Here is a 114,503-nt window from a genome sequence, read left to right as displayed (position 1 = left end):
GCTCCAGTGCCAGAGAATATGGTCCAGTAAATTGTCTTTGAACTTGATCATTTCATAGCAACTGTCCTCTTCTCTGCATAGAGTAACAGGTATGGGGAAGGAGAACTTGGATAAGTGTTTCCACAATGAAGATCCACAGATGTCCTCAGTTTGACAATTCTCTACCACAAAATTCTAACATGAAAGTTTCATTTCGATAATAGTGCTTTTATTTTTTTAAAAATCCCTACCATAAGCATATAATGGACTATCTGCATAACCACCTGGTATCTGAGTCATGCCACCTTATTTTACTGCCCAAGCTTGAACTAGTTGGTGACAAGTAGTGCTACTTTGAATGATATTGACTAATCATAAAGGGGCAGATACTAACATAATATGCAAATAATGAGGTTGTACCAGATGAAGACCAAATTACTTCAGCACACATTGAATGAAAGCTTTGCAGTTGTTCAATTGGAGAACAGTGGTGGGAAAACTTAGTCACTGGAAGAACACGGTAGTATCCATAGATCAAAACCCAAATTATCTGACTAGTGTCTATTTGTATCATATTCACTTTGGGATCAATAATTTTGTTTCTGGGAGGGAAATTATCCACAATATAAATTGATTTAATTTGACTACTATTAATATTTATTTAATAATTTAGTTATATTTAACAGATGTACGAGGACGTCTATCATCTGACCAATAAGAGTTTCAGAAATGAAGAACAGTTGTATTTAGCTTATAAATTTGTTCAGTTTTTATAATTACATAAAAGTCATAAAAATAATGAGGTTAAAACTAGCTTGTGATTTCACATATTTAGGTAACATCAGAATAATAACTTAACTCACTAGGAGATGGGGGTGTCAATAATTTTTTTTTATAAAAGGAATATGTATCCTTTTCAAGTCTGAGAAACAGTGCCCTAATTCACATTCTCACAATCAAATCCTTTCTTTCTATGCAATGATATTTCTGAGAAATTAGTACTTGTCTCAAGTGACCCCCTACATCTTAAGACTCCTTCTTTCCTTGGCTTATGAGACAGCGTATTGTTCTGATTCTCCTTCTGTCTCTCTATTACTTCCCAGTTCTCTGTTTTCTTTGCTAATTCCTCAAATCATGGTGTTCTTCCAGGTTCCGTCTTTAGGTGCCTTGTCTTACAAACTCTTCCTCAGCAATGTCACCTACTCACCAGATTTAGTCACAGGAACTGACTCCTGCCCACTGATGACAATGTGGTGAGCACTGGTGAGATCATCCTAAATATGCTACAGATACACTAGAGCAGTTTCCAGATGAAAAAGAGAATCACACTCAATGGATACTGCTGATGTCTTGAGGAAGATTCAAAATTAATACTCCTCTATGTCTCCTGAGTAGTGAATCTCATTAAGAAATAAGGAAAGGAATAAGAAAAAATGATATCCAAAACAACTTCTTTATCATTGAGAAAGGCTCAGAGGATGTAACACAGTGTAGGAGCTGAATGAACTTGCCATTGAACTCCAAAATTTAATAGACTGGCCTACCTGGTTATGACTAGGCTGTCTGTAGCCTCTCTCTCCACCTCTGGGGCCTGGCCTTTTACTCTTAGACTTGGTAACATGGCCAAGGACAACCAAGAACAAATGGGCTAGGCAGGCAGGAAAATGCCAAAAAGGAAGAGAAGAGAGGAAGGAGCTGAGCTACAAAGATTCTGTTCTTTCCCAAAGTTGCCATTCACTCTGTCTCTTCAGGGGACTGGGGCAAGAGGTCAGGAATGTGAAGAAGAAAGGAAAAAAAAAAAACTGTTTAAAAAGAAGAGTGGAAAGGCGACATTCCCTTCTAACAGTAGTATCATTTTTGAGTGCTAAAAAATTGTTCCTTTAGATGTTCTGCTTCAAAATTATATGTTAAAAGTTTGGTTTTTGTTTTGTTTTCTGAGAAGTGTGAAAAATATTCTGATAGGTTAACACTAAACTTCGAATAACCAGATGGTAAGATTTGAAGGGTCCTCTTCCAATAAGATAGAAGGACAAGGTATTGCTATAATATTTCAGTAAAGTAAAGCAAGTTTTGATATTTTACTGAGGTGTATAATGCAAGGGTGGGGGAACACATGGAAAGTAAAAATGTGATTTAAAAGAAATATGATTGTATTGGTGCCTAGTTTTTGACAAACCTTGCTTTATCAGGATAAGGAAATAATCTCTGAACATATTTTGAAATGTGAGCCTCTTGTGACTATCATGAGAATATGTAAGTTTTATTTTCCAAAGAAATATTATTTTAGAATATATGCTATTTTATCTTTCAAGATACACCTGAATTGGAGAGGTATAGGGTTGTAGGTGGAACTTTTTGCAGGTCTCCTGCTGAGATCACTGGATTGTAGAAATCAGAGAGATAAATCAAGATGTCAAACTTTAACATTTCTTTTACTCCTTCATACTTTGCTGTTGGTTTTGTCTTTGTAACCAGAGGGCAGATCATGCTATATATCATTTTCACCCCCATAGAGGTAGCACAATGCTCAGGCTACTCGCCTTTCTTCCTTGAGTTAATATTATGATACCATGACTAGATTCCTCAGCACAACAGCCTGTCTTTGACTCACTTTCACATGTTTTCTCTCACTATCATTTTGATCAGACCACCCCATTCTCAGGTTCTTACTGTGCCTTCTCCCTCGATCTTAAACAGATAAAATCCTTCAGCTGATCGGATTTCAAATGCTTCACCAGGTTGGCCTGAGTTTGTTGGTTTCCTCCTATCCTGTTTCTTCCACTCTTTATATAAGATAGATTTTTCTCAGATGACACTATTTAACTCTTTAGGACTTATCCCCAAGGACTTATCTTTTTTCTGGGTACGTAAATGTCCTGTTTTCTGTGTTTTATTCCATTTCTTTATTCCTTCAAGACATTCTTAAGATCTTTCCTGCCCATGTACACAGAGCTTCCAAGCAGCTTTCTTGTGTTTTACTCTTTAATATGGGCAGCCCAGGATCTGCAGACATTTGAGGAAAGGCTTTAACATGAAAAAACAGAGCAAAAAAAGAGTGGAAAACATAACTCTGAAAGAAACGGAGACAATAAAAGGAATTGAAGAAACTTTTTAAAAATATGGTTGATATAATATTATTCAGAGACTAAGATCCTCAGATGTTTCAGGAAAAACAAGACAGTATCAAAAAGGAACAATCAGAGAATAAGAAAGTTCTTAGAAATGTAATTATGATAGCAGATTTTTAAAAAAATCAATAGAAGTATTAGAAAATTAAGACAATCTCCCAGAAAAAAAGATATTAAAAAATAACAATATCAAACTAGGAGGTCTAACATCTGACTAATAAGAGTTTCAGAAACAAAGAACAGACAGGGCCGGAAACAATGGCTCACACCTGTAATCCCAGCCCTCTGGGAGGCCAGCATGGGAGGGTCACTTGAGCCCACTGGTTTGAGACCAGCCTGGACAAAATAGCAAGACCTCATCTCTACAAAAATTTTGAAAATTAGCCAGCATGGCGGTGCATGCTTATAGATCCAGCTATTTTGAAGGCTGAGGCAGGAGGATCACTTGAAGTTCAGGAGTTCGAGGCTATAGTGAGCTGTGATTGCACCACTGCACTCCAGCCTGGCTGACAGCAAGACCCCATCTGAAAAACAATTTGGTACCCTCTTTATTGTTGGATATTATTACATTCGATACCTGTGGTAGATATTATTAAACACGTGAGCAATAGGTTTGGTGCAGGGGCTACTGAAAGCCTCACTGGAATTGAAGAATGGAAGTTTTTTGTGTGTTTTATCTTGTTTTTATGGGTTATCCTTCTAGGGAGAAAATGTCAACTGAAATGGAATACTTTAATGTATCAATAAATGAAACAAGATACTGGTAGAAATCTATGAAGACATTATATAACAGGTCCTTGAATAACATCATTTTATTCAATGTCGTTTCATTATAATGTTGATGAGGAAAATAAATCAGTTCCCTGCAGGGGCCATTATCTGTGTGGATTTGGCACGTTCTCCCCATGTCTGTGTGTGTTTTCTCCGGGTTCTCCGGTTTCCTCCCTCATCCCATAGATGCGCACATTAGGTTTATTGGTGCGGCTACAAGATCCCAGTCTGAGTGAGTGGGGGGGGGGGGTGAGTGCGCCCTGCAAGGGAAGGCATCCTGTCTGGGTGTGTCCCTGCCTTGTGCCCTGAGTGCCAGAATAGGCTCTGGCCACCCTTAACCCTGAACTGGAATCAGTGAGTAAATAATGGCTTTACTTGTTTTTATTAATCTTTCTTAAATGTATGTATAGATCACATTTATCTCAATGTTTAATATCATAAGTGTTTTGGGTCACTGTAAGTTTGGTGATGTTTTTGTGACCAGCAATATGCCCTAGGAACTGAACTCTTGTTTATGGCAATTAGCCTATGGTAAAATTGGTTTCGTTATATGTCATGTCACTTAAAGTCACAGTTTCCAAGAACCTATCTAGAACAGTGACTGAGGACTTTACCTTTAGACCCGGCGTATCTACTGAAAACAAGAGAGGTTAATTTAAAAACAAGTAAATGCTTTGCTCACTACCATCTTCAGGATAGATCCTTTGTACTCTGGGACAGTGACCTATATCCCCTTACTCAAAATCTTGAATAGCTGTCTCCAAGCTGAGTTGCCAGCATAATTGGACTTTGAAAATCAATTCTGTCTGATAAAACAAAATACAGATAAAAAGATGAAGTCACATCCAAAATGTGGTTATCTCTTTTTCCAGCTATTGTGGCTATGAAGGAGGGGGGAGTTTTGAACCTTTGCTCTTTAATATTTTAATAATGAAGAGGAGTTCTAATCTACTTTCCCAGAGGCACTGCATTTACTTTCTCTCTCTCTCTCTCCACCTTCTCTTTGTTCTTCCCCAAGGCAAGACAGATATTTACTTAATTAGTGAGAGGAGGATAGCCCAACAAGCATATGGCTGTGTGGGGTTAATGGTGCTGTGGCCCAGCCTCTCGGTTCCTTCCTGGGCCACCTCCCTGAGGCCGCTCCAGCTCACTGTGCTTCCAGGCTCTAATCAGGAAGCTGGCAGGTGTGTTCTGCCTCCCGCAGGTCCCAACAGGCCTCTGTTCTCTCAGAACCAGCTTCTTACCCTGCTACAGTGTGTGGAAAAATCAGGTTGGCCGTTTATGTTGAGCTATTTATTTTCAGTTCACAGTGGGTAGAGCGATGAGAATGTTAGAGAAGAGGCCCCCAGATAAAGCTTCTTTTTTCCTCCAAAGCGACATTTACCACTAATTAAGTTGAGAATCAAAACATGTTCTACCTCTTTGGATCTATTTCTGAGTTAGTAGAATCCAGAGGGGATTTTTAACTATAGGCTTTGAGATTTAAAAAAAAAAAAAAAAAAAGCTGCAATTGACTTATGTAAACATGTGGTTCCATTCTGTTCCCTTCACGGAAGAATTGCTATGGAAGAATTGCTCAGCTCAGAGGAAGCATGGTTCAGGGAGAGCTCTGCTTGTGCCACACCCTCTTTGTGTAGGGCTTTAAGACCAGACTCCCTCCTCTCTCTCCAATACTTATGTATTTAGATACCTTGTAAAAAGGCTGGGTGTTGCACAGGCATTTGTTGAGACTTGCAAGAAACAGAGGAAAGCATAAGTAAACGAAACAGTAAATTTCATGCAAAAAGGGCTGATTCAATTAGCATTAAATAAAGTCTGATAACATAATGCTAAAGTGAGAACCCACCTCAGCAGTTTTTCCTGAGTTATTGATAAAGGTGACTCAGGAAAAGGGTGACCTAGTAGGGCAGGTATTTAATGCCAACAAATGTGGTTTGTTTGAAAAGTAAATGCCTTCTACTTTTATTTCTTGAGTTAAAAACATATATAATATTTTTATAACATGCATTTTCTCCTTTTATGTTCTTTGTGATCGTCGTCTTAACAATAGTGGTTTTGCTGACCACAGTATTATTCAGGAATATAACCTTCATGATTGATGAAGGATTAGCATACTGATTTTATATTTGGGGAAAAAATTATTAAATAAAAAGAAAAAATTTAATTTAAATATTGCACTTTCAAATTATATTAATGAGTTCCTGAAATTTGCCCCAGGTATCCAAACATAGACCAATAACAACCTAAAACTGGTTTTATCCTTCTCATGTTTAAATTTCCATGATTAGTTAGCTAGCTAGAGGCACAAACTCTGATGAGGCCATCTGGGAACTCAGTAATTTTGTTTTATTATAAATTTATTAGCTATAAAAATATCTATAAAATCCTGGATCTGGCCATTCAAACCCTCACTGAGGACAGTAAGATAATTCTGGTGTATGAGATTATGAAGGTCTAAGGACTGACAGAAATTTTGGAGGCCTTTTCAATTCTATCATCCTAAAACAATTGCCCTGAACTTTGTAGATTACAGTCTTTTCTCTGATTCAAACCCAGCAATGCTTCTCATATAATTCACTTGAATAAAATGTTTGACTTAAGTAGGTGCACAATGAAGATTTGCTATTGGAACAATTCAAAAAGCTTCTTAGATTTGTGGGTTCTAAGTCGTGCTAATCTCTTGACCTTCTTATATTCCATCAGTGAGACTGAATGGACTCAACAGTAGATTCAACGCAATGTCAAAGAGGGCATTCTTCCAACATCCAACCCTATAGACAAATTAATTAGTTGCCTATTTCATCTATAAGTTATGCCAGTATCCTCTTCAATAATTGCAAGTCTGAATCTTCAGATTGATTTTGAATCAGGTGTTAGGCAAAATATTCTATTATCCTCTTATGCTGTTTTAACATCTTATAATTAAGTCAGTTGAAAAATGCTAAGATTTTGGCAGTAGTTTGGTTGTTTTTTGTTTTTTGTTTTTTTGGCTGAAGTGCAGTGGCATGATCATAGCTCACTGCAACCTCAAACTCCTGAGCTCAAGAGAGCTTCCCATCTCAGACTCCCAAGCAACTGGGACTACAAGCACATATCACCATGCCTGCTTGAATTTTACATTTTTTTGTAAAGATAGCATCTCACTGTGTTGCCCAGGCTGGTCTCAAACTCCTGGGTTCAAGTGATCCTCCTGACTCAGCCTCCCAAACTGCTGGGATTACAGGTATGAGCCACTGTGACCGACCTATTGGCAGTTTTTGTAATCCATGTATTGACCTTGAACTAAGGCATAATCTGTACAGTCTTGATATAGATCCTGTTTGTTGACACCTTAACAAAACCTGCATTTTAGTTGGCAAGAATAATTTCCTGATATACTTCAAATAATGTCAAATACAATGCTAAGCCACCTGTAATTCTTACACATTTTCTTTAAACTATCTAGCTCTTTCTAATCTTGCATATTTATTTAAACTCTGCACAGTGGGTGCTTTAAAAATAATTGGCTCTTGTGGTTGTGTTCTTCACGTCAAACCATGATGTGGGCAGGATAAACTTGAGCAAATTAAGCAGCAGACTCTGTCTAGCAAGACCATTTGTTGAGGTTAAAAAGACACTGATCTAGGAACCAGAAGCCCTACTTCTGCCAAACAATTCAGCAACCATGAATAAGTTATTTAATCTTTCTGGTTTTTAGTTTCTTCATCTGAAAAGTTGCCCAGTTGGACTGGATAATCTCTATGATCTCTTCCACACTCTGAATACTTAGATATCTACTGTTTCTGAATACTTTGGCATTTCTTATAAAGCCGTTTCACAACATATACTTTTTAATTTTATCCTTACAAAAATCCCTGAACTAGGCAAGGCAGAACTTTAGAGGATATATAGATAGGTTGGGTATCATTTTAGATATGGTAAATTAAAGTTAGAGGAGATTAAGTAATTGGTAAAGATTATCTATCTGATAAACAGTAGAAATGGAACATGAATTCAGATCTTCTGACCCCAGAAAATTCCTATGTAAACCACAAAAAAACACACAAGAGGAAGCATAATTGTTTGGAATCATTAATTATGTGCATGAATTACTTCTACTAGTGATACTTCCTGTAGCTACTCAAACCACACTAAAACTCAAACTAAAAGTAAATAACAGAAATACAAGTAGTAAAATGACCAGTGCTTTGTTGTAATAGAAAGATAAGGGTAATTACAATCGATCAATAAAACAACAGCTAAGCTCTGAATGGGTAGGTTTGAGACCGCAATGTGGAGCGAAGTTATGATTCAGTTGTGGCCCCTCCTTACCAGAAATGTTGAGACAAGGTACGGGGGTGGGGGATTTTGGAGAAACAAAGCTATGAGGAAAGAGGAGTTGGAAAACCCTCATTAGTTAGCTAGGTGAAAATTAATGGGAAAACTAACAGACAAGTAATAGCATTTATTATGTGTCATGTTGGAAAAAATTAAGACTAGGAAAGGATATAAACTTGATGGTCAGATTGCAATAAAGAAGTGTTTGTGACTACAGAATTACATACCAAAAGGAGTGATGGGACATAGGAAATACACACTGAAATTCTAAGGGGTAAAGGGAACAACGTATGAAACCTATTCCCAAATAGTCTAGAATAAATAAATAATGTGTGCGTGTATATCAAAATGTTAAAAGGTGATGAATCTGGGTAAGGGATATATGATAGTTCTTTCTACTGTTCTTGCACCTTTTCTGTAGGTCTGAATTTCAAAATTAAATGTCAAAGAAAAAAGGATTGTTAGCAGCATAGTTATTGAGACATGAAACTATGTAAAAAGACTCTTAATAGAGCTGAGAAAGACTTCATAGAATATTTTATACACAGATCAGTGGACCTGAATTCTAGTTTACATTTGTCCTCTATGCAGGTATGCAATCATGAACTAGTGTTAGAAAAACTGTGGTTTGGGCCTAGGTCAGTGATTTTCAAACTGTTCTGTGCATTCAGGAAAAGTATTTTAGGCCCCAAACAGCAAAGCAGGGGGTGCTGTAGGCCTTCCATCCTTGTCCCTGTGTAGCTTATTTTTTTTTTCCTTTTTCTGTGGGGAGTGGGTATTTATTTGTATTCTAAGAAAGGTTCCCATTGTTCCAAAATAATTTTTCCCCTGATCTAGCCACGGGACTAGATGACTTTTAAGGATGATTTCAAGTATGAATTCATGGGCTTCAGTTGTTTAGAGGGGGAACTGTTATAACAATACCCAGTCTGGCCTGCCAATAGCTTTTGCAGGTCCCCCCCGATTTTTAATTTTTAAATGATTGGAAAAAAAAGAAGAATGTTTTGTGACTCATAAAAATGACATGAAATTAAATTTCAGTGTCCATAAGGTTTGACTGGAACATAGCCACACCCATGTTTTGTCTATATGGCTGCTTTCACTTACAACACCAGAGAATACTTGTGACAAACACCAGAGACCTTATGCCCAAAAGGCCTACATATTTACTATCTGGCTTTTATAGACAAAGGTTGTCAACCCCTATGTTATAAATAATAACCATTAAAACCGATAAACATTATAAATGATGAAGTTCAAGACACCTAGTGACTTCTGTGCAGATATTCGGATCATAAAGGAAATGGTCTTTTAGGACAGCCTGCCCCTTCCCATAAGATATTTGCTTCTTCCTGTATAATTAACAAAAAGAATTTTTGTTGTCAACTCTGGAACTCTCCCCAGGGGTATTTGCACTGTATGAGGGGCTCTACAAGAACTCTTTTCCAGGGATAGGAATTTCAGGTATATTGGCAGGATTGTGGAAACTTGGAAGGGCATGACAATGAACTTCAGATTTCACTTTCTCCACATGAGGTTGGCCTTAGCCGCACTTCTCCCTTGATTTGCCAGATAGCCAATTTCTGCACGAAACAAGATATAATCTTTCTGCTTTCTGTTGCTATTTGACATAATTATTCCTGATTTGGGAGAAAAGAAAACCATGCAGTTTCATAAAGATATTGGAGATCAACAGATGTTTTAGAGTGAAGGCATTAGTTACATTCCTATTCCTGGTACTAATTTTTGAGGGTAATATGCTGAGTTCTTGTCTAACTCAAGATTTCTATGAAGATCAAATGAGCTATTGAATGAGAAAGTGCTTCATGATGGCAATGAAATGATACAAGTGAAAGCTTTCCTGAATTGTGACAATATGACTATATTATACACATAGATATTATCATTAAGCCAAGGTTAGAATCGAAAAAACTATCGTTTTATGCTATAAGCACATCATAGACAGTTTATCTGGCCTAATCAAAACAGATACAACATTCACTGTTGTTTTCTCTTCCCAATAACTCATGCCATGTATTAGTTTGCTAGGGCTGCTCTTACAAAGTACCATAAACTGGGTGGCTTAAACAACACAAATTTATTGTCTCCCAGTTCTTGAGGCTAGAAGTCCAAAATCAAGGGTCAGTAGGGTTGATTCTTTCTATGAGAAAAGATCTGTTGCAGTCTTCTTTCCTTGGCTTGTAGATGGCCTTCTCCCTATATGTCTTCACATTGTCTTCTCTCTATGAATGTCTGAGTCCAAACATCCTCATCTTAAGAGTACACCAGATGGGGTACGGTGGCTCATGCCTGTAATCCCAGCACTTTGGGAAGCCAAAGCAGGATGATTGCTTAAGGCCAGGAGTTCAAGACAAGCTGGGACAGCATAGCAGGACTTCATTTCCATAAAAACTTAAAAAATTAGCCAGGTATGGTGGTACATGCATATAGCCCCAGTTACTAGAAAGGCTGACGCAGGAAGATTGCTTGAGCATAGGAGTTTGAGGCTACAGTGATATTATATAGCACCAGTGTACTCCAGCCTGGGTGATAGAGAAACTCTGCCTCAAAAAAACAAAAAAACAAAAAACAAGTACACCCCAATCATATTGAGACCTCATATTAACATGATTAGTTCTGTAAAAACTCTAACTTCAAATAAGATCACAATCTGAGGTATGGGGAATTAAGACTTCAACATATGAATTTGGTGTGGGGGAGGAGGTATAGCACAATTCAACCCATAACATGAAGAATGGTTTATTTTGTGAATTTAGGTACAAAGCCCTTTTCTTCAAGATCTATTTCTTCAGTGATCCATTGATTTTAGTGAAAAAAGCTTTTTCTTTCTTTATTTTCTCAATTTCAGGGCATGTCTCATTTCTCTTGCTGACTATCTTATTGAAATGGAGAAAGGGAGTAGATAAGCTTGCCCTTTACAATATTGCAAATGCTGGGTAGTGAATTCAAAGACCTACCATGTGGAATTCTATGCATACCCAACTTGGTGTTCCAGTCTTTCAATATACAGATCTTTTCCCAAAAACCTAGTAACAATAGGTGAGAACACACCTTACCACTTTCTTCAAGACCCATAAAAAATGGGACAGGTTTGTTTGTACTTGAAGCCAAGCTGCTGGCTTAGCTGCAGAATATAGTGTAATCGGAAGCCTCTGAGGATGTTTGCTAGCGTGAATGGGCAAATAAAAAATAATAAGGAATATGTCAGTGATTTGGTTACATAAACTAGTCTTCCTCTCCCCCCTCCACCAAAAGACCAAAAAAAAAAAAAAAAAGGGAATATACCAGTGATAGAACATTTAAAATACCAGATCTCAATAAATTATGTTGAGGAGTACACCCTTTAAAAAACACAAGGCGTTGAAGAAACCTTTCTTTCTATGGCTAAAATATTTTTAATCTGAGAATTATCATATTTATTTTAAAACATAATCCTAAATTTATTTGCTGTTTTAATAATAAAAGCATTCTAGCTAAAATATTAATTGTAGCAGCTAGCCTTTTTCCATTGTTCCCAGAGTGCACCCCGAAAACTGAAAATATAATCTTCATTTTCATTTGTCATGTACTAACATGTGCTTTACATCTTACAGGCAATTACTGAAAATATCTTTGATGCAGTAAGACAGGTTCTGCCTAATTTTCCACTTCTGAGTCTGCAGAGTTCAATGATAAACTCTGGAAATTGAAAAAAAACAACCCCAAACCTTTCATTAAAGCCTTCCCTAAATTTTTATTCAAGCAGTGACCAGTTTAGTTATTAGCTGTAGGTCTCCCCTGCTAGCAACAGTTCCTATGGTAGTAAAAGCTGTGTAGGGAACTGTTGATGAAATACATAGAAGAAGCTCCAAAATCTCCTTGGAAAAGAATGAAAAATTTGTGTTGTCAGCTTCACACCTGCAGCAGTACGCAGGAGCGAAAGCCTGAGAGTGAAATCCTGAGTTACCTTTTGCAGTAGTCTAATTTCCAGCTCGTGTGTTTGTTTATTTATGAATGCCTTTCTCAACAAGAGCTCAAGGTGTAACCAATGGGCTTAAATCAGCAGTAAGAAGTGGTGACACTGAGCCCCAAATGAATTGAAATACTGATATAAGAAACATAATGAAAAGAAAGACTCTAGTGTTTTCTGAACACTTAGTGACTAGGTCAGTGCCTCTCCAATTTTAATATGCATATGAATCATCTAAGGGATCATTTTAACAGGCATATTCTGATTCAGCAGATCTGGGGAAAGACCTGAAATTCTGCATTTTTAACAAGTTTTCATTGAGTGCTGGCTGCTAGTTCCCAGATTGTACTTTGTGTAGCCAAATACCCAGGTCCTTCATATTTAATACTTACAATAAATTTGACAGAGAGCTATTATTATTATCTTTTAAAACAGGCACTGGAGGAGAAGTTAAATAATAATTCTTAAATGGGGAAAACCTGGTTTGTCTAATAGCAAAGTTCATATTCTTTAGTACCATAATAAAACCCCACAGGATTAACAGATGCTTTATTTTATTTTTTAAAATTTGAGTGTGTCTCAAATATGCCTGATCACCTGTGACATTTGTCTCGAATTCAGATCCTCAGTCCTTCCTACAATCTATAATTTCTAGAGGCGGTGCCTAGGAGAAGGTATTTTTAACTGATATCTAGGTGATTATTGTGATTAGGAATGTTTAGAAAACAATGATCATCTATAATAGGTCATGCTGTAGTTTTGAAAAATCAAGTAGGGAGTCTTGGTTTTCTGTGTTTTGTTAAAGAACTTTGAGAGAACATTGTCTACTCAGGCACAAAGGATCTCAGAACCCCTTTAATGCATTTGAACTTCACTGGGAAAGGCTGCTGGGGCACATGGAATGAAACTTGTTTGTTTCATGAGGTAAGGGATAGGTTTAAACCTGTATCTTATAACAGGGTGCTAAAGTATAGTATCTAATTATGTCTCTTTTAATTGTAAGGTGAAAGCAAGAATAGCCACAAAATTTTCTTTCCTTTTTTATCAGGTTAGTGATCTTTGTCACCCAATCCAATTATAGAACATCTGTATTGTAGAATAAAAGCCCAACTGGAAAATATTTTCCATATCCAAAGTCCATAGTTAAAATTTTTATTAAGAATTCTGAATGAGGCCGGCGTGGTGGCTCACGCTTGTAATCCTAGCACTCTGGGAGGCCGAGGCGGGCGAATTGCTCCAGGTCAGGAGTTCGAAACCAGCCTGAGCAAGAGCGAGACCCCGTCTCTACTATAAATAGAAAGAAATTAATTGGCCAGCTAATATATATATAGAAAAGATTAGCCGGGCATGGTGGCACATGCCTGTAGTCCCAGCTACTCGGGAGGCTGAGGCAGCAGGATTGCTTGAGCCCAGGAGTTTGAGGTTGCTGTGAGCTAGGCTGACGCCACGGCACTCACTCTAGCCTGAGCAACAAAGCGAGACTCTGTCTCAAAAAAAAAAAAAAAAAGAATTCTGAATGAGATTAGAGTAAGGGTAATTATTTATCTCAGCTGTGAATGGGTAACTTTTGGCCAAGGAGATTATACATAAATGTTTCACTATAGTTCTGAATGGTAAATAAAGGGCCAATGAAGTAAACTTTTTAAAGTAAACGTTGAGTTACTTCTTTTAGATCACTGATTTTTTTAAATGGCTTTACAAAAACACATTTAGTATGCTGTAAGGGTAGGCATTATTAAAAGGAACTCTAGGACCTTGATACAGTTAATGTACTTATGAAATATATAATAATTAGCTTAAATATATTCTGTTGCTAACAGAACTTAATAACTTAATAACTAGAAGACTTTAGATTTTCTTATGTATTTCTATATTTTGAAGAAAAACTATATGAATTCAAATGAAATATCACATTTCCTTTTAAAATTAACAAGATATTTCAAGGACACTAAAAAACTTATAGACTGAAATCTCACTCTGATACAATTCACTAAGGGTAGAATTTGTTGCAGGATAGGTCAACCAGTATAAATAGACATTTTGAGGCAGCCCAATCTGTGTTTGAAGCCTGGATCAGACCAGTTACCTAACTGGTCTAAGCCTCCATTTCCTCATCTTTAAGGAAATGGGACACTAAGTGAATGAATTACTGAATTCATTAATGAGTAGTCACTAGTTTAAAGCATGGTATAATAGCTGAATTGCCAAAAGGACTTCCTTTTAATAATTGCCACTTATAAGGGAATCTCAGAGAATCCCCCATTACCCAATTTGCAAAGCTAAGTATTAATATTTACTTCTGCCATTGAATTACAGTGAAGTCACATGATGTCAACATTTAACTTATTTAAATTCAATTATATGCCCTTGACAAGAAAAAATAAATAAAAAGAGGGGGAAACCCCGCAATTTTAAATTAGCTGGGTAATTGGGCCCAATGGTCTGTTCAATGAGCAAATACTCTGGCATAAATATGAGAAATGTGAATCTTTCTTTCAATGGGCCTCTCAAAGTATGAACATCTCAGTGTACAGAGTATAAGTTTAGCATTCTGAAATGTGTATTTTTGTACAAAATACTCCTAATGCACAAGACAACAACTACATTTTATCTGTTGCTCAACTGAAGAAACAATGTTCTGTCTCAAAGCTGGAGGGAAAACCAGCTCTATTGAAACAGTTGAGAAATATTATGTCTCTCTCTGAAGTAACAACTTCCTGAGGAATTTTCCAATGTAATTTTAAAAATCTTTTTATTTTGAAATAATTTCAGACTTACAGAAATTGCAAAAAAATTGCCAAAATACTTCAGAAAGTTGTTATTGCTCTTTACCAAGTTTCTCCTAATGTTAGCAACTTTTGTAACCATGTATAATTGTCAAAATCAGCAAATAAACACTGGAATAAAACTATAAACTATAGACCTTATGCACATACCACGAGTTTTTTCCACTAATGTCCTTTTTCTGTCCCAGGAACTTATCTAGGATCTCACCTTTTAGTTATTTGTTATTTTTTCGTAGTCTCCTCCAATCTGTGAAAGCTTCTCAGTCTTTGTCTTTCATGGCTTTGATTCGTGGTTCCATGAAGATAAAGAAAAGTCACGGTCAACATTTAAAAATGTCTTAAGTATTGCTTTCTCAGGTAATTCTTTGTAAACCCCAAACCAGGATAATTTCTACAGTAGATTATTTGTTAATTTGTCATTACACAAGTGAATGTAGCAGATGGCATTATCCAATTGAATTTAACTGTTCAAGTGAACAAAAAGAAGTAACTACTCTTATTCTTGGATAGTTATTACCTTAGGAGCCACTTAAGACACTGGCAGAAGAATCTATTTGTAACATTCCATTTCTAACACCTCAGATGGACAGGAGATTCAACATCTTTATTCAATTCCTTCAAATTAACATTAAAAACAAGTAAGTGGATAGAAGCTTTTCAGTGTCATTTATTTAGACAATGTATCTCATAATGGTTTTTGCAGTTTGGTAAAGAAATAGATACACAAATTTATTTGTGAAATAAAATAAAAACTTTCTTTTTAAGTCATGCTTTGTGAGAAAACTATTAAAGCATTGTTATCTGTGGCAACGATATTATGGATTATTATAGATTATTTCCATTATTTTCTTACCTCCTGTCTATGTTTTCCAAATTCTCCATAATAATCATTACTTTTATAATCAGAAAAAGAGGTACTTTAAAAAATGTTAAATGTCTATACATTTAACACAGTATACCTGATCCATGTTAATGTGTTTGCACTTTCTATATGACATCAAATAGTTCTCTTTCTCTCAATGACTGAAATGTACAGACTTTATTTACAAACTAGGCCCAAATGACTTGTATTGTGATCACATTTGTCTCCACTCTCTATGCAAAATGATCAGGCTAGGATCATTTAACACACCTTGGCAAAAAACATTTAAAATGTTATTATCAAAATAACTATGCAGGTTTTTCACCAGATTTCTGTAGAACTACAATGAAAGGTCAAAGCAAGAAGAAGCTGACTTCTAGAAAAACTCCAGCCTCTCACACCTTCTCTTAACCCCGATCACATGGTGTGCAGCAAATATTTTTAGATTATATTGACAAAACTTGAAACTGCAAACTGGAGCTATAGTGTACAATGTGATAGTGGGAAAAAAAGTTCTCTTCATGACAGTTAAAGAATTTATGCAAAGGGTTTGAGACTCTTGGATGAGCGTTATTAAGTAAATACCGCAGGATGTGCACATTATCCAACAGACAGCATAGCATAATTACAGTTTGCTTTCAACCATTCAAAGCTTGTGTTCTCTGGTTTTAGCCTCTTTGCCTTTTGAATTATTTCTGACTCATTAGCCTTTCATCCTAGAGGCAATTTACACGCTCTATAAAATGATGGATATTTTTCTTAAATCTCTTTTCTAGCAAATGCATTGTATTTGATTTTCTACCTCAGAATGTAAATTCCCACAGTATAAAATCAACTAAACAATACTTGTTTCCTTCTTTTACATCCTCCTTTCTCTCAAAATATTTATTTGCAATTAAAAGCACATAACTGAAGATGAATTCTTCCTTACAATGTAGACACTATCAGTGTCCCAACCATGGGCAATCAACACTTTGGGCTGGATAATCCTTTGTTGTGAGGTGTTGTCCTGTTTATTATAGGATGTTCAGCAACAACCTGGCCTCTACCTACTAGATGCCAGTAGCGCAGAGCTCTAAAACTAGAGATGTGACCACCAAATATCCCCTTGGGAACAAAAGCATCCTTGGTTGAGAACCACTGAATTAGGCCAAAGATCTCATAAAACCAAGCTCTTTGTCCCATTGTCCATTCAAATTGCTCCTTTGACTCCATGGTCAATGTCTACCCACATAGCTACCGACTAGCATAAAGTACAGACACAAACACCCTCACATTCTTCATGTGACAGCCCTTGAACATTGTCTGGAGTTCTTCCTCTGAACCATATGTGGCCAATTTGGCTAGGAGCAGCGATGCAAGACTGGTGCCCGTTCGTACCCCTCAGTGGCATGGAAATTCACGCTTACCATTTTTAATGTATTTAAGTTCATAATGTCTTGACTTCTGAAGCTTTAAAATACCTCCAGTTTCTTTATCCACTGGCCACACTTTGCAAACCCAATTCTCCTCCACGAGGAGCATTGTTTTGACTATAATTTTATTTAATTAACTATGTTTATTCTGCCTTGCAATTATTTTTCTCATTTGGCAGTTAAATATACAATTATGATCCGAGCTCAAGATATTTATTTCCTGAAATTACCCTAGATTAGAGCTTATTAATTAAAACTTGGGGGAGGGATTTATAGAATTTTGTTTTTTTTTAAAAAACCCATTTTCCTAAAACACCCCACAACAAACCCACATGTTAACTTATATAAACTTTATTTTTATGCCTCTTAGTCTATTTGAGGGATGTTTATTCTCCCCACTCAAGTCATTTGGTGTTTGAAGCACCAAGAAAAATGGCCACAGGGAGTTGATATCCTTTGCAAAGGAAACATTAGTAATGTATTCTTCCCTGTGGAAAACTCTGAAAAGTGGATCTGCCATTACTAGATACACTTGAGCAAGCACTTTAGTCTCTCCTAGACTATTTCATTTTCGGTAAAATGAAGATGATGATACCTACCCTCTAGGGCTATCATATTGAACAAAGTGAATTGTTTCAAGCTCTTAGCCCTATGCCTAACATACAGGTGTTTTATAAGTGTCATTTACTATGCTATTTCTCTTCCTTGTTCCCAGCACCAACTAAATAATTTATGGGGTCCAGGGAAGAATGAAAATGTGGGCTACCTTGTTCAAAAATTAAGAATTTCGAGACAACAGCAGAATGTTAAACCAAGTGTGGAGCCCTGTGTGACTACCTAGGTCACACTCATATAGTCAGTCCTGCTTGCTCCCCTAAGGTTTCCCAGGGTCCACTTGTCTATCCTTCCACAAAATTAAAAACCACTCTTCAAATTTGACAACTGACAGGGAAATAAATGCAACTAACTAAGGAAGGCTTGATTATATGCACGGTTTTCCAACACTGGATGACTTTTACTCAAGCAATATGTTGAACGTTAGTGAACCTAGGGCCTTCAAGAGGGACTGTTTTCATGTGCCATGGTATTTTAGTGGTTTGTATCATTTTCTATATGGATGAATTAAAAGAAAAACAACCCTTAGTCGTCCATTAGTAATTGGACCCTTGATTGATAGTCCAAGAAGCCACTTAGTAGCCAAAGAGGTACTCAATTCAAATAATATTTATCTAGATGTTTCAAACGGCATTCACAAATAGAGCAGCATAACTCTCTAAACAGATGATTTAGACCTAGACAGGAGACTTCTCGGGTACTAGTACGGATGTTTAAGAGTTAAATACTCAAAGAGGAAGATATAATTGTCAAACCATTGAGCCCCAGCTCTGCTCATTATTCCTTCTTTATAGATACATCAACATGTCCTTAAAAGGGTTTCTCAAGGTCTCACATTCTATTTGATAAGAAGCAGAATCATGTAAAAAACAAAATAAATGTGTGAACATGTATATATACACATATATACATATATTCACATACACATACAGAGAGAGGAATTTCTGTATTTCCTCTATTGGAAGAAATACACACACACTCAGATACCAACACACATGGCCACACATGGCATCCTAATAGAAGACAAAAAGAACTATTATTATAATAACATTTATCGTGTACCTCCTATGTGCCAGGTGTTTTATATACTTTACAACAGCAGTCCCCAACTTTTTTGGCACCAGGGACTGGTTTCATGGAAGATACTTCTTCCACATACTGGGTGGGCTTGGGAGGGGGCAGAGCTCAGGTGGTGATACAAGTGATGGGGAACAGCTATAAATGAAGCTTTGCTCACTTGTCAGCCAGCAATCACCACCTACTGTGTGCCTCTTTTTTTTTTGTCACCCCAAGTTTCATGGAAGACAATTTTTCCCTGGGGGGGGGTGGGGGAGGAATGGCACATCTCTGCAGCTCTGTTCTTAACAGGCCACAGATGGGTACCAGTCTGAGGCCCAAGGGTTGAGAACAGCAGCCTTAGAATATTAAACATATGTTAATTTTTCTCCATTCATTTAATCTCAAGTCAAGAGAAACTTCTTATTTATTTATTTATTTTTTAACAGTAGAGCAACCAAGGCTTAAAGCAGCTATGCAACCTACCCAAAGTCACAGTTAACAAGATGGGTGGGTCTCAACTGGAGATTGAAAGGTGGTCTTACTAATAACCTATCTAACCTATCTAACACTAATAACCTATCTAAAATAAACTATCAAACCAGAAAATAAGAGAAATAAACTCACAACACAACTACCCTTTGCTTAATTAAAACACGTGTGGCCCAACCTGTTATCTCTGACTTCTTTCTCAACCTTGAAAAAGTTCCTGATTCCTGAGTGGACAGTAGGACTGAGCTTCCCCTGCTTCCTCAAGAAGAGACAGTACGGGATGCCTCCCGCTAACAAGAAGAAAGAAGAAACTAATTTTTACTATCAATGTGTTAGGTAAGAAACAGAAAAAGCCAACACAGTAGCTTCACAGCCACTTTTGTTATCAGTCCCCTGAAACAGAGAGGAAAAAAAACCTCAAAACTTTTCTACCCTTTAAAAGCACCAAGCAACTTTCCTCGCCACTCATTTCTTTCTTCCATGTGTCATGGCCACTCTCTGTTTATTTCTAGGAAAATAAACTTTTACTTTTGTATATCCTAATCATTGTCTGAAAATTCCGCCCCCCCCCATTGGAACTTCATACCCTAACAGAGATTTCATCTCCAAGGCCCATGTATCAAAATCCTATCATGTATCAAAATCAGGTTTTCAGTTTTCATGTTAAAAATTCAGGGATCCAACTTGTCATAGTGTCTTTAAATAAAACAACAAACAAAAACACAACAAATTATCATACTTGCGCATCATATTAGTTTAAAGGTCACCTTGCTCTTACCATAATGTGCCCCCTTTCCCCATCCCATCACATAAATCGTTCAGGTCTAGGGATTAGTAATTGTGCTAATAGCTGAACAGAGCAAAGAAAAAGTTAGAATTTGTGATGGTGGGCCTAACTCCAAAGCCCTCAAGAAGAAAACAAGCTATTTGGGCAGTCAGTGCCCCACTTCTGGGCTGATTGGGCAGGAGAGAACTCCAGCACACTATGACTCTCAGGAACGCGCGTCATTCCGGGCAAGTCGCTGGTCGGCCATGACCACGCGGGAGCTAGAACCGAAGCGGCTGGGGGCGGTCGGCCCACGGTCTCCCTGGAGACCAGGCGGAAGCAGCCGGAAGCTGCGCTGCGGTCGGCCTCGGCGGGATGGTGAAGATGGAGGTGGAGCCCGAGATGGAGAGCGGTAGCGACGAGGAAGAGGACGAGGCTTGGGCCATGGAGCTGGCGGACGTGGGGGCGGCAGACGGCTCGCAGGGTGCGCTGGGGCCTGAGGAGCCCGGCGGCCTCCCTGGGTGCAAATGAGAAGGGCGGGGCGGGCGGATGCCCGGGGCGGCAGTCGTTGGGGCGCGACAGCCTCCGCCCCGCTCGCTCCTTTCGGCTTCCTGGCCCCTCCAACAGAGGGCTGCCTCCTTCTGCTGTGTTTCGCAACGAGCACCTGAAGTGAGACGGCTTCACCCAGTAGGAGTAGTGTGGGGCACGTCAACACAACAGATGCGTGCTGAGGGCGCATCTGTCCCTTCCTCTTCACCTCCGTGGAGGTGGGGGCGGGGAACCCTCAACCAACGGATGAAAACTGCAGAGGCTGCCGGGCAGTGTCAGGTTGGAGAAGTTGAGGACTTAGTCGCTCACTTGGCGGAGGTTGGGATCCGACCTCAGCCCTGGAGGGAAGGGATGGCTTGGAACCTAGGAGGAGGCACGTCCGTCCACTGTGGTCGCCTCTTCGTTGACCCACCTCTAGCTTCTGGTCCCTACCTCGAACCGCCCACTCCAGGGCCTGGAGGCAAAGGCACTGGTTCTCATCCCCTGCTTTGTTTGTTTAATTTTGAAATAATTTTAGATTTACCTAAAGTTGCAGAGATAGATTCCCCTAACATTAACATAAACTTAGTACATTTGTCAAAACGAGAAAATTAACATTGGTATAATACTGTGTATTATACTACACGCTTTATTCAGATGTTATCAGTTTTTTCTCAGTTCTTTCTCAGTTCCAGGATCCAAACCAGAATATCACATTCCATTTAGCCTGCCTTATTCAGTGTTGTAAGAGTCGCCTCTGTCATCTCTTCCCCCAACGCATGACCTAAGCTGCTTCTTAAAATCAAAGAAATATTTATTCAGTCTTTCAATTTAGTATTTATTGATGGTCGATTATACTCCAGACACTGTTTTAGGCACTGGAGATTTAGCACTAAGCCAGATAATTCTGCTGTCATATGGGAGTTAAATATAGTCCACTGGAACCCACAAATTGTCTTCTGCTATATTGTATTTCAGAATATTTTTTAAGTGTAAGGACGTACCACTTAGAATAATTTTCAAGTTGGTTAAAGTCAATGTTGTTTCAGCTTTTCTGCCCCTTCTGATTTACTCTAAGCTTCCAAGTGATAGTATTAACTCTTGCTATTAGTTCATCTATTATTGGTCCGTATATAGATATTTTTGCCTCAAATTTATTGCTATCCTGAGAAAATGCTGTGCAAAAAGAAATGCTAATTAAGTAAACAGTACTAAAGACCCTAGTATAGGTGGGGTTTCATGTCTGTAATTTTTAGATGCTTTGACACATAAATAAATCCGGGAAAAAGCTTACAAGTCTTTATTCTTTCACAGATACCATGTTTTAAGAAACAGCCTGAACATATTTTTGTATTTCTTGCATATTGTGCAGGAGTTGACAATCAAGTGTTGCCAACAGGAATTTCTTCATCCAGAGTCATAGTACACCTGGATCTGGATTGCTTTTATGCACAAGTAGAAATGATATCAAATCCAGAACTAAAAGACAAACCTTTAGGTAACTGTAAACATTGATAATATTTTATTGTATAATAAGATTAGCTTATTGTAATATAATAAGCATTTGTGATGCTTATATATATTATATTCTGATTTATTAACCATATTAAGAAAGATTTTGGAAGCAATTCTTATGGTACTTTATAGGTGATCATCTTTGCTTCACTACTAAATGTAAACTTTATAAGCCTCATTTAATAAGTGGTGAATCTGGTCGGGTACAGTGTCTCACGTCTGTAATCCTAGGATTTGGGGAGGCTGAGGTGGGAGGATTGAGGCCAGTAGTTTGAGACCAGCCTGAGCAGGAGTGAGACCCCGTCTCTAGATAGAAAAGTTAGTTGGGGTTGGTGGTGTGTACTTGGTAGTCCCAGCTTCTAGAGAGGCTGAGGCAGGAAGATTGCCTGAGCCCAGGAGTTTGAGGTTGTGGTGAGCCATGATGACACCATTGCACTCTATCCCAAGTGACAGAGCTAGAACCTGTTTTAAAAAAAAAAATAAGTGGTGAATCTGAGATTAGTATAGTTAACTGAACAAATGAACAGAAAGCAGAATAAACTTTTAGTCTATGCTAGTTAGTAGCTTAGTTTGCTAGGGAGATTTCATTTTCTCGGTGTTTGAAATTTTATAAGCTTTGTATCTCAGCAAACTCTTTTATTACATTTTAATGGAAGTTTCATCTACCCTCCATTTCTGAAATTAACTCTTAAAATGTGTAACGTCTAACAAAATAGTGGAATTTTTAACAGAACCCTAAATATTAAGACAGAGCAAGCTTTCCATGAAAACATAAGTATCTTTTTAAATAAAAGGCAAAGAAAAATTTTACATGGAGTATTTACTTATTGATGTTAGCTTGTTTTAACATTATTATTCATATTTTAAAGTGGGAAAGGGAAAGAGAAGAAAGATTCTTTCATGCATGCAGGAAGGGTTCATTTTTTATTGTAAGCATAAAGAACAATTTTGGTTCACTGGCTGCTATCCTCTTGTGCCTGGTTTAGCTTAATAAATCCCAATACAGCCTAGCTGATTTACCAAAGAACAAAAGGATGACTAATTTTTGCTATGCCAAGGTGGGTCTAGGATCTTTAGACTTTACTAACGGTGTCAAAGAATTAGAAGCAAGGGACCTAATTTTTTTCTCCTGAAGGAATTTTTAATTAGTAGTATTGAGACATAAGATGCTTTGTAGATAGTTCTTAAAAGGTGTGTAATTAAGTATGAATGAATGATTATTGGGAAGTGAGAGAGAATGCTCAGCTTCTTGATCAAAACAAAAGTAGTCTTTTGTTTATACTCTAGAAATATATATGACCAGCTCAGGCTGGTGACATATGGTGATGGGTTCATATAATATAATTGTGCATTAAAAGACTCCTTTTTAAGTTAAGAAATTTACCACTCTGATTTTTTTTAATAGTTCACTGAGGAGCTTTAAATTTTACCTTTGACTCGGTGATTACATTTTTGGGTATAACCTGATACATGAAAAAACTTTATGTGAAAATGTTTCTTTACCTTGTTGATAGTATCAAAATTTTAGAAACAACTTAAAACTTATTTGCTTTTCTCTTTCTAAACAAGTTGACTACCTGCTGCTGTAAGAGCAGTGTTTATTTAAAATACGTAAAATGCGAACATGTAGAAAAAAAGGTTATATCCATCCTCCTAATGTTAGACATTTTAAATTTTTTCTTAAGTTACCGGTAAAGCAGAACTTTTATGCAGTCTGTAGATGATCATAATGTAGTCATTTTTGATAGGGAGAGAGCTCATAATGCCTCCTCACTGTCTAATCTGCAGATTACTATTAATATAAAGAACAGTTCAGTAATTAGGACATTAATTGGGAGATGATCCCTAACAATTATAGTTTGATACTTGTGACAAAACATTGCTTTATATTCATTGGCAAGTTACTCAGAAGATAAGTGAGTTTTTCAAACAGCAACCAGTTTAATTGTACTTAATTATTTTCATCTGGTTTATTTTTTGGTAAAACATGCCCTAGAGTTATATATGGCAGTATAAATTAATCTGCTTTTATAGTGTCTATAAAATTGTGTCTTATCACTGAAGATTCCATAGAATATATTGATTTATGTTCATTTTTGTTAAATTCGAGAACTGTAATGCAGAGATGCCTTTTGTATACGAATAACTGATTGATCATCTAACATGTAATTCTATTCAGGGTTTTGTTATTTAATAATAACTTTCCTTTTTCCCCAAGTAGACAAAGCAATCAAAGATTAAAAGAAGGTTGTGGAAAAAGAATATATTGATATATTACAATTCAGAACTAGGAAATGATTTGAAAACCTGACATTTCTGCATTGTAGAATTTCAATGAGAGGAGGCTATATTTTTTAGCTAAGACAGTGCTTTTTATTCTTATCAAAACAGGTTGCCTTACAATTTATACAATTATAATATGGAATTAGTAAATAATATTTTTAAATGTTTCTTAAGTCCTGCTTGGTTTTCTCATAAAATATTTATTTTTTACAGGAGTTCAGCAAAAAAATTCTGTGGTTACCTGCAACTATGAAGCTAGGAAACTTGGAGTTGGGAAACTTATGAGTGTCAGAGATGCAAAAGAAAAGTGTCCACAGCTGGTATTAGTTAATGGAGAAGACTTGACCCGTTACAGAGAGATGTCTTATAAAGTTACAGGTACAAATTATAGGCAGTATACTGATAGCATTAATCTTTATATAGGATGCCTATTCACTACAGTAATCATTTTATAAATGTAAAATGCTGTAAGTCATGTTCCTTTTCCCTAATCACTTTTTATTTTTGGTCTTCTCCACTTTAAAAACTATATAAGAGGATGACTTTATATGTTATGAGTAATGTTTTCAAGAAAATGTGTAGTTGGAAATAATTTGAACTGTCATGACTAATGTTTATAAAGGTAGCAGGAAAAAATGTAAAAGTTTATAAGTGAGAAAATGGGAAAATATACTATAAAGGAAACCATATATTTTTATTTTAAATAAATTATGAAGAAATATGGTATTCTCTAATGCACTAATGATAGCTGGGAGAAGCTTCTGTAATGTTTGATCAGCATAATTAAAAACTGATTTTTTTATGAACTATTAGCAAAAATAATGTGTGTATTAATATTTGCTTAGATTTTACATATATACTACATACTACAATGTAGCTAAACTCTACTATGTTAAGGTTTGGGTTTGAATCTTAGTGTTTTAGTAAATTAGAGGAAAAATGAAAATATGTGTACAAATATATATGGTTTCAAAATATATAAGGAGGATCAGTTTTGCATTTATTTATCTTTTTTACTATTTTTATTTAATTGTGGCAGTTTTCAGATGAAAAGGTTAAATATTTATAATATACATAGTTCGTAGAAATTAACAGGAAAAAGAAGCCCAATAAAAATGGACAAAGGATATGAAGAGCCTACCCAGTGTCTAACAATTATATGGAAAAATGTGCTCAAATCCATTAGTGCCTAAGGAGATTTGAATAAGTAATGTATTATTTTATATCCGTCATACTTGCCAAACTATAAAAAGAATGTGAGAAAAAAAAAATCAATAAACATTTCCTGAAATTAAAGATACATAGTTTTCAACCCAGTGATATCACTATTGGGAGTTTATCAAATATAAATAAAATCACAAGTACATAAAGACATATATACAGAAATATTTATTGTAGCATGGTTTATAATTGGCAGAAATATGGAAGGAAAAATGCCCATCGAGAGGAGAATGGCTAAATAAACACTTCCATGTGATGGATATTATATAGCCATTAAAAAGAATGTATTGGTGCAGTACTGTTTGATAGAGATACGCCTTGTTGAGTGAATAAAAGGCAAGATGAAAAATCGTATATCACATTTTTCCATATGTGTAAAATAATGTCCCAAACGCCTTCCCAACATATATGTATATGTCTGTATAACACAGGAGGATATGTACTAGTTTTTTAACATTGATTAATGTGTCAGGGGAAAAGAAGCAGTGCTGAAATTCGAGGAAAGCAGAAGTAGGGATAGCCAAGCAGAAAAGATAAGACTGTACTCCTAAACATCATTTATGCATTTATGCAAAATTGTGGGTGTGTGTAAGTATTAACTGCAGTTTTAGTGTACACAGAAGTGCTTATATAATACATACAATTCTGCATCTTGCCTTTGTGCTTAATGATCTTTCATATCATTCATAGAGCTCTTCCTCATTGTTTTTAATGCCTACACAGTATTCCATTGTATGTGTTCCATACTTATATTTAACCAGACCTTTAGTGATATTAAGGCAATATATTCCACTTTATTCGTGTTGTTGCTACATAATTATTAATTGTACCTTTTTTCACTCAAAAAATGCTTGTTTTGGATGATAAATTATATGGTTTACTTGATTATTAGGCTATTACCAGGTTTTTGCTCTAATATATGCTGTAGTAGACATTTTCATATAGAAATTTTAGCATACTTTTAAGGGGATAGCCATAGGAAAGTTCCTATTGCTGGATCAAGTGTCATTTGCATTTAAAATTTTGAATACTGCTATATGTAGCACTTGAAGTTGTCCCAACATATTGCTAGCACGTATAAGAGTGTTACATAGGTAGGCCGGGCGTGGTGGCTCACGCTTGTAATCCTAGCACTTTGGGAGAGGCGGGCGGATTGCTCAAGGTCAGGAGTTCGAAACCAGCCTGAGCGAGACCCCGTCTCTACCAAAAATAGAAATAAATTAATTGACCAACTAAAAATATATATACAAAAAATTAGCCGGGCATGGTGGCGCATGCCTGTAGTCCCAGCTACTCAGGAGGCTGAGGCAGTAGGATCGCTGAGCCCCGGAGATTGAGGTTGCTGTGAGCCAGGCTGACGCCACGGCACTCACTCTAGCCTGGGCAACAAAGTGAGACTCTGTCTCAAAAAAAAAAAAAAAAAAAAAAGAGTGTTACATAAAGAATCTTTGCCTGATAGGTGAAAAATAGTAAATCATTGTTTTGATTTGCATTTCTCTATCAGTAAGGCTGAGCATTTTTTCCATGTATTTTTGGCCTTATTTATTTATTCTACAAACAACCTATTTATTTATTTATTCTGTGAACATCCTATTCACTTGGCCTATTTTTTATTTGGATTGCTTTTTTTCTAATTGGATTGTGTCTGTTCTTGGAAATTAAGAAAATTAGCCATTTGATGCCTGTGTTATAAATACATTCCCAGTTTATCTTTTGTCTTTTTTACTTTATTTATGATGTCAGATTTATCAGTCTTTCCATTCTGACTTCTGTGCCTCTGCACCTTTTCCTTGTGAAAATATCATACTGGAAATTCAGTGAGTAAATCTGACTTTTTACACTGATTTTTAATTTATCAAGTATCTTTAAAGAATTAAAAATGCACTGTATAACAACTAGGAATATTTTATAAATGACTTGTTCATTAATAAAAAGTTATTCTATGTTAATTTTTCTCATAGTATTTTTCTGAGTTAAAGTAGGAACATATCTAGTTAGTCCTATGCCATGTTTATGTCTGACCTGGTTATGATATATAACCTTCTTGTTTATTTTGTATTTTTATTCCAGAGCACACATACCTTTTTTCTAGGTAGTTTTTTTCCCTCTAATTATGAACACGCTTGGGCCTTGCATAATTATATATTGAATAAATGTATCTTGTTTATGAAGTTGACAGTAAAATAAGAGGTTAACTTCAGGAATGGGATAGGTAGAGATTTGTCCTGTAACCTAGTAATAATAAACCAATAAAATCAATATTTAGTCATCCAGCAACTTTGTGCGTGCTTCTGTATTTAACTTCCTTTTCTGCTTAGTGCTTAAAGCCTTATCCTTTATTTTTCTTAGTATTCTTTTGATAAGCTGTTTTGTTTTCTATATGTTACTTTGGATATTAAGTATATACTTTTGAAAAAAATTGTAGAAATCGATGAGGGAAATGCAAAACAATCCTGTTATGTGATCAGACACATTGTCAGTTTCTCCGGAAAGGAGGTAATGGTTTTCACTAGGTAGCTTGGATGATTTTTGGTATTCACCAGGTCACATTGTTATCTTTATTATTTTTTCCTGATATCATCAATGTTGGCATTAATAAAACAAAACCACATTTTTAGTATTTGTAAAAAAAAGTGATCTGTGTGGAATGACATAGTTCTTTTATTTCTTAGTATCCAAAAAAGGGTATATGAAGAGATTTATTGGTTTTCTGTCATCCAACTGGTGTCAGTACAAGGCAATTCAGAGGGAAATGAAAAATTCTTCTCAATGATTTTATTTTATTTTATTTTTTTGAGATAGAGTCTTTGTTGCCCAGGCTAGAGTGAGTGCCCTGGCATCAGCCTAGCTCACAGCAACCTCAAACTCCTGGGCTCAAGCAATCCTGCTGCCTCAGCCTCCCGAGTAGCTGGGACTAGAGGCATGCACCACCGTGCCCGGCTATTTTTTCCTATATATATTAGTTGGCCAATTAATTTCTTTCTATTTATAGTAGAGATGGGGTCTCACTCTTGCTCAGGCTAGTTTCGAACTCCTGACCTCGAGCATCTGCTCGCCTCGGTCTCCCAGAGTGCTAAGATTACAGGTGTGAGCCGCTGCGCCCGCCTTCTTCTCAATGATTTTAAAGTTATTCCTAATCCTATTATATGAGAATTGATAGTTCTTTTGAATTTATTTTGAATTTTCATTCATTTCACTTTAGTAAACATTTGACTTCAGACCACAGATTGTGCTAGGTGGTGGACATTTGAGTACCTGTAAGTTGTGGTCCATCTCTACTTCTCTGTCCTTAAGACATGTCCTTATGCAATGAAATGGCTAATCAAAATGCCATATTGTAGTGTATTTTGAAAATTAAGTGACTTTCTGTTTGACTCAGTAATAATTAGAAATTTTAAATGTTATTTTGTTTTGCTTTTTAAAAATTCTTTTGGAAAATATAGCTATAATATATTATTACTTATTTTTACTTTCCTAAGCAAACTGTATTTTATTCTTTGATTCTGCTTCAGGATCATACATAAACTATAATCATTGATATTTAATGTCCTAAAGATACAGAAATTATAGGTATAGAAGACTGAGCTAAGTATATTGCCATGAGTAACTGCCTTGGGAATGTCATTTTTTGACTTGTTGCAAAATATTGCCTCTACTCAAAATGTGGTAACAAAAAAAAAGTCAACTAAGGGCTTTATTAAAGATATTGTAGAACTGTGACTATATGTAAAGTGTTTAACAATATATTTGATGTATTTTTTAAACATTGAATAGTTAAATTTATTTTAGTTAAAACATCAATTACATATGTGCTTCAATATTATTTCAATTTAGAATTGTTAAAAGAATTTAGTCCTCTTGTTGAGAGACTTGGATTTGATGAAAATTTTGTGGATCTAACAGAAATGGTTGAGAAGAGACTAAAGCAGCTTCAACATGATGAACTTTCTGCAGTGAGTGTGTCGGGTCATGTATACAATAATCAGTGTGAGTGGGTTCTTATTTTATTTAGTAACTAAAAGTACATACATTTCTTAATGTTCAGTGAGTTTGCTCTGGCATTCTGAAGGATTTATGACTTTTGTTGGAGGTATAGTTATATTTATGTAGTAATCTGTTTAGGATAACTAAAACTAGGTGTTGCTATTCCATAATAAGTATTCAGATTTTAATGATATGTGTTTATTCAATTCTCCATGCAGTTTTCATCTCTGTGACACAGTGCATCTGTTCAAAAAGCCATAGCTAGCTGGGTACAGTGGTATGGACCTGTAGTCCCAGATACTTGGGAGGCCAAGGCAGAAGGATCACTTGAGCCCAGAAGTTTCAAGTCCACCCTGGGCAACAAGCGAGAGCCCATCTCTAAAACAAACAAAAAGCTAGATTGCTTTAGGTCATCTTTAAGTTACAGGTGTTGGCTTGTTAATATGCTTTTTAGAATAATTTTTGATTCTCCTAAAATGATCTCTAAACAAAATTTTGAGGTAGGCTAAACTTGCATTTAATGTGTCTTCTGTGTGTTCCATTCTATTCCCCTGAGGTCTCAACCCTCATGTTGCTCTTCAACTTCCCACATTACCAATTTTGAAATTTTGTACGAGCCATCTGCTATGTGCTAATATCTTCTTCAAGCTTCTATTTAATCAGTTGAAACAATATTTTCTAATTCTTAGCAAGAAAGTATAATGTCTTATCTCTTTCACATATTAAGGTGTGATTGACTGATGGTGCTTCCAGTCATATTTGCATTTGAAAATAAGCTGTAGTAAGCACCAGTGACTATCTAGTTATTAGGCTTTCAGACGTCTTATGACTCAGCTGGTGACTCCCATATCATACCGCATGCAAGATAAGTTACTCTGCTTTTGTGTAAGACTTGACTAACCCTGTTCCTCCTAGGTCTCCTAGCATGTGTATTCTATTATCTATCCCCGTTTTTGTGAGCTGGATGTTAGTCTCCAGTATAGTTCTCCACAGAAGAAAAAGGGTAGAGCCACAGTTTCTAGAAGACATGAAGCTTTTGATGTGTCTTTTGTACAGGTGCTCTTTATTCACTTACAAGGACTAAGTAACAAGAAGATTCCAAATATATTTCTATATGATTTTTAAAGCAAATTCAGAATTTATTTTAGAATTTATTATAGAGAGCTAGTTTTTATATCCCCAAAAGAAAATGTCCAATAATTTATTAATTCTTCCTTTTCCACACAAGATTTTATCAAAGTTTTTCCTTTGAGTCTATAGAAAAGGTAACAGAACGGTACAGTGAACACCCATTATGTCTTTTCTTGTAGATATACCAGTTGTTATCATTTTGCTACATTTGCTTTATCTTGCCCTCTCTGTGGATTGGTCAATTGATGAGCATTTGAAAGTAAATTGCAGGCATCATGACATTCATCCCTAAATACTTCTAGCATGAGTCTCTTGAGGATAACAATGGTTTTATATAATCCCAACACCATTTCATGCTTAAGGAAATGTGTTTCTATATAATTTCTCTACATTTTTCATAAAAGATCTCTTAAACTATTTAGAGGTCAGAAATTGTTTTCAGCAGCACGTACGGCTGGTACATAAAGTTTAGTTTAGGTCTTTAAAACTATGATATTAGCTTTCTTATTAGATGATAATACTTTTACATTTATGCTTACTTACAGGTAAATGTGAGTAAAAGTTACTAATATCAGTAGGAATTTTTTTATGAGATCAGGTTTCATAATCTGCTAATCATTAAGCACTTACAGTATACATTCACTATCACAGGCCCTTGGAATTCACTTGTGGCATTTATTTACAGTATTCTCATGAAGAATGAAAGAGCTTAGTCAAAGGTGGCGGTAGTGTCTTAGTCTGTTTTGTGTTGGTATAACAGAATACCTGAGACCAGATAATTTATAAAGAATAAAGGTTTATTTGGCTCATGATTCTGATGGCTGGAAAATTCAAGATTGGGCTTTGCCTCCGGTGAGGGTCTCAGGTTGCCTCCACTTAGGGTAGAAGGTGAAGAGGAGCTGGTGTGTACAGAGATCATGTGGCAAGAGAGAAAGCAAGATACAGAGAGGACAGGTGCTAGGCTCTTAAACAACAGCTCTTGTGGGAACTAATAGAGTGAGAACTCATTCACCCCTGAGGGAGGGCATTAATCTATTCATGAGAGATCTACCCACATGACCCAAACACTTCCCATTATGTCCCACCTCTAACATTGGGGATTAAATTTCAACATGAGTTTTTGAGGGGACAAACATCCAAATCATTGGTAGTGATGATGACGGTGGTGGCAGTGGCGGTGATGGTGGTGGTAGGGTTTGGGATATACACTAAGCCCATACCTTTTAATATTTTTGTAAAAAATAATTAAAATTTTTTGTTGTGACTTTTAACCACACTTACTGTTTTTTATAGCTATAAACCTGCATGACATCTTGCACATCAGACTACTTGTTGGATCTCAGATTGCAGCAGAGATGCGGGAAGCCATGTATAATCAGTTGGGGCTCACTGGCTGTGCTGGAGTGGCTTCTAATAAACTGTTGGCAAAATTAGTTTCTGGCGTCTTTAAACCAAATCAGCAGACAGTCTTATTACCTGAAAGTTGTCAAAATATTATTCACAGTTTGAACCACATAAAGGAAATACCTGGTAAGACAAATATATGAAATATATTTGTGTTTTATATATTTAAAATATATATAATAAAATATATATTTTATATAAAATATATGAAATATAAAATAATGAAAAGTATACATTGATTTTTTTAATTTTAAAAAGTTATAAACAATATAATTAATTCTTAGACATATGTACTTGGCTCTTGGAGAAAACCAAAAAATCATGTTTTTTGGAACAAATCTGTATTTGGAAATATGTGAAAGTACTTTTCTAGTTTCACTTTTGTATAGTTAAAATATGATCATAAAAGTTATAACCTAGAAACCATATGGTCCTTTATTTCCCATCCTTGGTTCATACTCTTACATTGTACATTGCATCTGGATGGGGGAGTTTGCTTTTTACTAACTCTCTTTTGGGACTATATATAAAATATTAGTATTACAATGGACCTTCCAAAGCTTCTAGGTCAAGTTCCTTATTTTAAAGATGAGGAAATGGATTTCCTTGAGGGGTTCAGTGACTTATTTAGGTCGTGGGGCAATTTTGTATCTTCGAAGATCAAAATACCTTAGTTTTTATGGACCATCAATAATGGATATGTTGAACTTAATTTCTGTGGTATTACTGGGGAATAAGATGTTATAAACGAATTCTATGGAAGTACATTTCTAAGACAACTGAAAATCAGTCCTTTAAAAGTTATAACCACATTTTTAACCCATGTTTGTGTGATTCCAAAATGTATTATACACTGCCTTGCCTTCCTTAGTATAGAAGCATATTAATTATATTAATAATTTGAAGTTTTTTGGATGACTGGTTCTATGTTCTGAAGAACGATGTCAGGTGGTAATAAATTGAGGACTATCTACTGATGCAAACATTCTTACTTGGCTTTACTTTGAGTTCTCATATCTGGTTTTTTTTTTTTTTTTTTTTTCAGGCTTTCTACTTTCTCCCTTATTGCCAAATGTCTAACCTTTTATTTCTGCTGTGAAAATATCCATCATTCCACTTTAATAATTTCCCCTATACACTCACCTGCTCTGACTTACTGCCTTTACTGTGCAAGAAAACCAGACAACTGTAGAATTATTATTTTGTTAAATGAAAGTAATAAAGAGACACTAAATGACTTGAGTATCTTCTGTAAATAAAGTATGACTGAATTTTAGTGCGAGAACTTTGTGTGAGGGGTTTTGCTAATAAGATTTTTTGATTGTTTGCTTTCTGGCTCTTAGTTGTATTCTGTATGATAAATACTGCTATTAATAAATATGACTTGTGGATAAATGTGTAGTGTTGTGTATAGGAATCAGGTTACCTAATAAGCACACATTAATTAATTTGAATTGCTCTAAAGACAGTCTTTTTTTAAATTAATAATCATTATTCCTGAATTACTTCCATAGTACTACATTAATATTATATAATAGGTGGTAAAAATTTCATTTTAGCAAAATAGCATTTATTTGTTGTCCCTATATTCATAATATTGTACATGTTGTGAGAGCTTCAAAGAGGTACATATAACTTAGTAGAAGAGTAATAGCCTAATTTGTGATGGCCTTTGATCCTAGAAAAATACTGTAGTCCTACCTTATCTGTGGTTTTGCTTTTCTTGGTTTCAGTTACCCTCAGTAAACCATGGTCTGAAAATATTAAGATATTTTGAGAGAGAGACAGAGACTACATTCATATAACTTTTATTGTGGTGCATTGTTATACTTGTTCCATTTTATTATTAGTTATTGTTAATCTCTTACTATGCCTAATTTATAAATTAAACTTTATCATATGTATATAACGTAAGGGAACAAACATATAGGGTTTGGTACTATCCACAGTTTCAGGAATCCACTGAGGGTCTTGGAGTGTATCCCCCTATGGATAAGGGGAAACTACTGTGTTAATTATAGAACTTAAAGATATGACTTTATATGTTTATAATATTTTAATTAGCTTTGTTTTAAGGAGAAAAGCTATTGCAACACTATCTGCATTTCTTTTTATTTAGGTATTGGCTATAAAACTACCAAACGTCTTGAGGCACTGGGGATCAGTAGTGTGCATGATCTCCAAACCTGTTCGTCCAAAATATTAGAAAAAGAATTAGGAAGTTCAGTTGCTCAGCGTATCCAGAAGCTCAGTTTTGGAGAGGATAACTCTCCTGTGACACCTTCAGGACCACCTCAGGTACGTGATGGTTTTTATTTTAATTGAGTACTGGTTATCACATTATTTGTGATAAAGATTTCTACATTTAGTACCATGTTTTTACTATTCTAGTTTGCTTTTTAGGTTAGTATATAATCCCTTTCCTATGGGAAGGCTGATTTATTATATTAGATTAATAAATGCTCTTAAATTGAATCTTAAGCATTAATTTTTTTTTTTTTTGAAACAGAGTCTCGCTTTGTTGCCCAGGCTAGAGTGAGTGCCATGACATCAGCCTAGCTCACAGCAACCTCAGTCTCCTGGGCTCAAGCAATCCTGCTGCCTCAGCCTCCCGAGTAGCTGGGACTACAGGGCATGCGCCACCATGCCCGGCTAATTTTTTCTATATATTTTTAGTTGGCCAATTAATTTATTTCTATTTATAGTAGAGACGGGGTCTTGCTCTTGCTTAGGCTGGTTTTGAACTCCTGACCTTGAGCAATCCACCCGCCTCGGCCTCTCAGAGTACTAGGATCACAGGCGTGAGCCACCACGCCTGGCCAGGCATTAATATTTTTAAGTCTCAAGTTAGCTACTTAAATTGAATACAGTACAACTTAATTTCAATAGCTTATAATGCATATATGAGGGAAAATATTTTAATCTTTTAAAACTCTTGTTTTTAGAGTAGTCCAATGACTTAGGAAATGAGGAAAGGTATAATCATCCAGTTAACATTGAGTGATTTTCTTCCTTTGTGGCAAGTACTTTATTAAGTGCTTTATATACATTTATCCATTTAATCTTTACTACAAACCTTTGAGGTCAGTAATACTATTGTTTGTTTGTTTCTTTCTGCCTCCCCTTTTTTCTTTTCTTTTTTTTAAGATGGGGATACTGTACTTTAGAAAGGTTAAATAACTTATCTGAGGGTAAACTCAGATTGAAGTTCTAGGAGATTAAGAGCTTCGCTGTTATGCAATAAGACTTGGAGTTGGTACTAGAGCTTTATAATTTTCTTTTTTTTTTTTTTTCTTTTTTTTTTGAGACAGAGTCTCACTTTGTTGCCCAGGCTAGAGTGAGTGCCGTGGCATCAGCCTAGCTCACAGCAACCTCAAACTCCTGGGCTCAAGCGATCCTTTTGTCTCAGCCTCCCCAGTAGCTGGGACTACAGGCATGTGCCACCATGCCCGGCTAATTTTTTCTATATATATTAGTTGGCCAATTAGTTTCTTTCTATTTATAGTAGAGACGGGGTCTCGCTCTTGCTCAGGCTGGTTTCGAACTCCTGACCTCGAGCAATCTGCCCGCCTCGGCCTCCCAGAGAGCTAGGATTACAGGCGTGAGCCACCGCGCCCGGCTATAATTTTCTTGACATCCAATACACTTTCTAGTGGGATACAATAACTTGCAGATTAAAGACTTAATATAAAAGTGAAATAAATGGATTAAACTAAGGAGACAGGAGATAAGTTTGTAAAGAATGTGTTGAATATTTATTTGACATATATACTGTTGATAGTTGAATATACTTACGTGAGTTTACATTAATCCTTACTTATGCTTCTTTGGTAGTCCTTTAGTGAAGAAGATTCATTTAAAAAATGTTCATCAGAAGTCGAAGTGAAAAAAAAGATTGAAGAACTACTTGCTTGTCTTTTGAACAGGTGATTTTGAATCCATTTTTCCAAGTCATCTTACATATTGATTCTATATACAGTATTTGGAAAGCATACTTAATGTCCTTTCTTGAAATTTACAGATTAACTGGTGACTAAGCAATATAAAGAGAGATGATTTATCACAGGATTTCTCTGCATCATAAACTACTGTAAAGATAGTAATAGGTACTCTTGGCTCAATTTAATCCATCTTAATTGGGGGTGGGTCTTAAGTGGGTATTAATTTTAGTAACACTGTGGTTATACTGTGGATCTTAAGCCTCAGTTTGTTACCTAAAGGGGTTTTATGGATATCTCTAATAATCTTAAATCTATTCTAGTCCTTTGGTGAGAAGGAAGAAATTTTAATTTTTTTCCTGTGGCAATTGCAAAGCCTGTGCCTAATAATTACTTACATTTCAGTAAGAGATAAAAAATGCAAAGGAATAATTCCATCACAATTTAAAAACTCCATATATAGGAACAGGTATATACATTTGTGATGGTTGAGAATAAGAGCAACATTAAAGCAACAGTGGTGGAGAAAGCAGAAGAACCCTTATATCTCCTTTGCCTCAGACTATGAAAGAACATGGTGTTAGAGGAAGGAATGTCAAAATGGGGCTGTATGTGAACAGTGTGAGTAACTGCAGGTGTGTACAGGGCTTCTGAATCTGTAAGTACCTGGAGAGTGTCAACTGGGATTATGAATATATACATAGCATAACATAAAACTGAATGAGGAAGTTAGGTTTTTGATGGTCATTAATCGGCATCATACCTGTATTTCTCAGTACTTCACAGAAGAATATTATGTCTTTTTCTCCTAATTCTTTGATTTTCTTTTTCTTAGTAGAAATTTCTCAAATTGGGGTGTCAGGGTCTTAACAGTTTAGAATAGGTATGTTTTAATGATTCTAGGAGGGCTAACTGTATCTAGTTTTTGAATAGCTCTAAGTCTCAGAAAACTGATGAAGTGAAATTTCCTACAGCTTTGCTGTCACATGAAGCACGCTTCTCATGTCTTGAGCAGAGTTGTGCAGGTTACTGTTGGCTGCATGCAGTGGGGCTGGTTATGTGACCCAGCTCCAGCAATATGACTCAGGCTGGGCCTGCGAGCTTGTTAGTGAAACTGGGTCATTTGCTCTGCTTCAGCTAAGTGGAAGATTACTCTGAAATGCCTAGCCATTGGAAACAGTTCTTTACGTAGAGAAACCACATGAAATAGAAGTTTCACAGGTTTTCTTATTTGAAGAATAGACCCAGAAGTGAGAGTAGCTACTCTAAAGTTGTGAAATATGAGGTATAAACCATGTCTGTATGTCTGCTTGCCTGTTCCCATTCCCCCACACAATGGCCCCTTATTTCAGTGACTAAAATACATTACCATCTAAGTGACTGACAAAAAAATAATTACAGATGTGTGTGTTTATATAATTACTTATTTTTTTCTCTAGAGCATATGATGATTAATACTATAAGTATATAAGGAGTATAAAACCAAAAATGAGATTACAAAAAGAAAAAATACTTTTTACAAAATAGGATCATTTTTGTTAAAGTCAAGAGTACTCTCCAAATCCAAGAGAGCCAGTAATAGCACTCTAAAAGCTTTTAGTTATGTTTTGGATTATAAAACAGCTTATTAGATTATGTTTTATTTCTCTTTTAATTCTGCGAGTACTCAATTCTGAGGCCTGAGAGCCTTACATTTAAAGTTTCAGAGCGTTAGTGCATAGACTTTGTTGATATTTATTTGGGTATTTGGGGTATTTGGGGACCTTTATTGCTTACTATTTAGTTATCTACAGTTATCTACTATATGTATAATTGTTCTAGTTACTAAATATGATACCTTTAGGTAAATAAGGTGTTTGTTATACATTTAAAAAGTCTTTAGATAATACTTTTTCTAATTTCTTATTTCCACTTTATTTTTAGAGTATGCCTAGATGGAAGGAAACCCCACACAGTAAGATTAACACTCCGTCGGTATTCATCTGAGAAGTACTGGAGTCGTGAGAGTCGTCAGTGCCCTATTCCGTCTCATGTAATTCAGAAGTTAGGGAAAGGTATGGACTAGTTTTCTAAGAATTTTATTAGCATATAGGATTATATATACCCTGATAGAAAAAAATAATTTTATTAGTAGGTTGAACTCATAAAAAAACAAACTTTGAATTAGAAATATGCTCCAAAAATGGAGGGTCATCACAGGGAGTTAGTGAGAAATTAAATACTTTTATTCTATCAGGAATTTTCACTAGAAAACTATGTTGTTGTTTTTAAGTAGATAATAAAAGTAAAGACTCAGTTAAGAATGTTTCCCCAGTTCAAAGAGAACAAAACTATGATAATTATGGAGCAGGAAATAACTTCTTTATGGACACTTAGGTTGTTTATGTTTGGGGGCTGTTATTATAATAAGAATGGTGCTATGAACATCTGTGTGTAAATCATTGGGTGGGTATATATTTTCATTTATCATGGGTAGACTGCAAGGAGTGGAATTGCTGGGTCATATGACAAGATGAATGGTTTAAGAAACTGCCAAACTTTTTTTCCATAGTTGGTGTTAACAATTTACATTTTCACCAGCAATGTATAAGGGTTCCAGTTTTTCATATCCTCACCAATATTTGGTATTAGTAGTCTCTTTAATTACAGTTCTTCTAGTGGTTTGTAGTGGTATCGTGGTTTTTATTTTATGGATAGTGCTTTTGGTGTCATATCTAAAAATTCATTGCCTAACTCAGAGGTCACAGACATTTTCTACTGTTTTCTTTTAGAAGTTTTATAGTTTTAAGCTTTATGTTTAGGTCGATTTTGAGTTAATTTTTTAGGTGCAGTGTAAGATAGGGTCTTCTTTCTTTTGCATATGGCTATCTAGTTGTTCCAGTAGTATTGTTGAAAAGACTATTTTTTACCCCTAAAATTGCCATGGCATCTTTGTCCAAAATTTATTGAACATAAATGCAAGATTTTTTTCCTTGACTTTTTTGTTCCATTGATCTGTATGTTTATCCTTTATCAATTCTGCCCTGTCTTGATTACTATACATTTTGAAATTAGCTTTGTTCTTTTTCAAAATTGTTTTGGCTATTTATAGTTCTGGACTTCTGTTTATGGAAAGATTTTAAAGTAGTAATTTGGTTTCTTGTTAGACATCTATTCAGATTTTCGATTTATTTGAAGTCAGTTTTGATAACTTATGTCTTTTAGGAATTTTTGCATTTCATCCAAGTTGCCTAATTTGTTGGCATGAACTTATTAATATTCTCTTTAATCCTTTTAATTTTGTAGGGTCTATAGTATTATTCTCTTTTTTATTTCTGATTTTGATAATTTATATAGTCTTTTTTTGTCATTCTAGCTAAGATTTATCAATTTTGTTGATTTCTTCCAAGAGCCAACATTCAGTGTTATTGATTTCTCTGTTGTTTTTCTACTTTTTATTTTATTTGTTTCTGTTCTGATTTTTATATTTCTGCTTGCTTTAAGTTTAATTTGCCTTTTCCCCCTGGTTTCTTAAGGTGAGCACTTATTTATTTTATACTTCTTTTCTAATAACAAGTTTAAAGTTTTATGTTTCCTTTTAAGCAATGCTTTAACTGCATTTGATACATTTTTAAAGTTTATTTTCATAGATTTAGGGGGTCCACGTGTAGTTTTGTTACATAGATATATTGTGTAGTGGTGAAGTCGGGGCTTTTAGTATCCCTGTCACCCGAATAGTGTACACTGTATCCAATAGGCAGTTTTTGATCCGTTAGCTCTCTATTCCCCCACTTTTCAGAGTTTCCAGTTGTCTATTATTCCATGTATTACATAAATTTTGTAGTGTTTATTTTTCATTAAGGTCAAAATAGTTTCTGATATGCCTTGTAAATTCTTTTTTGACCTCTAAATTTATTTAGAAATTTGTTATTAAATTTCCAAATATTTGATGATTTCCCAAATCTCCTTCTGTTGATTTCTAATTTAATTTCACATTGATTAGATAACATATTTTGAATAATTTCAATCTTTTTAAATATATTGAAACTTATTTTATGGCCTAACATATCATATATCCTATAGAATATTCCATTTGTTCTTGAAAAGAAGAGCAATAGTATCAAACAACTCAACTAAAATATTGATATTTGGGGCATTCTACCAAAACAGCACTTTCGAATGACAGTTTGGTTGGATATATGATTCTTGACAGTGTTTTTCATTCCATACTTTGAATATGTCACTTCACTATCTTTTGGTTTCCATTATTACTGATGAGTAGTTAGCTATGAATAGTTTTATCAGTCACCTTCCAATCAGGAGAGAGGAACCACACAAGAATTTGAACAGGGAAAGTTTCAAATAAAGGATTATTAATATTAAACTATGATGGGGGGTGATATAAAGTTATAAAGAGAACTCTGAAAGGTATCCTAAAGCTGCGAAAAAATATCCGAGGGACAAACTTGAAAGGGACTCCCCTTTCCCCAAAGAGAAGATGTGGTTAAAGAATACTAAATGATGGAGATATCTGTGAGTTACCTGGCTTGGGGCTGGCCCATAGTCACTGTGCAAAAACATCATCCTCTCATCTGTGATAAGCTGAGGCTTGTGGGTGGGCATACAGAAGGAATCAAGATGTTGGTATCTTGCTCATTGGCAGGGCAGCACATGAGCTGGGATGTGTGTTCTCGATATTGGGAAGCTTCTAGAAACAGCCCTCCAGGGTTCAGGCAAGTTGAGACTGGTGGGTGGTTGTGCCAAAGGAGTCTGCATTCTGCACCACCTCAAAGGTGGAGAGGATGATTGTATAGGAAGGGCTAGAGGAAACAATGCTGTAGTTATAGGCAAGTCAAGGCTTTTGGGAGGGCAGGCATAGGGAGGTGAGGTATAGTTTATAGTACTGGCCTGGAGCATGCAGTGTTGGTAGGGCCCTGGTAAGGTGGTCACTAGGCCTGGGGCTCAGGATTGCTGAGGGACTACACATTCCACATGTATGTAATGTGGCAGAGCACTGCTGGAGGTCCCTACACTGCAAACAGACCATGCAACGGAATCAGGAAAAAGTGGCAGTACATCCGAACCAGGAAGAGAAGACCCCACCTCCTGCCCGGCTCCTCCAGTGCTTTCTACTAATAAAGTTTAACATCATGTTCATTGTTGAAACTTTTTAAAGGAGTCTAGTCCATTATTGAGGAGCAAGTACTGAAGGATGAATTTGGAGCTGAGAGACAATAAATTAACAGCCTGAATTGTATTGTTTTTTTCTTTTATGTGTTAAGTCATTTATCTTTCTGTCTTTATCTTTCAGCAGTTTATGACATGTCTAATGTGGAATCTCTGTGTTTATCCTACCTAGGATTCATTGAGCTTCTTGATTCTGTAGATGAATGTTATTTTTTAAAATGAAATTTGGGGAGTTTTTGGCTTCTGTTTCTTCAGATATTCTTTCCCTGTTTTCCCCCTTCTTCTCCTTCTGGGGTTTCCATCACACATGTTTGATTGAGCTGAGGTCTCTCATCCCATGTTGAGAGTGCAGTCTCACTCTGTCTGGTCTCACTCTGGTCTGTCACCCATGTTGGAGTGCAGGGCTTAAGCTATCATCTAGCCTCAGTCTCTGGAATAGCTGGGACTATAGGCAGGCCTGTGCTACTGTGTCTTCTATTCATTTTCCTTCAGTCTTTTTTTTTTCCCCTTCAGAATGAATAATTTCTATTAAGCTATCTGAAATTCTCTGATTCATCTGTCATGTCAAAACTGCTTTTGCCCATCCAGTGATTTTTTTTGTATGTGTGACTTGGTTGCTGTGCTATTTTAACTTTAGAATTTCTTTTTGTCTTTTGTTTGCATGTTTAGCTCTGATAGTTTATTGAGATTCCCTTTTTTGGTAGTTGCTTTTATATTTTAATTCTTTATACATGATTTTCTTTAATCCTTTGGACATATCTATAATAGTGACTTTGAAGATTTTGTTAAATCCAGCTTAAAGTCAATTTATATTGACTGCTTTTCCCTCAAATATGGATCATGTCTTGCTGTTTCTTTGCATGTTTTGAACTATTTTATTGAAAACTAGACATTTAAGATAATGTAGCAACTTTGAATTTAGATTTCTTTCCTGTAGAGTTTTTTGTTTTTTTTTCTTTTCTTTCTTTGGTAACTTGTCTGAACTTCATCTTCAGAATCTACCTCTTCTGTTGTTGTGTAGCCACTGATTTCTGTGCTCAGTTGTATTTTTTTTTTTTTTAACTCAAATTTTTATTTTCTATTTTGGTTGCCCAGGAAGTTACCCATGTCTGTATAGTTTAGTGGTTAGCCAAAGATTGGTCAAAGGTTTTGCTCAAACACTAAAGCGTGGAACCTTTCACCCTCTGCCAATGGATAGGTTTATGGGTTAGAAAGCACTTTAAAAATTTAGACTATTTTCAAGTCTGCCTTTACTTTTATTTTCTACTAGGCTGTCTTGTATCTCCCCTGGGTATGCATATAGCCATTTCAATTAGGAATGTGTAGGGAGCTTAGGCCCTCTGTGGCCTCTCCTCCAGCTGCATGCAATCTCTCAATCAGCTAGGGTTGTGAAGAGAGCTTATCTAGTTCCTCTATGATTCTGTTATTTCCAGATCTCCTGGTTAAATTTCTAGCTAGTCTACTTATCTTTGACTTATCCCAACCACAACTAAAACCTCAGGCTAGCAAAACTGTGGGATTTCCCCATTCATTTCATACTGAGTTTGCTCATTTTACTGGCAAAACTGTTGTGTGGGCTTTTTATCTCTGCCTCAAATCAGGTGTGTCCTCTCTGGCAGTGAAGCTGGTGGCTTTTGGAGCCAGCCTCACCCTGGTGGAACTACTGTACCAACTAAGCTATGTAAAGGGGCATCAGAACAATCCCAGCCAATGAAGCTGTTGTCTCCTACTTTCTTATGTGACATCTAGCAGCTTTTCATAAGTTGGTGCTTCTCATTTTATTTGCTTTTGATTCCTTTCCAGATTCCCGAAATGGTGGTTTTCAACAATTTTGTTCAGTTTTATAGTGGTTTTTTAAGAGAGGATTTTCTCACCACATCACTGTACCATAACCAGAAATCCCATATTTCAAATCTTTTAAATACTTAACCTATTTGTTCTTTAGTATTAATGCTGACATGTCCCAGTTTTGCATATAATGTCAAGATGCCCAATGATACTTATTTAGTATTTTAATTTCTTAATCTAAACAATATAAATTATATTAAATTCTTAATACTAATTATGATATAATATGTTCAGCTATTTCTTCTTAAACATTTATTTAGGAAATTATGATGTGATGACCCCAATGGTTGATATAGTTATGAAACTTTTTCGGAATATGGTGAATGTGAAGATGCCATTTCATCTTACCCTTCTAAATGTGTGCTTCTGCAACCTTAAAGCACTAAATACTGCTAAGAAAGGGCCTATTGATTATTACTTAATGCCATCATTATCAACAACTTCACGCTCTGGCAAGCGCAGTTTTGTAAGTACACTCTTTTTTGTTATGTTTTGTAAGTATATTCTTACTGGATTTGTGTGGTTAAATTACAAATCTAAGCTAGTGTTTAACTGATCTAGTTTAGAGATTCTTTTGGGTGATATTGCTTGGATGATTTACTTGTTTATAGTACCTATCATGTTATAGTTCATGGCCTTGAATATATTGCGGTATTTGTTTAGGTGATTTACTTGTTCATTGTAGCTATCATATTATACATGCTGGCTTAAATATGCTGTGATCTAAGAAGAAAATGTAAATATCACTGAATAAAGGAAAATCATTATAGAGTTTCCCTGTTTTAGAAGTGTTAACACATTTTATAATAGTATATAGGGATATAATAGATTAGCTCAACAATATGAAAATATTTTCAGAGATTAGAAATTAAATCTTTTTGTCTATCAGTTTATAATAAGCTACCAGTACTTTTCCCACAATTTTTTTGTTGAAGTATTTAAATTTTCTTGGTTATATATTAGAAATTATATTGAATTCTGATAGCAATATTGATAGCATTGATTACTAATTTTACAGTTGTAAAAATTAACAGTGTGGCTATAGAATGGCAAATGGCTGTCACATTTTCAAATGACTAAAATAAAACCTGTTTATTATACAGATGAACCTCTATTTAGTAAATGTAGGATGCTTTAGAAAATAATCTTTAACTTAATTATTAATGCTGATAATTAACTCTTAATTTTATTTTTTATCTACTCAGTATAATTTTAGTAATATTTTCATTTCCATTTAAGTTTAAAGTGAGAACAGAATAGTGTTATGGAAATAAATGAATACTCTCTTCAAATTACTTTTTTCTGTTACTCTTTTTATTCCATTTATTAAATTTTAAAAGGTATTATTTTTTACATTTTAATTAATTTATGGAATTAATTAAAGGTCCCTGATTTACAGTGGCATTAGAGAAGTAAATGTAAGTGAAATTACCTTGTATGCATTGGCACATAGTAGTTGCTCAGTAAATATAATGGCCTAATATCTTCCACTCCTTTTTGAAGTTAAGATCAGGTTGGTGTTTACTGAGTTATATTTGGCTGTTTATATTTTTATGGTATATAAAACTAAAGGGGAAATTTAAGTGAAAAAACTTTTTATAGAAAAATTAATGCAAGTTAGAATTGAAGGTGTTTTTAAATTTTTATTTTATGTAAATGTAAAATATTGTTATCTCTTAATGATGTTGAGCTTTTACTATAGAAATTTTTTTTTCTTTCTGTTAAATGTTATCCTATGGAATAGTAATTTTTGGAAAACTAGACCTTGATGCTCTATGTGTGTATTTTTTAAAACATACCATTGGGTGCATAACTTACTTTTTCTAGGCCACCATTCTTTTATTTACAGAATTTGGATACATGATTGTTAAGATCTTCCCAGGTCTCCAGATGCATACTTAACCTCTGGCTTAGTGCTATCTAGCAAGGGACCCTCTTCCTGGAATAGTGAATAAAAATCCACACAACAGTGTGACTAATTATGTAAGAGATCTCTTGTTGTTTGGGGAATTGACCACAAAGGATTGAAGTTGTTGAATAGGATGAAGCATGTTGTCAGATAATAGCTACAGGTACACTTCAGCAGCATGGATATTCTAAAGATATCAGATTTCTAAATTATTCTGTTATCCTTGTGTTTTAGAAAATGAAAGATACTCACATGGAAGATTTTTCCAAAGATAAAGAAACAAATCGTGATTTTCTACCAAGTGGAAGAATTGAAAGTACAAAAACTGGGGAGTCTCCACTAGATACTACAAATTTTGCTAAAGAAAAAGACATTAATGAATTCCCACTCTGTTCACTTCCTGAGGATGTTGACCAAGAAGTCTTTAAGCAACTTCCAGTAGATATTCAAGAAGAAATCCTTTCTGGAAAATCTAGAGAAAAATCTCAAGGGAAAGAAAATTTGAATTGTCCATTACATGCCTCTAGAGGAGTATTATCTTTCTTTTCAACAAAACAAGTGCAAGATAATCCCACAAATCCTAGAGATCATTTATTCAATAGCAAACAGGTATCCTCTGTATCTCCTTGTGAGCCTGGAACATCAGGCTTAAATAGCAGTAGTTCCTCTTACCTGTCTAGCCAAAAGGATTGCTCATATTGTTTAGATAATAGATTAAAAGATGAACGAATGAGTCAAGGACCTAAAGAACCTCAAGGATTCTACTTTTCAAATACAAACCCTGCTGTATCTGTTTTCCATTCATTTCCAAATTTGCAGAGTGAGCAACTTTTCTCCAAAAACCCAACTACAGATAGTCATAAGCAAACAATGGCAATAGTCTCTCATCATGAAAGACATACAGAAAATAGAGAACAAGATTCAGTTGATGAGAAAATCACTTTTCCTTCTGACATTGATCTTCAAGTTTTCTATGAACTACCAGAAGAAGTACAAAAGGAACTGTTGGCTGAGTGGAAGAGAACAGGATCAGATTTCCACATTGTACATAAATAAGCATGTTCAGAAAAAAGGTCTAAAAAGCAAAGGAAGTACCATTGTTCTAAGATTAGCAGTTTATTAAGCTCTTCTAAATTAAACACTAATAGATATTCAATAATGTAAAATCAAAGGTACAATGTTCCAGATAAAACACAAAATAGTTATGGGAAGTAAATTCTGGCATAAAGCATAAAAATGTTCATAACAGAAAAAATAATGTAAAATATTATCTTTCTCTATTTCTAAAGCTATTTTATATTGCTTTTCAATAAAAAGAGTATCATGGTCAACGCTAGTACATTTTTCATAGATTGGGGGGGAATATAAGATGCCAGTATATGAAAAATGACCAAAGGCTGGGTACAGTGGCTCACGCCTGTAATCCTAGCTCTTTGGGAGGCTGAGGTGAGAGGATCTTGAGGCTGGGAGTTCAAGACCAGCCTGGGCATCTTAGCAAGATCCTGTCTCTTAAAAAAAAAAAAAAAAAAAAAAGCCAGGCATGGTGGTACATGTCTGTAGTCCTAGCTACTTGGGAGGCTGAGGTAGAAGGATTGCAGGATTTTTGAGCCCAGGAGTTCAAGGCTATAGTAAGCTATGATCATACCACTACACTCTAGCCTGGATACTAGAATGAGACCCTGACTCTTTAAATAAATAAATAGCCAAATAATTGCTATGCTATAGTAAAGAACAATTTTTTTTCTTTGAAATATGGAATGAATGTCTCAAGAAATACAGCCTATTACAAATGGCCAAATGGGAAATTCTACTGCTAGCTAACCAGTTAAAAATACAGATTATCTTTGACTAGAGTACTACATACCATTTAATATGTTGACTTTTAAAAATCTAATCAAGATTAATGATTCCAGTCATACAAATAAAGCATTACATTTAGGTTTATTATTAACATTTCAACAGTTACTTTCAAACATAGGTATGTATTCTAAATGTTACCTAATAAAATCTATAAGCTTTCTGTTGATATTCTATCAAAATATAATTTTTTTATTATTATTGCAAAGGAATATGTTGGAGTAATCAATGATTGTGAAACCTATTTTACATATAAAAATTATTAACAAATTTCAAATTATTAAGTAGAGAGATTGACAGCATACATACTGAAAGAGTGTATAGATCGATCAATTTATGATGAAACATATATTCTTTTTGAGTCAACAGAAAAAAATGTGTGGTTTGTTTTGTGGAATTAGTTCATTAAGAGATAATTGCTATAAAAATTGGTACCTAGAAGTGGAGGGCTGCATGACAGAAACCTCAATATATGGTGTTTAGGCTTTTGGGCAGTAGGAGGTTGAGAAAACTGTTAGCAGAGGTTGGAATAATGGTGATGGAATTGTTTTAAGAAGCTGTTATGAAATACTTGGTTAAAAAAACCTGCCTGTGTAATGGTCAAAAACAAAATGTTCCTTAGACACTTTAGGCTTTGGCCTTGATCTCCAGGCAACATGTAGAGTGTGCCACCTGGTGGCACTATCCGCTGTATAGGTTTAAAATACAATAAGAAAAAGTGAAGCTTTTTAAAAGAGCTGGCCAATTTGCAAGTTCAAGGTAATATAAAAGAGTGAGGAGCTACTAAATTGAAGAGTAAAACTGTTGTCTTATCTCCAGGTAGCAAAAAGTCTTAAGTAAGACATGACCACAGGTCAAACATTACATGTAGGCTGTGACTATCAGATATGTTATTAAGACCAGAGAGTTAAGCAGCTGCTGAGTAGATCTCAGGTAGACAAAAGCTTAAGGGTGTGGTCCTACAGAATTCTGATCCAAAAGCAGCAGTAAGAAAGTCTGGAGAAGCATGTTGATACCAATTGTAGGTGTGGCTTTGGAGTATATAGTGGACCATAATCAGACACAGACACTCAGAAGTTTGAAAGGGAGTGGCACTTGCAAAAACACCAATGTCTGCACTAAAAGATAGTTCTAGCTATAAAAGTGCCTCTGGGCCCCTCACTTTATTTGGGTGGAAAGTGGCCTGAGAAAGTTACTCAACTGCTAAACAATGATTATTTCTTTAGAAAGAATAAAGAAGGGTGATGGGAAAAGGAGGACATATCAGATAGTGTCACTAAAAGCTGTGGAGAATAGTGAGTCAGGGAACAACTCCCAGAGAACAGAATTGGGGTCTACTTGGGAAACATTTTCCCATTGCTAGAATGGTAGCCCAGTGGGAATTCAAAATTCTTATGAACCAGTGACTTTATCCTTCCCATTCTTCCCACTTTCCGATATGAGTACTTACTGTGGTTGTGCTGTTCCTTATTATTGTTTATTGAGTGTGTGTTGAGGCTGAGGGCAGGTAACTTTCCTTCTTATTTCATAACTCCCTAGATCAAGAGGAGTTGCATCTGGATCTAATGTATATCCTGAAATCCTAGACTTGAAGACAGACACTGTGATTGTATGAGACCTTTGGAGGCCTTGGGAGTGAGTGAGTGTACAGTAGTCTCCCCATCCGAGGTTTTGCTTTCTGTGGTTTCAGTTATTCATGGTCAACTGTAGTCCAAAAATATTAAAATGGACAATTCCAGAAATATAAACAATTCATAAGTTTTAAATAGTGCACAGTCCTGAATAGTGTGATGAAATCTCACATTGTCCTGCTAAGCCATTTCACTGGGACATGAATCATGCCTTTGTCCAGCATGTCTGTGCTGGAGAAGCTGTCCACCTGCTAGTCACTTAGGAACCATCCTGGTTATCAGATGAACAGATCATAAGAAGAGGAAAGGTGAGTACAGTTTAGTGATATTTTGAGAAAGAGACCACATCCATATAACTTTTATTACAGTATATTGTGATAATTGTTCTATTTTATTATTAGCTGTTAATCTCTTACTGTGCCTGATTTATAAATTAAACTTTGTACTGTATAGGAAAAAAACATAGTATATACAGGGTTTGGTCCTAGCCACAGTTTCAGCCGTACACTGGGGGTCTTGAAATGTATCCTCCATGGATAAGGGGGGACCTACTGTATTTTGCACGTGGAAGGAATGTGATTATGGCCAGAAGGTGAACTGGTAGATAAATTGCATTAATTGATTATGGTATATCAATTTTATTAATAGTCTCAATTCTTCACCTTTCCTTGTATCCACATCCCTTTACCACGCGATTTTACAGTTTTACTAAAAAGGCAAATTCTTTTTCTTTGCTTATTGATTGAGTTTGATCGTGTGTCTTTGCCAACAGGATATTAGACTTGAAAAGGTGCTTACTATGTTTCCACTTTCTCCTTTGCAAAAGTGGGGTGCTGATTTGCATATTTTTGTTGCCTCCAGTGGGAGCATAAACTCACCTCCCCAGTGGGACCTAATGACACCAGGGGAGGAGACAGGGAAGTGGGGAGCTGATTGGGCCTGTGTCCCACCACTTTGTTCCACCTTGTTGATTCCTAGGTGGGAATGGAGGCTCAGATCCCCCCTGAACCTTGCTAACACCAGAAAAGCTGGATTAGTTTCTTATGAGTACTGTAACAAATTACCACAAATTTGGTGGCCTAAAAAAACCAAAAATTTATTCCTTCACACTTCTGGAGGCCAGAAGTCTGAAATCAAGGTGTCAGAAGAGCCATGTTGTCTCTCAAGACTCTAGGAAAGAATACTTCCTCACCTCTTTTAGCTCCTGGTGGCTCCAGGTGTTCCTTGGCTTGTGGCTGCAAAACTCCAATCTCTGCCATCCTTTACATGGCCTTCTCTTCTCCATGTGTCTCTCTTCTATGCATCTCTTATAAGGACACTTGTTATTGGATTTAGTACTCACTGAGATGATACAGGATGATCTCATCTTGAGGTCCTTAATTATTTCTGCAAAAACTCTTTTTCCAAATAAGGTCACATTCATAAATTCCAGGGATTTGACATAGACATTTTTTTTGTCAGATATCATTCCCACTCAGAAGGGAAACCACTGATGCTGAGTGGGGATGAAGATTCAGAATCCTGCTGGGCCTTGGTGACACCAGGGGTGGGATAGGGGTGGGAGACAGCAGTGACACTCCATAGTCACTAGCCTTTCTATGCACTGCCTAACTGCTATGGTGTGAATGTCCCTTTGCTCTCATAAATGGATTAATGTTGCTATCACAGGAGGGGCTTTGTTATAAAAGTGAACTTTCTTTTGCTCTTGCTCTCTTGACATGTGATGCCTTCTGTCATGTTATGATACATTAAGAAGGCTTTAACCAGATGTTGGTGCTATGCTCTTGGGCTTCTCAGCCTCCAGAATTGTGAGCTAAATAAACTTCTTTATAAATTACCCAGTATGTAGTATTCTATTATAGCATCAGGAAGTGGACCAAGCTGGCTGGTTAAGTTTTGTTGCTTCCAGTTAGGAGTAGGAGCTCTCTGTCACTGGGCTCCACTGACACTACCTGCACTACCAGCTGTTTCTGCTGGGTAGAAAATAGAAAATCAGCTTCCTGCTTGGTCAGCCTATACCACCTGGAAGGGTAATAAGAGTGCCGTCTGCTTCTACCAGATATAATATGGGAGATTAGCTCCCTCTGCTACTTTGCAGACACCACTAGGTGGGGGGATGAGAGCAGCAGCATCTGTGGGATGGGGGTGGGGTAGGATGGAAGAGCATCTTTCTGCTCCACTGAAACCACAGGGGATGGGGGGTGGTTTTTAGGTTGATGTTTGGCTGGTGAAGGGTGGGTATTGCTAAAAATTTTTTTTTGTTCTATTAGGCCACCCTTTTCCTTCCTGGTCCTATGGCTAGGAGCAGTCTTTTTCATGCCGTTGGGGTTTTTTGTTTTGTTTTGTTTGTATGCCTTTTGATGGTTACTATATGGAGTCTTCTGCAGTGCCCTGTCTGGGATATACAGGCAGTAATAAGGAAACCCAGAGAATCTACTGAATGTCATTCCTCAAGTTTCAAGGTCCCTAGACAATTTGCTGCATTCTTTCCACCTATGCTAGAGTTTTCCTATACTTGTTTGCTGTGTTATGTGCAGGGTTTTTAAGTTGTAAGAGGAAATACTTGGGAGAAATGGGCTACTACCTCTCGGCCACAACCAGAAATTGATTCATGACTCATTCAATTTTAAATTCTTAAGGTCACTGTTCATACATTCTAGTGGAATTCTTTTCAATTTTTATGTTCATATTCCCTGTAATTCTCAATTGAAACAGTATGTGAAAGAAAAACAATTAAAAATGTATCTTAATCTTTAAAGCTGATCTCTGACTGCATCTGCTTTCTTATTGATTCTCGTACAGAATATTTTCCAGGGGAAAAAGCAAAAGATAAAAATGTATTAATAACATTTGTTATTTAACATCATTCTTATGTGAGATTAAAAACTATTTAATGCTGTTTTCTTGTACAACTATGAGTTCTTATTTTCACAAAGTATCTTCAGTAATTTGTACAAGAGTACTGTCTAGAATAGTTTAACTGTATTTATGCATGTTGACTCACAAGTAAACTGCAATAACTGCTGCACATGATTTCATAGCAGCAAAATCTCATTTCTTCTTTTGGAATGATGACAGAGTATTAGGATGAAATCCACGTCTTGAAGTTTTCTGTGCCTTTATTCCATCTTTTGCATTGAGGATGAAACTTACTAAGTTGGAAGGCATGGTTTTTTCAATTATTGTTTGGGACAATTTTCCTCTCATTTCTGTCTGGACAAACGTCACTAGTTTAGAATATTCTGGGTTTCTGTAAGCAAAGGAAAAGTTTTAAAAAGATAAAGAACTTTTAGATTTACCTATTAACTTTACAAGTTTGTAGAGAACAGGATTCTTGTCTTATACACCACTGATTCCCTCCATAGTGCTTATGATAAGATACCAATGGAAGGAAAAAAAAATAGAGTAACTTGCAAACACATCCCTATAAATAAAATTTTATTTATTTATTTATTTTTGAGACAGAGTCTCGCTTTGTTGCCCAGGCTAGAGTGAGTGCCATGGTATCAGCCTAGCTCACAGCAACCTCAAACTCCTCTGCCTCAGCCTCCCGAGTAGCTGGGACTACAGGCATGCGCCACCATGCACAGCTAATTTTTTCTATATATTAGTTGGCCAATTAATTTCTTTCTATTTCTAGTAGAGACAGGGTCTCACTCTTGCTCAGGCTGGTTTCGAACTCCTGACCTTGAGCAATCCGCCTGCCTCAGCCTCCCAGAGTGCTAGGATTACAGGCGTGAGCCACCACGCCCGGCCCCTATAAATAAAATTTTAAATAGAAATATTAAGTAGTTGGAATACATCTTAAAATCTTTAGTCTTAGTCACCTTTTTTTGTCATTTTATTGACTTCTAAAAATTATAAAAGTAATATATATTTATTATGAAAATTTAAGCAATACAGATTTTTCATAATTAAAGAGGATTACCCCTTTCTTATGCCTCTTATTCTGTTCTCCAGAGATAATCCCCATTTATAATTTTAACTATCTTTTCAGATGGTTGTCTATATATATGCAAAGATAGCATACATAAGTATATAATATGTCATACATGTCTAGGTCAAATGTTTGTGCATTTAACATTTTGACATGTTATTACCAAATTGCCCCTTAAGAACACTGGTATTTTATATTCTAACCCAGTGATCTTCAAACTGGGGTATGAGAGGATGAATACTTTTAAGGGAATACATTTTCAAATTTTATTTCCATATGCATTTTTTCCCTTAATCTGTTCTGAGACTATATCTCTGATGGAGATGTGGGCTTTTACTTCCCCATCAACCTGTTCACAATTAGCCTACTTTTGCTTTACAGAACAAAAGCATACCTATCATCCATACTTTTAAATAGTACTGAATAGTGCTTTACCCAGGGAATTAAAAAATCTTTGAGATGCTAAAGGGAAAATCTCATCTATTAGAAGTGAGTTGAGAAAGAGAATGATTAATGACTAGATAATAAATCCTTTCCCAAGTCATGTCAATTCTTTTCTTTCAATAAAACTTAAGGATCTAATTGAATTGTCAGCTGGTCATGTAAAATATTTTTTGATGATAGGTCAGTTACTATGTAATTTATGGTATATAATTCAGAAAGATTTTAAGGCATTGAATGACAGTGCTGGAATTATACTCTTTCCATTTAGCCCATTTATGTGAATAAATTTTCTCAGTTCTTATATTTATAAACTTATAATTTTATATTTATAAACTGAAAAGTAGGAATAGACTTGATATTGAATGCTGTCTGATTTTATTATGTACCCATCCACACTTAAATGAAATGAGTATAATGGTTAGAAGCATGGACTCAGGAACCAGTCTGCCTTGGTTTGAAACTGAGCTTTACTATTACCTATATTTAACCCCAAGAAAGTTCCTTTTTCCCTCTGGGGTTCCGTTTTCTTTTCTGCCCATTGGGCATACTAATATTACTACTTCATGGGGTTACTTTGAGGATCAAATGAGTTAATATATGCAAAACTGTTTACAACAATGCCTGGCACATAGTAAGTGATATTTCACTTTTACTACTAATAATAGATGTGTTTCCAATAACAGTATGCATTATGTTTAAGAATTAGGTAACAAAATTTGTATTTTAAAATTTTGATCAATGTGTAATAACTAGTCCAGAAGGAATATATTTTTTAATTCTTAGGTACTATGGTCACAGGAAATAAATTTAAAAACTTAAATACATATTATTTCTGCAGAGAATTATGATATGGTGATTAAAAAAGAATTCAAAGCATAAAACATACTCTATTAGAATAAAATTATGTGAGGGGAAAAATAAAAATGTGAGTTTAAGGAGAAAAGAAATGACGTAACATTTCTAACTTTTAAAAGGAAAGGTTGTATGTATTTTGAAATGGATAATGTCATGGTGGGTTTCAAGTTGTTACGGCATTCAGAATCTATTGGGTGATATAACTATTTTTCAATGTCAATTTTTACCATATGCTAAACACTGTTTCCTTTTCATCCATTTAATCCTATAAATTTTTTATGTCAATTAAAAAATGTGCAAGGGGGAATGCAGTTTTATAAAATTCTTTTAAGTGATATGAAGACACCAGTGATCCCACCAATAGTGTATGTCCATTTTCTTATACTCCTCTGTGCAGAGCTTAGACTATTTTTACAGCGCCTCTAATGGCTAGATTGAGAATATAATAGTCCTTCCTTATCTCTGTTCCACTTTCTACTGTTTCATTTACTCACAGTCAACCCACAATATGAAATATTAAATGGAAAATTCCAAAAATAAAACATTCTTGCATTTAAAATTGTCATCATTCTAAGTAGCATGATCAAATCTTGTGCCATCCTGTTCAGTACCACTTAGGACATGAATACCTTTTTCCAGCGTATTCACACTCTATATGCTACCCACCTGTTAGTCACTTAGTTATTTAGTAGCCCTTTCAGTTATCAGATTGAAAAAGCATAGTATATATATGGTTTGATACTATCTGCAGTTTTAAGCATCCACTGGAGGTCTTGGGACATATCCTCTGCTGATAAGAGGGGACTACTATCTGTAATAGCAGTTTGTATGTTCTTAAATCTCTATTTGAGTTTACTATGGCTTTACACACACATAAGAAAGCCTTTCCAATGTTTACTGGAGAGTATCTCTACAGTTGACAAGGTACAAGAAAGGGCCTGGCATATGAAGCACACTTCAAGTGTGTAATTTCCCAACTAGAGTCTCTGCCAGTAGCTGATTTACCTTGCTGATATGGAGCAATAATCCTTTGTGTAACTAGTTCTAGGAACAAATTTCAATGACCCTTATAAGTTTTTTTTATAATTCTCTCCCTAACTAACCACTAGACCTTTTTGAGGTGTTTCCCAGAAATGGCATAATTTCTGCAAGACAAAGGAGTTGAGATTCCAAAGGCTCCTGGGCAGACTTCCTGAACCAAGACTCACCATCCCTCAATAACCTGCTCCAAAGCACATAGACTCTGGTTCATTTCCCCTTCTTAATTTCCTGACAACCTGTCTCTTTTTAATTTCCACTCTTTAAAAAGCCCATACTCTCCCTTAGATGTGAAGAGGGGTTTGAGGCTGCTTCTCCTTATAGCATGTCTTTCATATCAAAATATCCTTTCTTCCTCAGCAATCCATTGTCTCAGTCATTGATTATTCTGTGCCACAAGCAACTGGACCTAGGCCAAATCCCCCTAATGGTTTTGAGAACATTTGTTCTGTTCTGTCCTGCTATAGAAAATAAAGTCTTGGCCATAGATTTAAAACTGACAGATGGGTAGAAAGACCACACATTGTTATCATTATTATTATCCACACCAATGATCCTGTCCATTAATGTGAATAATTGTGAGGTTTTTCAGTTCTCTAATTCAGTACAGAAAGCATTAAGAAATACTCATATAAAATTTAAATTTATTTTGGCTTTCTTCACATAAATATTTTTTTCTTGTATTAAGACGTTTATATCTGACCAATATGAAGTTTTATTTACATGTTTTTATATGCTAATCTTTTACTTAATAAAAATCATTTAGCAAAAATTAAAACTTAAAGATTTTGTGAAATGATAAATAATGAATTAGAGTACATGCTTTTACACAATATGTATATTTTATGTTGCCATTTTATCCCTAGGCTGGCCACCTTTAGGCAGTGACTCATTTCTGATTTCTCCAGCTTTCCTCTTACCTGAATGTATCTACTGGATGTCTCATTCTGTAGGTATCTGCTCCTAGCAGGTAAGCCATGGGGAAGAATTCATTCAAGGTAAAGCATTCATTGCTAATAAATATGTTATACTTCTAGGGAAATTTATTTATTTTTTTTTTCTTTATTACTGGCAGATGCATGCAGAAAGAAATTTATTTTTAATTCACAAAAATTCCTTAATAATTTATGGAAGTGACTCTAATGGAGAAATATAAAACATTAGGGAAGTTTAACTGTAGGGAAATGTTTGTACGTTTGACTAGTCTCAGAAACCTCAAATCATACTGTATAGGGAAGTATCCATTCTGATTATACTTAAGATGAAAACAATTATAAAAAGTCATTTTAAAAATCACTTTAGAGGAAGTTTTTTTCCCCCCAGCTGAATATGCTGGTACATATTTCTACTATAAGCCAGAAATCCTGGACTAAATCACAATGTAAACTAAAAACATTGCTAAAATAAATAAAAGCAAATAACACTTACTCACTCAGAGGTGAACATACAAAGCCACAAGGATGGTTATAACCACGGATATAATTTGAAGACGGAGGATATCCTGGAAAATCCACACTTTGAGCTAAGTAATTAAAAAAACTTAAAATGAAACCTTCATAAAGATGAAAAACTCTATTTTCAGTAGCATATTTAAAAAAAAATGTATGATACGGCATTTAAGTTAATTATCAGCATTAACATTAACTTTATACATGTGAATATGTTTGCATATATGAATATATACACAATCCAAAACTGAAAAAATACCACTATGAACACTATAGTTCTTTCAAAGTTTTGCCTGGTAGTATTTCTAAAGATGCTGTTACATTGCATATACAAGAAAAACTGTTAAAAGTATCATTTAATTACTTTCTGAGATTAAAAAAATTTTTTTTTGATAGTGGGTCTTACTCTGTTGCCCAGCCTAGAGTGTGGTGGCATCATCATAGCTCACTGCAACCTCCACCTCCTGGGCTCAAGCAGCCTCCTGCCTCAGCCTCCTGAGTAGCTGGGATTTCAGGCGTGCGACACCACACAGGGCTAATTTAAAAAAAAACCTTTTTGTAGAAACAAGGTCTCACTATTGCCCTGGCTGGTCTCAAACTCCTGGCCTCAAGTGATTATCCTGCCTCAGTATCACAAAGAGGTAGGATTACAGGCATGAGCCACCACACCTGGCCTGCTTTTTGAGATTTGAAGCAAAAGACGTGATTGAATAGAAAAAGACTTCTATTGTTGTGAGCTCATAGATTTTCTTGTTAATCATTTTTTAAAGTAAAGTATTTAAAGTAGTTAAATGGGCTATCAATAAAGAGTTTAAAATGCCCTCTTTTGCCAATTCCCTGTAGCTAACTTCAGACTATAATTAAAAATCAGTAGGAGTTTGTTTTAGGAATTACACAGCCTAATATCTGTATTATATGTGAATGTAGAGGGAGGTGGTTTGATTATGATTTAATTTATGGTTATCATGTGTATTCTTTATAAAAATATTTTAAGAAATATTTTGTTAAAACTATTATTTGTTTATTCTGTGTAACTGAATCCTGCTTTTGTCAGAAAAAATGGATTTTTCTTTTTCTTTTTTTTTGAAAAAAAAGCCTCACTTTCTTCCCTGGGCTAGAGTGCTGTGGCGTCAGCTTAGCTCACAGCAACGTCAAACTTCTGGGCTAAAGCGATCCTACTGCCTAAAGCTCCCAGGTAGCTGGTACTACAGGCACACGCCAATGTGCCCTGTTAATTTTTTCTATTTTTAGTTGTTTGGCTAATTTCTTTCTATTTATAGTAGAGATGGGGTCACTCTTGCTCAGGCTGGTCTTGAACTTCTGAGCTCAAGCAATCATCCCACCTCTGCGGATTTTTCTATATGATTTTAACATAGGCAGTCAATTCTGTGGGAAATACAATGTGAAAACGCTAGCTTAGGAGACTAATGTGGTTCAATGAATTTCCCATTTTTATGACTTGTATGATTACCTTAACAGAGCCTGTTGTGTTGGCATAATGGTATTTCCAGGGTGATATTAAATATTTTCTTCTCTGTTTGAAATATGGAGATTATGCTTGTCTTTCTTTAAGACATTGATTGCCACACTAGGAAAAAAAACAATGTTTTTTCCCTGGGTCCATAGTGTTTTATTATGAAAACAGAATAGAAACTTTGAAAATAAAATATCTTTTCTAATTTAATGAAAAATTTGTCATTTTTTGTTTTCTGTACAGGAGTTATATGCAACTCACGTGGCTCTAGAATTAATTTTTTTTTTTGAGACAGAGTCTCGCTTTGTTGCCCAGGCTAGAATGAGTGCCATGGCGTCAGCCTAGCTCACAGCAACCTCAAACTCCTGGGCTCAAGCAATCCTGCTGCCTCAGTCTCCCGAGTAGCTGGGACTACAGGCATGCGCCACCATGCCTGGTTAATTTTTTTTCTATATATACATTAGTTGGCTAATCAATTTCTTTCTATTTTATAGTAGAGACGGGGTCTCGCTCTTGCTCAGGCTGGTTTCGAACTCCTGACCTTGAGCAATCCACCCGCCTTGGCCTCCCAGAGTGCTAGAATTACAGGCGTGAGCCACCGCACCCAGCCTAGAATTAATTTTTATACTGCATGCCAATTGAGTTGTATGTGACTCATGACATACTTACTGAATTTTTTGCAGAGAATTGAGCCTTCATATGCTTCATAAGGCCCTGGGCTCAAAACTAGCATGATTTAACTACAACTCACATGGCAGTTAATGTATTAACAAGAAATTGGTATAGTCTACAAACAGGTATGGGTCTTTTGTGAGGCATGTGGTATGGTAGTTAGCATTTATTTTGGAAAATCAGAGAGACCTGAGTTTTAATTTTGATCCAGCTGCTTCTTAGCTATGTAGCTTAATTTCTTAACTGTTTAATTTCTGTCAACTTCAGTTTCCTCATTAGTGAGAGAATGCATGTAAAATATTTAAACTCAAAGCAAGGTACAGTGCAGGCTAAAAAAAAAAAAAGAAACATTAAGAAGAAAATTACAAGTATTCATCAAAAATCCATTCCATGGAAATTTCTTAAAGCACATTCAGTAGTGATTTGTGTACCAAATGACTGATTACCTCTACTTGTTGATTTTAACCTCAGTACTTAAGCTTCCCTCTGATTGGAAATAATGAGAAATGGTCTGCTTTAAAAATATGAAAAATACCAGATCTAATTCAGACCGACACTATTTTGTGTTGTAGGCAGTGACTACATTTTATGTGGCCTCATTTCAAAAATGAGACAACAAAACATATATGAACATTATGAACATCAGCCCTTACTATGCTGTAAGACAGAGCTAACTGGGTTTGAGCGAGTGCTATGACTCAGTTTGGACTCTGAAACTTAGAGTGCTATAGACATCTCAGAGTAACTGAAAGCTTGTTGGGAAATAATAGTTAACAAAACTTAATTGTCCCTATCCCCAAATAATTTACGGTAGGGGAACCTGTTTAGATAGATGTGAGATTAAATTAAAGTAAGAGGAATAATAGGGCTCTATGCCATTGTTCTACTAAAGTCCCTTCACAATGAGTTATCTTAAATTGCCTTGAATCCAAAGATCCTTATGGTATGAAATGGTAAAATATCAGGCATGTTTTACATGGTATGTGTACTTGTTGGTCCCACTGAGTAAATTAAAAAAAAGGGGAAATAATTGAAAATATAATTTCTTCCAAACTGAATTAAAGGGAAAAAATTTATTAATAACTCATAATAATTCCAAAATGTGAGCAAAATGTTTCAACTTACCACTGATAATGCATATATTCCCTTCATAATGCTTGATATTTACTAAGTCAACAAAGTCTCGGGGGGAAATTGAGCCCATGGCAAAACTTTGTGTAATGGTATGACATAAAAATGTGTCCTGCAACAAATCAAACCATAAAGATTGTAACAACTATTTATTTACTTATTTTTAAAATTTTATTTTTTAATTGACAAATAATAATCATACATCTTCATGGAGTATATAGTGATGTTTTGATACATATAGAAACAATTACTTACTATCTTTTTTTTGTATTGTTCCCCAAAGAATTTCATTGCACCAGATTGGCCTCTATTTGGAAAAAGCAGGGCTTTGAATTTTTAAGACATTATCACCAAATCAGCTTACATTTTGAGTATTAAAGGAGCATTTAGGTCTATAATTATGAGTATATAAAATTCTGGAAATAATCTTGAGATAATCTACTCTTTCAGTTTTTAGATGGAGAAATTGAAGCCTAATAGATTAAATAACATGCACAACTAGAGATTAAGTATAGAACTAGAACCCAGGTTTCCTGAATACCTGTACAGTACTATTGCAACTACTCCTCCTTGACTAGGTAATATATTCTGAAAAATGCATTGATTTAGCACCCTGGGGTGTTAAAGACCATATTATGTGGTGCCTTGACATTTGATGAGACAGGAGAGTCTTTAATGGCTTAACTGCAAGTTCCTCTCCCCACACTGCTGCTGCAGATAAGATCCTCTAGCCAAACAACTCTCCTTGTCAACAGGACCAGCAGTTACTACTTAACCCTGTTTTGTGGATTTCAGTTCCCTGCTGGCCCTTAGAATTATCCAGACAAATCAACCACATCCTCCTTCAGGAACTGGGGCTTACCTTCACCCTGTTGATACCACAAAGTCTGCCTCCTACAGCCCCTGGTTATTCACTCTGTTACCATGTCACCCTTGTGTGTCATTGTGTGTCCTCCCCCCCGGTCTGTGATTAATTGTTACTAAGCTTCTGTCAATTTCATTTGTCCAGTGATAGATATCGTGCATTTGGCCATACCCATAATCCTAGAGTGGGAATCCTTCCCTCACCGATAGGGTGAAGAGGATGCAATAAAAACACACCCCTGGAAATGAAATACTATAAGTATAATAGGAAGGTAAAATCATAATTCCTATGCTCATGCTATTCAGAAACACTGTGGTATACTGGAAAGGGCTTGGAATTAGGAATTATGAGATCAGATGCAAATCTTGGATTTATCATATATTGGCTGTGGTAACCTTGGGCAGTCACCTAATCTCTCTGAATTTGTTTTCAAGTTTTTTAATGCCACATCTAGTATTCTTTCCATTATTACAGGTGATTTGCAACAACAACAGAAATATCTGAAGTGCTAATGGAACTGTATGATTAGTATCATACAACAATGAATGAAATAGTCCAAACTTTGGATTTTCATTTGTGATGGCCAGCATTTCTCAAACTGAATGTTCAAATCCCAAGGTCATACACATGTGTTTTTGTGAATGGGAACTTCTCTCTACAAGATGAAACTGATGAAGATCAAGGTCTTTCTACAAGATGAAACTGATTTACCTTCCTGAGCTTTCCTACAACCTCTCTTCTCCAGACTTTAAGATCAGTTTACTCAAAGTAGGTACAATTATAACATTCTAAATAAATGATGAGGTGATGGCAAATATGTTGGGCATTTATTTATTTATTTCTGTTTGTTTTGATGAGTGAAATATGGGCTGGAGACTCAAAAAACCAAAGACCCACTGATCTGCAATTTAACAAATTCAGTCATTTATGAAAATCATAAAATTTAGTTTTACTCCATAGTTCACATTTCCACCACTTTCTAATGAGGTTATTATTGGCCAAAAACCTAGCATTCATTTTTTTAAAAAGTATATTGATGTATAATTTACATACCATATATTCAGCTACAGTTCAATGAGTTTTCTAAAGTAAATTTATTTAGTTGTGCAACCTTTATCACAATCCAGTTTTAGAAGACTCATCTTTGGTTCCTCTCTCCCTGCATCAGTAAGTCCTATTGACTCTATCTCTAGTATCTTTGGATCTTCTGATCTATCTCCCTCTCCACCTCTACCACCTGAGCACAAGCCACCATGATGTCTCATTTAGATTGCTATGATAGCCTCCTAACTGTTCTCACTGGTTACAGTCTTGCCTCCTTACAATATATATTCCTTTTAGCAGTTGTCTCTTGAAAATGTAAATTAAGCCAGTCACTTCTCTGCTTAAAAAAGTCCTACGGCTTTCCACTGAACTTAGAATAAAATTTCTCCCCCTAACCTATGTGACTCTTACAGTATCTGATCCCAGCCTAACCTCTTCAACTTCACCTCCTACCACTCTTCTTGCTTTTTCTGTTCATGCCCCACAGACCTTGTTTTTCTCTTCACCAAACATTGCCAAACTCTCTCCAGCCTTAAGACCTTGCATTTGCTTTCCCTTCTGTCTGCGTCTGTCTCCCAGATCTTTGCACATCTATCTCCCTCACCTCCATTTTGTTACTTAGGTTTCTAATCAAATGTCTCTCACTCAGACCCTTTCTGATTAACTAGCTATAAATTAGCTTCTCCTGGTTATTGCCCTATATCATTATCTTTCATAATACTTATTTTCATCAATCCTAGCCTTCATAATACTAAGCATTATCTGATAAGTTTTTCCTATTGTTTACTTGTTTATTATGTCTTTTCTGACCACAATAAGTATAAGCTCTGTGAAAGCAGGGACATTTTCTGTCTTGTTCCCTTATGTATCCCCAATGCCTGAAACAGTATGTTCACAACAGGCACTCAAAAAGTACTTATGAAATGAATTAATTAGTCAAAAGAATATAAACATCTGTCTGGGGAGAGGCTGGAGCAAAGTCAGGATTTCCCCACAAACAGATTCATAAGGAAAAACACAAACAATGGAGAACAAAGAGAACAAATGTGAACACATGACCTTAAGACAGGAGAATTATCACCCCTCCCTTCCAGGTGGTTATTTATTAGTGGTCTTAATGAATCACAGATCTATAGGGTGCTGTACCAAAGTTCAGAATCTCTCACCTTACCTCTTTTTCCTTGTTTCTACCTCGTTTCATTCTTCTACTCATATTTCATTCATTTCTCCTCCTGAGCTTTCACTCTGACCTCACCTTGTACTGACTTTTTCTTCTATCCCTTTCTAAACCCTACTTGCCTCTCATATTCCCACTTCCCTTCTCTCACCTGTCTTCAAGTTTCTATTCTGATTACCTATATTTTTCCTTTCTCTTTGATTTTATTCTCCCTCTTCATATCTGTTTAACTGAGATAATGTATTTGAAAGTGTTCCTAAACTGCATCCTTCTGTATAATGTTCTTTCCTTACTTCATACTTTAATCCTTACTGTTAAACATTACATGCTATTTGTTCTTTAATCCCTATAGTGTGTGTCTGCATTGTGCCTGTTATCTAATGTAATATGACTAAGATAAGTCTGCAGACTTCCCATCAGCGAGGCATGCTTAATCTTTGTTTTTCATATAATGTAGGTGAATCTCTGATTTCAGTTCCCTCATAACAAATGGCACACATCTGCAAGCGTTGACCAGATTCAGAATGTAATATGGATTTACAAAAAGAATAAAGCTAATTAGAATTAAACTCTTGACAGATAAGAGGGAAATTTTAAGGCTTTTATAAAGATTTCAACTCACTTTGAATCTATAAAATATTGTGTCTACATAACATAGTTTTAATAAACTCAATTCACTAACATATAAAACTAAAAACATATTAATGTAGTAAAAGTTCAGTAATAAACAACAAATTACCGAATCGATCCTGTGTATCATATTGTGCACCTTCAATGATTTATCCCAAGAAATTCTGTTTCCAGGATGGTGGAGGAAATCAGATAGTTTAGCTGTTGGTTCTGGAATTATCCCTTCAACACGATATCTGTAGTTAACAAGGAGAACTCAAACTTTAGTGTAAACTGAAAATATAATGCTATCAAAGTGTAAAGGTAAGCTAATTTAGAAAATAACTGAAGAAAGTCAGCAATTTAATACGCTAACATTCAATGGAAAATAGCAGAGTTTATTTAACTATACAATAATTAATATACATTATTTTAAAATTCATTTTTATACAAGTAGGGTATTAGTAGTTAAGTTTTTGGGCTGTTAAAAGTTATGAGCAAATTTTTGACTGCATAGGAATTGGCACCCCTAACTCTCACATTCAAAGGTCAATTGTAATATTTTATTGAAACACAGCCACACTCATTCATTTATATGTTGTCATTGTGTGCTTTTGTACTATAATGCCAGAGTTGAGTAATTGCAACAGAGACTATATGGACTGTAAGGCCTAAAGTATTTTTACTCTCTGTCTGAAAAAGTTTTCTAGTGCCTGGCTTAGGCTGTCTACTCAATGGTTGATCTTTCATTTCCAGTCACTTTGCAAAAGGAAGTATCAGTAACAGTTATCATATGCAAGACAGAAACTATTTGTTTTGCTTCCTGGAAGATTATAAAATATAATTAAAGTTGTGTCTTAGGAAAAAGGTAGGCTCCTACTTAAAAAGTACCTTATTTTTTTCATGGGTTTTTTTTGTTGTTGTTGTTGTTTGTTTTTCTTTTGAGACAGGGTCTCACTATGTTGCCCAGGTTGGTTTTGAACTTCTGGGCTCAACAGATCCTCCTACCTCAGCCTTGCAGGTAGCTGGGATTACAGGCATGTACCACCATGCCCGGCTTACGTGCCTTGTCATACATAATTCACTAATTAGAGATGTATTGGAGTTATTGGACTTTTAAAATTATGTAAATATCATGTGTCTTTGGAAATGGAAAACATCTATGTCTTGAGTATTTAGTCCATCACCCACAGAGCAATTCAGTATTTGTGTTTAAGTCTCCTTCATATATATCAATTTTGTCAAAAATATTTTTTATCTATTAATCATTAAGATGAAACAGTTCTTCAGATATTTTATCAATATCTATAATAAAATTTGTGCTCATTATAAGTAAAGGTCAAATTAAAAATATTTTAACTATTCTTTCTTATCCTTTATAGTTTCTGACAAGCTTCAGCTGATATCTGGAACTGATATGATAGATCAGTATACTTGAAGCTACACTTTTTACAAATTATACACTTAATTGTAGGATGTAATGAAAACCTTTTAGTAAATGTGGATTTGTATCAACACACCAATTTTAATATGTCTCTAAATCATTTTATAGCCTTTTATGGTTTTTGTGAATGGCAGAATAGTAACTAAAAGAGTGAGCAAGGAGAAAAATAGTATAAAATGTCTATTTTTGCATACTAAAAACTATACACTTGGGGAATCACCTGTAAAACCATAAGATCCTCATTGCATTTCAGTGATCTTATTTTTGGCATTTCCTATGTAATATTAATGAGTTGGGGGTAGGACTTCCAGAGTGGCTGTGTGATGAGTTTAGTAAGCCATCTCCAAATTGAAACGACCATTTTATTGGTGAAAATCATATAAAAGGACAAAACAAAAAAACATTTGAGTCTCTGGAAATTGACCTAAGGGTATACAAGAAATGGAGAAACATTTATTAAAGGAAATCTACTAAGTTTATGCAAAAAAAGTGAGAGTCTGTGGCATTTAAGCCATAACCTGCTTCCAGCCATCTCCTTCACCCTACAGAAGCTCTACTTCTGTACTTTGGTACTCTACAAGTGTGGTCCCCAACCCATGTTGGTCCATGGCCCATTGGAAACTGAGCCAGCTGCACAGCAGGAAGTGAGCAGTGAGGGAGCGAAGCTTCATCTGTATTGACAGCCACTCCCCATCACTCGCATCACCGGATAAGCTCCACCATCTGTTAGATCAGCAGCAGCTGTGTTAGATTCTCACAGGAACATGAACCCTGCTGTAAACTGCACATGTGAGGGATATAGGTTGTGCACTTCTTATGAGAATCTAATGCCTAATGATCTCAGGTGGAGTTGAGGCGGTGATGCTAGTACTGGGGAATGGCTGCAAATACAATTATTAACGAGAGGTTTGACTGTACAATAAACGTAACGTGCTTGAATCATCCTGAAATCATCCTCCACACACACCTCCTCTACCCCCATCTGTGGAAAAATGGTCTTCCATGAAACCAGTCTCTGGTGCCAAAAAGGCTGGGGACCACTGCTTTACAAGGTAGGTGCAGACAGAGACAGGGTTCCCTCTCCCCACCAGCTTCCAGTCCAGGGCTATGGTTTCACACTAGGAGGGGAAGACACTGAGATCTCTCATGCCCACAACTCTCAGCTGATGTTGTGTAAGCTCTATTCTGAAATTTAGAGTGTATAAGTTTCAATAAAGTTGTTAAAAAATGAATTAGTTGTTCCTTAAGTTCTTTTTTTCTGAAATAGAGAATAACATTCAATCAATTACCCATCTCAATCTATTACATAAAAGCAATTACTCCAGAAATTCTTAATGTTTTTACAGTAGGCAGAGAACCTATATTTTATTTAGATAAAATATGAGTTTGTGTTCTATTCTGCAATATAAGATAATTCAATAAAATATTTATGAACTTGGTCTTTATTTTGTTATAGTCATATATTTTTATTTTCAATTTGTACTTTTTCATTATAAATACATTTTCACTAATTTCTTCTTCTAACACCCAGCATTAATTATAAACCAACTATCGATGTTAATGACTGTGTTGTTACTGATTCTTTCACTTGTGAAATACGGAAGTGTGGAAAATGACCTCATACAAACCCCAAATTCTATTTTTATAATAAAACCATGCTATACTTCTCATCACTGAATAACATAAATTTTCATCCTTAAGTTTTTCATGGTGGGAGGGGATAATAACAGTGAAACAACACTTTTTATATTATCTTATTAATAATATCTGAATTATTTTGATAGTCAAGAAGGTTTTTAGGACTCAAGGTTAGGAAGATATTGAACCAGGATGAATATTCAGCTAAGTTAGAACTCTTCATTTTGGTCACTGAAACTTTATTCATTACTTTGTTACTTAAAAAAATTTTTTAACCTATATAAATCTGAGTACTTTAATTTATAAAATTTATAAACTATCTCACTTGTCTGCCTCAGAAAATAGAAGAGGGGATTAAATGTGGTGGTGGTAATAATAGTAATTAATAATACATGGTATGGAAATAACTGGCAGAAAAGGAAGTAGCATGCTGAACAAGCATGAAATGCATATGTTAGAAAAGGTATACTCTGTCAGAATGCTTCTCTGGATAATTTGTCTTGATTATTCCACAGCTAGATCTGATAGTTTTAGGGAGGTCAGAAAAAAATAATGATTGAGAAAGTATAGCCTCTGAAGCAAAGTCCTGGCTTCTAAGTTTCATCTCACAATACTTACTAACTAGATAACTTAGGGATAGTAACTTATGTAGGCCTTTATTCATCTGTAAAATGAAAATAACAACAGTGCTTACACTGTAAGACATATGAGGAGTAAATTAAACAATAAAGGAAAGGTATTTAGCATAATGCCTGACATATAATAAGACATTAGTGTTAGCTGCTTCTAACATTTAGGGGAATGCATAGGACAAACTGTTGATAAGTCTCTATTTCATCTCTTCAGGGCATAAAGGAAAGAAATTCCAACCAAAGAACTAAAACTCTACTCATGCATGCAGGCAAATGCCCAAAGCTAACCACTAATGGCCCCTTTTGAGTGACAAATTATTGAGAAAAGGCCTATGTTGAGGAAATATCTTGAGAGTTTTTTGTATTATAGTTATAAGATATTTAATTTTCCATTTGGTAACCAATATGAAGTCCACAGATTTATTCAATAAATATTTAATGAGTATCTATGTGAGACACTGTTCTGGTGCTACAGATACTGCAATGAACAAGAGTGATTTATTTCTAGTCTGGTTCCTATTCAAGTTCCTACTCTTGTCGGGTTTATAATCTGACAAAAAAGGTGTATAATAAATAACAAAACAAAGAAGGTAAATTATATATAGTGATAAGTGCCATGAAGAAGATAATGGCAGAATAGTGTGGTAAACAAGTGCCTGACTTTGTGCATCTGGGAACTTTGTTAAGTGGCCAGAAGGGCACTCTAAAGAAGAGATAATGAATCTGAGACCTTGAGGACAAAAATGCCATTAGCCTTGGAAGGATTTGGCGGAACAGCATGCCAGGCAAGAGAAGATCAACTAGGAAGGCTCTGAGTTGGGTTTACGTTCAGTGCATTCAAGCAACAGAAGTTTGTTGTGGCTGTAACAGGGAGACTGAGGATGAAGTGGTAGGCAATGAGGCCAGAGAGGTAGACAGGGGCCAGATAGTGACTTGCAGATCATGATAAAATGTTTGAACTTGCTTTTTTTTTTTTTTGCTGCCTGATTGCTGCCATCATGGGTTATCATATGCATGGTATATAATTGCTCTATTTTATTAATATCATATTTCAGCTTAGTAACAATTTTTATTTACTGATTACTATCAAATAATTTGTATAGTTAATGAAAGAGTGATGAATTCCAGATACATCAATTCCATTGAAATTAAAACAATGATTGTAAATAGGATATTATACTCACAGATTTCCTTGGAATTTTCTAGAAGTCTTGGTGGAAACAGTTACCTTTTTCTCAATGGGGAATAAAAATCCACAAATAAATTATGGTCAGATACAGAAAAAATGAAAATTAAAAAACAAAAGTAAAAATATATATTTGTTTCTGGTTTATAAAAGAAAAAAAATATATGTGTATACATTTTATTTTTCTTAGAGATAGGGTTTCACTATGTTGCCCAGGCTGGAGTGCAGTAGCTAGTAACATGTACGATCATAGCATACTATAGCCCTGAGCTGGGCTCAAAGCATCCTCCTGCCTCAGACTCCCAAACAGATGGGACTACAGGTGTGCACCACTGTGCCCAGAAAATATTTTTTAAAAAATTTTACAATGAATTGTTTCTCATTAATAAAAAAACCCTCTTTAAACATATTTGACTTGTTTTCTTACTGAAATCTTAACCACTTTCCAGCCCGATGTATCTTGACTGTAACCTAAAACTTCTTGGGCAGTTTGTTGGGCAATTGCCTTATAGTCCATCTATCTGCAAAGATTTAAAAACAGATGATTGGTAAGAATGTAATCATATAAAAACTTTTAAAATGCTAGATTACATTTTAATACTTTTTCTACACTGCTCTTCACATAGCAATGAACAATAATTATTTGTTAAATGCATGCATGCATGACCCCTTTCTTCTTATTCAAAGTCTTTCAAATGAGGTAATTAAATATGAAATGCCCGATATTGAATCAAAAGTGTAGTTTGTCATATCTCAAACAAGAAGCAGTTCAATTATTCAAAGTATGTGCCTAAACTATCAACACAGTTTTGCCACCTTAATGGTAGCTTGTTTATGCCAGCAGCCAAGAAGCCCAGAGAGTGGTGATGAAATCCTGAAAGGCATTTTCCACTGCTTATTGAGAATTGAATATTTTTCCTTGCAAGAAGTGGTCCAAAGCCTGGAAGAAGTGGTAGTCAGTTGGTGGGAGGTATGATGAATACGGTGGATGATAGGTTTCCAAGTCCAGCTTCTGTAATTTGAGCAGCATTGTTTATGCAACATGTGGTAGAGCATTTGTCTTTAAGAGGATTGGTCTGTTTCTAGTGACCAATCGTGGCTGCTTAATCGCAAGCATCGCCATTATTTCATCCAATTGGTTGCAGAATACATCTGCTGTAATCCATTGACCAGGTCTCATGAAGCTGTAGTGGATATTACCAGCATTGGATCACCACACAGATACCAGTAGCTTTTTTGGATGAAATTCAGTTTTGGACTGTGTTTTGTCACTTCATCTTTATCCAACTATTGTGCTGAAAGCTTGCAATTGTCAAAAAGAATCCATTTTTCATCACATGTAATGATATGGTGTAGAAATAGTTTGTTTTTATGTCATGACAGCAAAGAAAAGCAAGCTTTCAGACAATTTCTCTTCTTATGCTCTTTTAACATTAACTGCCATGAGAGTTGTATTTAATTCACTCTAGTTTTGACCCTGGGGGGCATGTGAAGCATATATAAAATCTTACTTATTGATGTTCTTATTGTTAAAGTTAATATTGACAATTTAATTCTAAAAATGTGGATTAAATGAATAGAAGTCAATAAATTTGTTTTTCTATTTATGTTTACCTTTAAATTACACTTGAAGTTTTTATTCTGTGGCCCCAAGGAAATGTTTCTGATTTTTTTCTGTGGCAGTCAATGTGTTAATTCATATAGAACTCATCCATCCACCTTTACCTTGCCAATTTGTTTCAAATGGCCCAATAATTGTTAGAATAGTAATGTCAAACCTTGCCACTATTATAATTCTTGCATAGGTTGAGACAGATGTGCTTCTACTATAGCATTCAGCTCATCATTATCCACCTTGGTCTCAGGTTGCCCATGGGGCTCATTTTCAAGATTAAAATCACAAGAATAGAACTTCTCAAACCACTGACGTACTGTGCATTCATTAGCCACATCATTTCCAACACTTCATTGATATTTCTAGCTATCTGCACTGTATTGGTTCCACAATGGAAATCACATTAGAAAATAACATGAATTTTTGACTTACCCATGGTTTCACAAAAATTGCTCTAAAAAAAGTTGAAAGATAATCATAAGCCAAAATGTGTGTTTGAAAGACTGAAGATGTACCTTCACAATAAACATAAAACAAGAAGTGTCAAAGTAAAAGGTCAGAGATATCAACTGTCAAACTTAGTATTTAAGGAAATTGGACATTTCATACTTAATAACCTAAATCATATAGTGGAAAAAGGCAGACTTTGGAATCAAAAACCTGGGTCAAATCCTGTCTCTGGCACTTATTGTGTGAAGCATGTTACTTAATATTTGTGCTTTTCCATTTTCCTCAAAGTATAAAATTGGAATGATATCTCCTTTGTAGAATTAGCATGAGGATTACATAAGATAATGTACTTAAATGTCCAGTGCCTGGCACGCAATAGTCATTCAAAAAATCATGACTATTTCTAACAGCTTAATCATGCTTCCATTCTCTTATAAAGCATCACAATGTATTGATTATGCATTCTTTTTAAAGTTAGTGGCAGTGGCACTATACAATCTGACCTCTGGCTTCCCTTCCTACACACCTCTTACCAGTCTTCTTTTTGTCCACTTAGCTGCAATAATATTGATATCCTGGAGGTTCCTCAAATACAACCAAGCAACTTCCTACTTCAGGGTCCTTGTACATGCCATTCCCTCTGTTTGGAACATTCTTCCCCAATGGGTTCACATGGCTGACTCTGCCTCATTGGTGTCTTTAAATGTCACCTCCTCAGACAAGATCAAGTTTAAATTAATTCAATTTAAACACATTTACTGAAGCCTTCCAAATCAAAGTTAGGTACTGTAATGGACTGAATGTTTAGGTACCCCCAAAATTCATATGGTGAAACCCTAACTCCCAAGGTGTTAATATTAAGTGGGGCATTTAGAAGGTGATTAGATCATGAGGACTAAGCCTTTTGAATGGTATTAGTGCCCTTATAAAAGAGACCCCAGAAAGCTCATTTGCCCCTTCTGCCATGTGAGGACACTGCCAGAAGTTGACAGTCTGCAACTGGACTAGAGCCCTCACTAGAACCCAACCATGCTGGCAACCTCAGCTCAGACTTCTAGCCTCCAGAACTGTGAAAAATAAATTTCTATTGTTTATAAGCCATCCAGTCAATGGTACTTGTTTATAGCAGCCTGAAAAGACTGAGACAGGTACTGTGGTAGGTGTAGCAAAGACAGTTGAGTAAGATACTCTTTTTGCTGTGCATGAGTTCAGGAAGCTGTGTTTCATTGGTCCTTTGGTCCATCACCCAGTTTTCAGTTAGGGAAAGCTGGCAGGTATGGTGGAAAGAAGGTAAAACATAGAGCTAGATTCAAATCCTGGCCTTGCCACTCATCACTGGCCATATTATTTTGCGTAAATTGCTTAAACTTTGAACTTCAATTACCACATCTATAGAATGGGGATAATAACACCTATCTCATGGAGTTGTTATAAGGATTAATTAAGTTAATATATGTGAAAGTGCTTAAAACAATGTGGGGCCCTATTCTAGGTGATCAAAAGGTCAGCACCTTTTCTTAAAACAGACACATTTAAGTCTATCATTTAAACTCTCCAAAGACCTGCCTCCTTAAGCACTTCAATAAACCTTCTTAAAATTTATCGGAATATTTCTTCCGTAGTTTTCACCTAAAACTCTTTAAGCTGGATCATAAATCTATTTTCTCTTGTTTAGTTTTCCCAGCAAGGTATAAGGTTTCTAGCTTCTGTATTTGAAAAACTTTAGTAAACCATTATAACCTTCTTTTTCCTAGTAGAGTCCTGGTTTCTTTACCTTTCCTAACAGATGTAGTTCGGAATTTTAATAACTATTGGGACTCCTCTCCAAATCCTCATGGAAATCTCCATATCTCTTAACCTGTGAAGAAACAAAGCATAAGTAGAATTATTTTGATACAGGAATTAGGTAATCTGATAATTTGAATGACTGAATTTGATAAATTTCCTTTCTATCTTCTCAGTGTCCTTTATTTATACTTTATGTCTCAATTAGGAAACATTTATTATATATGCCCCAAGATGGAAGAAAAAGGTAGTACTTTAAAGGATACTGTTTATGGAAAGAAGCTTTAAGAAATGCTTTTAGAGAAGGCTAAGTTAAAAAGATATTTTAGGTGGAATGTGGATTAAAAAAATCTAACTCTGAAGCTCATGCCATTAACAATCCTGGGCTGGTTCCTGACCTGGGCTTGCTCTAGTATATGAAACAGTGTTATTGATTTCCTATCAGCAACCTACTCGATATTGATTGATCTAGAAATTTTGCTGATTATTGGAACATACTATTAGTTGTAAACTCATGCAGGGACTGTGTCTTATTTTCAAATCACTGACACTTATACAATCGACATGTGTTTGAACCACTAAATTGAATTTTATAGCTTCTGGACTTTTTCATTTGCAAGAGAAAAGGGAAGGTCAAGTTTAGTAAGCTGGAGAGGGTGAAAAGAAGAAAGAGCAAACAGCAAGACTACAGTACTATTACCTGGTGATGTAACATCAGATGAGCTGGAACATATTCAGATGGAGTAATGGTCAAGAATATCTTCACCCATAAGGTCAGTGGAAAGTAAACATAAACCAATATTGAGATGGCATCTTATTTTGATACACCACTTTGTTGAAACTGAATTCTTCGCACCTCGTATCCTGTCCCAGCCTTGTAGACAGGTTCGCACATGTTGTTAGTGGGTCTTTACATCTGTCTGTAAAATCTCCCTCTTTCTGGGCTGCCTGACTGGGTCCCCAATCCGTGCTGGGTCAGTGCCGTTCTTCCCTGGGAATTAAGGTCCCCAAGGAGTTTATTAAATCCCATCCCTGGCCAAACTCGGTTCTTCAGTCACGCGTCTGCTTTTTGTGTGAGGGGCTAGCTGGAACCCTAGCAGGGCCAGGCTCTGGGCGGGACGGGGAAGGCACTCAGGAGGGAGGCAAGGAAATGGTGGGGGAGGCTGTCCTGTAGCTGAGATGATGTCTTATCTTGGGAGGAGATGCTCTGAAAGCGGGAAGGCCGAGCCCACTTGTAAGGACTGGTGCTGTGGGGCTGGCTCTCAGCGACAGAAGCGACAACGGCCAGAGCCCCCAAGTCTCTTTCCCCACCCGGTGCCGTCCCACAGCCCCGGAGGCCGGCCAAAGGGAGAACAGCCCGTCTGACGAGTAGACTAGCAGAGAATGGCAGTGACGGAGGCGGGGAGGGCGTGGGTGGCATCGACGTAGACGAGGTCCAGAACCACCCGCTCCCAGCCCCAGAAAGAAGAGGAGAAACCACACCTCCCAGCAGGGGTCGCGACCCAACGCCCCGCAGCGCTCTCTTCCCCTCGCTGGCTCCAGGGTCTCCACTCACCCCGCCAACGCCGAGCGTCGCGCATGCGCACGGCCGGCCGGCGCCATGTTGGGTCGGTTTGAAAGCGAGCGCGGGTGTGGTGCTGCGCTGTGACGGCGGAGGCGGCTGCGAGCAAGCGGAGCCTGAGGCGGGGCGGTGTCCGGGTTAGGGATGCTTTGTCGCGTCTCCAGTCCAGTAACAGGCCTTGGCTTTCGGCAGAGAATTGTGGAAGTGTGCGTTTTTAATCTTTTTTGGGGCCTTAGTGGGTGTGTTAGGCCGATAGGGTGTGTTTTTGAGGGACGTCCCATCCCTTGAGAGCCCGAGGAAAAGGCTGAAGGAAGGGAGGCGACGAGGGAAGAGGAAGACGTCGCCGAAGGGAGGGCGCGCGTGGAGTCTCTGTGGAAAGAACACTTTAGGCGGAGTGCCCCGGGTCGGCGGGACCTGACGTGGGCCTCGGCGGGCGTGAGGCGGCTATGGGAAGGGGGTCGCGCTCCGGGGGCCGACACCTCGGAAAACCGCGTCCGTCCACTGCGGCGCTCACCCCGGCTGCTGAATAAACGGTTTCAGAGTGAGAAGCAACTCACTGAAGACTGTGTCTGTGTCAGTGTCTGTGACGGACGCGGGCAGCGGAACCCCGAAAGAAGGATGTTGCCTAAATAGGGGCGGAAAGGCTTGAACCCAGCGCGCCCGGGGCGGGGAAAGACGGGTGGTTGGCAGGCGCCGGCAGTCTTCGCTTTCCAGGTCCAGGAATTCTCCTTTTTCTGCCGCAGAATAAACAAACGTTCGAATTCATGATTTATTAATAGCGGTCACAGAGCTGTGCCTTCCAAGGGTTGTTCTTAATTTCCTCTGAGATATTTCCACTGGGTATTTAACACTCAACATTCTGTTTTTAAATCAAAGGTAGTTGAAATTTCTTGTCAAGAAGTTTAACATTCTATTCTTTCGCATGATGAATTTTCTTTTGAAGATTGGAACTGAAGAGTTTGTGGAGGAAATGGTGAGATATGTGGGGTTTGCTTAAGATAATGGGATTCAAAATAATCCTATGGCTGAAGTGGGGAGAAGAGGGTGGAGGTATGGTTAAGAAATTGGGGTATGTTGGTAATTGCAGGGAGCAGGATGGTGGGTGCATAGGGGTTTATTAAACTACTTTTGCATACGTTTGGAAACTTTCCATAATAAACATTAAATTGTGGGGATTTTTTTAGTTAGTCTTGTGAATTAAAATAATAAATGTTATCACTCACCAAGAATAATAATCCAACAGCTTTCTCTTTTAAGGTTTTGTAAAATAAGATAGGTAACCTGTGCTGCGTTCAAATAAGGGAGCAAACATTCCGTCAAGTTTATCCAAGCAAATTTACTTGAGTGAATTTAAAATTCTTTAAATAAAAGGGATAAAGAATGGATGAGGCTAACTTAGTTTAGCCATTTTTTAGAGATATGCCAATATCACAGCATTCAGGGAAATCAAAGAGGCTAGTTAATCATTATATTCTGCTGCTGCTTTCAGTACCATTGTCAGATCTGTTGTAAAGGCTATATTGCATCCTCTAAGGCTGTGACAAGATGAAATTTTGCTTTGTCTCTAATTAGAAAACTTTCAATATTGTAAAGTAAAATTTGACAGTTATATTGAAAGTTGTTATAACTAAAAGATTTCTAAAATTATATTAAGAGCCCAAAATTTACAGTATAAAGCTGGGTGCTGTGAAGGCTGAGGTAGGAGGATAGATCCCTTGAGGCTAGTAGTTTGAGACTGTAGTGAGCTATGATCACTCTACTGCACTCCAGCCTGAATGACCCAGTGAGATGCTGTCTTAACACACACAAAAAAAGGAAAAAAATTTTACACCATATCATGTTCGTCCTAGACTTTCGTCTTTTGTTTGTAGTACAGAAAATCCACTGATCTAATTTTTGAAAATGTACTTAGTTCCTGTTCATTGTTATTTTTTAGGTTTTCAAATATAGATACTCTTATTGCTGTGCTAAAGTAGACAAGGATTCTTTCAGTTTTAATAATGGGAAAACAGTAAGATGACTACATTAAGTTGATTTCCAGATTATTTAAGCTTTTAAAAGAGGTGAGCTGAATTTGTTTAACATAAGAATTGAAACTAGTGAGAGTAGTACCAAAAATGAAGGTCAGGAAATGATTAAAATTTTTATTTTAGGAAAAGGTCATATTGTTAGTTCATTCTATCATAAGGTTTGTAGTTTATTTCTTTACAGATACATATTACAAATTATTTTGTTCTCTTGAGTCTTTTTTGGGGGAAAGGTTTGGCTAAAGTTAAACAATGACATTTACAACATTGAAAGTGGATATTCTCCATTGTTCCTTCCTGTTTTGAATACTTCATTTGATGGCTTTAAAGAATTTATTGAGCACCTACTATCTGTAGTACATGTTTGTAGGCTTATGATTTGAAAAATATTATGTATTGGGGAATGTTAGATATTGTGATGTCATAGAATGTGTTACCATAAGAAAAAAGACTATTTACAAGTAGTTTTTAGGACTGAAAAAGTGAGTACTCTTGATATTTTCCATGTATGTTCTCAGATAATTTTTATATACATACTTCCAAGAACATGGTAAGGGCTTAATAAATGTTTTCTAAATCACTGATGAAAGAATTCATAGTAATAAACATAATAGAAAATCTACAATGCCTACAAAAGAGTGTCTATTATAGATAATGGATTTTATTCTTTAAAGAAAATTATTAAAAGTTTACATATGTGGTAATTTTTTATACATATGATCCTTATTGTGTTTAATTGAAACTTTCATCTTTTCTTTTCGTCTTACAGTTGTTTTTAAGGGAAATGAATGGAAATAACACATTTTGAGGAAGCCATGGCAAAATCAAACACAAAACACAGAGTTTGTTCTCGGGAATCTTCCGTATCTTCTCTGCTAGCAAGCTGCAGCCTGAGTGGTAGTAATTCCTCTAACTCTGATGGCTCTTTTCACTTTAAGAATAGACTGTATAGTTCTGCTTCTCAGGCTCTACAGGCCTACATTGATGATTTTGATCTAAGCCAAATATATCCTGGTGCAAGCACGGGAAAAATTAACATTGATGAGGACGCTACTGATATGCCACATTTCTCCAATGATATTCATAGACCAAACAATGGTACGCTTTTATTCTTTATGTTTCCTTTATTTCCTTTATTCCATGCCTTGCAAAGCATGACATTTTTTGTTATTTTGGAGTAAAAGTAACTTTTATAATACTGAGATCTGGATATTTTTGTAAAATGATTGTATAATTCTGTAGTTCTCAGGAATTTTCAGCTAGGATGCTCTTTTACCTTCAGAGGGGAAGCTGATGAATGTAACTAATAATAACAGGTGGCTGATCTTAACCCTTAAGCCATTTTACTGAGGCATAATGGAAAGAACATTGGCGTGGTGGTTCTAGCTTTCATTAACTAGCTTAATGACTTTAAGCAGATCTCAACCTTTTTGAGTTTATACTTGCTCAATTCCAATTGATGGGGTAGGATTATATTGGTCTTTCTGATCTGTATTCTATGGAACAATAATATTCACAAGATGTTAAGAGTTTGTCCCTTAGTAAGACTTCCTTGAAGATAAGTCTGGAAAATGCATTTGTTGATACACCAGTTAGCATTTTACTGAGTGCTTACAGAATGGGTATAGAATAGAAAAAGTTTGTATTCAACTCTTGGAGAGATATGGGCAATATATTCCAGAAGAGGAGAATTAGAACATTTATTCTCTGTATGTAACCATGAGAAAGCAAATTATTTTTCACATAGTTTAATAGCATTTTTTTCTATGCTGCAGCCAGTATTGAGTGACCAATGTTACTGTGATTATATTAGTGTATCAGGTATGTCTAGATGAAAAAAATTGAAGCAACAGTAAACTAGAGGACATGGAAAAATTCAGGAGGTTGGAGAGAAACATGTAGAAATTAAGTAAAATAGATTGAAGAAACGTGAGAAAGCATATCCTATTTTATCAACCTAAACTTTCTATGCTTTTAATCAAAGCTTTTGTGAGGACAAGGGGAAAGCATTCAAAATGCTTGTTTAATTTGCATTTCCCCTTACTGTTGGATGTTATAAAGTACATGTGATAAGGAAGGTAAACAGACTTATGTTTTGTTTTTCAGCTTTTGAAAATCCTGATCACAAAAAGCACTCAAGCTCCTTATTCTGTAGAAGACAGACTGTTAATGACATAGACTCCATTAGCCTAACAACTGATGATCTATTAAAACTTCCAGCAGATGGATCGTTTTCTTTCACTTACATTGGACCAGATCACCAAATGAGCAAGAAAAAAAAGAAATGCATTGGAAGACTGGGTTCACTGGACATTGGAAAGAATTCAGATTTTCAAGAACTTTCCACTCCCATGGGCAAAGATAACTTAGTTACTCCTGCTGTATGTACAACTATAAATGGAAAGCAATGTGGTAGGCTAAAAACCCCAAAACATATGAATAGGACTAATAAATGTGTTTCTGAGTCATCTTTATATTTTCCCAAGAAGTCATCTTTCAAGGACAGTTCAGAACACAGTCGTGGAAAGAATTATCCAAGATGGCTCACTAGCCAGAAATCTGACCTTAACGTTTCAGGGATAACTAGTATACCTGATTTCAAATACCCAGTCTGGCTTCACAATCAAGACTTGCTACCTGATACAAATAGTCAAAGGGATTATAAAATATTTAAAGAAGATCAGTGTTCCCCTAGACATAGTTATCAGGCACAAAGAACTTCTCGGCACATGAATAAATCAGATTGTTTTGAATATTCTTTTGAACCCTCAAACTTTCTAAATTCCTCGAGTGATGCTAAAGAATTAGTTAATGAATACAAATGTGATTTTGATCGTAGCCAATGTCAATATGAGAATCCACTTCTCCCAGGACAATCCACAAAGCCATTCAGTGGTAATACTTTGTTTTTAGTTTATAGTTTTTTATTTTATTTTTTAACCAAAGGGAGTGCTATAAAGTTGACCTAATATCTAGGAGCTTTTATGTTTTATTTTGATGTATATCTCTTCAGAATGCTTTTGATGCTCATTTATATAGTCTTTTGTAACCATAAAATGTCTTTTCTTGAAATGTCACATTTATACATAATTTGCGGTTAAAGTTGTGTGTATATTCTAAATTATCCAAAATCTTGTTGACTTTGTGAGATTTTGCTGTGCTTTGCATTTGTGTTTTCCTTAAAGAATTAATATAATCTTTTAAAATTAGGTGACAAAATTCAATTGCTTATCCTGAAGGCCAAGAGAAATCTAGAGCAGTGCACTGAAGAAACACCAAAGTCTATGAAAAAGGATGACAGCCCTTGCTCATTAGATAAACTTGAAGCAGAAAGATCATGGGAAAATATCCCTGTAACTTTGTAAGTAAATGACAATGGAAAAACTATTTAGTTTTCCAAATGAAAAATGTCATGTGAACATCTGATTTAAAAAAAAATAGGGTAATGAATAACATTGTAATTTTGTAGAACAGAGCTTTCAGTATTGCTTGCTTTAAATTGCATTTTTCATTTGTTACCACAAGATGGTGTAATGTTTCATAACCTTAGGTACATTATAGAGCTTATGTCTTTGTTACATGTTCATTTTGTTTCATTACAAAATATTGATGTATATATTAGTATGAAGGATTAGAACCAAAAGCAATTATTTTGCAGGTGGAGGAATGTTAAGATATTCTTGTTATTTTCTTTTTACTTTAAGCTTTTCCCCTCTTCCTTTGTGTTCTCTCCATTTATATAGTAGATTTTTAAGTTTCTTTTCATTTACATTTTACTTTCTCTTTTAGTCATTATTTTACTTGATTGATGGTGCATTTGTGTATGGTTTATTGATTAAAATTTTGTAGTTCCTAAGATTATTTTCATTTGTGTGCTTAACCTTTCTGTGACATAGTTGTTAAGAATAAAAAGTATTTACCTAGACACCTGAGAATGTGAGTGTGGAGTTATAATTCAGAATTTGTGTAGGAAATTTTTTATTCTTAGTGACATTATTACATGTATTCTTGGTAACCCTATATCATATGTTAGGTTCTAGCAATTCATTATCTTTAGTTATTTAAGCTTTCATTCTGTTATAGACAGTATTAATTCCTGGATTCTTTTTAGTACCTCTCAGTTGAATGTCTCTTTTTTCAAAGGTAGACACTGACTGTAATTCCAATTTAGTATCCCATTTCTGCCACTTTTTTGCTGTGTGACCTTGCACAAATTACTTCTCCAAACTTTAGAGATAGAAAATAATATCTACTTCAGGGTTGTTGTGAGGGTTTAATTCACTAGAAAATGAAAGACTGAATTCATATTGTGATAAGTGTGTTTGTAGATAAAACCAATGATGGATTCCTGAGAAGGAATAGATCTCAGTTTGAGATTAATAAATTATTATTATTTTTTGAGACAGAGTCTCGCTTTGTTGCCGAGGCTAGAGTAAGTGCTGTGGCGTCAGCCTAGCTCACAGCAACCTCGGTCTCCTGGGCTCAAGCAATCCTTCTGCCTCAGTCTCCCGAGTAGCTGGGACTACAAGCATGCACCACCGTGCCTAGCTAATTATATATATATATATATATTAGTTGGCCAATTAATTGTTTTCCATTTATAGTAGAGATGGGGTCTCACTCTTGCTCAAGTTGGTTTTGAACTCCTGACCTCGAGCCATCCACCCGCCTCAGCCTCCCAGAGTGCTAGGATTACAGGCATGAGCCACCACGCACGGCCTGAGATTGATAAATTATTATCAACCTTTCATCAAAGCCAAAATTGAATAGGAAATACTTGAGATAGTATTCTACATGGTAGAATAAGGCCACAACCAGCTAATTGTATTTTTTAAAAAAACTTTTTATTATGAAAAATTTCAAACAAATGACAAAAGTAGAATATTATAATGAACCCCTATGTATCCAGCACCCATCTTTCAGTAATCTGGTAAATGCTTTTTGATAACAACTGAGTGGATGTATGAATTATGTTGGTAAAGAATGGGGAAAAAGACTACCTAGGAGTTAGAAAAAGCTTGCAGTAAATTAGAAATCAAATATGTCAATAAAGAAGTGCTGCTTACTAAGAAAAAATAATAACATTGTGACATTTAAATTTTATAAAATTCTTAGATATTTGAGTTTTTTTAGTTATAAATATACCTTATAAAAGATAAATAGAATGAATTCATTTTTGTGACTAATAGAATTTGATTTGGGGAATATTCTTATTTTTGCTGGGGATATCCTTTCCTCTACTACTCCTTGAACATCAAGAAAGAAGTTATTCTTTATTGAGCATCTATTAAATGTACTAGGTACATAGAGAATTTGGTTAATTTATGCAATATACCTGTGAGACCAGTGGGACTACAATTGTAGAAACTGAATTTCAGATATAAATTACCTAAGGTCATATATTGAATGGGACTAGGATTGTACTCAGGAATGTTGATTTCAAAATTAATCCTTTTCCCAATATAACCTGTCCTCTATATTAATACCAGTTCTGGAGGGGAAGGCTATCTTATTTCCTTCAAGTGGGAGAACATGTAGCCACCATTCCAGTAGAAACTCTGAGTTTATGGGGTTTTGATTATCATTGGATAACTAACAATGTTTATTTATATTAACAGTTTTTTAATAGATTTAGGGGATATAGGTTGAATTTTGTTACATGTACATATTGTATAGAGGAGAAGTCTGGGCTTTTGGTGTACCCATCACTAACAGTGTTTAATGGGAAAAATGTACTACTTCAAACAAAAGTGAGCTTTTGGAGCATAGTTTATAGTTCAGGGCTTATTTGTTTAGTTGAGAACTAATATCTTCAGTTCCTTTATAGTTTTTTCTTAAAGCTTGAAAGGGGAAGTAGAAAGATATGGAGGGGTTAGATTCTGGTATCAGTTTAGGGAGAAGATGAGAGAATGACCATGCAACAACAGTATGAATCATATCCATATCCATGATGGTTATTTCTTTTTTTTTTTTTTTTTTTTTTTTTTGAGACAGAGTCTTACTTTGTTGCCCAGGCTAGAGTGAGTGCCATGGCGTCAGCCTGGCTCACAGCAACCTCAATCTCCTGGGCTCAGCGATCCTACTGCCTCAGCCTCCCGAGTAGCTGGGACTACAGGCATGCGCCACCATGCCCGGCTAATGTTTTGTATATATATATATTTTAGTTGGTCAATTAATTTCTTTCTATTTTTGGTAGAGACGGGGTCTCGCTCAGGCTGGTTTCGAACTCCTGACCTTGAGCGATCCGCCCGCCTCAGCCTCCCAAAGTGCTAGGATTACAGGCGTGAGCCACCGCGCCCGGCCATGATGGTTATTTCTTGGTGACCACTTGTATTTAAATGAAAAACCTTAAATTTTATACTACTAATTTTTAGAAATTGGGAACTTAATTTCTATCTTATGTCTTTTAAATCCTGTTCAGCAAATCTCCTGTTCCTGTTAACTCTGATGATAGTCCTCAAACTTCAAGGGCAAAGTGTGATAAAGGGGTTCTTGAAGATTTTTTAAATGATGATAATCAGGTGAGTGAAGTTAAATCTTTTTTAATGTATTAAAAGAAGATTTAGGACTAATATATACATTTCTAAATTATTTAGCTATTTTAAAACAAAAAAGTCCCAAATCCTCTTCATCCAAACATATATCCATAAAACCATCACTCCTTCCAAAATTATTGATAATTTTATTTTATTTCTTATAATATTTTAAAAATTAACATGTAATAATTATACACATTTATGAGGTATATAGTGATGTTTGATACATACAATGTATAATGACCAAATCAGGGTAATTAATTTACATATCCGTCACCTCAAACATTTATCATTTCTTTGTGTTGGAAGCATTCAAAGTCCTTTCTTCTAGCTGTTTGAAAATATATAATAAATTATTGTTAACTATAGTCAACTGATAATATATAGACCACTAGAACTTATTCTCCATAGCTGTAGTTTTGTATCCTTCAACCAATCTCTCCCTATCCCCTCCTGCCCTCCTCCCCACTACCCTTGTTAGCCTCTGGTAACCGCTGTTCTATTCTACTTCTAGAAGTAGAACCACTATTCTACTTCTATGAGGTTAACGTTTTTAGCTTCCTCATATAAGTGAGAAAATGTGATATTTATCTTTCTGTTCCTGGCTTATTTAACACACAGTCCTCCAGGCTCATTCGTGTTGCCATGAATGACAAGATTTCATTCTTTTTAATGGATGAATAGTATTCCACTGTGTATATGTATTACTTTTTGTTTATTCATTTGTTGATGTATATCTAGATTGATTTCATATCTTGGCTATTGTGAATAGTGCTGTAATAAACATGGGGGTATAGATGTCTTTCTGATATATTGATTTCCTTTCCTTAGGATATATATCCAATAGTGGGGTTACTTTATCATATATGGTAATTCTAATTATAGTTTTTTAAGGAACCTCCATGCTGTTCTCCATAATGACTGTACTAGTTTATATTCCCACAACAGTGTATAACAGTTCCCTTTTCTCTGTATCCTCAGTGTTTGTTATTTTTTCTTGATGATAATAGCCATTCTAACTGAGATGAGAAGATATCTCATTGTGTTTTAATTTGGATTTCCCTGATAATTAGTGATATTGAGCATTTTTTCATATATTTGCTGCCATTTGTATGTTTTCTTTTGAGAAATGTCTGTTAAGATCATTTGCCCATTTTTAAATCATATTATTTATTTTTTGTTGTTGAGTTGAATTCTGCATATTAATCCCTTGTTGAGTGAGTAGTTTGCAGTTATTTTTCTCCCAAGATATGGGTTGTCTTTTCACTCTGTTGATTTTATTTCTTTTGCTACAGAAGCTTTTTAGTTTGATGTAATGTCATTTTTTTTGTTTTTGCTGTGTTGAGGTATACTTCTTCTATACCTAATTTATTGAGAGTTTTTACCATGAAGGGATGTTGAATTTTCTTAAATGTTTTTTTCTATATATTTTGAGATCATATGGTTTGTGTTTTTCATTCTGTTGTTGTGATGTATCAGGTTTATTGATTTACATATGTTGAACCATCTTTGCATCCCTGGAATAAACCCCACTTGATCATGGTGAATGATCTTTTTAATGTGCTGCTGGATTTGGTTCACTAGTATTTTGTTGAGGATTTTTGGGTCCATGTTCATCAGGATATTGGCCTGTAGTTTCTTTTTTTGCTGAGGCCTTGGCTGGTTTTAGTATCAGAGTTATGCTGGACTTGTAGAATGACTTTGAAAGAATTCCCTCCTCTTCAGTTTTATGGAAGAGTTTGAGAAAAACTGAAATTAATTTTTCTTAGTATGTTTGGTAGAATTCAGCAGTGAAGTCATCCAGTCCTGGGCTTTTCTTTGATGGGAGACTTTTTATTACTGATTCAGTCTTGTTACTCATAATTGGTTTGTTGAGTTTTTCTATTTTTTTTTGATTAAGTTTCAGTAGATTTTATATGTTCAGGAATTTAAGCATCTCTGCTAGGTTTTCTGATTTGTTGGAGTATAGTTGTTTGTAATACTAATGATCTTTGTGTTTCTGTGACATCAGTTGTATGCTCTTTTCTCATTTCTGATTTTATTTGTGTCTTTCTTTTTCCTTGGTTAGTCTAGTTAATGATTTATTGATTTGTTTATCTTTTTAACAAAAAACACTTGTTGAATTTTTTTTAGTCACAATTTCATTCATTTCTGCTCTGATATTTATTATTTATTTCCTTCTATTGAGGGTTTGGTTTGTTCTTGCTTTTCTTGTTTCTTGAGATGTATCATTAGGTTCTTTAAGATATTTCTCTCTCTCATTTTTTTGAGACAGAGTCTTGCTCTGTTGCCCTAGGTAGAGTGCAGCGGCATCATCGTAGCTCACTGCAACCCTGGGCTCAAGCCTCGTCCTGCCTTATCCTCCGGAGTAACTGGGACTACAGGTGTGCGTCACTATACCCGGATAATTTTTTCTTGTCGAGATAGGGTCTTGTTCTTGCTCAGGCTGGTCTCAAACTCCTGGCCTCAAGCAGTCCTCCTGCCTCGGCCTCGGAGAATGCTAGGATTACAGGCATGAGCCACCATCCCTGGGTGAGCCACCATACCTGGACTCTCTATTTTTTGATGTAGGTGTTTGTTATAAATTTCCCTCTTAAAAGTGCTTTTGTTGTATCCCATAGGTTTTGGTATGTTGTGTTTCTGTTTATATTTGTTTTAAGAAAATTTAAAGTTTCTTCATTTCATCATTACACATTGATTGTTTAGGAACATGTGTGATTTCCATGTATTTGTACCATTTTGAAAGTTTCTCTTGTTATTGATTTCTATTTTTATTTCATTGTAGTCAGAAAAGATACTTAATATGATTTCAGTTCTTTTAATTTGTTTAGACTTGTTTTGTGTTCTAACATGTGGTTTATCCTGGAGAAGATTTTATGTGCTGATGAAAAGAATGTGTATTTTACAGTTGTTGCATAAAGTGTTCTATAAATGTCTGTTGGATGCATTTGGTTTAAAGTGTAGTTTAAATCCAGTGTTTGTTAATTTTCTGTCTGAGTGATCTTTGCAATGCTAAGAGTGAGAGTCTCCAAATACTGTATTAGAGTCTATCTCTTCTATTAGGTTTAATAAGATTTGTGTTATATATCTGGGTACTCTGGTGTTGGATGCATATATATGTTTATGCTGAATTGATCCCTTTATCATTATATATTGACCTTCTTTGTCTCTTTTTATAGTTTTGACTTAAATTCTGTTTTATTTGTTGTAAGTAAAGCTACTACTGCATGCTTTTGGTTTCCATTTGTATGGAATATCTTCCTCCATCTATTCACTTTTGTTTTATGTGTGTATTTATGTGTGTATTCACTTTTGTATTTATAGGTGAAGGGAGTTTCTTGTAGGTAGCATATACTAGGATAATGGTGTTTTATTCATTCAGCAAGTCTATATTGTTTAAATAGGGAATTTAATCTGTATATTCAGGTGTAATGTTGATAGGTGAAGTCTTACTCTTGTCATTCTGTTGTTTTCTGATTGGTATGTGTAGTTTTTGTCCCTTTCTTCTCTCGTTTTTCATTGTGATTTGGTAGTTTTCTGTAGTAATAAGGTTTGACTCTTTTTTTTTTTCTCCTTTATGTAACTGCTCTCCCAGTTAAGTTTTATTCTTTTGTGTGTTTTCATGTTGTGAGGAGGATTATCTTCTTTTTGCTTGTAGATTTAATTTGAACTTGGGCATTTCTTGTGAGATCAGTCTAGTCTAGTGGTGACAAATTCCCTGAAATTCTGCTAGTCTGGGAAAGCCTTTATTTCTCTCTCATTTCTAAAGGATAGTTTTGCTGGGTGTACTATTCTTGGCTTGCAATTTTTTTTTCTTTCAGCACTTGGAATATATCATCCCATTCTCTCCTGTCCTGTAAAGTTTTTGCAGAGAAATCCACTGTTGATCTAATAGGGATTCCCTTAAATGTAAGTTGATGCTTTTCTCTTGCTACTTTTAGAATTTTCTCTTCATTTTTGACTTTTGTCAATTTATACTGTGCCTCTAGGAGGATTTTTTTGTTGTTGTTAAATCTGTTTGATCTTTGAGCTTCCTGGATTTACATATCCATATCTCTTCCTAGACATGGGAAATTTTCAGCTATGATTTTATTTAATAAGTTTTCTATGCCTCTTACCTTCTTTTCTCCTTCTGGGTAATCTGAACATTTGCTTGTTTAATGGTGTCCCATGAGTCTTGTAGACTTTCTTTACTCTTTTCCATTCATACACACACACACACACACCACATTTTCCTGTTTGGGTAATTTCAAACAATCTATCTTCAATTTCAGAGATTCTTCTTGATCAAGTCTGCTGTTGAAACTCTTTACTGTATTTTTTAAAAATTTCATTCATTCTTCAGCTCCACAATTTCTCTTTGGTTCCTTTTTTATGGTTTCTACCTGTTTTATTGATTTTTTCATTCATATTGGTGAATTTTTTTCCTTATATTGTTGAATTATCCCTCTGTATTTTCTTGTATATCATTGAAGTTTCTTAAGATCATTATTTTGAATTCCTTTTCCAGCAATTTGTTTATTTCCTTTTCATTGGGGCCTGTTACTAGATAATTATAATGTTCTAATTTTTGTGAATGTCAGTTTTGTGGTGTCATATTTCCTTGCTTTTTCATGTTTCTTATATCCCTGCATTGATATCTGTACTTCTTTCTGAATTGTTTCTCTGTTTTTTATTGAAGTTTACTGAGTTTTCTTAAAATAAGCTGTTTTGAATTCTTTGTCTGCCAAATTGTTCATTTTCAGGTGTTTAGAATCGGTTGCTTAAATATTATTTTGTAAATAGTTCTTCAATTTGGGTTTGTCTGAAGTTTTCCCATGACTAGAATGAGGTGATACATTTTTGGCAAGAATACCAAAGAAGTGGTGTGCACTTCTCTGTACATCATATCAGAGGGTTCATGATATATTGATATCATTAATATATTGATATGTTAATACAGTAAATAATATTAATGAATAATAATGTGTAAATGCTGGTAATGTTAACCTTGAACACTTGGTTAAGGTGGTGTTTATTGGCTTTCCTTAGTAAAGTTACTGTTTCCCCTTGTAATTAATATTAAGTTATTAAAAGTATGAAATGTCCAATTTCCTTAAATACTAAGTTTGACATTTGTTATCTCTGATTTTGCTTTGACACTTCTTTATTTTTATTGTGAAAGTACATCCTCAGTCTTTCAAATGCATGTTTTGGCTTGTGATTATATTTCAAAATTTCTTTTAGAGCAATTTTTGTGAAACCATAAAATTGATGTTATTTTAAAATATGAGTTCCATCATGGAACCAGTGCAGTGCAGACAGCTAGAAATATCAATGAAGTGTTTGGAAAGGATATGGCTAATGAATGCACAGTATATCGATGGTTTGAGAAGTTCTGTTCTGGTGGTTTTAATCTGGAGAATGAGCCACGTGGGTGACCTGAGACCAAGGTGGATAATGATGAGCTGAAAACTGTAGTGGAAGCAAATCCTTCTCAACCTACTGCATGAATTACCAGCAAGGTTTGATGTTACTATTACAACAATATTGGAACATCTGGAACAAATTTTCATGGTAAAGAAGCTGGGTAGGTGGATTTTACATGAATTTAAACCAGCGTCAGAAGAGAAATCATCTCAAAGCTTGCCTTTCTTTGCTGTCACGACATAAAGGCCAACCATTTCTACACTGTATTATGTGTGATGAAAACTGGATTGTTTTTGACAATCGCTAGCATTTGGCACAATGGTTGGATAATGATGAAGTGCCAAAATACAGCCCCAAACCAAATATTCATCCAAAAAAGCTACTGGTGTCTATTCTGTGGTCCAGCACAGGTATTATCCACTACAGCTTCATGAAACCCGGTCAATCAATTACAGAGGATCTCTACTGCAACCAGTTGGATGAAATGATGAGGATGCTTGCGATTAAGCAGCCAAGATTGCCCACTAGAGTCAGGCCAATCCTCTTGCAAGACGATGCTTGACCACATGTCACACACAAAAAAAACACTGCTCAAATACAGCAGCTGGACTTGGAAACTCTGTCATTCACTGTATTCACCATTCCTTCACCAAGTGACTACCACTTCTTGCAAGGAAGAATATTCATTTCTCAACAAGCTATGGAAAATACCTTTTGTGATTTCATTGCCACTCTCTCTCTAGGCTTCTTTGCTGCTGGCATAAATAGGCTACTGTTAAGATGGCAAAATTGTTTAGGTGCTATGTCAATTGTTTAGGTGCTGATAGTTTAGGCACATACTTTGAGTAATTGTACTATACTGCTTCTTGTTTAAGATATAATGACCTACACTTGTGATTTGAAATTGTACGTTTTATATTTAATGACCTAATATCCTTGGGTAGTTTGAGACTGTAGAAATATTGTTTCTCCATAAACTTTCATCTACCAATTTTAATATCCATTGATGAATCTTTTGTTCTATATTTATTAATTGAAATCCTTAAGTAATGATGAGCTATGCCTTCTCTTCCACTTATTTGTGTATTAAACTAGTTATATCAGCATGTATCTATAGATATTTTATTCTAGGTTTATAATACACAATTATTATTTATGCTGTTGTTGAAATTATTCTAGTTTAGGCCATTAGTAGTTCCTTTAGGTTGGCTCTTGTGTCCTTTTGACATGTTCCTAATCTTTTTTGAGCCTTTCCCTCAGGAGCCATGATTCTTTTTATCAGAAAATGGTGTTTAAAAAACTAAGGTCTAGACATTAGTTGTACTTATTGATGGTAGGTTGTTATTCATTCTAGACTCTGTCAACAGGAAAACCTAGAAAACATGTTTACCAACCCACACATACTCACACATCTACATTTCTATATCTCTTTATACATGTGTGTATATATACATATTTATATCTATGTGTAAAATCATGAGTTCATACTAATACCTTTAATTTCCAGTCCAATACCATAGGATTTGTTTTAGCTTTTCCTGTTTGTTTGTAACTCTTTCTGTGCCTGTGAGAATCCTGACTCATTATCTAGTATAGATTTACTTACCTGTTCAATTTTAGTATACACATAGTTTCAGAATTGCTAAGTCATATCCCTATAACAAATTTACCAACGATATTACATTATTGCATATTGTTATTTTTGTCTTTAGCCCTGTAATATCAAATCAAAATATTGTTTTCAAAATTAGTAGGTTAATTATTTTCTTCTCAAATCCCTTTAGTGTGTTTGTGTTGTTTATTTTTAATATTGTTAGATTGTTCATTTTTTATTAGGTATAATTGGCCATCTGTATCTGTAGGTTCTGCATTTGTAGATTTAACTGACTGCAGATCAAAAATATTTTGAACAAAAAAATAATACAAATTAAAAAAAATAATAGTATAACACCTATTTACTTAGCATTTACATTGTATTGGGTATTTTAAGTAATCTAGAGATGATTTAAAGTATATAGGAGATTTGCATAGGCTATATGCAAATACTATGCCATTTTATATCAGGGACTTGAGCCTCCTTGAATTTTGGTAATCATGGAAGGTCCTGGAACCATTTCTCCAAAATACCAAGGGACAACTGTATATTGGGTTCTCTCTGTATTGTTTAGTTTAAATCATTTATTTTTAGAACATATGAAGTATTGTTATCACTAAAAGAATCAGAGCTATACAAAAAATGTACCCAGAGATATTGACTACCAGGTTTTAATGACAAGGACCATAACAAATTGTATTACACATACCAACCTTTTAAAACTATTAATTAACAATGGCACAAAATAGTTGATATAATGTTTTGTAGTTTTCTGTCGTCTTTTGGTACTCAGACCACTACTTTGCATGAAAAGCTCACTCAAGTTAGAGATAACATTTCAGAAGCTGGCTTTTGTCGCTTTTATGGTTGGCATCAGGCAACCAGATATTCTAAACTAGTGGCTGGAATGCAGATCATTTGGAGATAGTACCTCAAATGCTATCTTCAAGGGTATAAGAGTATAAGCATAACTGGATCCTTATATTTTATTTTGCTAAGATATATATATAACATAAAATTTACCATTTTAATCATATTTAAGTATAAAGTTATATGGCATTAAGTGCCTTCACATTGTGTATAGCTATCACCATTATCCATCCCCAGAACTTTTTCATCTTCTCAAACTGAAGCTCTGTACCCATTCATACTAACTCCCCATCTCCCCTTTACCTAGACCCTGGCAAGCAGCATTATACTTTCTGTCATTATGAATTTGCTACTCTTGGAACCTCATATAAGAAGAATCCTAAAATATGTGTCCTATTGTAACTGGCTTATTTCAGTTAGCCTAATGTCTTCAAGGTTCATCCATGTTGTAGCATTTGTCAAAATTTCATTTCTTCCTTGGAATGAATAATATTCCATTGTATGTATGTACCACATTCTGTTTATCCATTCATCATTTAGTAGATACTTGCTTCCATCTTTTGACTATTGTGAATAATGTTGCTATATGAACATGGATGTGCAAATGTCTACCCAAGTCCTTGCTTTCACCTCTTTTGGATATATACCTAGAAGGAGAATTGCAGGATCTTATAGTAATTCTGTGTTTAATTTTTTATGGAATTCTTATACTATTTCCCACAGTGACTATACCATTTTACACTTCTACACCTTGTTTTTTATATCCTGTTCACATAACTGTGGGAATGTCTTTAGAATCTTTTAGTCATTCTGCTTACTTTGAATATCTCATGCTAATCAACAACTTTCTATAGAATTGAAGTCTAAATAGTACTTATACTGCACTGTCAAGGCTGAAATATGTTAAATTATAGACATCTTAAGAGGCCTATTTGCTCTGTGGATAGCTATCAGGACACAGCAACTCATTTGAAAGATGTAAAATGATAGACTGGTATGATTTTTAAAAATAAGTTTTAAAATATCCCTTACAGACTATTTTAAAAGAATCTTGACCACCTTATGTAGCCAAGTGATGTTGCCATCTTTGAATAGATAAGGTTAATGGCAATTGGGATGTCAGTGTTATTTAGGTAGCAGGGTATGTGTGGCCCATGAAGAGATGAAAAGCCAGCATTCTCTGTATGAAAACATACAGAGAAAGCATTCTCTGTATGAAAAGTGTGCAGAGAATACTATATTTGAAATTTTATCCTTGCTCAGCTGAAAAGGGCATGTTGGTTAACCTGCTCTCTAAGGACCTTTATAGTTCTAAAAATGTGTGATTTTAAATATACTAAGTGAATATTTTGTAAATTTATTCATTTTAAAAGAGCAAGGACTAGAAATAATATTCTAAATTGTTAATCATGATTGTCTCTAAGTAACTTCACCTGGGGACTGGACATGGAAAAGTGGTGAGTTTCAATTTTTATTTTTCAGAACACTATTGATATGTATTTTGATTTTTGCATTAATTTTAAATTTGGGGAAATAATACAAAATCAAACTTTTTCCCTTGAATTTGGATAGTTAACTTTATACTATTGTTACTAGCCTCTGAGTGGAGGTTTTTCCAAGTTCTTGGTGATTGCCAGGAGAAAAGAATTTCAGGATACACCATGTAAGCCAATCAAGTGACAGCTTTTTATTGGAAGTGAAAGTACACTCTTAGGGGGGAGAGCAGGCAGCCTTGAAAGAGAGCAGCTCCCCCAAGAGGAAGTAGTTTTTGGTCTTTTGAAGTCTTACTAATTGAGGGGAGGAATTCAAGGCTAAGGGGATGTATTTTACTAAGAATTTGGATAGTAATTCTTAGAATTGAGTTCCCTCATATTTTCATACTTTATATGGTTTTTTTTTGATCTTTGATGGTGATTTCAAGGGCAGAGAAATTTTAAAACCACAATGGAGATATTATAGTTAGCCATGGTTCCTGTAAGGTGACAGAGATAGCTGACAAGTTGGTTGAAGCTGGTTCTTCCCTGTAGTTATCAGCCCCTCTAGTTAGCTTCTTTTTTGAGAGTTGTTTACTTTAACACCCTCATCTAATCTTCAAACCCCTGCATCCAGTCTCAGCTCTGTCTCCTAGTCTCCTACTCTAACACTATCATCTATTTTAACCTTAGAGCTGCACCCTTTCTGGAGGCAAACATCATGGTCCTGTTGAAGCCCTGAAACAAATGTTATTTAATCTTCAAGCAGTACAAGAAAGTTTTAATCAGAATAAATCCACAGAACCAAAAGAAGAGATTAAACTGGTAAGCATAAACTTGATTTATGAACTGAGATTTTTGAATTTATAGATTTTTTTCCTATATCTTTTTTAGACCTACTTCTAGTTTTATGTTAATAAGCATGCCACATAACACACATTGTAGATTTATATTACTATTCTTTTTTATAGAAAGCAGTTAATTCTGTTAGATTTCTGTAGTTGTTTACCTCTGAACAGATTGTTCTATTTAGTTTATGGTTACAAACCCAACATCTTATTTAGATATAATGATGTTACAACTATAGTATGAAGGATTGTGAAAGGTTTTTTTTGAATGCTCTACCAAATTAATCTGTATGGTCCATCTTCTCGTAGTCATATTTGGGGAGGCCTAGAAAACTTTTTCAACATTAGACTTTGTCATCTATAATTTAATTTTGTTACCATGTGTTTATTATCTTTTGAATACAGTTATATAAAGTTTTATTTTGGGACTATTGTGTTTTTTTCAATTATTATTTCCTAGGAATTTTTAAATCTTTTCCTGCTTTGGACAATTCTATAGGATGAATTTTTTTCACAAAAGTATAGTGTTTAAGAGTGTAGAGTTTACATTTTCTCAAATGTCATTTTGAATTCTAATTTTGCCACTTACTAACAAGTGCAATATTTGCACAAATCATTTAATTTCTTTAGTTTTAGTTTCTTTTCTTTTAAAAAATTTTTTAATTTATTTTTTAATTGACAAATATTATATATATTTTTGGTGTAAAACATATTTTGATGTTTTGAAATATTGTGGAATGGTTAAATTGAGCTAATTGGCATATGTATTACCTCATATATTTGTTGTTTTTTTGTGGTGAGACCACTTCAGATCTACTCTTAGTGATTTTCAAGTGTACAATATGTTGTTATTCAACTATCATCATCACCATGTTTTATGATAGATCTCTTGAACTTAATCCTCCTACCTGAAACTTTTTATCCTTTGACCATTATCTCCCCAACTATTCTCCCACCCCCTACTACCTTCTGGTAACTACTAATTTACTCTTTGCTTCAATGACTTTAACTTTTTAGGTTACACATATAAGTGACATTATGGATTATTTGTCTTTCTGTGCCTGGCTTATTTCACTTATCAGTTTCTTTTTCTATAAAATGAGGTTGTTGAGAAGATAAATTGAGAGAAGCTTATAGAAAATACTTAGTGTTGATAAATACTTGATAAATATGCAGTAAATGATAGCTCTTATTATTATTGTTTATGTTGTTATTGTTATTAAGTAGAACCTTATGAAAATCAGTTTTCCTTACAAATATGGATCTAAAGAGCTACAAAAATGTAGCTCTTTAGAACTACCACAGCCTGCTCATTTGGGTTGTATTTCTTAATTTTTCTTCTCACATTCTAATAATCATAATATTAACATATAGAGTATAATCCATCCTTTCCCCTGCCTTTTAAACGTCATTGAGACATAGCTCTGTTCAGTAAAGTCATAGTTAGTGGACATATGTTTAGAACTATACTTTAGGACAATTGAAAGATGACTCTGGTAGTTGTAGTGTTTTTAGAATAAAGGAAAAATAATAATATTTAATGCTCTCCTGAAAATTATTTGCCAGAATCAATTCTTTGGAAATGCAGAAAATAATTTTTAATGTTCTTAATCACATTTTAAATAAAATTTAATTTTATAACTATATAATATTTTGTTATATTTGATATTTTTAATAATAGGTTTTAGAAGATGACATCTCTAAATTACAGTTGAAAGAAAGTATGGTTCCTATTACTAGGTCACTTCAAAAGTAAGTATTCTTTACAATATGGATACAGATCCATCTTAGCCATTCCTTTGACTGTAATCAGAAAGTTACAGGGTCACAGGAAGTAGTTCAAAGGCATATTTAAGCTGTTTAGAGCACATTATTTAATCTTTAAGAAAAACATATTTTTTAATCCTTCACCTGTTTTCTATTTAAAATGTTCTGAGGATCTAATGAGATATCCTTAGACATCTAAAATATAGTAGATGTGAATGACTCATTTATGAGTAGTAATAATAACAATTTATGATAGTATTTGTGTGAGCATCCTTAAACAATAACTTCTTATGAAATGTGTTTTAATATTTCCTCTAGAATAAATATAATAATCATAAATGTTTCAGTATGAAACATCTCCACGGAAATCTAAGGTAGATACAATATCCTGGATATAAAGATAAGTCTATTTTTCTTAGTTACATTGTCTTATATATAACAAAAGGGGAAGAATCCAAGTTGGAATGATAGTGACGTTTTGGCAGAAGAGAAAGATACTTATTTTGGGGCTTGGGTATGTGAATATGAAGTGTCCTCTGATGATGGAATACTGGGTTTAGGAAATACTAAGATTAAAAATTTCTACTCTAGGAACACAACTTCCTTGTCTATAAGTGAGGCTGAACAAATGTTCTCTACCTTTTGTACTTTCAGAACTTGCTTGTTATTTGAAAAACTGGTGGGAAAATAGAACACTAGACATGTAAACTTATGACTCTAATTGTCATAAATACGTATATAGTTTTCATAGTTAAATATGTTACATATGGTAACTTTTCTCTCTGTACTCTGTTTGTAATCCTTAGGGTAGAAATAATGCCTTTTTCTTTGTAGCTTACCATAATATTTGTGTATAATATTCAAGACCTAGAATTCAGTGAATAATGATAATAATTAACATTTATTGAATATTTACCAAATATCAATGTTTTAAGTGCTATTGAATATAATTAATGTGATCTTCACAACCTTATGAGGTAAGCACTATTATTATCTTGATAATATAAATCACGGATTAGGCATGGAGTAATAGAAGAACTTGCCCAAGGTTACATTGCTAGTAAGAAGTAGCACTGTGTTTCTAACACTCCTCTTGTTAATGATAGTGGTGAATTATTTATTGAGACTAGATGCAGGGCCTCAATTGATCATCTAGGATAAAGACTTCATTCTGCTTTAACATTTAAAGTGAATGACCTCCAGCTTTCCATTGCTCTTAAAAGCATTGATATTGAACTTGTGTCACAGACCTAAATATGTTTTCTGAGCTAAAGTGCATACCTTAAATGTTTTTCTTGATGAAAATGAACATTGAGCTATAAGTAATTAAATCACCACAAAAATCAATACTGATCTATAAGTGCTTTTAGCATTTGTTAGAACTTTTTTTAATTGTAGTAACTTTTTTCCTCCCATAAACAATCAATAGTCTGACCTACATAAAGAATTCCATTTTTGAGGAAAGCAAGTTCATGCTTTATTCTTTTTTTTTTATTTTTATTTTTTTGAGACAGAGTTTCACTTCTGTTTTCCTGGCTAGAGTGCCATGGCATCAGCTTAGTTCACAGCAACCTCAAACTCCTGGGCTCAAGCGATTCTCCTGTCTCAGCCTCCCGAGTAGCTGGGACTACATGCATGCACCACCATGCCCAGCTAATTTATATATATATATATATATATTTTAGTTAGCCAACTAATTTCTTTCTATTTATAGTAGAGACGGGGTCTCAACTCTTGCTCAGGCTGGTCTTGAGCTCCTGACCTTGAGCAATCCACCCACCTCAGCCTCCCAGAGTGCTAGGATTACAGGCGTGAGCCACCGCGCCTGGCCAAGATTCAAGTTTTGTTAGATGACTTTTAGTTATTGATTCCATTGGATTAGCTGGAGCAGTCTAACATTTGGCTTTTACTTTACATTTCAGAAACATTATCAGTAAGGCATTTATACTGTTGTAAGGTAAATTTAGACTAACAAAAGAATTTATATAGTACATTTTTTCTTATTTTCAGTTGGTAGATTGACTGTTTTAAGGACAATTTAAATTTAATTCAGTCTCAGAATCCCTCTTTCTAGGCTGCAAAATGTTCTGGCTAAGTATATGATCATCTTTTCATATACCAAAATAAATATTTCAAATATATTTCAAAATTTCAAAAATACTTCAGAAGTTACTGATTTTACTTTGGGGCTTTAATGACCTCCCCTAAGGTGAAAGTACTATTACATCTCTTCCTATTCCTCAAATATCAGTTTTTGTTTTTAACAATTTAGATGGCTAACTGGTTTTAAGATGTCTTTCATTATTCATAGGTAACTCCATGCTCTTAGTCTGGGCTTCGTTTACTTCCTTAGACACTCAGTTTTCTTATATTCTCTTATTAGAAATATCTGTTCTCTAGGAATACTCATTGGAACTGAAGTATAAGTGGCTGATAGCAGCTTAAATCTTATTTTTTCTGGAAGGATTTCTCTTGTGGTAGGAATCAAAATTATAATAGTTTTGTATCCCTGTAATACTTGGCCTTGTCTCATATATTTAAATATTAGGAATTCAATAAAAACTTGTTAACTGAAACTTCTATAACAGAAATTTGTCATCTTTAATCAAATGAAAGAATTATAGTTTCTGAGCAAGGGATTTTTCTAGAATCTTCTGTTGTATCATGTAGACTACTCTCCCTAGATGGACTGTGAAAAATGAACAGCAGTTAGTATATTGCTCATGTACCATAAAGGTAAATAATAGTAGACTACTTTAAAATCATCAGTCATCCAAAGATAATTTCTACTTGTCTTTGGAATATGTTGTTTTATATATAACTTGGAAATAAATGTGTAAAATTTTCTACTTCTCAATATTTAAAGACCATGCTGTGAAGACCAAACTTAATGGTAGCTAGAAAGTTGTCCAGTTTCTCAGTTCTGTTTTGCTCTTCAATTTTATGGTTTTTATTTCATAGTAGAGATAGACAGAATTACCTCTCAGTCTTACCCATCACCCTAAAGGAAGGATTTTTCTTTATTCTAATATGCCCATACTTTATTTAGATCTAGGGAGTGGGAGGCAGTTTCTTCTGAAAAGACTTTCATACACTTCTTGCTGGATAATTGGCTGAATGTAGGCCAGTAAATAGTATTTAAGAGAACAGTCAATGGTATTTCTACTGGGAAACCAAAGGCAAGATATCTATGAGTAAATTAAAATAGAGCTAAACTGCCTTCATATATTAATAATTAGTCTGTTACTGAGTTTGTGTGAGTAGATTTGTATCAATATTAACTGTGATGCTTGATAGATACATTATTATAAAAAGAAATGAGTTTCTTTTTTTTTTTTTTTTTTTTTTTTTTTTTTGAGACAGAGTCTCGCTTTGTTGCCTAGGCTAGTGTGAGTGCCTTGGCGTCAGCCTAGCTCACAGCAACCTCAAACTCCTGGGCTCGAGCGATCCTTCTGTCTCAGCCTCCCGAGTAGCTGGGACTACAGGCATGCACCACCATGCCCGGCTAATTTTTTTTTTTATATATATATCAGTTGGCCAATTAGTTTCTTTCTATTTATAGTAGAGACAGGGTCTCGCTCTTGCTCAGGCTGGTTTTGAACTCCTGACCTTGAGCAATCCGCCCGCCTCGGCCTCCCAGAGAGCTAGGATTACAGGCGTGAGCCACCTCGCCCGGCCAGAAATGAGTTTCTTTTACTTCAGTTTTTAAGGTGAATGACCAAGTGTTTTGACATCACTCTTAAATTGATGTTTTCCCCATTAGCCTTTTTTATGTTTTTAGAGAAGAAAGTCAAGAATAATTTCCTTCCATAGTTTTAGCTTCCACTTCTTACACATACTTTTGAAATAGCAATCACTTTGTGATAGCTGTTTCTCTAAGTAGACTGATTATTTTAGGCTCAGCAGGGCAGACAGTGGTTAAATGAATGGATATAGGATGAAAGAAACTTCTAGTTGTTTGTGTAGCTAAGGTAGGAGGACTGAAAGTTAATACTCCACTTAGCTTCCCACCTACCACACACCTCTCCTCCCTATCCCTCCTGTTGTCTCCCTCCCCTTCTTTCTCCCAGCCATTTTTTTTTAAAGCCATAAAAGAAACTACATGGGAGTAGAAAGGAAATCAATTATATTGAATTATAGTTATGAAATTTTTTATATAGTAACATGTTTCTTTATTAATATATTTAAAATAAGATAATACATTTAAAATACAGGCAAGTTAAAATTTGTTTTGTAAAAACTTATACCAGCATGGAGACTTTCTGTTTAACTTGAATAAAAACACTAAACTATGGAGTGGTTTTTTAATTAGCTACTTTCACATGTCAATCAACAATTAGAGGACTGTTGGAGAGCATTGATGTCTGTGTTGCCAGCAAGACCTCACTATTTTGGTCTAATAGTCAGTTACATCACATAGACTTCCAGACTGTGGACAGAGGGACTTAGATTACATATGTTCCAGCAGTGGGTTTAATAACTCTTATAATATTGTAACAATGGGTAACTATTGTAACTTTGGAGTAGCAATGAATAATAAAAGATATTTTGAGTTACCTAAATGACTGTAATGTGATATAAAAATATTGTGAATTCCATGGGATACTAGGTCACAGATACTGGTCTATTGTTTGTATTCACAGTAGAAGGAAATGCTAACTTATAGATAGCATTTGGTAAAAATAAAGATGAGTACCCCTCATCCTCCATCCAGTTTCACAAACCTTCTAACTCAAGAGGTCTGTGGTCTCAGGTTTAGAACTCCTCCTGGGAGTTGTAAGTAATAAGGTAGGACTCTAGCCACTTGCCTTTTCTTTCTTTTGAATCACAGATAAATAACAAGCCTGAAAAGAAAAAGGAAATAAGTTCCAAGTATATTCATAGATTATCTTATTCTTCATAAATGTATGCTTTTAGGAGGAAAATAATTCTTTAGGTAGGGAAATATTACTATAGTTTGTAGAAATGATAGTCTTTTAAAATTTTAGTTATTTTTACTTCTGCTGAGTAACTTTGGGTTAGCTCTTGTCATTTAGCCAATGAAAGGGAGAATCTCAAAATTATCTGAAGTTATAAAATAAGGTAGAAGAATTAAGATTCTTCTCTTATTACATTTGAGTAAAAGTGTCCAAGAAGTGTAGAGTACAGGGAAAGAGATATGTGGTAATATTACTAGTGTCCTAGGTAAAGTAGAAGGTGTGTTTTATTTAGTATGCATTTATTGAACCCCTACTATATCTCATAGACTGTGGAATAGAGTGTTGTAGTCTCTCATTCGTAATCTCATTAGAGATTACTGCATCCTAATTATTAGATTGCCTGTTTTTCTTGGTTTATTATTTATCAAAGATCTGATTGTTTAATGTTTCTGAGTAGTCCTCAAAGAGCTGAAAGATAGGGGAGAGAAAAACTGGAAGAATATAATAAGAGGAATCCTGGAAAGTTAAGGGCCTCTCTCTCTATGGTTTGTTTGAAAAATGATTGAGTTTTCTCTACTGAGACCTGACATACAATCTTGGCTTTATTTTAGAGAAAAATCTACATTGTTGGTATGATACCACATTATTGAATCTTAGTAGAGAAGTCATTGGTTTCCTCCACACTCAATAAAAATGAGTTTGGTCAATATTGTAATTAATCCCTCAGTGCTATTTGAAAAAAATTTTGGCTATCTTGACTGTATATGTTAAAAATAATTGATGTATTTTATTTCTTAATACCAAAAGAAAAGGTGCCATTTCACAGAGTTATGATGAAAATTACTTAAAAAAAATGTTTTGTTAAGTGTACTACAAATGATAACTACTATTATTTGTTATTAGGCTACTTGGCAGGTTAACTTTAAGAAAAATTGAATGTCAAAAAATATAATTTTTAAAGTACATGTTCATACAACTTTAGATAAATTCTTTTAAGCCTCAGTTATTTAGATCTCAAAGTTTTCTAAGGAACAGTTGTCAAAAATTGATTCTTCTAGAAAATTCATTTCTCAAACTCATTTTGAAGTTAATGAACAATGTAATCACCACTTTTTGCTGTCTTCATTGGCTATTCTGTCCTTAACAATTGTTTTATAATGTGTTTTATACTTTTTAATGAAGGGCTTTGCACCATTTATCTCGCCTGAGAGACCTTGTTGATGATACCAGTGGAAAACAGTCACCAAAAATGTGAAGAGGAAAATAAAACTGTCGCCACAATAAATAGTCACCACAGAACAAATATGCATTTTTTTCCTATTACTTAAACTGACAAAGTAATTATAAGCCATATATAATTCTGTCACTGGTTCAAGTATTATATATTTCTAAAAACTAAACTTGAAAACATCCATAGAATTTGTGACCTATCCTTACTATGTGCCAAGATAGTAGAATATGAAGTGGAAGGACCCACAATATATTCTATAGTCCTTCTTTGGTCTATAGACCAGCAAATGTCTAATATTCAAAGATGGATGATTTCTCTTCTTGAAACTTATATGACCTAACCTTCTTTCAGCATGCTCATCATTTTATCATCTGGTTCTGGATTATTAAGAAACTGTATGTTTCTATCTAAAATCTTAAATAGACTTTTTTGGATATAGTTTGTATCACTTTTAAGAAGCTTAAAGAAATATCAGAATTGTTATTATATATCTTATCTATATGGAAGTCTGTCACTTTTAAGTTTTCATAAATCAAATATTTAAGATATATTGTATTTGCAAATGTTATAAATTTAATGGTGGGTGAAAAGCAGTGCTAAAAGGAATATTCTCTTATGTTGTGACATACAAGAGGACCTCTTCATTTAATTAATACTTTGATTCTGTGTAAGACAATTTTGATAATACTTGGCAGTTTACAAAACATTTTTGGAGAGATATTTGAGAATTTAATATTTTGATATTAGAGTGTTTCCCAGATTTTCTTTTTGTGGATAGCTCAAACTAGTGAAAACTGCGACTTGCCAATTGCTTTATGAAATTTGGTAACTAAAATAAAAGGAATATGGAAAATCAGAAAGCAACTCTGTATTTTAAAGCTGTTGTGTAAGAGTTAAGCTTTCTTTAAAGCATTCTGAGTCTTCAGAGTTTGTCTCTAGTTGGAACTGAACAAAGCTCTAAAATTTTGAAATTTTTACTAAGCAGGTATTATTAATATCTCTATAATAATAAATGGGAAGCATCTTTATCAACAAAACTAAGAATTAAGTTATAAAACATAACTAATACAGCATATTAGAAAAGCCTGTTGAAATAAAAAAAAATCTGTGTATATATACAAATACTACAAATTAACAGTTTACCCAAATGGCAGCATTTTTGCTAGTTAGATTTACTGTCAAATTAGGAATTTCTAAGTACATTGGGTCAAAGGATTTTTTTCCAAATTATTAAAGCATCACTTAATATCTTTGTTATAGAACTGACATGTCAAACACTAGCATGAACCCTGGTTTTTGTTTGTTTGTTTGTTTGTTTATTTTTTATTTTTTTTATTGTTTGGGTTTTATTTTGGCCAGTGAGTTTTTCACCATATTGCTCTGGCCATTTTGTGAGGTACTTGCTAATAGGTTTGTTTGTTTACTCTGTGGAGATCTTTTTGCTACTGACATCTTATTTTCTGATTATGGTCTGCTTCACAGCAAGTAGCTTACATAACCAAACAAGGAATTCTTTGAAAATTAAAATATGTCTGACTGTACAAAAATGCAGATTTTAAGTGGGTAAACATCAGGTGGATCTGGGTGGGTCATGTTTCAGGCCTAGTGAAAGCCACTACTACACAAATTCTAAAGAAGGTACAGAAGGTAAAAACATCAGGTAATAACTTCTAATTAAATATTAATTATATGTTGATCATATATAACATATACCATCTCCAAAGAGATTATACTGTAATGACTCTGAATAACACATTTAGCTAATGCTTCCATTTGCAGGAACATATTTCCAATACTAAATGAGATAAACCTGTTCCAGAAGTTTATGTTATGGCTAATATTTTAAGAAACTTGATTATACTTACCAAAGGAGCATTAATATTTTCTCTTCTGTTAAATATGGAAAAATTTAGTCTTTTACCTAACACAGGAATTAGTTTTAGCAAAATGATTAATTCTAACCTTCTTAAAAGACATATCTAGGGTATATATTAAAAGACATATCTAGGTATTATTTGCTTGGTATTAACCAAGCAAATAATAATTCTAAATGATAAACATTTAAGAAATTCTACAAGTTTAATTAGGATTTCAGGGATTTTAAGTTTCCAGAGGAAAGAGCGAGACAACAATATGGAGACTGCTAAGTGGAGAATTTAAAGCAGATAATGGTAACAATTAGATTTTAAAAAATTGTATTGTGAATGTAAAATTTTATCAACCCTTTACTCTCTTTTAGATATAGTAAGAGAATGTTAAATAGAAAAAAAATAATAAATGTTAATAAGATGCTTCATATTTTTAATTGAGTATAAAAAATAACAAAAAAGCCTAATTCCAAAAATTATTTGAGATTAAGAGATAATGGTGTGACCAATATGAGGAGTCAAGACTGAAATGTATTGTCTTTAGAAATTAGAAATCTACTTTCAGTTATTTCTGGGACAATTCCTTTCAGCTTCATAGAGCTTTCTGACCAAATTGTGGAACTCTCTTGGGTTTGTTTTGGGTATAGTCTTTCTGGTTATGTTATTTCTTTTTGAAATTTATAAATGTGGGGTTTTTTTGGTATTATTAATATTTTGTATTTAATAGTTTATGATAATGTCTTATTAAATTAGATATAGTTATACCAAAATGTTCCTTGAAGATAAATCATGACAAGATTTCTTATTTATTCCTGTGTTTTGAATACATGGAATTGCTCATATAGATTTGAATTTTTGTTTCATTTTTTTTCTACCCCATACTTCATTCTCTATCTCTCAAAACCTGTTTGGTGGAAGTGCTATCAAGAAGTGAACTTGTCAAAAGGCAAGTCGCACGAAAGGGGACCAAAAGAAGCAAAAGGCCAATAAAATTTATGTTTTCCAAACAATTGAAGTTTCTTTAAATGTGCAAGACTGTATATCTTTCTATTCCATGTACAGATTGGATGTTTCATACCTGTTATATGTTGTGTTGTATTGCAGTGCTTATCATATGATTGGGGTAAATCTAGGCCTAAACCTGAACACATTATATAGCAGGTTGTATTGTTAGATACTTTTCCTATGATATTTGAAATTATTACTTTCCTATTCTTTCTTTATAATCATATGTCCCTAAGATCATTTTCTTTTCTTTGACCAAAAAAAAAAAAAAAAAATCTTAGCTTTTTATCCTCCCAGTGTATTCTCTATTATCTTTACTTTACGCCAGACTTTCTATGTAGCAATTTTTCTCATAGTGTAACAACTTTTATCCATCCTTCATTACCTTCACTGGGATTGTTCATTTATTTTTTGATACCTATTTCAACTTTAAATATTTCTACCCTGACTTTGTCTTTTTTTTTCTTTTAATTCTCTAATTTTCATTATTTTTTTCTTTTTTTCCCCACACATAAGGTCTGCATCCTTATAGACTGACTTTGTCTTTTACACTGAAGCCAGACTGATAACAGTGACTTTGCAGGAAGACACTGCTGTATACTACTACTCTAACCTTACTGATTTATTTCAGCAAATTTGCTGTAAATTGCTTTACTCAGATTATCCCAGAACTTCTAAGTGTATTCTCACTTGTGTGCATATTATTTCTCATCCTTGAAATACTTAGTTTTTATACTTTTGTTTATCTAAAGCTTGCTCTTACATTTCTTTAAAGCTCTTACAAGTTTTGCATTTTCTTTTCCAAATATTCTAACCATCCACCAAACTCTGGTAGGTTGGCATCCCCTTTCTTTCTTTCATTACTCGTTTAACTTTTATATTTCTTATATTAATGTTTTGGAGAATGTCTCTTATACCACATTGTATTCCTAGAGAAGAAAATGTATCTCAAAACATGTTAGATGATTGCGTTTGTTTTATCTCTTTGATAATAGCACTCTTGTATTACTTTACATAATCAGGAAAAAGTAAACTGCATTTTGCATAGTAGTCTTAAGTTTTGATTGATGATTCTAAAGCTGGTTCCCTGTATAAGGTTGTAAGTTCAAAATAAGAGTGACCACATCCTTTACTAATTTGATGTTCTGCAAACTATTTCATTTCTTTTTAAAAAAACATTTTGATAAACTGTATTTTTTAAATTAGAAATTTTATTTTTTTCCTTAGGGCAGCTTTAGGGTTCACAGCAAAATTAAGAGGAACCTACAGAGATTTTGTTACTGAGCAATGGGCTCACTGCCCAATGTGCATAGAAGCCAATACTATGGCACCAGCTTTTGAGAAAAGAGCTTTATTGTGAGTCAACTGGCAAGGAGATAGGAGGCAACACTCAAATCTGTCTCATTGATTAGGGGGTGGGTCAAGCTTTTGTGGCATTACTAACCAGCCTCAATGTTGCCAGTTCAGCCAGTCTGCCAGGCTGGTGGTGATAACAGGAGGGTAAGACTTTTCCTTATTGTGCATGCCTGGGCTATTTTGGCTCTGCATTGCCTGTAATAGCTTAAGCACTGGTTAAACAGTTTGAGCTGGTCCTATGGTTACAATTTCCCATATAACCTCTGCTCCTGCACATGTGCAGCCTCCCCTATTATCAACAGCCACCACCAGCATGGTGAACAATTGGTGAACCTATACTGGCACATCATAATCATTCAGAGTCCATAGTTAACATTAGGGTTCACTCCTTTTATTTTATTTATTTATTTTAGATACAGGATCTCATTCTGTTGCCCAGGCTGGAGTTCAGTAGTGAAAGCATAACATGGCTCACTGTAACCTCGAACTCCTAGGTCAAGCAATCCTTCTACCTCAGTCTCCCAAGTAGCTGGGACTACTGGCATGCACCACCACACCTGGCTAATTTTTTATATTTTAAAATTTTTTATAGAGACAGGGTGTTGCTATGTTGCCCAGGCTGGTCTCAAAATTCTGGGCTCAAGTGATCCTCTTGCCTTGGCCTCACAAAGTGCTGGGATTACAGGCAGGAGCCTCTGTGCCCAGCCTTGTCAAGCCCTTTTATAGTGACATTAATTCCTCTCATGACTTATCACTTCTCAACAGCCTCTACCTTCAAATACTCTTGGAATGGGGATTAAGTTTCCAACACATGAATTTTGGGGGGCACATTCAGACCATAGCACTGGTTTTGCATTGTGTTGCTTCTTTGAGCCTGGCTTGATGGTAAGTGTATAAATTTGGGCCTAATCTAGAAACAAACCACACAGTGATTTCAAAAAAGGGAAGTTTAATATTAAAAAAGTTTTATACTATGACAAAACATATAAGAGAACTCTGTGTGGTACCCTAGAGTTGAGGGAGAGTACCCAAGGAAAGACAAATGTGGGAGAGGGGCCAAAGTTTGGGTATAGACCTTGCTAAAAAAGGGTAGCTGTAGCGCACTGGATGACAGAGAATGTTACTAATTTGTTCAGACCAGAGCTGGGCTTTACTTACCAAGCAAGAAGCCACCTTCCAAGTGCAGGGAAGCCACACTGGGGACTGTGTGTGTGGTTGCGCAGAGGGAATTTGGGGAGGGGTATTAGTGCTGGCAGGATGCCTGGAGTGTAAGGTGTCTGTTTGGGAAGAGTCATGCAAGATGATCACCAGCTTGGGTGAAGTCTGAAGTCACTAAGATGAAGAGTACATTCTGGGAGTATGGCTGGGGTAGAGTGCCACCAGATGTCTTCACACCCATACTTCTTTTTGTTTTTTTTTTTTTTTTGAGACAGAGTCTTGCTTTGTTGCCCAGGCTAGAGTGAGTGTCGTGGCATCAGCCTAGCTCACAGCAACCTCAAACTCCTGGGCTCAAGCAATCCTACTGACTCAACCTCCCGAGTGGCTGGGACTACAGGCATGCGCCACCATGCCTGGCTAATTTTTTTCTCTATATATCAGTTGGCCAATTTCTTTCTATTTTTAGTAGAGATGGGGGTCTCGCTCTTGCTCAGGCTGGTTTCGAACTCCTGAACTTGAGCAATCTGCCCCGCCTCAGCCTCCCAGAGTGCTAGGATTACAGGTGTGAGCCACCATGCCCGGCCCACACCCATACTTCTTACTGATAATGCACCTGCCAGAAAGTGACAAGAAAGACTCTTCACAGTGAATTTGGAGTTGATAACTAGTGCAGAAGTTGATCAGGTTCTAGGAAGGTTTTGGTGGGAGAGAACATTGCAAAGTAAATATATCTCTCCTATTTCTGCTCTCCCTGTCTTACAACATATTCTATAGCCTGTCCAAAACAAGAAATGTGGGCATTTAGGTAAGGTAGCAAAAATGTCCTACCTGGCCCTAGGCAACCACTAATATACAATACTTTCTGTCTCTGTAGATTTGCTAGTCTGTATATTTTATGTAGATTCATATAAATGTGGTCTTTTGTGACTGTCTTCTTTAACTTAGCATATTTTAAGCTTCTTCCATGTTGAACAATGTATCAGTGTTCCATTTTTATTGCCAAATAATTTTTCATTTATAGATATACTACATATTGTTTATACATTCATCAGTTAAAGAACACTTGTTATTTTCCTACATTTTGGCTATTATGAATAATGATGTTATAAACATTCATATAAAAATGTTAGGCCATTTAGAAAACTAAAGAACCATGAAAAGTCAGGAGCCAGTATTTTCAAAATCTAATGGATTTGATAACTTCATGAAATAAAGTAGTTCATGAACTAGGAGTATTCTGCAGTTCCATGAATGGTATTCTCAATGTATCAGATAGTATGAAGCATTCCTTTCATTACTTTCCATCAAGGTAGCCATATGGCTGTTATCTGAACATTTCTGAAAATGAAAAATTCCCTGCAGTTGGAATGCTTTCTTTTTAAGCATATTCTTGCTTCAGTTAATCCATGACTTGCATTTCTGTGTCTTGCACATATTGCTCTTGGTTTTGCCTTTTAAAACAATCTGCTGTATATATTTCAGTCTCCCTAATATTGAAATCAACAAAAATAATGTTCCATCCTAAAGGCTAAATGTTTTTAGTTTTCTAAAGTATTTCTTTGGACTAAATTTTATTTAGTATTGTCTCACTTTACTGGATGCTTTCCAGCTTTCAATGTTTTGGGATTTTGTTTATATGGCGCAAGATGTCTAAGATGCATAGAGCAAAATAAGGGGACTCTAAATTTGATTCTTTAATAATTTATTACAGTATTTTATTCAACCATAATTTATTTGACTCTGGGCACTGTGCTAGATGTGTGTGGGAGGCAAAGAAGTGTAGGAGGGGAGAGATGATGATGAATAATGCATGACTCTACCATGAGGAACTCATGATTGAAATACATGGTGGAAATACATAAATAGAGAAATGTGTACTACAACCAGGTGAGTATTGCTTCAGAGAAATGAAGATCGAACAACTGATATAGAAGCACAGAAGATGGATTGGTTACGTGGCCTCGGAAAAATCAGGAAAGATTTCACTCAGGAGAGGATACTTGAGTTGATACAGAAAAATGAACAGAAGTTGGGTTTTGCCATCAAAGAAATTGGGTAGAAAGGTATTTTATTTTAGCAAGGGGGTAATATGAACAAAGACCTGGGTGGTGAATCAGATGGGTATGTAGAAGAAATCTGGGCTTTAGGATCAGGAAGATTTATGATTCCACTATTAGATCTTTGTTGTGGACAAATGACCTTACCTGAGCCTTTTTTTGTTTTCCCTCTCTTTTTTGATAGCTACTTGCAGTTTTGTTTTGAGGGTTAAATGAGCAAAGGTGTCACTGGCATGTGTGATCTCAGCAAATGCTAACTGCTAGAGTGGTGATACATTTAGTTGGGGAGACACTAGGAATAAGACATAAGGCTGTTTATGCCTCAGAATTCTGTTGCCTTAGAGGCAACAGAATGCCTCTCCATTCTATTCTTTAGCAAGACATAGGCTTGACATAGTGAACTAGGAGTAGAGTTTCAGGGAAAATACCTGTTACTTCTCACCCTTGAGTCCTTCCCACATGTATGATTAAAGCAAGTTTAGCTAGTAAACTAGGCCATTGGTATAGGCTCCCCAACATTACTCCTAAGTCAGGAAGAAAAGAAAAATGTGGGGTGAGGAAGAAGAGGTGAAAAAAAAAGAGGATTAAATATAAACTTTGATAATATCACTGTTTTGAACTGACAGATCTGGAATTGTAAAGCTGGGAGCTGGAGTCCCTGCAGCCCAGTTCTAGGTTCTGGAAAGCAGCATTTTCTATGACCCATGATCTCAGGTTCAAATGAAAAAGTGCAAACTCCTAGCATCAACCATGTATTAATACTAAGGACTTCCCTGGCTATTGATAGTCCTCATTTGTCAAGAATGAGCCAAATCCTATATGTCTGCATATCTGGGATACAGACATAAATCAGGGATCTGGCTTAATAATTTGAAGAGTATCTTCTCAGGACTACACATTCTGATATTGAATAAAAAGGGGACAAGGTAGGAATAATTTTGATGTTGACAGAATTGAAATAAAGGTCAAAATTAAGATGTGACTAAGGAGTTTTTCAGAAGGTAATTGAGAGTGCTCAACCACTTGTTCTACTGGAGCTAGATTAATAGCAATCTAGTAGAAATATTAATAATCACCCCTTTAATCAAAGCATCTACTCTGCCTGAAAGAGAAGCCAATCAATGATGATTAACTGATTCTGATCACACACCTTTCTAAATAATTGTAGGTCCTGAACCTGGAAGTGAGAAGTCAGATCTATACTCTAGAGCAGGGGTGGGCAAACTACAGCCCAAAGTCTGACTCTAGTCTGCTGCCATTTTTTGTACAGCTTGCCAAATAAGAATATTTTTTACATTTTTAAATGGTTGAATAAAAATTGAAAGATGAATCATTTTATAACTCAAAAATTATATGAAATTCAAATTTTAGTGTCCATAAGGTTTTATTGGAACCTAATCACAGTTAATCATTTACATATTTTCAATGGCTGATTTTGCACTACATTGGGAGCAGTAAGTAGTTTCAACAGAGACCAGACATGATGCTTTCATCACTTTGTGACCACACTACAAATTATAGTGATATAGTTATTACTTGACAGTGTTTTGAGTGCTGTGCATATCACTGTACTATAACATTTTATTTCTGTTACTGTCAGTGCATACCCATTGTATCAAAATGGGAAGAGAAAAGGGAACTTTAAATGTCATACTTTTAGGCAAAGGGAAGTGTAGATTATTTTCTTATGAATTAGATGCCAAATCATTGTCTTTGTTATGCCATGACACTAAAGCTATGCTAAAAGAATACAATATACATTAACATTCCTAGGCTAAGGATTTATTAAAATATTTAACAACTCAGAGGAAAGCAACAGTGAGACAAATTAGAAAATTTAAAATCACAGTAGAATTTCTTCACAAAAATAAAAAATTAAAATGAGGCTGATACCACATTAAGTTTTGAGTGGCCTGTTAGCCAAGTCAGTAAATCTGTTTACTGATGGCAGGTTGTCAAAATAGTGAAGAATGTGTCCAGAGAAAATAAACTTTTAAACTGTTAGCCTCTTGGGGAGAATAATTCAAAGACCTGAAGACATTGAGAATGACATCAATAGTCAATTTTAAAAAAAACAGGGAAAATGATTTCAGTGATTTTTTCTTATCTCTTGATGAGTCAACATCCATTGCTGATTCTGCTCAGTTTTTATTTCAGGAGTCAATGCCAGGTTTGAAGTGGCATAAGAATTAGCCTCTGTGAATAAGTTGCACATTACAGTTATGGGGGAATATTTTCAAAGTAATTGAGAAACACTAATCAGGTAAGTGGAAATGGAATCTGTATTACAACTGATAGGGGTAAAAATATGTGTGATGCAGGAAAAAAAGCTCAGTTGGACAAATTTACAGGCGTTAGTAGAGCTAGACAGTCTTAAGGATCATTTGATCTAGCCTTAATTTTATATACATGAGGAAACTGACTCAGCAAGGTTAAGAAACTAGCCCAAGATTGTATTGGTATGTAAAGTAGAACTGAATGAATAGAATATTCTCATTTTTTAAAGTTCAGAAGTTTAGGGACCCTTCTGAGCATTCTCTGACACCTCTGTTAGAAGCCATACTCACCCAATGCCTTTAGGGATGGGGTTTTCCTAAGAACAAGGGTGTCTCTGGAGTGGGTGGGTAGTGAGGGGGTGGAGACCAGCAGGAATATGTATTGAGCCTTTTTCTTTTACAGATCTGAAATTTAAATATATGGTCTTCTTGATTTTTGAGGTGATAAAATATTTAAAGTACTTGCTTAAGTTTTATCTGTGGGGCCAGTAAGGTGATTTCCCCATCTAGTTATGACATTTTTTTCCTGTTTAATTTTCCTTGTGCATTTGTTAGCTAGAATGAATCATTATATTGTAAAATCTTTGAGGCATGGATCTGTGATATTCTATGATTTGGTAACTCCACAGTGTCTGGTATATAGTACATTCTCATGTATCTCTAACCCTCACTAGTCATCTGAAAGTTGGGCAATAGATAAGAAACATTTGCATAACGAGAATACTGATCAATCCTGTTACCAGTAGACATTTCAAAGGAAATAATCAGAATTGCCCCACATTGTCTTATTATCCTTTTCCACCTGAATGTTTACAGAAGATATATAATGTAGAGATGGGGAAAATTTCTTATTGGAAGTTAGTAGAACTGCCTTTTCTCCATTACCAGCATGGCATGTAGATGGAACTACTTGGCTCAGTTTTTCCAAGGAAAACAATATTATTTTGTGATTCGATGTGTACCAGGAAAATAAACTCAAGTTATGTAATGAAGAGCTATGTCTTAACATATACCCAGTTTTCCCCTTTGATAGATGTTACAATCAGCAGCTCTTTGTACTTGCCAAATTTATTTTTAGCATCCCTAACCCTTGTGCTGGAGATAAACATTTCAAAGAATAAAACTTGCAGCATACCCTAGTGGGAAATAAGGGCTCAATAAATATGTTTTATTAATAGTTTGTGATAAAAATAGACCTCCCAAATATATAATGGTGCAATACAACAGAACTTTATTGCTTGTATATACAAGAGTTTGAGATGGGTGTTCTTCCTTGGCAGGTGGGTTTTCTTTACACAGTGACTTGGAGACCAGGTTTCTTCCACCTAATGGCTATGCCTTCCCTGCAGGGCATCACTGCATCCAGCTGGTAAAAAGTGTAAGGGGGGATATATGGGGAAAGGGATTACCCTCTTTTTTAAAAGTCTTAGCCTAGAAATTGCACACTACCTTACTGCTCGTATTCTATTGACTAAAACTCTGTCATATAGCAACACCTAACTATAAGGGATGGTGGGAAATATAGACCAGAAGTATGCTGAGAAAAAAGATGTCATAGATATTTTTTATGATTTTCCTTCCATCCTCCCACCCTCTTTCCTTCCCCTTTCTTTCTCTTTCTTCCTTTTTCATTTTTATTTTGAGATAATTTTAGACTTTAGAGTTGCAAAGATATTCCCTGAATACCTTTCTTTCAGCTTCTTATGTTATTATCCACATAACCATAAAACAACTTTCAAAACCTAACACAATACTATCAACTGTAGACCTTTCTCAGCTTTTACTAGTTTTCCCCATAATGTCATTTTTCTCTTCTAGGATCTGATTCATTTAGTTGTCACGTTTGCTTAGTTTCCTCCAATCTCTAACAGTGCCTGTCTTTGTTTTTTATGACTTTTTGAGAGTCAGTAATTACTGTTCAGTAATTTTGTAAAATGTCACTCAATTTGGGTTTATTTGATGTTTTCTCATGAGTGGATTAAGGTTATGCATAATAGGGAAGGCTACCATAGACTGGAGGTGATCTGCCCTACTCAGCATGTCGTATCAGGGGGTATATGATGTCAATGTGTATTATAGGTGATGTTAACCTTGATCACTTGGCTAAGAGGGGGTCTTCCAGGATTCTCCACTATAAAATCACTATTTTTCTCTTTGTAATTATCAAATATTTTAGAGAGATACTTTAAGAATATGCAAATATTCTGTTTTCATTCTAAACTTTCACGCCTGTAATCCTAGCACTCTGGGAGGCCGAGGCGGGCGGATTGTTTGAGCTCAGAAGTTAGAGACCAGCCTGAGCAAGAGTGAGACCCTCATCTCTACTAAAAATAGAAAGAAATTAATTGGCTAACTAAAAATATATAGAAAAAATTAGCTGGGCATGGTGGCGCATGCCTGTAGTCCCAGCTACTTAGGAGGCTGAGGCAGGAGGATTGGTTGAGCCCAGGAGTTTGAGGTTGCTGTGAGCTAGGCTGATGCCATGGCACTCTAGCCAGGGCCTCAGAGTGAGACTCTGTCTCAAAAAAATAAAATATAGGTATTATTAAGTTGGCAGGTCTACTTGTGCGTATTAGAAAGGAACAAGGCTAAAGTTTATTAGACATTTACTATGTACATGCACTGTGCAATGAGCTTTACATATATTAACTAACTGAATCCTCTCTCACCTTTATGAGGGTAATATATTAGCTCCATTGTATATATGAAGAACCTGAGGCACAGGGAGATTACATAACTTGCCCTAGATTGCACAGTTAATAGGAGTGGAGTTAGGAATTGAACCTCGGTGATCTGGCTCTAGAGTTTGCACTCCTAAATTAACCACTTCACCATAAACTTGTGCCCTGGTTGTAGCCATTTGCAGGGCTGATAATCATCTAGTACACAGTGGTGTGGCTACACTATTTCTGTTCTGGTTGGTCAGTGCCTGTGCCCTACAGATAAGCCTGGTCACTGGTAAATAAAAATGTTTGTGTTTCCTAATTAATGTTTGAATTGAGCAAGTGTTTCACTTGAAAGTGTAAGTGAACCTCAGGAAACTTGTGTGTGTGTGTGTGTGTGTGTTTATGATTGGAGGCACACTAACTTAAACATTGAACAAGTATTGGGCCGGGCACAGTGGCTCATACCTCTAAACGTAGCACTCTGGAAGGCTGAGGCAGGAGGATTGCTTGAGCTCAGAAGTTTGAGGTTGCAGTGAGCTACAATGATGATGTCACTGTATGCCAGGATGACACAGTGAGAACCTGTCTCAAAAAAAAACAAAACAAAAAAAGAAAATTATTGGACATGTATTTTTAAATTGTTCTTCCCAATTTTGAGGCATGAGTTTATGTTTGCCTTTGTCCACAATATATAAGTAGTATGGTTCTTGTTTAAAGGTGATTATTAGATATGTGACTGGGTGTGTTACAAAGAAATCCAAATGGGGTCACCAGTTTTCTACTCTTTCTATATGTCTGGCACTAGCTTGGTAATTTGGCTCCTATCTCCTATTTGGCTCCTTGGTGATTTGGCTCCTATTTAGTTCAGTTTACAATTCTGCCTATTTTCTTCCCAGCCTGCCAAGTATTTCTGGTCTAATAGAACTTACTCCATTTCTGAGGTTTATGTGATGTCTGATATGCTCACTTTTAAGGCGGGTGATCCTGTGGACTACACCAAAGAATTACATTCACATGCCTTGAGATGATTTTTTATAACATTCTTGCTATTAGCTGTCCTGCTTCAATTCACCTTGAACCATTTATATGTATGTAACCATTACATGTATTTATAAAGCCATGAAGTTCTCCTGCACTTGTAGGGAAAATGCTGGCTGACAGTGGGAAAGCTGGGCTTTTGTTTTGGCTCTGCCCATGACTTACTCTGTTACCTTGGGAAAAATAACATAGCCTCTTTGTGGTTTCGTTTTCTTATCCGCAAAGATCAAACGGATCTTATCTAGCTGCGGCATTCTTTGATTCAATGCTTCAGTGAGTTTTAGTGTAGTTTGATGGATGATTCGTCTCGCCATTTAAATAAATGCTAAGTACAGCACCCAGATAATACTGGTAGCAGGTGGCTATGTTTTTACTTTTCTAAGAAAGAAGAACAGCAAAGGATGACATTGTGTAAAACTTGCTTTGAAGATTCATATAGTACTATTGTCTGATAAGACCAAAGAAAAGTGGCCATACTATGGTTCATTGATCCTAAAAGACCACTCATTTAAAAATACATCCCATTTTCAGAGACGATAAAATGTAGAAAATTATGCATCTTACATTTGATCAAATATGGTAGGAAAGCCCCAGGGTCAACTCTCTGTCACTTGAGTATAGATTAACCAGCCACCTTTTGGAGCTTAGTCTGCTTGACTCTCAGATAGGGTCTATATTCTTACCACATGGTTTGTTCTAGGACTAGAGTGTCATTGATTAAGTATGCCTACCTAGTGAGGCTGTGGTGGGACTTGAAGGCTCAGCTCAAAACTACAATTTCAGCGAAGATTTGCCTCCTCTTACCTTCTCAGTCAGACACAACCACACT

At 35.2% G+C, this 114,503-nt stretch overlaps 3 protein-coding genes across 20 annotated transcripts; 2 read left to right on the top strand and 1 right to left on the bottom strand.

The window, feature by feature from the left end:
• The first annotated feature begins 20,145 nt into the window (after positions 1-20,145).
• On the top strand, positions 20,146-46,415 carry POLI (DNA polymerase iota). 5 transcript variants are annotated; one of them, XM_012745487.2, is made up of 10 exons: positions 20,149-20,641; positions 22,058-22,183; positions 24,697-24,861; positions 29,539-29,691; positions 32,113-32,349; positions 34,343-34,521; positions 36,058-36,149; positions 38,085-38,215; positions 43,436-43,641; positions 45,319-46,415. In XM_012745487.2, the coding sequence occupies exons 1-10, from the start codon at positions 20,533-20,535 to the stop codon at positions 46,138-46,140; spliced, it is 2,220 nt and encodes a 739-aa protein (XP_012600941.1). In that variant the 5' UTR covers positions 20,149-20,532; the 3' UTR covers positions 46,141-46,415. The 5 variants fall into 5 exon arrangements, with proteins under 5 accessions (XP_012600943.1, XP_012600942.1, XP_012600941.1 ...); XM_012745490.2 differs by having other exon boundaries at positions 20,150-20,641; positions 22,000-22,183; XM_075993847.1 differs by lacking the exon at positions 20,149-20,641 and adding an exon at positions 20,892-20,985.
• Positions 46,416-51,378: 4,963 nt separating this feature from the next.
• STARD6 (StAR related lipid transfer domain containing 6) lies at positions 51,379-73,683 on the bottom strand. Of its 7 annotated transcripts, none has more exons than XM_075993857.1 (10): positions 73,499-73,630; positions 72,717-73,007; positions 72,006-72,089; positions 70,758-70,944; positions 68,594-68,687; positions 68,165-68,214; positions 63,397-63,523; positions 59,566-59,683; positions 56,275-56,368; positions 51,379-51,822 (listed from the first exon to the last, which is right to left on the bottom strand). In XM_075993857.1, the coding sequence occupies exons 5-10, from the start codon at positions 68,681-68,683 to the stop codon at positions 51,624-51,626; spliced, it is 678 nt and encodes a 225-aa protein (XP_075849972.1). In that variant the 5' UTR covers positions 68,684-68,687; positions 70,758-70,944; positions 72,006-72,089; positions 72,717-73,007; positions 73,499-73,630; the 3' UTR covers positions 51,379-51,623. The 7 variants fall into 7 exon arrangements, with proteins under 7 accessions (XP_075849972.1, XP_012600952.1, XP_012600953.1 ...); XM_012745498.3 differs by having other exon boundaries at positions 70,758-70,941; XM_012745499.3 differs by lacking the exon at positions 70,758-70,944 and having other exon boundaries at positions 73,572-73,683.
• C17H18orf54 (chromosome 17 C18orf54 homolog) lies at positions 73,665-103,384 on the top strand. Of its 8 annotated transcripts, none has more exons than XM_075993851.1 (10): positions 73,672-73,783; positions 74,454-74,550; positions 75,514-75,640; positions 76,374-76,702; positions 77,711-78,499; positions 78,815-78,965; positions 82,026-82,125; positions 92,179-92,310; positions 94,015-94,085; positions 100,202-103,384. In XM_075993851.1, exons 4-10 carry the CDS (start codon positions 76,393-76,395, stop codon positions 100,272-100,274), a joined length of 1,626 nt encoding a protein of 541 aa, XP_075849966.1. In that variant the 5' UTR covers positions 73,672-73,783; positions 74,454-74,550; positions 75,514-75,640; positions 76,374-76,392; the 3' UTR covers positions 100,275-103,384. The 8 variants fall into 8 exon arrangements, with proteins under 8 accessions (XP_075849964.1, XP_075849971.1, XP_075849966.1 ...); XM_075993853.1 differs by having other exon boundaries at positions 73,697-73,783; positions 74,521-74,550; XM_075993850.1 differs by lacking the exon at positions 75,514-75,640 and having other exon boundaries at positions 100,202-103,383.
• The last annotated feature ends 11,119 nt before the right edge of the window (positions 103,385-114,503 follow it).

Source organism: Microcebus murinus, chromosome 17, assembly GCF_040939455.1.
Source record: "Microcebus murinus isolate Inina chromosome 17, M.murinus_Inina_mat1.0, whole genome shotgun sequence".
Classification (NCBI taxonomy): Eukaryota; Metazoa; Chordata; class Mammalia; order Primates; family Cheirogaleidae; genus Microcebus; species Microcebus murinus.
This window is presented reverse-complemented; position numbering and strand designations above follow the sequence as displayed.

Coding starts and splice junctions, on each gene's coding strand:
- C17H18orf54 (XM_075993851.1), top strand. CDS start 76,393: ATGGAAATAACACATTTTGAGGAAGCCATGGCAAAATCAAACACAAAA. Junction 92,311..94,014: donor CAAAAGAAGAGATTAAACTG/GTAAGCATAAAC, acceptor TTTTAATAATAG/GTTTTAGAAGATGACATCTC. Junction 94,086..100,201: donor ATTACTAGGTCACTTCAAAA/GTAAGTATTCTT, acceptor TTTTTAATGAAG/GGCTTTGCACCATTTATCTC.
- STARD6 (XM_012745499.3), bottom strand. CDS start 68,683: ATGGACTATAAGGCAATTGCCCAACAAACTGCCCAAGAAGTTTTAGGT. Junction 59,684..63,396: donor TGATACACAGGATCGATTCG/GTAATTTGTTGT, acceptor GATTTGTTGCAG/GACACATTTTTATGTCATAC. Junction 51,823..56,274: donor GTATGTTCACCTCTGAGTGA/GTAAGTGTTATT, acceptor CTTTGCTTACAG/AAACCCAGAATATTCTAAAC.
- POLI (XM_012745487.2), top strand. CDS start 20,533: ATGGTGAAGATGGAGGTGGAGCCCGAGATGGAGAGCGGTAGCGACGAG. Junction 24,862..29,538: donor GATGTCTTATAAAGTTACAG/GTACAAATTATA, acceptor ATTTCAATTTAG/AATTGTTAAAAGAATTTAGT. Junction 43,642..45,318: donor GCTCTGGCAAGCGCAGTTTT/GTAAGTACACTC, acceptor CTTGTGTTTTAG/AAAATGAAAGATACTCACAT.